This window comes from Rhinatrema bivittatum, chromosome 11 (genome assembly GCF_901001135.1).
Source record: "Rhinatrema bivittatum chromosome 11, aRhiBiv1.1, whole genome shotgun sequence".
In the NCBI taxonomy this organism is placed as follows: Eukaryota; Metazoa; Chordata; class Amphibia; order Gymnophiona; family Rhinatrematidae; genus Rhinatrema; species Rhinatrema bivittatum.
The window spans coordinates 49,401,694-49,523,589 of record NC_042625.1 but is presented as its reverse complement, the minus strand read 5'-3'; the positions used below and the strand labels follow the sequence as shown (position 1 = coordinate 49,523,589).

The 121,896-nt window shown below is 46.2% G+C and overlaps 5 protein-coding genes across 5 annotated transcripts; 4 read left to right on the top strand and 1 right to left on the bottom strand.

The window, feature by feature from the left end:
- Positions 1 to 5,025: 5,025 nt before the first annotated feature.
- Positions 5,026 to 43,621, top strand: UBE2L3 (ubiquitin conjugating enzyme E2 L3). The gene is made up of 4 exons (XM_029619779.1): positions 5,026 to 5,176; positions 22,322 to 22,417; positions 32,700 to 32,886; positions 42,827 to 43,621. Exons 1-4 carry the CDS (start codon positions 5,150 to 5,152, stop codon positions 42,979 to 42,981), a joined length of 465 nt encoding a protein of 154 aa, XP_029475639.1. The 5' UTR covers positions 5,026 to 5,149; the 3' UTR covers positions 42,982 to 43,621.
- Positions 43,622 to 47,288: 3,667 nt separating this feature from the next.
- On the bottom strand, positions 47,289 to 63,811 carry YDJC (YdjC chitooligosaccharide deacetylase homolog). Its single transcript, XM_029571646.1, has 6 exons — positions 63,383 to 63,811; positions 58,786 to 58,954; positions 57,491 to 57,647; positions 56,883 to 56,982; positions 55,648 to 55,825; positions 47,289 to 48,430 (listed from the first exon to the last, which is right to left on the bottom strand). The coding sequence occupies exons 2-6, from the start codon at positions 58,947 to 58,949 to the stop codon at positions 48,079 to 48,081; spliced, it is 951 nt and encodes a 316-aa protein (XP_029427506.1). The 5' UTR covers positions 58,950 to 58,954; positions 63,383 to 63,811; the 3' UTR covers positions 47,289 to 48,078.
- Positions 63,812 to 69,560: 5,749 nt separating this feature from the next.
- LOC115073233 lies at positions 69,561 to 79,592 on the top strand. The gene is made up of 4 exons (XM_029571502.1): positions 69,561 to 69,754; positions 69,894 to 70,219; positions 71,125 to 71,546; positions 79,052 to 79,592. The coding sequence occupies exons 2-4, from the start codon at positions 70,087 to 70,089 to the stop codon at positions 79,292 to 79,294; spliced, it is 798 nt and encodes a 265-aa protein (XP_029427362.1). The 5' UTR covers positions 69,561 to 69,754; positions 69,894 to 70,086; the 3' UTR covers positions 79,295 to 79,592.
- Positions 79,593 to 96,511: 16,919 nt separating this feature from the next.
- LOC115073555 (serine-rich adhesin for platelets-like) lies at positions 96,512 to 103,042 on the top strand. The gene is made up of 5 exons (XM_029572095.1): positions 96,512 to 96,739; positions 96,984 to 97,487; positions 98,239 to 98,934; positions 99,976 to 101,097; positions 102,138 to 103,042. The coding sequence occupies exons 2-5, from the start codon at positions 97,056 to 97,058 to the stop codon at positions 102,753 to 102,755; spliced, it is 2,868 nt and encodes a 955-aa protein (XP_029427955.1). The 5' UTR covers positions 96,512 to 96,739; positions 96,984 to 97,055; the 3' UTR covers positions 102,756 to 103,042.
- Positions 103,043 to 104,532: 1,490 nt separating this feature from the next.
- Positions 104,533 to 106,064, top strand: LOC115073229. Its single transcript, XM_029571499.1, has 2 exons — positions 104,533 to 105,143; positions 105,350 to 106,064. Exons 1-2 carry the CDS (start codon positions 104,898 to 104,900, stop codon positions 105,884 to 105,886), a joined length of 783 nt encoding a protein of 260 aa, XP_029427359.1. The 5' UTR covers positions 104,533 to 104,897; the 3' UTR covers positions 105,887 to 106,064.
- The last annotated feature ends 15,832 nt before the right edge of the window (positions 106,065 to 121,896 follow it).

The following is a 121,896-nucleotide window of genomic DNA, read 5'->3' as shown; positions in this document are numbered from 1 at the left end:
ATATCCTTCAAAATATACCCTTATCTCTTAAACGTAAAGATCTGGTGATGTTGGATAAAGCATTGCATGCCTTTTTGTGGAAGGGTGGTAAGCCCTGCATTCCCTTGGCTGGACTTCGAGAGCGATGGGGGGAGGGGTGGTTGGGAGTTCCGGACTTAAGCCTATACAATGTGGCAGGCAACCTGCGTATAATTAGAGACTGGCTTTTAGGCCAATCCACTTATGTCAATGTCGTAGCTGAACAGGTCCTAGTAGCCCCCTTAGATGTGAAATATGTTTTACAGGCTTCCTCTACTACTCTCCTGACCTTTTTTAACCCAATTCCCTTCGATAGCTCCCTTCGGAAAACTTGGGCAGCTGCAACTAAATTGGTGAAGATCTCTCAGACATGCTCCTATTTACTGTCTATCCAGGGAAATTTGGAGTTTCGCCCGGGCTCCCAGACGGCGGGGTTTCATTTATGGAGGGCTAAAAGTATTACACAGCTGGGTCATTTACTTAATGGAGAGGGACAACTGATGTAATTTCCAGAGCTATGGGACTTGTACTAGTTGTGTCCTGATCAGGTATTTTCTTACCTTCAGATTCAACATTATATTAAGTCCTTGCCAGCTGACTCCCTGAATCCTGCGGTCTTCCACTCGTTATTCCTATTTGATAGGTCACAACCTCCTTCCCTTTCCCTGTACTATAAAATGCTTAAAAAACGTGCTCAACAGGAGCAGTATTCCATTCTGGTGGATCGCTGGAACAGTGATGGCGTGTTTGTTATTAATGTTTCTATCCTTCGAGCATGCTTTAAGCGAGTGTCCCACCTTACTGCAAGTATGTACTACAGGAACATACAATACAAGTTTCTTAGGCGGGCCTATGTGTCAGCCCACATAGCGTGTCGCTCCCAAATTTCATCTTCTGCCATATATGAGAAGTGTAAAATGGCCACGGGAACACTGTCTCACTCCTTTTGGGCCTGTCCCCCTATACGACGCTACTGGGGGTGTATTGCAAATTATATTTCACGTTTGATGGGGGTTTCCCCTTCCTATATCCCCCTTACTTCTGCTCTTTGGGTGTTTCCCGCAATTGCCGGTAAGGGGGGCCCTCGCTTATTTATATTGAAAGCATGATAGTGGGGAAAAAAGTGATTTTGTTACATTGGAGAGGTGCCGAGGGCCCGTCATTCTGGGCATGGCGAAACCATCTACATCATATGCTACGTATGGATGATCTGGCTTCACGCTCCTCTCCTCAATTACGAAGGAAGTTCTTGTCGATTTGGGACCCATATATTCAGACGCTTCCACACCGCTCCAGGAGTTTGATCCTAATGATTGACTTCTCGGTTCCTACAGAGATGGGAACTGGCTCTTTGATGATGTCCCCTTACAGTTTCGATACACAGTATGGAATGTCAGGTTGATGTAGTGTTGTGGTTTGTCCTTTGGGAGGGGGGAGGGAAGGGAAGGGGGGTAGGGAAGAGGCTTGGAGTGGTGGGCCATGTATAAAGTAATCTGTTTCTGTGATTGTCCGGGGTGTTCAAGTGTCATAACACCTCCAGTCCGTTGTGTTATTGTATTTAAATAATAAAACATTTAAAATTAAAAGAGCCAATTCAGGAGGAAAGTCCTCTTTACTTTATTTAATCCTATCTATTTTTTTTTATGTTAGTTTATATTTTTTCAAAAATATTTAGAAATTTTATTTTATTTATTTATTTTACAGTTTTTATATACCGTATTAACAAAATTACAAATAACAAGGGTGGGGAGAACAGGAGAAATCAAGGGACACAGAACGCTGTGTCCAAAGAAACACGGAGAAGTAATTTTTTATACAAGGTGATAAAATACTGTACAGGGAAAAGTAACAATATATGCTGTACAAGGAAAAATGACTGAATATACAAGGAGATAAAATGCGGTGTCAGGATAGGACGAGGTCTAATCTGGGTATGCCTGTTTGAAGAGCCATGTCTTAAGTTTCTTTTTTAAATTCTGTGTACATGGCTCTAAGCGAAGGTCGGGAGGCATAGAGTTCCAAAGGGTGGGGCCTGCGATGGTAAAGGCTCGTTGTTTAGTGGAGATGAGGTGAGTGGTCTTGAGGGAGGGAGTGTATAGGCAGCCTATCTATATTTTTTAATGTTATTTTATATTTTTTCAAAAATATTTAGAAATCATCAAAAACAGTCCCACACATTCACAGAACACAATTCCTTTTCAAATGAGCATCAAAGTATTCCCGCATTATCTTGTCATCAAATGTCCGATCCAATCTCAACACGATATCATGTTTCAAACTTCTGTCTGCCTCAGGGGGAAGATATGGAACTGGTCCCGGACGAATCATAAAACAATATAAGAATGTGAGCAAGTGGATTCGGTATTTTCCCCCTGAGGCAGACAGAGGTTCGAAACATGATATCGTGTCGGGGTTGGATCGGACATTTGATGACAAGTGCGGGAATACTTTGATACTCATTTGAAAAGGAATTGTGTTCTGGGAATGTGCGGGACTGTTTTTGGTGATTTGTAAATATTTTTGGTGATTTCTAAATATTTTTGAAAAAATATAAAATAACATTAAAAAATATAGATAGGATTAAATAAAGTAGAGTGGACTTTCCTTCGGGAATTGGCTCTTTTATAAAATTGAAGAGCTTAGGGTTGTTGGTCCCACATAAATGTCTGCATAAAAAGTTTTTTTACATAAAGTATGAGTTTATAGAAGATCAGTTGACCAATTTTGTATTTTGTGAGTCTTGCAGTACTAAAGTCACAATCCGAGAGTTAGTTTATAATTATTACAACCAGTTCAGAATATCGCTGCCTGGATGTTATTTGGGTGCAACCACATCACCCTAATCCACAGGAACCTCAACTGGCTTCCCCTACTGGGCCTAATTCAAAGCCATACGCATTGCCGGCAAACCCCATGAAGGCCGAGTCCCTTTCCCCTACAAACCCACAGGCAGCTTGAGATTTAAATGGGGCTTTTCCTGTCATTCCCTGCACCCAAAGACTTCAGACTGGGTCAAACCTGCAAATGCACCTTCTCTCTCTTCTTCTCCAGGCTTTGGAATTCCCTCTCAATAGACGTTCAAATTGCTTCTCCACCAAGCCTACTCATCTGACTTCCACTGTCGCTACCTATTACCCTAGCATGCAGCACATAAATACTATAGCCAGCTCACCACATAACAGTCAACCCTGACATGTGCAGATCGCACTGTATAATCTTTTTGTGTATAATTTGCACTGCACTACACTATATATCTACATATATATCTTAGATATAATAAATACTGTATACATTTAACAATGTATTATATGTACAGCATTACCTATTACCCATGTTCCCTTGCCCCATCCTTATAAGATTGCACTCCATTATTTGTACATTTCTTCCATTACCCTATATGATACAGTGTATTACCTCTCTTCACCCTACAAGCAAAGCCTTCTCATCCCAGCCCAACTTTAAGACTTTACCTCATTTGAGTATTATGGTAATAAATCCTTGTAAACTGTCAGGCCGATACAGTAAATATCGTGGGAGAGCGGGCGAGTGCCCGCTCTCCGGCGCGCGCACAGGCCACTCTCCTGTGCGTGCGATTCAGTAAATAAAATTATTCAAATTAGGGCCCGCGGTAAAAAGAGGCGCTAGAGACACTAGCGCGTCCCTAGCGCCTCTTTTTGGACAGGAGCGACGGCTGTCAGTGTGTTTGACAGCCGACGCTCAATTTTGCCGGCGTCGGTTCTCAAACCTGCTGACAGCCTGGGTTCGGAAACTGGACGCTGGCAAAATTGAGCGTACGGTTTTCAACCCGCAAGCCGATTTTAATTTTTTTTTTTTGATTATTTTTAACTTTTGGGACCTCCGACTTAATATCGCCATGATATTAAGTACTGCTTTTCTGTACACTTTTCCGGTGCCGAGAGAAATTGACGCCTATCTTTGGGTAGGCACTAATGTCTGAAAGTAAAATGTGCGGCTTGGCTTCACATTTTACTTTCTATATCGCACAGGAATAACTAATAGGGCCATCAACATGCATTTGCATGTTGCGGGCGCTATTAATTTCGGGGGGGGTTGGACGCGCGTTTTCGACGCGCTATTACCCCTTACTGAATAAGGGGTAAAGCTAGCGGTCGAAAACGCGTGTCTAAATGCGGGTTAACAGTGCGCTCCAGCGCGGCCTGTAAGTCTCTCCCCCTCCCCAGCCCTAGGATCTCCCCCAGGCGCAGCATGTCCCCACATATCTCCCCTATCCCCAAGTTCTACACGCTTATACCTTTCCCTATCAACCAGGATCTGACTCCTGAGATTTCCCACAACCTTAAGATCTGTCCCTCTGAGATCTCCCCCCAACCCCAGCGCTAGGATCATTCAAGTCAGGAGATGCGACTTGAAGATCCTTTGATTAGAACAATTTCCAAAGTGAAAACAAGGGAACCGATCATTCTGTGGAGTAGCCTCCACTTCTTATAGTCTGGTATGTAAGTAGTTGAAGATGTTTTTATTCTGTCAATTGAAATTCATAGATGAGTTTATTATAAGGCTGATAGCATAAGATTGAGATATGAATGTCTGCCATGTTAGGATTATGAGTTTTATTATTTTATTGTTGTATTGATGGCTATGCTATGTTTTTAATTATTTTATATTTATGCTATGTAATTTAATTTAGTTGATTGTTTTGATTTTTTTCTGTTGTAATCTGCTTTAGAGTTATCTTGGATAGTGGAAAGCAGATTATTAATGTTAATTAAATTAAACTAAATCTGCCCCTATCTGCTCACCATCCCGGGCTCTGCAAAGCCCTGGGATCTATACCTTGAGATCTCTCCCCTAACCCCAGGATTTACTGCAGAGATATCCCCAAACCTGGGATCTACCTACTTAGATCTCTACTGAAGGGCCCTGGATCAGCTCTGCGATATCTCCTCTAGCCCTGGGATGTACCCCTGAGATCTCTCCCCCAGCCCCAGGATCTGCTCCTGAGATTGCTCCCTGAAACCTTTCCCCAAGCCCCGAGGTCGCCCCCTGCGATTTCTCCCCTGCCCCGCCCTCTCCCTCCCCCTGCAGGAAGTGCGCGCGCTTTAGCCGCCCCGCCAGCCGCGGTGCACTGTGGGTGAGCAGCAGATCCAAGATGGCGGCCAGCAGGAGGCTGATGAAGGTAAATCTCTCTTTCATTCGGCGGCTGCGGGTGTGCGGGGCGGAGACTGGGCTCGGGCCCTGCGGATCCTCGGCTTGTACGGCCTGTGCCCCGCCGCGGCGGCCGGCCGCTCTGGGGGTGATCCGTGGGACCGGGGCTGCAGTGGCCCGTCCCAGCGCCGGTGAGAGGAAGTGAGGGGCTGTCGGGCCCGAGTCGCGGCTCCCGGTCCCACGCGTCCTTCTTCCCCCGTCCCGGGGAGTCCCGGCCTCTGAAGATCTCCCCCTAATCCCAAGTCCCATTCATCAGTCCCAGGCTGGGAGGGAGCGAGGACACTGCCGCTTCCTTTCTCGTCTGTGGCGTCTCTCCCCGAAAAGTCCCTTCTGAGCAACTGTGAGAGAGAGGAAGGAGGAAAGAAAGGCCAGGCCGCTCCCCTCACACTGAGAGCTATATAGCGTTACAGGGAAACGCAGGCGGTGGCGACCGGTAACTCCAAGGCCGTCTGTGGCTTAGCATTTCCTTTTCTTCAGTACAGAAGACTTTCTCCTCCCAAGCTAAAGATCCTCGTGCCTATCCCAGGCTTTACTCCCCACAACCCCCCCCCCACCCCCACCCCCCCCCCCCCCCCCCCCCCCCCCCCCCCCCCCCCCCCACCCCCCCCCCCCCCCCCGCTAAAGATCCACTGTGCTTATCCCAGGCTTTACCCCACACTCCCCCACAGTTAAGGATCTTCTGTGCTCACTTCCCTATAGCTAACAAACTCTGTGCTTATGAACCTAAGATTTGCCATATCTGATCAGACCAAAGATCCATAAAACTCAGTATCCTGTTTCTAACAGTGGACAATCCAGGCCACAAGTACCAGGCAGGGTACCACAAGGTTGCTAAGAGGCCAAGTTGCTTATCCCAGGTATCAGCAGTGAATTTCTCCAAATCCACCTTATAGTTTATGAATTTTTCCTCCAGGAACTTGTCTAAACCCTTTTTTAAAACCCAGCTATACCAACATCTTTCATCATATCCTCCAGCAATGAATTCCAGAGTTTAATGTGTATTGAGTAAAAAAGTATTTTATCCTATGTGTCTTAAATGTATCACCTAGTAACTTCATTGAATGTCCCCTAATCTTTGTACTTTTTGATAGAGAAAAGTGGTTTTGTGTGTTCGTTGCACTTTTATAGACCTGTCCTATCATCCCTCAGCTGTTTTTTTCTTCAAATTAAAGAGCCCTAACTTCTCTAGCGTTTCCTCATAGGGGAATCATTCCATCCCCTTTATCATTTGGTTGCCTTCTTGTACCTTTTCTAATTTGCTATATATTTTTTATGCTATGGTGACCATAACTGCATACATATTTAAGATGAGGACGCACCATGAAGTGATAGAGGCATTATGATATTCTCTGTTTTATTCTCCATTCCTTTCCTAATAATTCCTAGCGTTCTGTTTACTTTCTTGGCTGCTGCCGCACACTGATCAAAGTATTTCAAAATATCCACGGTGACGCCTAGATCCTTTTCCTGGGTGATGACTCCCAATATATGGACTCTTGCATTCAGGCCGATACAGTAAAGTTCGTGGGAGAGCAGGCGCGCGCACAGGCCAGTGTCCTATGCGTGCGATTCAGTAAACTAAAATATTTAAATTAGGGCCGGTGGTAAAAAGAGGCGCTAGGGACACTGGCATGGAGCGTCTCTTTTTGGACAGGAGCGGCGGCTGTCAGCGAGTTTGACAGCCAATGCTCAATTTTTCGGCATCTGTTCTCGAGCCCGCTGACAGCCATGGGTTCAGAAACCGGACGCCCAGCAAAATTGAGCGTCCGATTTTCAAGCCATGGGCCGATTTCAATTTTTTTTTTTTTAACTTTCTTCGGGACCTCCGACTTAATATCGCCATGATATTAAGTCAGAGGGTGCACAGAAAAGCAGTTTTTACTGCTTTTCTGTGCACTTTCCCAGTGCCGGCAGAAATTAGCTCCCACCTTTGGGTAGGTGCTAATTTCTGAAAGTAAAATGTGCGGCTTGGCTGCACATTTTGCTTTCTGAATCGCGCATGTTGCAGGCGCTATTAGGTTCGGGGGGGGGGGTTGGGCGCAAGTTTTCAACGCGCTATTACCCCTTACTGAATAAGGGGTAAAGCTAGCGCGTCGAAAACGTGCGGCCAATTGCGGGTTAACAGTGTGCTCCGCCAGAGTGCACTGTGCTGTATCGGCCTGATTGTGTAGCTATAATTTGGATTGCTCTTCCCTAAGTACATCACTTTGCACTTGTCCCCCATTAAATGTCCTCTGCCAGTTGGATGACCAGTCTCTTAATCCTGCAAGGTCCTCTTGCAATTTCTCATAATGCTCTTTGATTTAACAACTTTGAAAATTTTGTATTATCAGCAAACTTGATTACCTCACTTGTCGTTCCCATATCTAGGTCATTTATGAATGTTAAAAAGTAGCGGTCCTAGTACTGATTCCTGGACACTCCACTATTCATCTTTCTCCACTGAGAAAATTGACTATTTAGCCCTACTCTCTGTTTTTCCCTACTCTGTTTTCTATCTTTTAACCTGTTTGCTGTCCACAGTAGGACACTAACCCCCATCCCATGACATTTTAATTTCCTAAGAATTCTCAAATGCTTTCTGAAAATATACACTATATAAACTGCTCATCTTTATCCACATGTTTATTCATGCCTTCAAAAAAGTGTAGCAAATTGGTAAGGCAAGACTTCTCTCAGCTAAATCCATGTTGATTTTGTTCCATTAACTATGTCTATAGGTTCATTAATTTTGTTCTATAGAATACTCTCAACTATTTTTCCCGGCACTGACGTCAGGCTCACTGGTTTCCAGGATTTACTCTTCACTTCCCCACAGCTAAGAATCCTTTGTGTTTATCCCAGGCTCCCTTCAGTCCCCCCACAGCTGTGGATCCTCTGCTTATTCCAGGCTTTACTCCCCCCCTCCCCCCACAATTAGAATATTTTATACCTATCCCATGCTTTTCCTCACACTTCCCACAGCTAATTATCCTGTGTGCTTATCCCAGACTTTCTTGAGTTTTCTGTTTTTACTTCTACCATCATCCCTGAGAGGTTGTTCCATGCATTCACCACCCTTTGTTTCCTTATGCTGATTCTTCTGTACACCTCCCCTCATGACATCTCATACTATTACCTCATCTAGAAGTTGCTTTCCAATGAAAAAAGCTTCATGCAATTTTCACCTGTTTGAGAGATTTTAATTTCTTATGCAGTTTGTACATATTTAGCTCCTTTAGCCCTTGCTGTGAAGGTTTTGATGCAGCATTTTAGTAGCCATGGTCTATGTCTACACTCGTTTTGGAGGTATTTCCTCCAAAATGTATTTATTGTTATTTTCTCCTTATTTTTCCATTGACTGCTGAAGGTGAGGTACAATCAGTATAACAAATGATGTGAAACAACAAATATACTTTAAAGCACAATAAAATCAGATGACAAAACTGCAAATACAAACAAACGAAAACACACTGATTTCCAAAGCCACAAATTTCTCACCAGAGGGGTTCTACCTTTCTCTGTATACATCTCCCTCCCCTATTCCTCTGATTCTTGTCCTGATGAGATCATTCACACCAGATCTCTCTCCTGTTTGGTGTACATTAAGGGGAAGAAAAGTTTTGGTGATGAGATGTTTTGTTCTACATAGCAATGGTGATTATTTTAATTCAGTGGAGCGGACTTCTGGTGTTCGTAGACTTGTACAGGCTGAGGTCAGTCTTCAAACTGCAAGAAACTATTGCAGTGCAAGAATGTGGCACCTCCTAATGAACAGTGTCGGGGATAATCCTTTGATAAGAACAAATTGAAGACCTCCTTTCACTTTCATGCTGGACCTTTGTTTTCTGCAGTTGTAATAAGTTAGAAACCACACAGATTACCTTCCTACATCAGTTGTCTGGGGCCTTAGTCATAGTTCTCCCCATAGACACTAATGGGCATTTTCAAAGCCATTTAACTGAGTAAATTGGCTTTCTGGAAGCTCTCCTCGCTTTGTCTGGGGTTCCATGGCACTCCTGGCTTTTGGCCAGCTTGAAGGGAAGCATTCCTGAGTTTGGGTCATAAGAACATAAGAAATAGCCATACTGGGTCAGACCAAGAGTGCATCAAGCCCAGCATCCTGTTTCCAACAGTGGCCAATCCAGGCTACAAGTACCTGGCAAGTACCAAGAACCCACGCTACTGATGTCAGTAATAGCAGTGGCTGTTCTTTAAGTTAACTTCATTAATAGCAGGTAATGGACTTCTCCAAGAACTTATCCAAACCTTTTTTAAACCCAGCTACACTAACTGCACTAACCAGATCCCCTGGCAACAAATTCCAGAGCTTAACTGTGCGTTGTTAGTTTTAAATGTGCTACTTGCTAACTTCATGGAGTGCCCCCTAGTCCCTCTATTATCCGAACGTGTAAATAACCGATTCACATTTACCTGTTCCAGACCTCTCATGATTTTAAACACCTCTATCATATCTCCCCTCAGCCGTCTCTCCTCCAAGCCGAATAACTCTAACCTTTATAGCCTTTCCTCATAGGGAAGCTATTCCATCCCCTTTATCATTCTGGTCGCCTTCTCTGTACCTTCTCCTTCGCAATTATATCTTTTTGAGATGCGGCAACCAGAATTGCACACAGTACTCAAGGTGCGGTTTGCTTTTTGTCTGCAGCACACACTGAGCCAATGATTTCAATGTATTATCCCTTATGACACCTAGATCTTTCTCCTGATAGCCCCTAATATGGAACCTAATATCGTGTAACTACAGCATGGATTATTTTTGTCATTTATGCATCACCTTGCACTTGTCCACATTAAATTTCATCTGCCATTTGGATGCCCAATTTTCCAGTCTCACAAGGTCCTCCTGCAATTTATCACAATCTGCTTGTGATTTAACTACTCTGATTAATTTTGTATCATCTGCGGATTTGATTACCTCACTCGTATTTTTTTCCAGATCATTTATAAATATATTGAAAAGCACCGGTCCAAGTACAGATCCTTGAGGCACTCCACTGTTTACCCTTATCCACTGAGAAGATTGTCCATTTAATCTTGCTCTGTTTCCTTTTAACCAGTTTGTAATCCACAAAAGGACACTGCCTCCTATCCCATGACTTTTTAGTTTTCTTCAAAGCCTCTCATGAGGGACTTTGTCAAACGCCTTCTGAAAATCCAAGTACACTACAGAGAATGCTGGTAAGTGGGATTTTCAAACCTACACATGCTGTTCTTCAGCAATAATCTGCCTATAGAAAAAGCAGATGCAAAGTCTGCTGGGCCCTTTGTACTCATGGACAGTTTTGAAGTTGGCAGTATATGTCTGCTTGTCCAAGCCCATTTTTAACTGCCGTTGATCATGTTCTCTGGCACTTTAATTCACAGCTTAATTCTATATTGATTGAAAAAGGGTTTCTTAAATTTGTGTTAAATCTGCTACCAGTTAGTTTCATAATTTGTCCCCTTTTTTAAATATTATTTGAAAGGGTAAATATTCATCTTTTATGTACCTTTTTCACTCCACTCATGATTTAAAAAACTTCTACGATGTCTCCTCTCAGCTGTCTCTTTTTCCAAACTGAAGCACCCTAACCTGCATAGCCTCTCATAGGGGAGATGTTCCATCCTCTCTATCATTTTTGTCACCCTCCTCTGCATTTTTTCTAGTTCTGCTATGTCTGTCTTTGACATGGGGTGACCAGAACTGCACACACTACTCAGGGTGCAGTCACACCATGGCTCAATATAGAGCCAATGTGATATTTTCTGTTCTAGTCTGTATTACTTTTCAGATCTTTCCTAACATTCTATTTGCCTTTTTGACTGCTGCCACCCACTGAGCTGCGAATTTCAGTGTACTATTCACAAGGACTCCAAGATCCTTTTCTTGGACGGTTATTCCTAATACAGATCCAAGCATTGTGTGACTTGTAGTTAAGATTATTTTTTCCTATGTGAATCACTTTCCTCATTTTATCAGTTTCCCTTTTTAAAATTTAGTGTTAGAGCTGCAGATTTACTTATTGTCCCCCTTCCAGTTATTAGTTTAAATTTGATCATGTTATGATCACTGTTGCCAAGTGGCCCCACCACCGTTACTTCTCTCACCAAATCTTGCGTTCCACTAAGAATTAAATCTAAAATTGCTCCCTCTCTTGTTGGTTCTTGAACCAATTGCTCCATGAAGCAATCATTTATTACATCCAGGAACTTTATGTCTCTAGCAAGTCCTGATGTTACATTTACCCAGTCAATATTGGGGTAATTCAAATCTAAAATATATCAAGGAGAGTCAACACAGTAACCCAATAGGAAAACTGTAAACAAAAAAGGGGAACTGAACTTTAATTCAAAATATTGCCTATAGTGACGGTGTCAGCAAGCCAGACATTGTGATTCAATCCCGAATCCAACCGGACCTCTAATCATTCACCAACACTTAAAAAACTCTTTAATTATTTTTGTATGAAAGTATTTTTTATGTGTTTTTCTTTTTCTTTAAAAATTAGTCAAAAAGACTTATATATTTCACTCCATTAATGACGTAAAGGCAAGAAGTAGCTGGCATTCTCTCAATGTGTTGTATACAAAACGCCCAACACGGCCGATGTTTCGCTTATTAAAGCTTCCTCAGGGCATCTAGATAGATATCAACATAGTGTTTGCCTAGAAATTTAAAGAGACAGTCTTAGCAACTTTCAATAGAGTAAAATAAAGAACAGTACTTATCTGACCGCCGTAGGCTACCGATTCAAAATGGACCCGACGTCTCAATCATTCTTCTGCGTCGTAGGGAGGAAACGAGGCTAACGTTTACGTCCTATTAAATATACAACAGGTGTGACGTCATGAAGATGACATATCATGTGTCAAAATTTTTTGATTGGTTAATAATCAAGCACTAAATCCTGGGAAAAATTAAAACAATGTAGATGTAAACGAAAAAATTTTTTTATCCTAAAAAAGGATGTAATTCCAGATCAGCATTTAAACCTGCCGGACTCACTGTCCCCAGTCGATATATCCAGCGTTGTTCTAATTTCAATAGCTCTCTGTTACTGACATAGACATTGGACAGACTGAGCAGGAATTACATGGTTGATGGGAACCCATAACAATATTGTCATTATTCTTAAGAGTGAAATCTGAACGAACCAACATATTTTTCAAATTGGGGTGCTCTTGAAAATGTTATTCGGGGGAGACTGAAAAACGTCATGCAACTGCAACACATGCCAGTTATTGTAAATGGCTCTGCGGATTTTATATGCTTGTGTTGAAAAAGGTAAAACACAAGTAATTTGAGTGGAATTATGTTGCAGTTGCATGACGTTTTTCAGTCTCCCCCTCGAATAACATTTTCAAGAGCACCCAATTTGAAAAATATGTTGGTTCGTTCAGATTTCACTCTTAAGAATAATGACAATATTGTTATGGGTTCCCATCAACCATGTAATTCCTGCTCAGTCTGTCCAATGTCTATGTCAGTAACAGAGAGTGTCATCTCACAATCAGGTTATAAAATTTTCTTGAAATGTGTAACATCTTGTATTTCCACAATGGTAATCTACATGATAGTCTGTCCATGCGGTTTACAATATATAGGTAAAACCAAACGTCTTCTGAAAACGCGAATGATAGAACACAGATCCAACATAAAAAACTCCCGGATTGAAGAGCCACTGGTTGTACATTGTTTAACATACAAACATTCATTTAATGATCTTAAATTCTGTGCTATCGGTCACGTTCCAGTGCATTGGCGCGGCGGTAATCGTGAAGGACAGCTATTGAAATTAGAACAACGCTGGATATATCGACTGGGGACAGTGAGTCCGGCAGGTTTAAATGCTGATCTGGAATTACATCCTTTTTTAGGATAAAGAAAAAAAATTTTTTCGTTTACATCTACATTGTTTTAATTTTTCCCAGGATTTAGTGCTTGATTATTAACCAATCAAAAAATTTTGACACATGATACGTCATCTTCATGACGTCACACCTGTTGTATATTTAATAGGACGTAAACGTTAGCCTCGTTTCCTCCCTACGACGCAGAAGAATGATTGAGACGTCGGGTCCATTTTGAATCGGTAGCCTACGGTGGTCAGATAAGTACTGTTCTTTATTTTACTCTATTGAAAGTTGCTAAGACTGTCTCTTTAAATTTGCTAGGCAAAACACTCCTTTGTTGATATCTATCTAGAGTGCCCCTGAGAAGCTTTAATAAGCGAAACATCGCCGTGTTTGGGCGTTTTTGTATACAACACATTGAGAGAATGCCAGCTACTTCTTGCCTTTACGTCATTAATGGAGTGAAATATATGTCTTTTTGACTAATTTTTAAAGAAAAAGAAAAACATAAAAAATACTTTCATACAAAAATAATTAAAGAGTTTTTTAAGTGATGGTCCGGTTGGATTCGGGATTGAATCACAATGTCTGGCTTGCTGACACCGTCACTATAGGCAATATTTTGAATTAAAGTTCAGTTCCCCTTTTTTGTTTACGGTAATTGAAATCTCCCATTATTATTGCACTGCCAAATTGGTTTTGCTTCCCTGATTTCCTCTTAGCATTTCATCATCTGTCTGACCATTTTTGTCCAGGTGGACGGTAGTATACTCCTATCACTATTCTCTTACCCAACACACATGGGATTTCTACCCATATAGATTCTACTGAGGCATTTACTCTCTTGTATAATTCCCTTTTCCAGATCACTAATGGATATTAGCACTGGTTCCAGTATGGATCCCCTGGGACACTCCACTAGCTCCTCTCTATTGGGAAAACTGACCATTTAGTCCCTCCGCTCTATTTCCTGTCTTTTAACCATCAGTCCACAGAAGGACTGCCTGTTATCCCATGATTTTTTAATTTCCTGCAATGCCACTCATGAAGGAGTTTTATCAGCCTATAAAGAATATGGATCTGACAACTTCTCAAGTCTTGTTTGCTGCAAATTTAAATATCTCAAGATTGACAGAATACTGTTGCTGGATCTGATTTCAGGGAAACACGTCTCATGGTACGACATTGAATTATTCGGAGTTGTTGATGCATGCGCTTTTGGGATTATAATGTTAAATTACATTTCCCTGTACATACCAGGATCAGTCCAGACTGCTGGGTTGTCTCCCTTCCAGCAGAGGGAGTCAGAGAAAAAAAAACTGAAAAGGCACCCCTCTTAACCTGGTGTGCCACTTGCGATCCCTCAGTATTTTCTCTGACTCTCAGCAGAAGGGTTGACCGAACCTGCGGTCCTGATTTTTCAATTTCTTTAAATTTAGTTACATCTTTTTTTTTTGTTTTGTTTACAGAGTTCTAAGGCTCTGGATGATTTAGTTAACACCTTTGGCTACAGCAAGTTGGTTGTATTTAAAAAAAAAAAAAAAAAAAAGCTCAGTGCGGTTTATTTTCCCAGGCTTTTCACTCAGCAAGCGGTAGAGGTAAGGCAGGGGCTGGCAGCTCTAAAAGCCTTGTTCCCGGAGGGGCCGTCTGTCTCTGGAGGGGGATTAACCGGTGGGGGGCCGGTCCCTCCCCTCGGCGCCCCGAGAAGAGTTTCCTCGGGTGCTACAGCGTTCCCAGAGCTCTGGAAGGCCATGAGTCGGCAGGGTATTTTAAGTTCTTCTTTTTTCTTTCCTACCGTGCTGTTTGGAAACACCCCCCCCCCACCCACCCCGGGATGCCACGAGGGCTATCGTGCTCAGCATAGTGGGGAGGCGGGGTTGCGCCTCTCGCAGGACGGAGTTTGCGCCCCGCTGCCCTCCCTGGGGGGGAGGGCTCGTCCAGGGGTGATTTTGGGCCCATTTTGCCTCGAGGGTGCGGAACGGCGATCACGTCCGGGTCCGTTGCTGGCGCGCGCAGGAACGGGCAGCCATTTTGGTCGGTGCCCTGCCTGCCAACTGGGGAGAGGATTCTCCGATTTCTCCTCCCAGTCTGGAGTCCTGTTCGACCGCGCGGTTGGATCCCTTAAGAGGGCCAGTCATTTATTTTTTTTCAAATTATTTTACTTATGCATAGGGATTTTTTGGAGGCGGAAGCTCATCAGCAGGATGAGCAGCCCTCTCCCGCAAAGATTGCATGGCAGGACACGTCCTCTGGATGCTCTTTCGGCCTCTGGGGGGCTCCGTATCCTGCTCCCTTGGGATCTTTTCTGGATCTTCTCCTCCAAAACCTAGCTGGGGGTGTTGATGAGTCCACTCCAGTAGAGGGTTTCTCGACTGTTTCGGCCAGGAGGAGTTGGATCCCTTGATCCCCCTATGTCCTGAAGGAACTGGAAGTGGAGGCACCAGTCCCCAGTTCGGAGCCAGTTAAGGGGAAACCAGTACTCTCGGGGCTGCGTGCCCTGCCCCAAACTTTTCCTTTCCACCCAATGCTTAAACAGTTTGGTCATTCGGGGAGTGGGAAATCTCCGGTCGCGACCCTGCGGGTGGGACGGGAGATGAACAAACTCTACCCTTTACTCGAGGATACCTTGGATATCCTCAGAATTCCCAAGGTGGACACGTCGGTTACTGCGGTCACCAAGCAGGACCACCATTCCTGTTTCGGGAGCGACGGCTCTTAAGGACTTACAGGATAGGCAGCTAGAAATCCTCCTCAAGCGCATTTTTGAGGTGTCAGCGCTCTGTGTTAGAGCGGCGGACTGCAGTATCCTCATGCAGCGAGCGACCCTCGGTTGGGTCCAGCAAATGCTCACATCACAGGTGTTGCCGCCAGAGGAAGCAGATCAGGCAAATAGGATGGAGTCCGCGGTAGCTTACACAGCGGATGCATTATATGATCTGTTGCGGGCATCTTCACGCGGATGTTTCTTTCAAAAACTCAGTTGGGCAATCTTCTTTTTAAGGGAAAATTGTTGTTTGGGGAGGAGCTTGACGCCCTTATTAAGTCTTTTGGGGAGAATAAGCTGTATAAATTGCCAGAAGACAAGCCTAAGTCTTCCAGGCTCTTTGGGGCAGCGCGTTACCGTTTCCGAGAACAGCGCAGATTTTGGCAGTCACGGCTGCCCGTCCGACAGTCAGAGGCCATTTCGGGAGGGAGGCTCTCAAGGGGCCACCGGAGGTAAGCAGTCCCAATGAAGGTGTTCCGACCCTCTCCCCAGTTCCAGTGGTGGGAGGTCGTCTCTCCCTGTTTCTCGAGGAGTGAGTCAGGATCACGTCGGACCAGTGGGTCCTCAATATCATTGCCCACGGTTACGAGTTGGATTTTGCCCGCCCGTTAAGGGATCTTTTTCTGATTTCTCCCGCCGGCTCCTTGGCCAAGCAAGAGGTAGTCGGGCAAACCCTGAGTCGCTTGAAATCATTGGGGGCTATTGTTCCGGTCCCTCCAGCGGAGCGCAGGGCCGGCAGGTACTCCATCTATTTCGTAGTCCCGAAGAAGGAGGGGTCCTTCTGGCCAATATTGGATCTCAAGGCAGTCAACCGAGCACTTCGGGTTCCCCGATTTCGAATGGAGACTCTACGGTCGGTCATTGCGGCTGTCCACTCAGGAGAATATTTGGCCTCTTTGGACCTACCGAGGCGTATCTTCACATCGGGATACACGAGCGCCATCAGCGGTTTCTCTGGTTCATGGTCATGGGGGAGCATTATCAGTTCCAAGCTCTTTCGTTCGGCTTAGCGACAGCGCCTCGGGTCTTCACCAAGGTAATGCTAGTCGTAGCAGCGGCCCTCCGGCGGGAGGGGATCTTGGTTCACCCATACCTGGACGATTGGCTCATCCGGGCCAAATCAGAGAGCCTCTGTCGGGAAGCAGTGAGCAAGGTTCTACTCCAGCTCCAGTCCCTTGGTTGGGTGGTCAACTTTGCCAAGAGCCAGTTGGTACCATCTCAGGTTCTCAACTTCCTGGGAGCATGCTTCGATACCTCGGTAGGCAAGGTCTTCCTCACTCGGGAGAGGAGGCTCAAGTTAGTGGCGCAGATCCATCGGCTCATGTGCTTACCCCTGCCCATAGTATGGGATTATTTGCAGGTACTTGGTTCCATGGCATCTACTCTGGAGGTGGTTCCCTGGGCGTGGGCGCATATGAGACCATTACAACGTGCATTGCTTTCTCGGTGGGATCCGAAATTGGAGGAGTTTCGCCTGCCTTTGCCACTGATGGAACCAGCCAGGTCCAGTCTCGATTGGTGGTTGATTCCAGCCCACTTGTTACAGAGGATGGACCTGGAGGAGCCGCAGTGGTAATAGTCACGACGGATGCCAGCCCCACTGGTTAGGGAGCAGTTTGCCAGTCACAATCCGCTCAGGGTCGTTGGACAAGTTGTCAGTCAATCGATTGGAAACCAGGGCGGTATGCCTGGCGTTATGTGTTTTTCTCCCTCTGGTAGCCCAGTGTGCGGTGCGAGTCTTGTCAGACAACGCGATAACGGTAGCCTACATCAACTGCCAAGGGGGAACCAGGAGCCGGTCGGTGGCCTGGGAGGCCGAAAGGCTCATGAAGTGGGCAGAGCGATATCTAGTCCGGTTGGCGGCCTCGGACATAGCCGGGGTGGACAATGTGCAGGCAGACTTTCTCAGCCGCCAGCATCTAGATCCCGGCAGCTTTCCGGCTGATCACTCGTCATTGGGGGATTCCACACCTCGACCTGATGGCAACTCGGACAAATGCAAAGGCGCCCCGGTTTTTCAGTCGTCGGAGAGACCACGGTCGAAAGGAGTGGATGCTCTTGTTCTTCCGTGGCCTTGCAGCGTACCACTGTAAGTGTTTCCTCCGCCTTGGCCACTAGTGGGCAAGATCATGCGTCAGAGAACCACGTGGGGTCTGTCATTCTGGTAGCCCCAGAGTGGCCCCGAAGGCCCTGGTTTGCGGATCTGATCTCATTGGCAATCGACAGTCTGGTGCGTCTCACCCACCTTCCGAATCATCTTCAACAAGGTCCAGTATTTTTAGATCGAACAGATCGCTTTTGTCTAGCAGCCTGGCTTACGAGAGGAGGCAATTGAGGAAGAGGGGATATTCGGATTTGGTTATTTCTACCCTCTTGCAAGCATGGAAATCGTCCACGTCGTTGGCCTATATTCGTGTTTGGAGAGTTTTCGACTCTTGGTGCCAAGGTTTGAATGTCCCCCCCGCGTCTGCCTTCGGTGGCACACATCCTATCCTTCCTGCAGGAGGGACTGAAGAAAGGTGTAGCTTGCAGTTCTCTCCGGGTGCAGGTCGTGGCACTGGGTTGCCTGCGGAGCAAGATTGATGGCTTTTCGCTGGCAGCTCATCCAGATGTGTCCCGTTTTTTTGAAGGGGGCCAAGCATTTGAGCCCGCCGGTACGACAAATTTGTCCTGCCTGGAGCTTGAATTTAGTTCTTAAGGGCTTATGTGGTCTTCCTTTTAAGCCCCTCCGGCGGGCTACGTTGAAGGGTTTGACACTCAAGACTGGTTTTTTTTTGGTAGCCATTACCTCCGCACGTTGAATTTCAGAGCTTCAAGCTTTGTCGTGTCGGGATCCGTATCTTCGGATTCCGGAGTTTCGCTGTGGACCGTTCCCTCCTTCTTGCCCAAGGTGGTATCTGCTTTTCATGTCAATCAGATGGTAGAGTTACCGGCCTTCCCAAATTTGGATCTGACTTCTGCGACAGATAAGGATCTGCATAAGTTGGATGTGCACCGGGTTCTCCTTCGCTATTTAGAGGTGACCAATGCTTTTCGATTATCGGATCATTTGTTTGTCTTATTGACTGGTCCTAGACAGGGACACAAGGCATCCAAAGCTACGGTTGCAAGGTGGTTGAAGGTGGCCATTTCCTCCACTTCTCTTTGCGCTGGGCGGGCCATACCAGAAGGCTTGAAAGCGCACTCTACCAGGTCTCAAGTGGCCTCTTGGGCGTAGAGCCAGTTGGTCTCGCCCCAAGAGATTTGTAGAGCAGCCACTTGGAAATCCTTGCATACTTTTGCGAAACATTATCGTGTGGACGTCCGGGATCCGGAGGTCGACTGTTTTGGCAGCAGTGTTCTTCGTTCGGGACTCTCCAGATCCCACCCCAATTAGGGCAGCTCTGGTACTTCCCGGCGGTCTGGACTGATCCTGGAACATACAGGGAAAGGAAAATTGGTTCTTACCTGCTAATTTTCGTTCCTGTAGTACCAAGGATCAGTCCAGACGCCCGCCCTTGGGTTTTTTGGAGAGTCCGTTTTTTCTGTATGTTTTCTTCCTCCTTCTTACCTCGGCAGAGTTCTTTACAGGCATGGGAAGGAATCTTCTTGATGGGTATGTTATGCAGCGGTACGGTTTGTTTAGTTTACCACGAGTATTGTTGTAGCCACTGGTTATGTTTGGGGATTTGTTCTCCTTTATTGGTTATTCTGCTTTGATATCGTATATACTGAGGGTTTGCAGGTGGCACACCAGGTTAAGAGGGGTGCCTTTTCAGTTTTTTTTTCTCTTGACTCCCTCTGCTGGAAGGGAGACAAAACCTAGCGGTCTGGACTGATCCTTGGTACTACAGGAACGAAAATTAGCAGGTAAGAACCAATTTTCCTTTCTGCTACTCTCCCGCCTTCTGTCTTTAGTAGTGGCTGGGAGGTCCCAGAAGCCACACGGAAGCTTTAAAGATCCTCTTTGTCGCCCTTTGACGCCATCACATTTTTATAGATACAGGCCCCAAAAATGTGGTGGTTGGGGATTGATTTTCATTAACATTTTCTTTTTATTTTTTTTAATGTTTCAGAAATAGTGCACACTAAAAAGGATAGAAGAAAAACCACAAAATTTTGTATTTTTTTCCCCGTCATTTCATTTTGAAAATGACAAAAAATGACAGAAATTTTTGACATTATGGTTTCAAACAAATGCACGTCCCTGTAAATATGCAATATATTTTGTAGTTAGAAATGGGGTTTTTTCCTGTTTCTCCTTTACCATACTTTTTTTTTTTTTTTTTACATAAATCTATCAGGAGCTGGACATATCAAGAACTCTTGAAGGTTTTAAGCAGCTGATATTGAAGTTCAGTTTTGTCAGCGGGAGAGAACGTGCTACTGGTTCTTGGGACTCAGCTTGTTGCCAGGGGTTACTCTGTGTACTTTCTGCATACGTGCCTTAATCTATTTGCAGTTTTTTTTATTGTAGCACTACAACAGAATAATCCTCTTTGTCATAGCACTTGTCACTACTTACAATAGAGGTTAGAATTTACATTGTGTCCTTCATTGAGGCAAGATTAAGTGCTTCACAGGCCTCTCACTTCCAGTAGTATGGAGTCACCGTAGGGAGGGTCCTTCATGTGACCTGCATGACAGATGCCAAAGGAGAGCAGGAGAGAGACTGATCTGACTGGGGAGGAAATCTTGCGGTACTGGGTACACGTCATACTCTGCTGTTCTCCTGACTGTCCCCCATTCTCATTTGTCCAATGATTATAAGAAAGGAGAAAGCAGCCAAGGTTTGCACAACCCATTTTGGTGGCCGTTACATGCGTCCAGTTTATGTGCACAGACTTGTCTGAGTTCTGTCTACAAACCATAAGTTTAAAGTGCCTGGAAATGGTCCATATCATGGTGCTGTCTGTGTAGTGATTAAACGGCTGCGCGTTTAATCACTAATACAAGACGACATGAACATATAACTCCAGCACTCATGTTCCTACATTGGCTACCAGTATCCTACAGAATTACTTTCAAAGTTCTGTCACTCATCCACAAATCAATTCTCAACCAAGAGATGCAATGGTTTTCTGATCAGTTCATAATTCGCACATCCAACAGACCTATCAGAAGTTTTCACCAAGCGAAATTAGCTGTACATCCTCAAAAACACATCAAACTCATTTCCACCAGAGACCGCGCATTCTCCATTGCTGGTATCAATATCTGGAACAACATGCCGCTAGACCTACGTATAGAATCCTGCCACAAAACCTTCAAACAAAACCTTAAAACGTGGTTGTTTGAACAAGCATTCACACTATGAATCTTCATCATACAGCTAATCTATACCCCCCCCTGTCTTTTAATCCTGTATTTTTACCTTAAGAAGACGTTAGTTTTGATTTTGACAGTTAATTTGTTCCCATGTAATACTTAATTATTAATATTCAATAGTTTCATAGTTAATGAAATCAGCATATTCTGTAAAGTCTTTTCGGTTAATTGTTTTTTTTTTTACTGTGTTAAACTGTTATATGTAAAGCTGGTTGCTAAATTACTGTTTCACTGTAAACCGAGGTGATGTAATCCTTTACGTACCTCGGTATAAAAGAACCTATAAATAAATAAATAAATAGTGAGTGAGTAAATGAATTGTGACATTCAGAAGAATTAGTTAAGTAGCTTTTTTTTTTCTTTTTGTGGTCGTGTTATTCTGCTGAAATGTAAGAGTTCTACTGAGGGCCCCGAGGAGCCACGAGCTCAGTGACACTGTTAGTGGCGATAACTCATTTGCTAACTTCAGCCACTTTTTCCCATTGGGACGTGTTCTTCCGTACGCTTGGTCAGCACTCCTTTTCCATTAAGAGCCTGCCTCATGTATTGCTGTTTGCAGGACCTTGCCCTCCTCCTAGTAGCTATAATCTTGGGTGTAGTCTAAATGATTATCAGTATTTTTGCAGTATTAAACTACTTGTTAATGGTATCATAATTGGTAAATTTAGAATTGGACATAACCTAATCAATGGTATGTAAAAATGAATGCGTAGAAGAGGAGCTGAAATGGGCTAAATGCATTTGTTGGCATTAGCAGATGGATGCATCAGTTTGCGGAAGTGCAGTGAGTTCCAAATGTTTTTACAGCTCTGGTCTTTTGGGGGACATTTATTGAAAATATTGATATCCTGATGGGTCCCTGGGAAGTACTTGGGTAAACTCTTGGAGTGCACAGGCTTACGAATTGTCTTCCTCCATGCTGTGTGGGGTAGTTTTTGTCACTGTCAGTATGGGATTAGTCTGAGGGGAGGCATGGGTGTTACTGTTTCTGGTTGTATTGGTGTGTATATTCTAACCTGCTGTTTTATTGTACTTTCTCTAAAAAGACCTTTATGTTGGCTGTCAACGCCATTCATGCTACAGACCTCACTTCCTGGGACAGTTTGACCATTTTCATATCTCTTCCTGCTCCTTCCATAAATAAGTTGTGGCTTATTAATTGTGGCCAGAAATGACTGATTTTACTCATTTCTGTCATTTGTTTCTCAGGAACTTGAAGAAATCCGCAAATCTGGGATGAGGCACTTCCGGAATATCCAGGTGGATGAAGCGAACTTGCTGACCTGGCAGGGGCTGATTGTTCCTGTGAGTAGGCATCCTTTAATCCTTGCTGGAGGCTGCCATTGGACTTGCTTAGCAGAAACCAATTCCAGGCAGCCTTCTCTAGGACTGAAATTGGGGGCTAGCTGAGGACAGGCAGAGAGAGGTGGAAGTGTCACCTTATGGTGTGCAATTCCACAGGGGACAAACGTTTTTAGGAGTACTCAAGAGAAGAATTGAATTTTCTAAAATGTTGTTTGGAGGTAATGCCTTTAATTCCGCTTTTTAAATGTGGCAAAAATGGTGGAATTCTGCATTTCTTGTCCTGTCTGATCTGCCGGATCAGCCAGACCATGGCTTATATCCCCATTCCCTGTACGTACCAGGATCAGTCCAGACACCTGGGTTGTGACTCCGCACCAGCAGATGGAGACAGAGCAAAACTTGTCGGGCATCCCTACATATAGTAAGGCGCCACCCACAGCTCGTCAGTCTTTCTCTGTCTCCAGCAGATGGGGCAGGTCCACCCACAGTCTCGATTGATCCTGGTTAGTTAGCTAGTCAGGGGATTTGAAAAAAAAAAAAATAAATAAATAAATAAATAAAAATAATAAAAAGAAGAAGTGAAGAAGAAAGAAATCTGCAGTAAGCCGCGGAAGCCCGAGTCCTGGAAGCCTCCCAGGGGGGTTGCAAGGTCCTGAGGGGACCATCCCCCTCTGGTTGAGGCCGCTGCTGGGGTTGAGAACCCGGCCAGGACTGGCAGCAGCGTCGGGGGTGACACCGGGGAGCCCGGTTCACTCACCCCCGCTGGACAGGAGGAATCAGGACCAGGGCCAGCGGCGAGTACAAGAAAAAAAAAAAAAAATAGTTTTTGTTTTTGTTTGTTCGTGCGGCTCGTCCTCTCGCTCCGTTTTCGTCGCGGGGGGGGGGGGGGGAGCGGGGCCGTTCAGGGACCGTCCGGATCGTGCAATTTGTTGTTCTTTCCCTCCTTCCTCCCGCCCGGCCACGGGCCGTAGCCAGTCTGCCGCATGCCGAGGGGCGCGCGCGTCTCTAGGGAGGGGGTCTGCTCGAATTGTGTCTCGGGCGGCGAGGGGCCCGTTCCCGGCAGACGCGATCGCCGCTGCGCGACGAGCCTGTTGCAGGGGGCAGTGCTGAGCCGTTCCCGCTGAGCGCGGGAACGGCGGCCATTTTGGCTTCGGTTAGAGAAGCCACGAGGAAGGCCGTGGGGGGTGCCCCCCCGGGGGAGGATGATTCGCCAGATGACCGGAGTCTGCAGGGGGCCTCCTCGGACTCGGAGGCCTCTTTCTCCTCCGATTTGGCAAGTTTGCTGCACAAACTTGTGAAGTACAAACAATCAAAGAGGAAAAGAAGATCAGCTAAAGGGGGTTCGGACAAATCGGTACCCCGGAAGAAAAAGTCGGGGGAAGCTCCGCGGCGACCCGCGGATCCCCCCAGGGGGCGGCGACCCTTACGGGGGGTCCCTCAAGATTCAGAGTCCGATGCGGATTCCTCTGCGGAGGATGTTGTGGATGCGGAGCCACCAGGTGATGCTGGGGCTCACGCCGAACCGGATGCGGTGCCAGCTGGGAGCGCTAAAGGAGCGCCAGCGGTGGAAGGTGATGACCCTAAGGTCGTACACTTGTTCCGGAAGGAGGAGCTAGCTCCATTAATCCCGGCCATCTTGCAAGAAGTAGGAGTGGATGCCCCACCGGTGGGGTCTCGGACAGATGCCAAGATGGACCCGGTGCTGCTGGGTCTTACAGGACCAGCGGTGGCCTTCCCGTTCCACTTCTCGGCGACTGATATTCTATTCCGAGAATGGGATACTCCGGAATTGGGATTAAAGGTCAGTAAAGCGATGGATAAGCTGTACCCATTACCGGAGGACGCGCTGGAGATGCTGCGTTTTCCCAGGGTAGATGCAGCGGTGTCGGCGGTTACAAAGCGGTTCACCATTCCGGTCACAGGAGCCACGGCCCTTAAGGATATTCAGGACCGGAAGCTTGAAGGTCAGCTGAAGAAGGTGTTAGAGGCGTTGGCCCTGGGAGTCCGCGTGGCCATTTGCAGTAACTTTGCGCTCCGAGCCGGGCTGCGCTGGGCGCAGGTCCTTCAGGCCAATGCGGATCTCTCGGGAGAAGAGGCGGCGCAGGCGGACCAGCTGGAAGCGGTGATAGCGTATAGCGCGGATGCTATGCATGATCTCCTGCGGACGTCCGCCAGGGCCATGGTCTCGGCAGCTTCGGCACGTCGGTTGCTGTGGCTCAGGAATTGGGTGGCGGATGGGTCCTCTAAGGCTCATCTCGGAGCCCTCCCGTTCAAAGGGAAGCTGCTGTTCGGTAAGGAGCTGGACGACCTGATGCAGTCGCTTGGTGAGAACAGGGCTTTCAAGTTGCCTGAGGACAGGCACAGAAGCAGGACGTCTTTCTCCAGTAGGGCCCGGTTTTGGGGACCTCGAAAGTCGCGGCCACAGAGGTCGTCTGGGCCCTCCTACCGGGCTGGCTCTGGAGCCTCGAGAACGTCGTCGTGGTCTCAGTCCTTTCGTGGCAGAAAATTTGGGAGGCGAGACGGTCCCGGGTCAGGGTCGGGGCCGAAAGCCTCACAATGAAGTACGGCTGGTCCGTTCCCTGCCGCCGGCTTCTCTGGCTGTGCCGAATGTAGGAGCCAGGTTGGAGCGCTTCTACGGGGAATGGACCAGTATAACGACGGATCAGTGGGTCCTCAGCGTGATAAGACAAGGCTACGCTTTAGATTTTGCAGCCTCAGAGGTAAGGTGCACGGTAGGTCCTTGGCGCAGCACCCGGATGTGGCGCGTTTTCTTCGGGGAGCCAAACATTTGCGGCCATCTTTACGTCAGCCTTGTCCTTCTTGGAATCTCAATTGTGTTCTTTCCGCTCTGTGTTTGTCCCCTTTTGAGCCTCTTAAGCGGGCGACACTTAAGGATCTTACTCTCAAGACGGTGTTTCTTGTGGCAATCGCGTCGGCTAGACGTGTTTTCCGAATTACAGGCGTTATCTTGCAGGGAGCCTTTCTTACGCTTCTCTGAGGCGGGGGTCTCGTTAAGGACGGTTCCCTCCTTCCTCCCGAAGGTGGTGTCAGCTTTTCATTTGAACCAGACGGTTGAGCTGCCCGCTTTTCCAGAGGGGGAGCGTTCTGATCCTGATGCTAGACTGTTGAAGAAACTTGATGTCCGCAGAGTCCTGCTCCGTTATCTGGAAGTTACGAATTCCTTTCGGGTTTCGGACCATCTCTTTGTTTTGTGCTCGGGGCCCAAACGTGGTGGGGCAGCTTCCCGGACCACGATTGCGCGCTGGCTCAAGGAAGCCATTGCTTCAGCGTACATACTGAAAGGGAAGTCTGTTCCTGCGGGTCTTCGGGCTCACTCGACGCGAGCACAAGCCGCCTCTTGGGCGGAGTCTTCGCACGTGTCACCACAAGAGATTTGCAGAGCAGCGACTTGGAAGTCACTGCATACGTTTGCTAGACACTACAGATTGGATGTTCAGGGCCTGGATTCAGGGGGTTTCGGAGAGAGAGTTCTGCGAGCGGGACTTTCTGGATCCCACCCTCGGTAATTCAGCTCTGGTACATCCCAGGTGTCTGGACTGATCCTGGTACGTACAGGGAAAGGAAAATTAGTTTCTTACCTGATAATTTTCGTTCCTGTAGTACCAAGGATCAGTCCAGGATCCCGCCCGTGTAGTCTGTTTGGAGTTCTGAAGAGGAGAGTCCGCTCGGTGGGCACTCGGTTTGTTTCTTGTATGTTGTTGGGGCCTCTGGTTCTGGAAGTTCTGATCCAGCTGGGGGTTTGTTGAATCGGCCCGGGTTTCGGGCAGTCTAGTTAGTTGGAGTTCAATTTTGTGCTTTGACATTACGTAAGACTGACGAGCTGTGGGTGGCGCCTTACTATATGTAGGGATGCCCGACAAGTTTTGCTCTGTCTCCATCTGCTGGTGCGGAGTCACAACCCAGGTGTCTGGACTGATCCTTGGTACTACAGGAACGAAAATTATCAGGTAAGAAACTAATTTTCCTTTCCAGCAGATGGAGACACAAGAAAAACTTGGGAGGCGCTCGGAATTACCCATGAGCACCCTCTGCATCCCTGCGGTTCCCACTTAAATTTTCAAATCTTTAAGGAAAGTTTGCAGAATAATTTTTATTTCTTTCCTTTCCTCTCACATTGCTTTTTTTCTTTGAATGGATCAAGTTTAAAAAAAAAAAAAAGTCTACGTTTTTTAGTCAGTCAGGAAACTGATAGGAGGCTCTTAAGCTTGCCTGCCTTACAGCTTGCATGTGTTGCTGCCTTGAGAATAACCTTGTATTATTTCTAAGGTAGGTTTTGTTTTTTCTATTAAGGGTTTTTCCTTCATTCCTGGCCCTAGGGGTGTAAGCTGGTGGTCCAGCCGCTCCCCCTACCCTAAGGCTGACTGACCTGAGAGGCGCCATTCCTCGGGGTTCTGGGAGCTGAGGCGCCATTCCTCAGCCCTATTTAAAATAAAAAAATAAAGAAAATGAGCCAGGCTGTTGCGGATGTCCGCAGAGAGGTTTCATTTGGCGGCTGCCAGGAGCGCTTTCGGGAGCAGTTTTTTGTCAGCGCCTCAGCTGTTTCCCTTCCCCCATGCCGCGAGGGACATGATGTGCCGCCTGCGGGGAGCCTGGGACTCTGCTCTCCCGCAAGGGGATTTGTACCAAATGCCTCCCTGGCGGGGAGGGTTCCTCAAGGGCTGACAGCAGACCGAGCAGTCATTTTTTCAGCCCGTCCTCCTTCGGGGGGGTCGGCCCCTTTCCCGTCGAGCGTGGGAATGGTGGCCATTTTGAATGCAGATGCGTCTGTGTCAGCGCATCTACAGGGCAGCCCTGATGCCGATTTTTTTTTTTTTTTGGCCTCTGCCCGTTTTGACTCTGGTGGACCCCCCTGGGGGACCCCTCAACTTCGGGGACAGTTCCAGGACTCAGCTCTTTTGTTCCTTCAGATGGGGCCTGTCCGCCACCCTGCTTTTTCGGCTGATTTTATTTTATTAATGCATAATGCTTACCTGGCCCACATGTTTCAACAGGACAGTGTTCCTTCTGGGCCCTCTCCCCCTAAGTTAAGCAGATTGGAGGGTGCCCGGGACGTTTTGGGGACTCCCTCAGGTTCTACTCTGGCTCGAGTAGTTCCCAATCCCAACTTACCGGACCCGGCTCCTGTCCAGGATGGTGCTGCGAACCTGGATGGAGCTTTGTCCAGCATGCACATGGAGGGGGATGATCCCAGAGTCTTGCGGCTTTTTAAAAGGGATGAGCTTGAACCGCTTATTTCCCATGTCCTTTCTGAGTTAGATATAGATGTGCCTCAGGACCCCTCAGGTTCAAATACAGGGGCGTCAAAAGGTGATCCTGTTTTAGCGGGACTGCGTCCTCCTGCAAAAACTTTTCCTTTTCATCCCATGCTGCTGCAGATGCTCTCCAGGAAATGGGATTCTCCTGACTCGAGTCTCCGAGTAGGCCAAGCTATGGATAAGCTATGTCCTCTCCCGAAGGAATTCTTAGAACTTCTTAAGAGGACCACCATCCCGGTGACAGGGGGGGACAGCTTTGCGTGACCTGCAGGATCGAAAATTGGAAGTATACCTCGAGGATCTTTGAGGTGTCAGCATTGAGTGTCAGAGCAGTGGTCTGTAGCTCTCTAATGCAAAGAGCAGGTCTGAGATGGGTACAGCAGTTGCTCAGTACCCAGGAGTTGCCCCCTGGAGAAGCGCAGCAAGCAGAGCGCCTGGAGGCGGTGATTGCTTATTCGGCGGATGCGCTTTATGATCTCTTGAGGGTCCTGGCCAGGTCGATGGTGTCGGCAGTCTCGGCCAGACGTCTCCTTTGGCTCTGCAACTGGTCAGCAGACTCTTCTTCCAAGGCGCAGCTGGGCTCTCTCCCCTTTAAGGGTAAATTGTTGTTTGGAGAAGATTTGGAGCAGATTATCAAATCTCTTGGGGAGAATAAAGTACACAAGCTTCCAGAAGATCGTCCAAGGAATTTTCAGACATTCAATTCCTCTAGGGCCATTTCAGAGGACAACGGCGTTTCTCGCAGTCAAGACCTGTTTCTCGACATCCTCTGTCTACCAAGTCTCAATCTTGGTCTCATTCCTTTCATGGCCGCAGATCCCCTCGAGGGGGCTTACCACAAGGATCTGCTTCCAAGTCAACCTAATGAAGGGTCGCTGGCCCACTTCTTGCCGCCCAGAATTGGGGGACGACTCTCCCTGTTTTATGAGGAGTGGGTCAAAATCACGTTGGATCAGTGAGTCCTGGATATTCTAAAGCACAGTTACGTTTTAGAGTTTGCTTGACCCTTAAGGGACAGGTTCCTGTTCTCCCCCTGCGGACCATTGCGGAAACAGCTAATAGTGCGTCATACACTCAACAGGCTACTCTACCTCGGAGCCATTCTCCCAATGCCGCCGAAGGAGCAAGGCAAAGGCCACTATTCCATCTACTTCGTGGTTCCCAAAAAGGACAATGCCTTCAAACCCATATTGGATCTCAAGACAGTAAATCAGGCCCTAAAGGTTCCGCATTTTCGGATGGAAACTCTACGTTCAGTGATAGCGGCGGTCCGCAGCGGAGAATTCCTGGCGTCCTTAGACCTCACGGAGGCCTATCTCCATATTCCCATCCACAGGGCTCATCAGAGGTTTCTCCGGTTCAAGATTCTGGGTCAGCTTTACCAGTTTCAGGCCCTGCCCATCGGTCTGGCAACCGCTCCCCACACCTTCACCAAGGTAATGGTAGTGGTGGCAGTGGCTCTACGGAAGGAGGGTGTTCTAGTTCATCCCTACCTGGACGACTGGCTCATTCGGGCGAAGTCCCAGGATCTTTGCAAGCAGTCGGTCGACAAAGTGTTGCATCTCATGAACTCTCTCAGATGGGTGGTCAATTTTGCCAAGAGCAGTCTTATGCCGTTGCAAACACTGAATTTCTTGGGAGCTCTTTTCAACACCAGCTTGGGCAAGGTTTTCTTGCATCAAGACCGGGCGTTCAATCTCATTTCACAGATTCAATGTTTCCAGAGTCTGACACTTCCCACAGCATGGGATTATCTTCAAGTACTGGGTTCCATGGCCTCCACCATAGATTTGGTACCCTGGGCTTTTGCGCATATGCGACCTTTGCAGAGGGCATTGCTCTCTCGCTGGAAGCCGGTGTCTCAGGAGTTCCAAGCTTTCTTATCACTTCCGGATCCGGTCAAGAACAGCCTGGGCTGATGGCTCAGTCTGGATCATTTGCTCAGCAGTGTGGACTTGGAAGTCCCCCAATGGGTGGTTGTCACCACAGATGCCAGTCTTTCCGGCTGGGGGGGCAGTGTGTCAATCAGGCGGCACAGGGCCACTGGTCATCAGTGCAGGCAAAATAGCCAATCAATCGCCTAGAGACCCGAGCAGTCCATGTCGCCCTGAAACGATTTCTCCCTTTGGTGCGCGGCATGTCTGGTGCGGATCCTCTCAGACAATACTACCACAGTGGCATACATAAATCGCCAAGGGAGAATGAAGAGTCGACATGTCTATCGGGAAACGGACAAGCTCATGATATGGGCGGAGCGTCACCTCATGCATCTGGCGGCTTCTCACATAGCAGGAGTAGAATATGTTCAAGCGGATTTCTTAAGCTTGGATCCCAGAAAGTGGGAGCTATCCGAAGAAGCAATGTCACTTCTGATCGGGAGGCGGGGATCCCCCCACCTTGACTTGATGGCCACTCTAAGGAATTCAAAGGCGCCCTGCTTTTTCAGTCGCAGACGGGAACACGGGGCAGAAGGGGTAGATGCTCTGGTACTTCCCTGGCCTCACGACATTCTGCTTTACGTGTTTCCCCCATGGTCTCTGGTGGGGAAGGTTCTACGGAGAATAGAAGTTCACCGTGGAGCAGTGATTCTGGTGGCACCAGAGTGGCCAAGAAAGCCTTGGTTTGCAGATCTGGTGAATCTAGCGGTGGACCGTCCAATTCGTCTGGGACATCTTCCTCGACTCCTTCATCAGGGTCCCGTATTTTTTGACCAGGCAGATCGCTTCTGTCTTGCGGCCTGGCTTTTGAGAGGAGAAGGCTGAGAAAAAGAGGCTATCCAGAGGAAGTCATTTCCACGCTTTTGCAGGCCAGGAAGACTTCCACCTCCATTTCTTATGTACGAATATGGAAGGTTTTTGATTCCTGGTGTGTCTCCGGGGGAATTGCTCCTCGTCGTGCATCTGTGGCTCAAATTCTCTCTTTCCTGCAGAGCGGGCTCGGCAAGGGGTTTGGCTTACAATTCTCTTTGGGTTCAGGTAGCGGCCCTTGGTTCGCTCATTGGGCGTTTGGATGGAACACCTCTAGCATCACATCTGGACATTGTCTGCTTTTTGAAAGGTGTGACCTTCATGGAATTTGAATTTGGTACTACTGGCTCTGGGTGGTCCACCTTTTGAGCTGCTGAAGCATTCTATGCTCAAGTATTTAATTCTGAAGACTGTGTTTCTCGTGTCCATTTCTTCAGCTCGCAGAATATCGGAACTGCAAGTTTTGTCTTGTAGGGAACCCTATCTGCGCTTCACGGATTCGGGTGTCACCCTGACCTCAGTGCCATCTTTCCTCCCGAAGGTGGTATCCTCGTTTCATCTCAATCAGTCAGTGGAGCTTCCAGCCTTTCAAGAGGAGGACTCCAGGGAACTGCAGCTCGATGTTAAGCGAGCGCTTCTTCGTTACCTGGAGGTCACTAACGATTTCCATCTTTCAGGCCATCTGTTTGTTCTCTGGAGTGGCCCCAAGAAAGGTCAACGGGCCTCTGACTACTATATCTCGCTGTTTAAAGGAAGCCATTGTTGCCTCGAATATCGGATCAGGTAAGCCCCTTCCAGATGGTATTAAAGCACATTCTCTCCATTCTCAGGCGACTTCTTGGACGGAAAGTCAGTCGGTATCTCCTCAAGAAATTTGCAGAGCGGCTACATGGAAGTCACTACATACTTTTGCGTGTTATCATCGTCTTAATCGAAGACCTCCGGGGTTGGGTTCGTTTGGCGACCAGGTCATTCGAGCAGGGCTATCGAGGGCCCACCCTGTGTAGGGAAGCTTTGGTACATCCCATGGCCTGGACTGATCCGGGTACGTACAGGGAAAAGAAAATTATTCCCTACCTGCTAATTTTCATTCCTGTAGTTCCATGGATCAGTCCAGACGCCCTTTTTGATAGTACATTTCTGTCCAATATTTTGCTTTTCCTCAGCACGGTTAGCCTGTTCTTTGGCGGTATATTGAGGTTGCAAGATTTTTCTCGAAGGCTTTGAGATTTTGCATTTGCAAGTTTTTGGGCTACAGACACTATATGCCTTAACGGCAACCTGTATATAGTTCCCTATTTGGTTGGGAGTGTTTTGCTTGATCCATTCATCAGTTCTGAATTTTTTGTTCTGCTTTGATATTCTTAATACTGATGGGACACAAAGGGTGCTCATGGGTAATTCCGACCGCCTCACAAGTTTTTCTTCTGTCTCCATCTGCTGGAATGGGGATATAACCCTTGGTCTGGACTGATCCGTGGTACTACAGGAACGAAAATTAGCAGGTAAGGAATAATTTTCTTTTTCTAAAAATGACAGGTATCAAGTGGCACCTTATAGACAAACATTAAGAGTCTATAAGGTGCCACCCGACTCCTGTTGTTTTTGCTCCATCAGACTAATATGGCTATCCTGAAGATTTTGCATATTTCTAAGTGAGCCGTAATTCATGTCTGCTTAGATATAAACCCTGCTGTCTTTCTCACAATGTCTCAAAGCCCTCCCCACCCCATTTCCTCCATTGTGAAGATAACCTTTTATTATCTACTCAGTTTTACAAGTTACTCCCCTTTCACCCACTGAGCAATGACTCTGGCCGTTCAGGACATGGGGAGAACGTTTGTTGCTGCAGATGATGCAGAAATATTTTCATATGCTGTTGGGTGCCTGTCTTGTTCTTGGTTTATGATTTATAATATGGTTAAATAAAAAAAAGATGAAAAAAATCCATAATGTTTGTTCCTTTCTACTTCCTTGGCAAGGCAGAAGAAAGCAAAGTCGGAGAATCTGTTAGCCTTCAAGTTTTCATTTGGTATTACAGGTAGAGTGAATGGGTCCTTAGAGAATCTAGACTTGAGAGCGTGGGGCAAATAGCTAATGCTTCTGCTGTGCAGCAGGTGAGGGGAGTATTGATGCCTGTTTTTACCTGTCTGATGACTTGGTTTACTCTCTCCAAGTGAGTATCTCCAGCAGAGTGAGGAGTGAGAAGCAAATTCTGAGCTCTTGGATAAATGTCTTGCCCTCTTTGTTTTGCTGCAGGACAATCCCCCGTATGACAAAGGAGCCTTCAGGATTGAAATCTGTTTCCCAGCAGAGTACCCATTCAAACCTCCCAAGATCACATTTAAAACCAAAATATATCACCCCAACATCGATGAAAAGGGGCAGGTGTGCCTGCCTGTAATTAGTGCAGAAAACTGGAAGCCAGCAACCAAAACTGACCAAGGTAAGTCTCAGGAATCTGCAGAATTCCTCCTTGGGCTATGGATGGGGGCACTTTATCATTTTGATGAATCTTCTTCATTTTATGGTAAGCTGTGATGCTGGTCTTATTTTGACATTGCTAGTTTATCTAGTTTTAGCTCCATCGTGATTAGTGGGTTTTTTTCCCCTGGTGGTCCTGTGGCTCTAGCCGCTCTTTGGCAGGGTCAGCAAGGCCTGGAAGCAACTTGTTGATGCCTGGTGAGGGAGGGAAGATGCTGGAACGACTGCCATGACCCCTCCTGGTCGAGGAGCAGCCATATCCGAGTTTTGGAGGAAACCTTCCTCCAGCTGTGGGGCTGGCACCGGTGTCTGAGAGTCACCTGAGCATGCTGGTGGGGTATGGGGGTTCACAAATGGGGGGGGGGGGGAGGGTATTTAACCCACCCACCCCAAGAGCCTTCAAATTAACATATGAAAGCAGGCATGCCCGAAAACAGATTTTGACATTTGGAGCCACCAAAATCCGTGAGTTCTGTGAAGCTGGGAGGTTTTGCCAGGGCTTATTTTCACTGTTTGTAGGGGGCAGTTCTGGCGGTTCTACAGTCCTGAAGCTATCTAACTTGTTCTTGCTGGACGCTTCATGTCTGCTCCTTCTAATGTGAGCCGAAGTCTTCATACACCAGACCATTTTCTCTTCCTTAACCCCCACCCCTATAATTCTTTGGTTTAGCAGACATCACAATGCGCAGCCAGTGGTCAGGTGCCAACATGGCACTCCTTAAAGGCAAAGCTTCTAAGCAGGACTAAGATCCCTGTGTCCCTAATTGAATTAAATCCAGCTGGTCTCACGTGGCTTAATTCTGTACTGCAGTAAAGAGTCCTCGATGAAGGTGCATTTATTTTGCAGTAAGCGCTTACTGACCTTTAGTTCTGCACTGGTGTATACAGTAACGATGAAGAGTTATAGAGCTGAACACTTAGCAGCGCGGGATCTCGATGGTCCAGCTCTGCCCTGTCCTCTTGGGCAGTGGCAGGAATTGTGGATTGGCTAAGCCTTGCTAGCCAGTGCTGCAGTAGCAGCAGGAGGCTTTTGAATGATTTAAAACAGAAGAGGAGCTTAGCTGTTGGTTGGATGGGGATCCAAACTGTGCGATTCTTGCTTTCCTCGGCTCTTTTGTTCCTGGGCTGAATTCTAAGTAACAAAAGTGTTAGGACTGACAGTGGACCCAGAGACCCTCTACGAGCAATTTATCAATCAGTTTGTTAATCTATCAGTGGCAGAAACCCCTGTACCATGCAACAAAGTCAGGGCTAAGGGAAGATGCTATCCTAACCTCCCATCCCCGAAACCAGGTGCCAGAATCTGTGCAGTCAGCATTGCACTTCCATGCTTTTTGTTACTTTTGGTCACTGGTTCTAATGGTTCCTCTTACGTTCCATTCTGAAATTCCTGGGTAATGCAGCTGATAAATTCCCTTGTACAAATCTTTACTTTTTTAACTTTATTTCTTTTTCTCAACAATTTCTCCTAATAGTACAGAGTAGGATGTGATTTTATAGATGCTGTACATTTTTCAATCTCACTTATCCTAAGGAATCACATAAGCAAGCTATTTACATTTATTGTTTGTTTTACCAGTAAGTCAGAATCTTATCTTTTACACCTTTCACTTAATTAACATAAGGGACGTCACAGGGGGGGGGGGGCCAATATATAGAGATTCCTTTTATCTCTTTTTATCCTGCTGTGTAGAGGGTTTATGTGCTTACCTTGTGTGTGTGTGTATGTGTGTGTGTGTGTGTGTCCCACTAACATTTTTTCCAGTCTGTGTCCTGTCCACACCAAATTTTCCCAGCATGTCAAGGGGGCAAAGAGTTGAGTGCAGCTATTTTTTCTTTCAGATCCACGACTGCCAGCATGATTTAATGGTGATGTGTGAGAAGCAATTAAAGCCAACAAGGGCATTCATTCAGAAATAAAAAACAGACCTATATAAGGAACATAAGAGAGAGCAGAAGCACTGGCAAGTTAGATGTAAAACAGGCCAAGAAAGAATTGGAGAAGAAATTTGCCATAGCAATAAAAACTAGTAATAAAACCTTTTTCAAATGCACTTGAAGCAAAATGCTTGTGAGGAAGACAGTTGGACCCCTAGTTGACCAAGGAATAAAAGGATTCCAGGATGGACGAGAAGTTAGAAAAACTAAATACATTTTCCTAGCGTGTAGCCAGATGGACTCAGGACTAATGGGTTTATGCTCCCCTGCCAGCAGATGGAGATGGAGTCAGGTTTCAAAGCTGACATCACCCTAGATAAACCCCATCAGTGACCTCAGCCCTTCAGTATTTCTCCGTCTCCAGCAGATAGTGGACATGCCTTCCGTATGGGGATCGCTGTACCTTTTGGAAGAAGAAATTCTACTTTTAAATTGGAGAAAAGATTGAGCCCCGCTTTCCTGCGGTGATAACTAAAGGTCCCTCCCCCAGTTGAGAATTCCTGAGGTGATTTCTGAGATCCCTCAGAGGTTTGCCTTGGTCTGGTAGCCGGTTCCTGGTGTGGACTTTGCTGCTGAAGCAGCTGAAAGGCAGCGGGTGCAGGAAGCCGAGCACAGCCATGATGGCCAAATCCCTCTCCCTGTGCAGCTGGAAACAGTCTCTGTACTCAGCCAGTAAGCTCTGAGCCCAGGTCAGTTTAAAAAAAAAAAGAAAGAAAATGAGAGAGAAAAGGATTTCCTCCCGATTCAGAGATGGAGGGGTTTCGGTAAGACTTCTTCCGGTCTCCTTGCTCGGCTCACCATACTGACATCATGCCCGATCCCATTGGGGTAAGGGGAAGTGGGCTTCTGAGCGGGTTGAGTGGCTCCCACAATGGGCTAGGCCCCATTTTAGGCTTGGTCGGTACACAGTGTGGTATGCCACAGCGGCGTCATCTTGTGCGCTTTTTTGTGCCTGTATTGTCCACCATAGAGTGTCAGTACATGCAGTGCATGTTGGCTCTATGCGTGTGCGCACATGCGCGCACAACTTACTAGGCGCAGATTACAAGTAAAGCCGGGCGCACGGGCTGTGCATGTGCCTCACTGCGGATTGCATAGGTGCCCGAAATCTGTGCGCATAAAATTTTTAGTGTGAGCTGTCCGAACTCGCAGTTACTGTTGCCAATGGCTCCGGCAGCAAAGAAACATAAGCGCCTTTCTTTTTGCACTGTTTGTCATATAAGGGCTGCACAGTCTGATCTAGATTTTATTTATTTATTTATTTTTATTTAAAAACTTTTATATACCGGTATTAGTATGCATACATCATACCGGTTTACAATGTAACTTTAAAGGTAGAAATTACAATGAACAGGGAGGGCGAACAAGGAGGAGTATACAAAGAGCAGGAGGTGGAGGAATTAAAGCAATAAATAAAAACTGCAACGGACTATTTACAGGACTATTTACAGGAATATACAAGGCCTGCAACGGACTATTTACAGGATTCTTGCTTATGTCAGCATTGTGAGGAACCTTAGGGAGAGTTGGCCTCCCTGGATTTTGTAAAGCCCGGCTCTTCCCATTCAGAGGATGGGTCAGCCACAGCCTTAACTGGAAATACCCTGGATCTGATTAACCCTGAGACTGGGTCATCCATGGGAGAGGGAAATTTAGTGGCACCTACCCAAGTACCTCCTGGGCTAGACATGGACCCGGCCACCTTCTCTTGGGTGGAATTCTTTCAAGGCTTTCAAGCCTTCGTACAGGTGCAGTCTGCTACCTCACTTGCCCCTGCCCAATGGAACCTCAATCAGTAAGCCCTCCCTCTCCCAGTTCTATCGGCAGACCTCGAAGCATGCCTCGACTCACCAAGGGTATCCCTGGCAGATTCCTGGATGGCATGGACGAAGAAGAGGATCAAGATTCCTTGGAAGATGGGGAAATTTCCACCCCTGGTTTAGAACCATATCTACCATGTTGCGGTTTTTCCATAGAGACGAATTGCCAGCCCTGGTTTCCCAGACCCTGAAGATGCTGGGAGTTCCTGGGGTGGACTCTGACGTAACCAAAGAAGAATCCCATTCTGATTTCCTTGTGCAAAGCCTCTTGCTACTTCCCAGTACTGGAAGCCATCCAGGAGTTGATTGACCTGGAATGGGATGCCCCCGAAGCAAGTTTTAAAGGGGGCCAGGCATTAGGAGCTCTATAGCTGCTGCATTTCCCCAAAGTGGATGCACTGGTCTGCACTGTCTCTAAGCGAACAACTATCCCAGTGGAGGGAGGAGTGGCCTTTAAGGATGTGCACGATAGACGGTTGGATTGTATCCTTAAACAAGCCTTTGATGCAGTAGCAATGACCTTACAGATTGCTTCTTGTTGTGCCCTGTTAGCACCTACTTCTCTCTCAGGAGGTGGATGACTGAGGCAGTCTCATGGGTGGAAGTTAAACTACTGTCCCCCGTCGATGTTTGCCAAGCGGCGATGTGGGCCTCCTTGTGCACCTTCTCTAAGTTCTATTGCCTGGACAAACAGGCCCGAGAAGATGCAGCCTTTGCAAGGGTGGTGTTAACCAGACCGTGGGCAGCCACCCGCCCCGTTCGGGAGTAGCTTTTGTACATCCCATTGGTCCTTAGTTCATCTGGCTACACACTAGGAAATAGAGAAATTACTTACCTGATCATTTCATTTTCCTTAGTGTAGACACATCCTGCCCCGGGCTGCCCAAGAATAGTGCCAAGGATTTTCCCGTGGATTACGGTTAAGCCATCATCCAGTTCCTAGATCCAGGGCATCTGTAATCTTACTGGGGTTCTGTGTTTGTTTGGTTGAGTACAGTTAACAGTTATCTGTTTTTAATCAAGTTTTTTCAATAGTATGTCCACAGTGGCTTTTGAAGAGAATACTGAAGGGCTGAGGTCACTGCAGGGATGAATCTAGGGTGATGTCAGCTTTGAAACCAGATTCCGTCTCCATCTGCTGGCAGGGGTGCATAAAACCATTGGTCCTGAGTCCATCTGTCTTCACTAAGGAAAACGAAATTATCACGTAAGTAGTTTCTCCATTACTGGTCATATAGACATACATGCTTTAATGGGGAAGCATCAACATGGTTTTAGCAAAGGGAAGTCTTGCCTTATAAATCTAAGATATTTTTGAAAGTGTAAATAAACATGTAGATAAAGGTGAGCTGGTTGATATAGTGTGTTTGTATTTTCAGAAGGCATTTGACAAAGTTCCACATGAGAAACTCTTCAGAAAATTAAAAAAATCATGGGACAGGAGACAGTGTTCTATTGTGGTCACTTTTCCAAAAGGTGAAAAGTCAGTAGTGAAGTGCCCCAGGGATCTGTACTTGTGCTGTTTTGTCATATTCATTAATGATCTGCAAAAGGGAGCAACAGGTTCATAAGCCGCCATTAGCCATGTAGAGTTGGGAAAGCCACTGTTTGTGCCTGGTTATGATTAAGAAGGATTGGATCTGTTCTTTTGCGATCCTGTCAGGTGCATGTGACCTGGATTGGCCAATGTCAGAGACAGAATGCTGGGCTGATCCAGTATTGCATTTATGTTCTAAGTGAGCCAATCAGATTTGCAGGTGACACAAAATTGTGAGGAACTACAGAAGGATCTTGTGAAGCTAGGAGAATGGACGACTGGCTGGCAGATGAAAATTAATGGGGATCAGATACAGGTCAGATGCAAAACAAAAAAAGCTTTCCCGTTGATGATAAGCAGGCTGAATTAGCCATGCTATCTGGGACATCCGGTGGCCCGAGGTGGGAAACTTCTCTCCAGATATATAGAACTTTGCTCTGTGCGCCTGCACAGTGGTTCCCACGCGACTGCCTCCAGCGTCCCCAGTTCTGTTTTTTCCCACGCAGTTACCAGATGCAGATCTCCTCTCCTCACGTTCTATTCTCATTTTTCTTTCCTTATTCTCTCTCCCTTAATTTCGGTGCTACCATGGCTCTGAAGACCTCAGGCTTCAAGTATTGCCAGTATGGCAAGATTATGTCCGTCGCCGGTGGACATAACTACTGCTACTTGTGCCTGTGGCCGGACCATGATCAAACATCCTGCTGCAGTTGTGGTAGGATGACATCAAGGGCTCAGAGACAACAGGCCGAGAAGATCGCCAGACTCCGGGAGCTCGAGGGGGCCTCTTCGGGCTCGTATGCCATAACGCATCGCTCCACTTGCTCCTCACCAGGACGGGAGCCCAAGAAACCAGTGGCCCTGAAGCGAGCATCATTTCTGGTGCCAACCTCCAAGAAGCAGGGCTTGGTGAAGAAGCCCTCCGGAGAGCAGGGAGGTAAGGGCGCGTGTGATAGACCCAATAAAAGCCTAGGTGCGGCGAACAAGATGGTGCCAAAAGCGGAGAAGGGCCAAGCAGAATCATGCGCGTTGATGCAGGACTGGTTGAAGCCGGAGCATAATGCAGATTGATGTAGCACGGCACATGGTCTGGAGCGACCCAGAGGGTCGCATGACCAGGCATCACTTGAGGCATGCAAAGCCACAATACCGATGCAGGCTGCATCAATGCAAGCGTCAAAGGGGAAGTTGCCTTCGGTGCAAAAGGTGAAGGACAAATCACACCACTACGAGTCAATCCACTCGACGTGGAAATAGCAGGGGTCGCAACCGAGCACATGCTGGAGTGAAAGTTCTCGGTCACAGTGCTGTTGCCCTAAGCGAGCTCGGAGATTTCGTCACTTTGGATGTAGATATGTCTCGCAAGGCTCCTCTTCCTCCTCTGCTAGGGGTAGTGTCCATACAGGGCTTTCCGCAGTCTCTGAATGCAAACAGAGGCTGCCTCAGCTCCAAGAACTATTAGTAAAAAGACTGAAGGTGAACTATGAAGACCAGGGCTGATCTCAGAAGGGTAGTGGCCCAGACTAGTCAATTTTACTGGTGGCAATACCTTGCTCCAAGGCTAGGAGGATTGTTTACTCATGGAAAGATGTGGATGCTTCTCTCTGTGGAAGAGGACATTTTCTCCTTCCCACCTTCAGATAGAAGGTGCAGCTTCTCAAGCCATGTCTCAACCAATATCCTTCACTCCCTCTTTGCAGCTCTTCCGGCTAGTCAACGCACTGTGCCACCTTCTAGCTCCTTGGAGGAAGCCTTACCACATTCAGTCCCCTCTTCTCCCCCATGGAAGGTTGAGGCAGATGACAATCTGTGGTGATCTAAGCCTTGCAGCCTCGAAACTTGGACGAGAACCTGTATACTCCTCTCCACCTTCACTGGGTTCGTCCACTGGCATACCCGAAAAACCTGTCTTATTCTAAATTAATTGAAAAGGTGGATGCCTTCTTGAAGGCTAGAGACCAAGAAGTTGCTGTATTCTAGGTCGGAGGTACATGGAATTCTTAAAATCTTTGATGTTCCATTGGAGCTGAATGCTCTCTGCATGCAGTCCTGGATGCCATAATGGGAAACTCCTTTCTCCACTCCATCCACTTCACGGAAGTCAGACCTGAAGTTCAGGCTGCGCAAGTCCTTGCATTATGGACCAGTCCCAGCTGCCTTACGTGTCAGAGGTGGTGGAATCAGCCATGAAAAGAGCTAAAAAGACTAGGTTGTACTCAAACACACTACTGGGTAAGGATAGTAAATACCTGGATCACTTCAGCAAGAAGATATTTCAGAGTGCGATGCTTAACGCCAAAATACAGAAGTATCAGTTCTATATTACACAACACCTCTATGAATGCCTATAAGGTTTGAAGCTGAGGGATAATCAGCCAATGACCAATCACAAGCTCAGGTCATAGTAGATATGGAAGAGGGCTTATGCCACCTGTTTCGCACTAATATATGAAGCATTTGAGACATCAGCTAGGATGTCGGCAGTGTTGATAGCAGCCAGAAGGATTGCCTGGCTGACGGCAATATCATCCATCAGAGTACACCTCAGTGCCAAAGCAGCGTATCATCATTCCATTCAGGAAAATTCAATATCCACGCATCCCTTGGTTTCTCGTTTCATGAGGTGCGTGCTAGAACTCCGTCCTCTGGTTTCAAGGCCGGCGGTTCCTTGGGATATCAACCTAGTGTTGGAAATATTTATGCTTCCATCCTTTGAACCGATGCAAAGCGCTTCCATGAAATTCTTGACATGGAAGGTGGTGTTTCTAGTAGCGTTTAATGTCAGCGAGGCGAGTTGGTGAACTTCAAGCGCTAGTCCACTATCCGCCTTATCTGCAATTTTACCATGAGAAGGTCACCTTGCAGACCCATCCATCTTTCCTTCCAAAGGTGGTCTCATCTTTTCATTTGAATCGGACAATAACTTTACCAACCTTCTTTCCAAAACCACATGCATCCAACAGGGAAATAATTCTTCATACTCTGGATTGTAAGAGAGCCCTGGCATACTACAAACAGAGGACCTATTCGCCTAACTGGCATTCCCAACTCTGTCTTCTTCAACCCTAATGCTCTGGAGCTGCCTGTAGCCAAAAGAACACTGGCCAACTGGTTAACCCAGTGTATTCATTTCTGCTACTCTTCTAAGCCATAACACCTTGTATCAAGAGTGAAGGCGCATCAGATCCAAGCCACAGCAACTTCTATAGCCCATCTTCGCAATGTGCCACTTCAGGACATATATAAAGCAGCGACTTGGTCCTCGCTGCATACCTTCACATCTTATTACTGCCTCCAACAACAAGCAAGATTGGATGCTGCTATGGGGCAGGCGATACTGCATCATGCCACTGGCACATAGAGCTGTCCATCAGTGAGCAGGTTTTTCCGCACACTGAGCATCTGCAGTATGACAACAAGAACTGTCAGTTTCGACATTGGCAATAGTGTGCTTAATCTACCCTTAGCTGGGGACTCCCAGACAGTGTGGCTAATTCAGTCTGCTTATCGACAGCAAAAAGCAAGTTTGCTTACCGTAAATGGTGTTTTTCGAAGATAGCAGGATGAATTAGCCATGCATCCCTGCCCTTCCTCCCTGGACAGTCTCTAATCCTCTATCTGTTCTTACTCATTTTTTCTGTTTGCTGCTTGTCCATGCTTTCTTAACTGGGGATGCTGGAGGTAGTCGCGCAGGAACCACCGCGCAGGCACACAGAGCAAAGCTCTGTATATCTGGAGAGAAGTTTCTCACCTTGGGCCGCCGGCAGGATGTCCCAGACAACATGGCTAATTCATCCTGCTATCTACAGAAAACACTGCTTACGGTAAGCAAACTTGCTTTTACGTTTATAACATTTGATATATCGCAAATTTTCCATAATCTGTGCCCAGTCATTGCAACCAGAGTTTTTGGCTGGGAGCCGTGCACCAGGCTCCTTAGATCTGATCACTTAGGTGTTGCTTGAAGTTCCTGCTCCTGAAGGAGAGGGGAGCTGTGAACACTGCCTCTGTAGCATCCTCAAACTGGCCAGCCTGGAGCTCAGCGTGTTATCTGGGGAATTGGTTCTCTGCATAGTTGTGTGCAGCACTGCCAACAGGCAAGCCCTGAAATATATATTTAGAAGAATGCCTTGCAGTCGTTAATCCACAGCCCTTCTTTCTCCAAGCCTACTCATCAGTAAATGTTCTGATCAGAATAGATTAAATGGCATATCCTTGGAGGTATGTCTTTCCAAATCTGAGCTCAAGGAGAGAGGGCTTGCAATCTAAGGGCCTGATTTACTAAGGCTTTTCTCCCATTCTGTGTTTATTGGAAAAATTGCTTAGTAAATGTACCTGAGCAGTGGTATGTGAACTAAGTTGCCGGTCCTCCAGTGGTATTTAAGGCAACATGCATTTTTATTTTTAAAGTGTTTTTTTGTAGGTCCTCTCTGATCAGGAAATAGTCTGAGGAGGGCATAGATGCGTTGGGTTGCATAGTTTTTAACTATTCTCATGAGTTTGGGTGTCGCAAGTGATGTTTTGTCTCATTGGTTTTTGGGTTGGTTTTTGTTTTGGTTTTTTTTTTTAGCAACTGACCAGCTCTGTGCTTCTCTCTTTCTGAACAGTAATCCAGTCCCTCATAGCAATGGTGAATGACCCCCAGCCCGAGCACCCGCTGAGGGCTGACCTAGCGGAAGAGTACTCTAAGGACCGTAAAAAATTCTTTAAGAACGCTGAAGAGTTTACAAAGAAATATGGTGAAAAGCGACCAGTGGACTAAAGCCTTGACGCAGTGCTGTCAGTTTAAAAAAAAAAACCAACCCACAATCCCCCCTCCAGAAAAGTGTGTGACTGAAGGAAGCGGAAGAGCGCGCTGCAGACACCCCTCACCACGCAGGATTCCACAGAGCATGGACCGCTGCCGTCATTTGCTCTTACTAACTTTCTACACTTTTCTTAATCAAACATGGTCTAGGTAACTTGTAAAGAGAGGATTAAAAATTGAAATGAGATATTCTAGTTCTGCTCTTCTTTTGTTTAAAAGAAATCATTGCTTCGATACACGTTAGACAAATATTGCCTCTTTCATTGTCCAAATTTCCCAAAGCTTCCATTTGAATTCTGCCCTTGTGGCCGAGTCCTGGAGAAGCTTGGGACTCTGACCTTCCACACCACCTTCTGGTCTCCAGGCTACCGCAGTCCAGAAGGTGCCACGGTGCACTGGTTGGCGGTTCTGTCTGTTTTACTTTCTTTTTTTCAGTGTTGCGCTGTGCTTTGTGGGACTTGATTGCAAGTTCTCCTTAACTTCAGTTTGTAACATAATTTAAAAAAAGAGAGAAGGGCAAAAATTTGGAACCAACTCTAGTTCTTCTGTAAATGTAGCTGCTGTTGCCACAGTGTTTATTAAAGGGGAAACCCAAGTTGCTGTCTGCGTGGTTGAATTCAGATATTTGTTGTTGAGGGGAGTGGTCCCCTGGTTAACTCAGCTTTGGGGGTGCAGGGGCAGATTTAGACAGGCTCAGAGAGCTGCTATCAGCCCAGACTGGACTAATGTGTTCTGAAAACGAATAGCAAACGAAATTCTCACCAAAATTATTTATGCTAAAGTGTCAATCCGGAGAGAACCTTTTATATCGTGATATCGAAATGTGACATTTCAGTATAAACTCACTAACAGCAGGTTTTACTTGCCTTTTGCTATAGTGGCTGGCTATGTGGGGTGGAGGGTAATTTTCAAGGCCACTCACTGCAGTAAATTGACCTACTATGGCCCTGGGGGAAGGAGTACACATGACTTCCTTAGCTCCTATATGGCCCTGGAGGGGGAGGAGTATGCAGGGTTTCCATAGCACATATACAACTCGGGGGGGGCAGTATGCAGAGCTTTCATAGCACACACACACACACAACACTGGGGTGGGGTGGGGAGGAGTGTGCCAGGTTTCCATAACAGCTGTATGGCCCCAGCGAAAGGAATACACAAGATTTCCACACCACATGTACAGCCCTGAAGGGAAGGAGTATGCAGAGCTTACATTAGCAGTACAGTTATTACATGTACAGCCCCAGCAGGAGGACTACATAGGACTTCCATAGCACATACATGGCCCCGAGGGCAGGAGTATGCTGGGTTTCTATAGTCCATGTACAGGCCGGGGGAAGGAATATGCAGGGCTTCCACAGCACATGTACAGCTCTGGGGGAAGGAAAAAAACAGTCCATGTGCTTGGAAATTTCAAAAATGTCCAGGCTAATTTATCTACCCATCATCTGCCCCCATAATGAGCAGCTACAAATTATGCTAATTTTAAAAAGAGAAACAAACCAAGTAGTTTCTCTTACATTTAACGTGTGTGCCTTGTAGTAAATTTTATGTTCCTACTTTGCATATGCATGGACTATTGAAAGTTGCCCCGTTATGATTTTAAAGTAGTAGTAGAATGGGTTAAATGTTTCTCTGTCATTAGGCTTCTACTACAGAGCCATGCATCTCATGGGTGATGATGCACTCCATCTTTCCTGGATTGTCTATTAAAATGGTGACTGAAATCAGAAAATGCAAGCATTGTTGTTTTACACTGTTGCCTTTCACTACCCATAGTCATGCTGGATAGACAGCAGCTCTTTAAATCTGTCTTGGAGAAGGCAAAAATAAGGTGGCTGGGGGGGGTGTTGCTGGGCCACTGCTCGAGATGGGAGTAGTTATACTGGGGGTAGGGACCTTTGATTTCAGTTATGGCAGTAGGAAAATGACTGATATAAAACACACACAAATCTGTGGAAAAGTAATTTTACCATAGCATATCTGTTGCGAACAGTAAACTACAGTGATGCCAGCTACTGCCCTCCTTGTATTCCTTTTAAATATATGTGATGCATCTACAGAATGGTTTATTTTAGTGCACTCAAAGGGATGCAAAGACTTCCATTGCTCTCTGGAATGATTTTTTGTGGGATTAACTGCTTAGCACTTTTGCCATTTTACTGTAGTGCATACCCATTCTAAAATGGTTCTTCTGCTGAATACAACTGATTTTGGAAGTGCATTCAATTTGTTTTTCATTGTGATTTAGTGCACACTAAATCAAAATGAAACAAAAAACATGACAAAATGAATTAAAAAGAAAACTAAAAATAAAATGAGTATTTTTTGGCCATACAACCCCCTACTGTGGAGTGATTGATTGGAGACTGGTTAACAGCAAAACTGCTGGGAAGTAAAGAGAGACACAATGAGCAATGGAGGTGAGATTCACAATCTCCCAAGCTCCATAGTCTGTAGAGTGAAAAATATTTTGGTGCATGTAGAATTTAAAATGGCATGAGATTGGGGTGAAGAAATAATGTTCCCTGCTCCAGTCGTATGCTGAAAGTCAGGGAGGTACTTATGTGTACTAGCTGGGAAGTTACCCCTGCCAAGTTAACAGCTAGGTACCCCCAAGCTACATTTCTCTATTCACACCACTGTTTTGGACACTAGAATATTGTTGTGAATAATCTTGTTACAAATTCTTTTTTTTTTTTTTTAATGTGGAGCCAGATTATAATTCTACACTGATCACTAAATTCAGTCGAAGTTGAGAATAAGTATCTATATGCGTGACCTTTAACATCAACTCTGGTCACCTTTTGTTATGGTTAGCAGTTGGGACTGATGATCATTCTAGTTTTCTTTGTACCTTTGCCTAAATGCCATGAGTTAGTCTTTGCAGCGTATCAGAGAAGAGTGTTATTTCAGTGTGCGGGGTGTTATACAGTTGGCTAAGTCTTTCAGCCATGTAGTTCCCACAACCCATCCAGTAATTCTGCTTTATTCCAAGAAATACAACACTCATCTGACATGCTTTGCGTAAACATTTTTCAGGGTGCACCAGTGCGGAAGGGGACGGGAGCTCTCACACAGAAGCCTTCCAGCCGTTGCACAACTCTCAACGGTCCTGGTTTGGTAATTATATTTAAAGAGGAGGCCTCCCCCCAACACAAAAACGATAGCAACAGTCAGTCTCGTCTTACTCTTAAGCATTTTGGGAACATGGGAGAGGACTGATACCAAGAGAATGTGGCCATGGATTTCCTCTGAATAAGTTTTCCATTCTAGGAAACGCAGCTAGGTACTGTGTCAGCGTGGGAGGCAACGGCTCTGCAGAGAAATGAATTTAGAAGGTTTAGCCAGACCAGCCGAACACCCCCTCCTGCTCTAATATTTGTGCCTGATTCGTAAGACATGTTCTGCATTTTGGGGACACCTCTTAAAAGATTTGTAACTTGTTACATGAATATCGGTATATAAAATTGCTAAATAAATAAAAGCTGCCCTGAGTAAAGCAATGGGAAGAATCTGTGGCTCGTGTGCTATTTGCCTCCAGTGCAAAAGCAGTACATTTTAGCCTGTGACAAGCTATTACTTATGTTCTTATCCCTATTTTGGTAGCAACAGGTACATTTTTTTTTTCCTGCCACTTCCTCCTAAGTGGCAGGAATGAGAACAAGCTGCCCGATTCTGCACAAAAAAAAAAAAAAATGCTAAAGTGTCTGATTCATCCTTCCTGTGACTGTTGCGATGTGCAGCTAACATCAGCCCCCAAACCCCACCTCTAGTGGAAAAGGGTGTACAGTTTGTTGCCTCGTGGTGGGACTGGCTAACAGACAACTTAAATTCCCTTGTGAGAGGGGGCTTCCTAGTCTGAACGAGCTGTGAGTTCTAAACAAAGCTGTAGAAAAGAGGTTCACTTTGGCACAGTCCTAATCCCCTCCAAATCCTATGTGCAGGGCGAGTTGTGGCGGTGCCACTCCTAGATCTGCCCTGTCCTATGTAATACATGCCAGTTTCGTCGATCATACTTCCGTAAAACGAGCCTAACCTTCAAGCCCTTCTGTATCTGATGGGACTTGCACCCCAGGGCTGTGTCTGATGGCAAGATCAGCTTGCAAGAATTAGTAGCACGATGGCGGCAAGTGGGGAAAAACGTAGGCGGGGGTGACTGACTTCCTCAGCCTTTTATAAATGCACATTTTATCTGCACGCAAACTTTTTTTTTTAAGGAATTTTGCTTGCTTTAGGGACCAATGATTTAACGAGTCAGTATGGTAGTTAAATACTGATTTTATCACCATTTGTGTTTGCTATACCACAGTTCAGGTTATTGACATTTTAAATAAGCTATCTTTAAACCATTAAATAACTGTCTGAGTACCTGGGCTGGAGCCCCTCAAGTAACCTGACTCCTGCTGCTTCTGTCTTTACCATGGAGAAGCAAGAGGAGGTTTCTGGGAGGGCACTGTCCAAACTCCGGCCCCATACGCCACAGACCCAGCCAGTGCAGGAGCAACACGCATCGCATCAGGAGCCCTGCTCTGGATTCTCTGCAATTGTGCCAGCGTCTTGGACCTGAATATCATACAATATCTTTTAAACATTTATCTAAAAAATGTACAACCCTGTGCAATGTGCTGAAATTAGCACTAATGGGGCAAGAGGAACTAAAGAGACTACAAAAACAAATTGTGAATATATTCCCAGCAAATGCAAGAGCTGAAATACCAGAGATGCCAGTGGAACACAGGTCTTCACTTGTTAAGTTATTAGAATACCAGGTGCTTTATCAGTATCGGTTTTTACTGAATTTGCCCCGGCACCTTCAGCCTGGATCCACAGCACCACGCAGAACACCCCCATACGTACATAGCTAAAGAATCCTTTTCCATTCTGCCACTGGAGTCAGCACCATGACAGAGACAGCCAGGGACAACCTGCGCTATGGTATAAAAGGAAATGCATACAGCAGAATATTGAATATACTCGCAGAGACATTACTGCAAAAAAAAAGCAGCAGATGTTCTTAATCTCTGTGCTCCTGCACTTGCTGGGGTTTCTCTGCTAAAGCTCTTTGAATGCACAGAGCTGAATGTTCCTCGCCTTGTAATACTTCTGCAGTTCTGGATCCATCAACACTTGCAACTCATGGCCACGTTCCCAGGACTGGGAGAAGTCATCAGGGCCCTCGCCACAGCCGCCCTCAGGGGAGATGCTGGGATACCCTGGGTGCACCATGAGCTCAATAGAGATGGTTCTGCCTTGATTGCTGCAGGTGGAGAATGCACTTTGCTGACCACTGGAGAGACCAGCTTTGGTCTCACTGGCTGCAATGCTTCTGTCAATAGCCCGCTGGATGCCCCCGACAGACATGTGTTTTCCCATGGTGGTCAAACCTATGTAAATTCCAGGCCACCTGAGATGAAGGCAAGCAGAGAGTGAAAGCAGTTAGTCACACAACAAATCTACAGCCACCACACAATATATAGTCAGCAATTAAAGGCTAGCGGAAGGAATTTAATGATTTTTTTAAGTGTTTTTATATTTGCTAGTTATCTGCCTTGTTTGAGCTTGCCTGAAATTACAGGGAACATCCATAAAGTGCCAGTCTAGTACCAAGGCTTGTTCCCCATACATACCCAGATCAGTCCAGGCTCCTGGGTTTTGCCTCCCTTCCAGCAGATGGAGACAGAGAAACTGCCACATAACCTGGTGTGCCACCTGCCACCTGTCAGTATTTCTCTGTCTTGAGCAGATGGAAGGTGGTGCGAAACCTGCAGTCTGGGAAAAAAAAGGAAAAAGAGGAGTTTAGGTGACTGGTTACTCTCCCTGAAGTTGGTAGATCCTGGTGGGGCCATCCCTTCAGGTAGAGGAGTGGACAAGCGGAGGGGCTGGAGCCCCCCGAGTCTGTCCAGATTCTAGACCCAGTGAGGGAGGAGATAACTGGTAGGGCCAGTTCGCTATATTCCCTCCTTCAGCCAAACAACCGGAGCCTGGAGCCATCTCAAGGGAAGTTAAGGTTTTATAAAAGTTTTATTTAAAAAAAAAAAGAAGTGTTTAACTTTCCTTAATTTGTGGTTGTGCCGGTTGGGTCTGCGGCCGGGAGTGAGTGCTGTATGGCTTCGGGGAGGTCAGGTGCATTAGGAGCCGGGTTTGGTGGTGTGTTTTTGGTAGGCAGGCTGGTGCGGCAGTGACAGCTAAGCCCCGTGGTGGGAAATGCGTGGTGTGTGGGGGAGACGTGTGCGACTCTCCCTCTCCAGGGGAGAGGGCAGCGGGAAGAGTGCAGATAAGGACTCGGACAGACAGCATGCTTTAGCTGGGAGCAGGGGAAGGGGGAGGTCAAGCAGCCCAATGATGCCTTCCCGATTTCAGTGGGAAAGGCAGACATTTTGTCAACATTTGCTGCAACAACTGAGAAAGCCTGCAGGGGGACTCGGCCCTGCCCCCGCCGCTCTCGCCAGCAGATCAAAGGCCCTCAGAGCACTGGGGGGTCCTGGGAATCTCTGTTTGGGTATGAGGCAGAAGACCTGGAGCAGGTCCCAGAGGAACCAGGGGCTTTTCCCCCAAATTATGTGCTGCTTATGCACAAGGCTTTTTTGGCTAGGAGGGAGAATGTCATCCTCACAAGCCAGTGGACCTGAAGGAGCCGTTTGTGGCTAAGAGGCTTAGAGCAGCGCCATCTGGTGGGGTCACCACAGTTCGGAAAGTGCTGGGCCAGCCATGGCAATTGGGGAATGCAGGCGATCTGTCCAAGGCCTCGGAGGATGGGGATCTCTCAGCCTGTTGATTCGTCAGGGGTGGATTGTCCAGACCCTGATAATGCCCAGGATCAGACACCCTCAGTGGAGAGAGATTATCTGAAAGTGGTCTGTCTTTTCTGCTGAGAAAAATTAGGATCCCCGATTCCATGTGTCCTGAAGGAACTAGGGATTAAGGAACCCCAGGCTGTTTCAGACCATGAAGAAGTGGATCCAGTCATGGAGGGCTTAAGCTTAAGCTAAAGCATTCCCCTTCTATAAGTCCGTGAAGAAACTGGTGCTCTGGGAGTGGGAGACTCCGGACACAGGTTTGAAGTTTGGCAGATCCATGGAAAGGTTGTACCCATTGCTGGAAGAGTCCTTGGATCTGCTGTGAATGCTGAAGCTGGATGCTTCGGTTCAGCAGTCACAAAGAAGATGATTCAGGTAGCGGGATCAGCTGCGCTTAAGGATATGCAGGACAAAGTTGGAGGTACACCTCAAGAGGATTTTTGAGGGGTTGGCGTTGGGTATTTGAGCTGCGGTTTGCAGTAGTTTTATGCTCAGGGCCAGACTGCGCTGGGTACAACAGTTGCAATCAGACAGGATGCTGTCTGCTGCAGACATCCAGCAGGCTGAGTGGCTGGAAGCAGTGTTGGCCTATGGGGCAGATGCCTTATATGATCTTATCCGCATGTCCTCACGATCTCTGATGTCTGCAGTCTCCACTCGATGGCTTCTTTGGTTGAGGAATCAGTCAGTGGATGTTTGGTCTAAGTCTCAGTTGGGTTTGCTACCCTTTAAGGGGAAGCTGCTTTTTGGAGAGGACTTAGACGAGCTTGTGAAGCATCTCTAAGAGACTAAAAGACACAAGCTACCTGAGGACAGGCTGAAGATTGGCAGAGCTTCCTCTTCGGCATGAGCTCGATTTTGCTCAAATCTCCATTTCCAGCAGTCTCGTACTTCAGGAGGAGGTCAGAGACTGAGATCTGGAAGACAATAGTCTTGTAATCAGTCTTTTCGAGGCTGGAGACCGACCAGGAATGGTTCCGGTCAGGTTCCAAGTCTTCTTAATGAAGCAAGGCCGGCCCGCTCCTCAGTTCCACGATAATTAGGTCGGTTAACCCTTTTTTTCGAGGAGTGGGCCAAGGTCATATCGGATCAGTGGGTCCTAAACATGATAAAACACGGTTATGCTTTAGAATTTGCGTGCCCATTAAGGGACTTGTTCATAAGGTCCCCTTGCGTTTATGCACAGAGAAGACAAGGGGTTCGGGAGACCGTCGATCATGTACGGATACTGGGAGCCATAGTTCCCGTGCCGGTCAAGGAACAGGGTGCAGGGAGGTATTCCATTTATTTTGTGGTCCCTAAAGAAAGAGGGCACCTTCCGTCCAATCCTGGATTTAAAAAAGGTGAATGTGGCTCTTAAGGTTCCTTGTTTTTGGATGGAAACACTGAGGTCAGTGTTCGCAGCAGTGCATAAAGGGGAGTTTTGGCGTCTCTGGATTTGACAGAGGTATATCTTCACATTCTGTTACACCCGGAGCATCAAAGGTTTCTAAGGTTCATGATTCTTGAGGATCACTTTCAATTTTGCACCCTGCCTTTTGGATTGGCAATGGCCCCAAGGACCTTCACAAAGGTGATGGTTGTAGTGGCAGCGGCTCTACGCAGGAAGGAGTCTTGGTTCACCCACATTTGGACAACTGGCTGATTAGAGTAAAGTTAGAGGATCTTTGTCGTCAGTTGATGACAGCAGTGCTTCAGCGCTTATGGTTGCTGGGCTAGGTTGTGAATCTTCCTAAGAGTCAACTGATTCCATCTCAGGTTCTGGAATTCCTGGGAGCGCACCAACACCAGACTTGGGAGAGTGTTTCTTACCAAGTAACGGATAGACAAGATCCAGGTGCAGGTTTGCAGCTTGCTGAACAGTGCAGTTCCCAAGGTATGGGATTATCTGCAGGTTCTTGGATCTATGGCCTCCACATTGGAACTGGTCCCTTGGGTGTTTGCTCATATGTGGCCATTTCAGGCAGCCTTGCTGTCCAGGTGGAATCCCTTGTCGGAGCAGTTTAATTTACTGCTGCCACTTACGGAAAGCACAAGGATGAGTCTGGAGTGGTGGCTTTGTCAGGACAGTTTGTGTCGTGCTGTGGCCTTGGAGGTTCCGAATTGGATAGTAGTCACGACCAATGCCAGCCTTACCAGTTAGGGAGCTGTGTATCAGACTCAAGTGGTGCAAGTCCAATGATCTCTGGAGGAGGCGTTGTGGTCCATCAACCGTCTAGAGATGAGAGCGGACCGCCTAGCATTGTTGGTCTTTCTTACTCTTGTACACAGCAGGCCAATGAGAGTGTGTTGTCGGACAATGCGACGGCAGTGGCTTACATCAACCAACAGTGCAGTACGAAGAGTCAAGCAGTGGCGCGAGAGGCCCAGGACTTAGTGCAATGGGTGGAAGAGCATCTGGAGATTCTGGCAGCTTCCCACATAGTTGGGTTGGACAACGTGCAGGCAGATTTTCTAAGTCGCCGGCAGATAGATTCTGGGGAGTGGGAGTTGTTGGAAGAGGCCATACATCTGAATCTTTGCAGGTGGGGAGTCCTTGTATGGATCTGATGGCTACGCAGAAGAATGCCAAGACTCCATGGTTCTTCAGTCAAAGAAGAGAGTACAGAGCAGAGAGAGTAGATGCCTTAGTTCTCCTGTGGCCAAAGAGAATTCTCCCGTATGTGTTCCCACTGTGGCCGCTGGTGGGCAAGGTCCTGCGAAGGATAGAGATCCATCCAGGGCAAGTGATTCTGATAGTGTCAGAATGGCCTTGGTGACCATAGTTCGTGGATTTGATCAGTCTTGCGGTAGACAGGCTGTTGCGTCTTGTGCATATTCACAACCTGCTGCATCAAGGACCTATATTTTTGGACCAGGCAGATCGCTTCTCTCTCGCGGCTTGGCTTTTGAAAGGCAGCATTTGAGGAAGAAAGGTTATCTGGAAGATATTATTTCCACTTTACTGCAAGCAAGAAAGAATTCCACTTCTTTATCTTATGTTCAGGTGTGGAAGGTGTTTGAGGCTTGGTGCCAAGAGCACAGCGTGGATCCGATGCAAGCTTCGGTGGCCCACATTTTTACTTTTTTGCAGCAAGGTTTGGTGAAAGGTTTGGCTTTCAACTCCTCATAGGTCCAGGTGGCGGCCTTGGGATGTCTGAGGGGTAAGATTGCAAGACATGCCTCTGGCGGCGCATCTGGATGTGGTGTGTTTTCTGCGAGGTGTGAAGCATTTGTGTCCCCCGGTGCAGAACATGTGCCCTCCGTGGAGCCTAAACTTGGTTCTTAAGGCGATGTGTAGGGCGCTGTTTGAGCCACTGTGCAGGGCGACTTTGAAGGATCTTACTTTAAAGGTCGTTTTTCTGGTGGCAATTTGTTCAGTTAGAAGGATTTCGGAGCTCTAAGCCCTCTCTTGTAGCGATCCTTTCCTAAAGATTTCGGACTCCGGGATTTGTTGCGGATGGTGCCTTCTTTCCTTCCGAAAGTTGTTTCGTCCTTTCACTTAAATCAGTCAGTGGAGTTACCAGCCTTTACAAATCTGGATCTGATGGTTCCTTTGGATAAGGAGTTGAGGTGTCTTGATGTGAAGTGAGCATCACTAAATGATTTCAGGGTTTCTGATCATCTTTTCATTCTCTTGAGTGGGGTGAAGAAGGGTCATAAGGCCTTCAAAGCTACAATTGTGCGCTGGTTGAAGGAGGCCGTAACTTAGACGTACGTTTGTCAGGGCTGTTCGGTGCCTCAGGGTCTGAGAGCTCACTAGACTCGGTCGCAAGCGGCATCCTGGGCTGAATGTCAGTTCATGTCACCACAAGAGATTTGCAGGGCAGCGACTTGGAAATCATTGCACGCTTTCTCCAGACATTACTGTCTGGACGTCCAGGTGACAAAGTCTAGGAACTTTGGTAAAAGAGAGCTTCAAGCAGGACTCTCGCAGTCCCACCCAGTTTAGGGAAGTTCTGGTACATCCCGGGAGTCTGGACTGATCTGGGTATGTACAGGGAAAGGAAAATTGGTTATCACCTGCTAATTTTTGTTCCTGTAGTACCACAGATCAGTCCAGAGTCCCACCCAGGTTTGCAGAGTTTGCTTCATCTGTGTTTTTTGTATATAAGCTGAAGATGTTTTTTCAAGTGTCCTTGGAAGGCTCAGGTGATGGTTGAGTATTTTCTGGTTTTTATGGTTAAAGGATTGTTCAGATTCAGTGGTTTTTCCATTTCCTCCTGCTCATTCAGTGGGAGGTGGTTTGGTGAGCTTATATTGTGTTATTTGGTACATTTCCATCTTGGATTGGGTACAGATAAATACTGAGGGACTGCAGGTGGCACTTCATGTTAAGTGTCAGTGTAACTTTCTCTGTCTCCATCTGCTGGCAGGGAGGCTAAACCCAGGAGTCTGGACTGATCTGTGGTACTACAGGAACGAAAATTAGCAGGTAAGAACCAATTTTCCTTTACGTGCATTAATACACAAAGAGGTGTTTGCTGACTCTGAATGTAATCTAAAGACAGATACAGAAAGTGTGAAATCTCAGATACTAGTAGCAGCCTTGTTTTACAGGGCAAGGGCACTTCCCTAAAGATCAGGTTTTATTACCTGCTCTGCACAATTTGGAAAGAATTCCAAACATAGATTCTCAGTAAGAAGAGCTTTGCTCCGTTTCCAGAATCACATTTTTATGCTTAAATATTAAGTCCAACAAAATGGATTGCTCCTTGCTTCAGGTCATGCAGGCTCAGCTCGGTCCTCAGGGGCTGGCAGGGATCTGGCAGAAGGGATTGCCACATTCACCAGCTGTGGGGACATAAGACCCCTGAGCAGCGATGACCGGGTTAGAACCGGGACACTTCCAGAACAGGTAAATTGCGCAGTTCTATAGCCTGAGCTGTGCAGGTTCCAGTAAGGACTTTCATCCTTCCAAGAAGAAGGCAATCATTGTTCAATGTGCCCGGAAAGCAGAAGCAGCCTGGACCCTTTACTTAGATGCCCCTTCTGCCAAAGGCCTTCTTGGGAGCAGGGCCTGTTCTTGAGAACTCACCACCAGAAGCACAGAGTATGATTACCTGTGAAACATCTTTTAAATGACAGCTAAAGACAATATTTTCAACAAGCCTTTGAAATCCAGGGCTTGAATATTGTGCTTACCCCACTGGCAGAGTTTCTCTCTCATTTTGTTAATGATCAGGCAAGCTCTGCACATTTTTATCTCAATCGGGCCGATACAGTAAAAATCATGGGAGAGCGGGCGAGTGCCCGCTCTCCCAGCGCGCGCACAGGCCACTCTCCTGTGCGCACGATACAGTAAGTTAATATTTAAATTAGGGCCCGCGGTAAAAAGAGGCGCTAGGGATACTAGCAGGTCCCTAGCGCCTCTTTTTGGACAGGAGCGGCAGCTGTCAGCGAGTTTGACAGCCGATGCTCAATTTTGCCGGTGTCCAGTTTCCAAACCCATGGCTGTCAGCAAAATTGAGCGTCCGGTTTTCAACCCACGAGCCGCGGGCCCATTTTAAATTTTTTTTTTATTTTTAGCTTTTTTTAACTTTTGGGACCTCCGACTTAATATCGCCATGATATTAAGTTGGAGGGTGCACAGAAAAGCAGTTTTTACTGCTTTTCTGTGCACTTCCCCAGCACCGGCAGAAATTAATGCCGACCTTTGGGTAGGCACTAATTTCTTAAAGTAAAATCTGCGGAGCGCACTGTACTGTATCGGCCTGAATGTTGGGTTTTATGGTTTTGTAGATTCTCAATGTAGCGATGTTCCCCGCTCTGAATAGAGCAATAAAAAATCCTTACAAACTAATAAAGTTTCAGGCAGAGGTTCTCGGGGAGCTGCTCACCCTACCTTATCCCATGACTTGTAAAGACATCCACTGAGTTGAGGGAATCCTTTTCCACTCCCAGATAGAACTGCATGAGGTGTTGCTCTATCCAGTCACAGCCGTGTAGTTCTGGCTCGATCGGTAGTCTGCTGTATGGGATGCCATACTCCTCCAGCACCTGGGCAAAAACATGCCGAATCTCTGTGTAAAAAAAACAAATGTCAAGCAGGTAGAAAGAGTTAATGGGGAAGAGGAGACAGAAGCCCGTCACGCATATCCAGCATAGCTCTCTGCGTCAACGGCAGGGGGAATGAAGAAAAGTGGATCTATATACAGACAACAACCAACAAGGACTGAATTACATAGTCTGGGTAAACAAATAAGCATGGGTGTAGCTTGCTTATTGCGGCGGTTACTACCCCTAACTAATTAAGCTAGATATTTCACTTAGATGCAGTTCCAACACTGCTCTCTACATTAATGGCGGGGGTGGAAGGGAAATAGAACCAAAAGGTTACTAAGAGCCAAGAGAAACAGATAAGTATGAGAAAAAAAAAAAGTGCGAAGCTTGCTGGGCAGACTGGATGGGCCGTTTGGTCTTCTTCTGCCGTCATTTCTATGTTTCTATACGTAACAGGAAGACATAAAGGAGCCAGGATTTCCCTTCCAGTGTGCGAAAGCGTGACTGTGGCTAAGAGCTGGGGAGCACTCATCTAGTGAGTGCTGGGGCAGAGGGCATAGGCATGGGTACTTGTGTGTATTATGAGTTTGTGACTGTGTACTTAAAAAATGTGCCACATAGGTGATTGTATGTACTATTAAAAATGTCTATATTGCTAAGAAATATTGACCAGTAGATTGCTTGCCACACATTATTCTTTTGCTGCATCTGAAAGATGTGCCAGGGTGACGCCAAGCACATTATTACTGAGCAAAGAAGAATCAGTGTGATAAGCCACACTAGAGGATTTACAAAAATGATGATAAAACAACAGGCAGCAGCCCACTAGTCGAGATGCAACCTATGAAAATGTGTTGTACTGATACCAATGCTGCACAGCAAATTACCACTGCATGTATCCAGACAAATAATGTGTGCGATTTGAGATGTAAGCACATTTTACCGAGGTGTGCATAGAAAGGAATCCACTGGGTTGATGTTGATCATCTCTACGTTTCTCTACCATGTTTCAGCCCAGTGCTGCATATGTGCTGTCCTCTCCACATCTGCTTGCACAGGCTGCAGGTAACACCTCACCTGGGAGAACGTGAATGTGTTGGTGGCCGTCCATGTGATAGGGAACGTGGCCTATCAACTCAACGAACAAGTCCACTTGGGCTGTGAGTTCCTGCTTCACCTATGGAGAAAGAATGGAAGAAGCCATTGAGTGTCACTGGTGCAAAGGTCACAGGTCATCAGATCACTCATTTTTTCTCTGCAAGCTGCGATACCTTCTATTGAAGCAACACACAATTTAACCAAAGAGAATCAAGCACGTGAGTTTGAGGAGATCCCACAGCTCCCTTTTTCACATGTGACAGCAAAGCCAAAGAAAGAAAGCTTACATACCCTGAGAGGGTGTTAGACAGTGGACTGCCCCAGTGAAAAGGTAGAAATTACAGAGCTGTTTCCTGTCTGTGCAGAGAAGACAGCAAGGAGGGAGACAAACCTGATCTCCAGATTCCATGGTGATGCACAGGGCGTTATAGCACGTAGGATGGGTCCCCAGGACTGTATACCGAGTCTATCTTACCCAATGTGGATGAATGCAAAGGTCTTGCAGACACCATCTGGGCACCTGTCTGCCAACACTCAGCCTGGCAAAAATCCAGGACTTCCTGGGAAGCTTGCGTGTTTCCTCCTACCTCTGACATCTTAAGACATCCCTTAGCCAAGACTTTGCGGATTCCCATTTTTCCATGGAAGAAGCCACCTTTGTTGAGGAGGGAAGAGCCCTGGAGTGCCTTGCACACTGGGGCACCCTCGGACAGGTTGGCGTGAAGCCCCGTGGGAATGCTGTACCTACAATATGACCAGAAGGAGAGAGAGCAGGTGAAAAGATCTGCTGCCGGCCATTGTTCTGATCAGCACATCCATGTTTCCTGGATTCTGCTTATCTTCGGTGCTCGAAGCACTGTGCTAATAACAAACGGCCCAGGCCCAGGCCCATACAAGCATATGCAGTGCCTGCAGTCTCCTAGCAAAGCCCTGCTTCTACCTCTATCCTGCAAATAGGAGAAAAAAGGAGCTAATGTTATGGTGGAAATATAGCAAAGGGGCACCTACTTCTTAGCTAAGTATTTTGAAATGATTTTATTTCTAAATATGCACTGGTTTGCAGATTTTTATGATATGAAAATCTCACTCCTATTTTACATTAGGTACAGTATGCCTAAGCCCTTCATATAATAACAAACAGGCTGATGCTGATGAGCGCGCCTGGGTTTTTGCGCATTTTGGGCATGCAAAACTAGCGCCCGACGCATTAAGATCAGCACATCTAAAACGCGCGCCCTAACAAATGCAAACCCGATAGCGCCCAACGCATGCAAATTCCATGTAGATGAGAGCATCATCCCGATGCCGGAAAGCGCCGGGCGCCCAACGCACACCGTTTAACACAGGGAATTTAATGGCAGCTCCAGAGGTGGAGTAAAGTTAACAGCCCAGGGCTCATGAGAAACATTACACAGTATGGTCCTCTGAGTTGCAATAAATATATCCTCCTTAGTATCATCTCGCTCTTGAATTTACTGTTTGTGGTGGCAAAAACTAAATGTACATTGATTGGCTCAAAAAGAAGTGCACTTATGATTGCACTATTTAGATGCCTGTTGCAATGGGCACCTGATATAATAAACTGCAGCACTGGAATCAGCACCTCAGCAAAATAACCAAAATAAGCGAGATCAAACGGATGCCTTTACTGAGCGCCCGTTGTAATTGTGGGCACGCAATGCAATAACCTCTTTTGAGCGCCAGAGAGACACAATTCTGCCTTAGCGTGCCCTTTTTAACGCTGCCTCTCATTTACATACTGCATCAGGGCGCACAGGGATGGGGCTGCCCTCGCGTTAGGAAAACGGGCGCGCGATACAAGCGTGCAGCTTAGTGCACCGGCCTGTGAGGGTGTGTAGCCAGAGCTGGGCGCGTAGCTCACCTCCTTGCCAGCTGGGCTGCATCTATGGCTGCACTGCCATTCACCAGCAGGGAAGCACTGGAAATCCCGCCTGCCAGGAAACAGTCCACAATGCCTCGGTTCCTTCTGGGACAGTACCCAAAATCATCTCCTGTGATTATTAACTTTACTCTGGACTGTGGCATGCTGACTGCAAAGAGAGGAATGGAGACAATGTACAGGAAGTGAATCCCATTCATGTACTGTGGCTTACAAACCAGAGAAGGAGGGGGACAGTAAGAGAGAGAAAGCAATCTGGAAGCAAGGTCTTAAGGCTCCCCAACCTTGCAAAAAAAAAACCAAAAACCCAAAAAACAAAAAGCCGCCAATAAAATAACATAAGCATGGACTCCTGTACAGATAGAGCAGAAGTTTCCTGAGGTGGAGGATGCCTGCTGGGACAAAGCGGGAGTGAGAGAGAGGAGTGGGGGAAAACAGAGGGATGAGGGTGAGAGAGTTAAAGGCTGAGAAGCGAACAGGGCGCGCAGCTGACCATGTGTTTCACCAGACCGACAGCTCCCGCTCAGCTTTCTGTACCTTGTACGGATTGTAACTTGTCTTTGGCTTATGAATCTGTGAGCGTAACGTGCCTTGAGCTTCCGAGAATGGTAGCCAAGACATCAAGAATGAGCAAGGCATAATAAATACAATGCATTTGTATGTGAGGCAATGTGTAAGTGAACTGGATTACCGTGTCCTGAGAACTGTTGGTGAGCCAAGAGAGAGGGGGTGAGATAAGGCTTGCCAGTGCTCAGCTGGCGGGTGCGTGGGTGTATGATGCTTCTGCTGGGGGGGGTTATACAGAGAGTTTCTTCTCTTCAGCTATAACTGATATAATAGCCCTGGCACAAAAATAGTGTTTTTCAGTCATAACCAATGTACCTTGTTGATGATGTCATTTATAGTGCCGTGTGGCACTTCCTCCAGTGTTTCCCACGCTGTCACGCTTATCTGACAGACTTTTCCCTGCCCCCCCCCCCCCCCCACCTTGTGAGAACAGCACGAGCAGAGAGGAGGTGGGGGGCACTGTGAGCCCTCTCCCTCACCTGCATGGGACCTAGGTCCCCCTCCCCTGAGCAGTCTGTGGTCTTCCAAAGCTGTCGCCTCTAACCGTTAAGTGCTGCATTATATATTTTTTTTCAACTGCTGTTTGCAGCCCTCTAAGGGGACCAGGAGAGAAGCATAGGAAATGAGTGAGCTAAAAGGAGCAGCACATTTTATTGGGTTTTTTATATCTGAAAACCATGATAGGAAGACAGAAATCCAGGACACCATCTTCCCAAATAGATGAAATTGCACCTTTTTTTTTTTTTAGGACTAGAGAAAGCCTTTGTCTGCCATCTCACTGCCCATCCCACCCCCTGCCTCCTTCCTTTGTGGTTTGTTTTTTTTTAGAAACACAATGGCAGAAAAAGACCATACGGGCCTATCTAGTCTGTCCATCCAAAGCTCTGCAATCTGTACAATTCCCTCAGAGCTCCCCTGTGCTGAGAAAGCTCTCTGGCCTTCCTGGGACCACCTTTTAAAAACAGTTAAGAACATAAGAAAATAAGAAATTGCCATGCTGGGTCAGACCAAGGGTCCATCAAGCCCAGCATCCTGTTTCCAACAGAGGCCAAACCAGGCCACAAGAACCTGGCAAGTACCCAAACACTAAGAAGATCCCATGCTACTGATGCAATTAATAGCAGTGGCTATTCCCTAAGTAAACTTGATTAATAACAGTTAATGGACTTCTCCTCCAAGAGCTTATCCAAACCTTTTTTAAACCCAGCTACATTAACTGCACTAACCACATCCTCTGGCAACAAATTCCAGAGCTTTATTGTGCGTTGAGTGAAAAAGAATTTTCTCCGATTAGTCTTAAATGTGCTACTTGCTAACTTCATGGAATGCCCCCTAGTCCTTCTATTATTCGAAAGTGTAAATAACCAAGTCACATCTACTCGTTCAAGACCTCTCATGATCTTAAAGACCTCTATCATACCCCCCCTCAGCCATCTCTTCTCCAAGCTGAACAGCCCTAATCTCTTCTGCCTTTCCTCATAGGGGAGCTGTTCCATCCCCTTTATCATTTTGGTTGCCCTTCTCTGTAAGTTAGGAAGCTTCATTACCCTTTCGCCCCCACCATACACATAGATGGAGAACCCCTCCACCCATCATCACTATACACACAGCGAACCTTTACTAACCCCCTCCCACCACCACCATACATATTAAAGGTTCTCTGTCTTCGTGTATGAGGGTGGTAATAAAGGTTCTCTAAGTGTCTGGTGTATACACATGTTTTCTGTGTGCTGTGCTGGGATAGGTTTTAAAAACTATTATTAACAGATCCTCCCCACGTGTCCCTGCTTGACATAGTAGAATCAATTTAACCCTTCCCCCAGCTTCTTAGGAAAACTATAATGAGGATGCGCTCTCATTCACTCAGCTTCTCACTGCTCATCCCTCTTAATTCTGACTGCAGCTGCCTAACATTCAGGCCGACACAATAAAGTGTGCAAACAAAAAATGCATCTAAACCAGACGCACATTCACCTCTCTTACATAGAAACGATGGCGGAAAAGGACCAAATGGTCCATCCAGTCTGCCCAGCAAGCTCATGGTAGTAACTGTCACGCCATGCAGGTTACTTCATGCTTATCAATTTCCCAACAGTAAAAGTCAGGGCCCTCGTTGGTTACTCTCTGAATCCAGTTCTCTGTTACCCCCTGCCATTGAAACAGAAAGCAATGTTGGAGTTGCATCAAAGTATCAAGGCTTATTGGTTAAGGGTAGCAACTGCCACACCAGCAAGTTACCCCCATGCTTATTAGTTTCCCCAGACCATAAAAGTCAGGGCCTTTGTTGGATGCTCTCTGAATCCCATTCCTCTTTTCCCCTGCCGTTGGAGCAGAGTGCAATGATGGAGTTGCATTAACAGTATATAAGCTTATTGGTTAAGGGTTGTAACCGCCGCAACAGCAAATTACTCCTATGAACTCTTTTCTTCATTTCCATCCTCTAGCCTTTAGGGATCCACAGTGTTTATCCCATGCTCCTTTGAATTCTTTCACTGTTTTCGTCTTCACCACCTCTTCCGGAAAGGTATTCCAGGCATCCACCACCCTCTCCATGAAGAAATATTTCCTGTTGTTGGTTCTGAGTCGTCCTTCCATGAAGTTTCGCTTCGTGACCCCTGGTTCTACTGATTTCTTTCCAATGGAAAAGGTTTGACGATTGTGCATCAGGTATCTGAAGGTATCTGAAGGTCTGTATCATATCTCCCCCGCATCTCCTCTCTTCCAGGGTATACGTATTCAGATCCTTCAGCCTCTCCTCATAAGACCTCACACCATTTTGTTTGATCTTCTCTGGATCGCCTCCATCCTGTCTCTATCCTTTTCCAAATACAGTCTCCAGGCCTCAGCAAGGACCTGCACAAGGGCATTATCACTTCCTTTTTCTTACTGGTTATTCCTCTCTCTATGCAGCCCAGCATTTTTCTGGCTTTAGCTATGGCCTTGTCACATTGCTTCACCACCTTCAGATTTCCAGACACAATTACATCCCCCATTACATACTGTTCTTTTGGATTACAGCACCACAGATGCATAACTCTGCACTTCTTGGCATTGAAGTGCAGACTCATGCATCTAGGCACTTGATGCAATAGGCAAATGAGGTGCCGCACTAAAAAGGACACGCTAGGGATAAATCGTGCATCTCTAGCATGGCCATGGCATTGAGCGCCCAGGAGATGTGGCTGTCTGTGGGTTAGGAAAACGGACACTCTTTCTGTGATTCCTCCGACTTGATATTGCAATGATATTAAGTAGTAGGGACCACAGAATAGTATTTTCTGCAGGTTTTGGGGCCCCTCAAGACTTAATGCCAGCTCCCAGGCTGGAGTTATTTTTTGAGGGTTAAATTTTGTGCATGCCAGGTACACGGTTATTTTTTACATTGGGGTATTAGCAAATAGCCTCATCAACATGGCATTTACATGTGATGAGCTCTATTAGCTACGCGCTGCTTTGGACGCACGTTTTGGACACGCCGATCCCCTTATTGCATCAGGGATTATGGACGCATATCCAAAACGTGCATCCAGCAGCAGGTTAACCTGTGTGCTAGCCTGAGCTCACGATATTGCATTGACCCCAGAGAGTGGAGGAGAAAGGTGTGTGTGTATGGGCAACAGAGGAAGTAGACCGTTCTGGGTATATGATTATGGGATGTGTGGCAACCCTGTATAGTGGGTTTCTGATCAGGAGGAGCTGTGGAAGGGCTTGGGGGATGGTGCAGGATACAGAGCCTGTCACCTGTAGGACAGGATGGCTTAGGGAAGGGGGTCCCAAAACTTCAAAGGAAGGATCACATAGGTCATTTCTAATCAGGGAGATGGCTGGGGTAGGTTTTCTCCCTCCCTCACCTTGCAGTCTACCGATCAGGGTAGGGAGTCTCCCTTTCAGAGTTTGAGGGCTTAGCTCACCCTTTCGATGATTTGAAATGCTAGGAAAAGGGGGAGGCAAGGGGGCAGAAGACAAAGGCAGGGCTCCCGGGGGTAGGTAGTGATGTATATGTCTCACTCACCAGCCTGTCTTTTCGATCTTCAGCTGATGGAGCCTGGCTTCTCTTCAGCAGCTCAATTCAACCATGATTTCCGGGCCGGGTCGCCTCCTCTTCTGTTGGCAGGGCCTGGGAGACACTCCCCATCCTTGTTGATGCCGCCGGTAAAAAAACAAAACAAAACTTTCCTCCGTAGCCCGGATCTCACCTCAGGCAGGCAAAGGATTGCGGGCTGGAAAAACCAGCCCGGTGGGCCCTAGTTTGGGGATCCCTGGTTAAAGGGAGGGTCATAGGACTGGTAACTCCCCGGTTTTGAACCAGACCGTCTGGTTTTCAATTGACCTGTACAGTGTCAAGTCAGAGCTAGTAACCGGATCCTAAAAATCCGGTTGGCCTGCAGGCATGCAGTTTCTTCCCCCAGCACCACTTCCGGCATGCACACAGAGAAGGCAGAACTCGCAACTTGCCAACCGGCGAGCTGAGCTAATCCCCGCCCTCGCCTCTATTCATGCTGTGATTGGTAGTTGTGCAGCATGGGGGTGGGGACTGCCCTGCGGACCCGCCCCCTCCTCCACTCTCCATGCTGTGATTGGTAGTTGGCAAGGCGGGAGGGACCTCTCCATAAGAGCTGCCGTGGGACACGCCTCCATACTGTGATTGGTGGCTGTGAGGCGTGAGGGTGGTACCTCACCGGAATGCACTCTCTGTACTGCTGCTCTGAGGCCCCGCCCACCTGTTCTCCCTGCTGTGATTGGTAGCTGTGGAGTAAGGAATGAGACGGGGCAGCTGCTCAGTCTTTCTCTCCTCCCCGGTAGTAACAATCTGTGCCTCTCACGCCTCAGAGGAGAGAATGAGGCACAGTGGGAAAAAGGAGAGGCGGCGGGCGGGAAGGAGTCCAGGAGATCAGAGGGTCTGGAGGAGGGGCAGAGAGCAGGAGCAAAGAGAATGAATGGTAAAATGGGGGTAAAAGAGGAACTAGATTCAGACCACGGCCAACACTGGGTCCTGACTTTTACGGTTCGTGGTACTGATATACATATATTAGGGGAAAAGCACAGGATTGCTTCTACGGGCAAGCCTTACAGCAAAGCACGTCAAGCAGCTCTGTCTGAATCATCAAGAAGGCTGCTCACCCCATAAAAATGTTAATAGCAGTAGTTTTGTCATAGGTTTGACAGTTGCTTGGTTTTGAATGTTAATATTACTATCCTTAACATAAGGCTTGGAGGTAACTATCATGAAACAGTAGTTACTACTCTTTAACATAACGCTTGGGGATAACTTGCACGAAAGGGCAGTTACTACCCTAAACAGAAACATGGGAGTAACCTGCACGGAGCAGCAATTACTACCCTAAACAGAAACATGGGGGTAACCTGCATGGAGCGGCAGTTACTACCCTAAACAGAAACATGGGGGTAACCTGCACGGAGCGGCAGTTACTACCCTTAACAGAAACATGGGGGTAACCTGCACGGAGCGGCAGTTACTACCCTTAACAGAAACATGGGGGTAACCTGCACGGAGCGGTGGTTACTACCCTTAACAGAAACATGGGGGTAACCTGCACGGAGCGGGAGTTACTACCCTTAACAGAGACATTGGAGTAACCTGCACGGAGCAGCAATTACTACCCTAAACAGAAACATGGGGGTAACCTGCATGGAGCGGCAGTTACTACCCTAAACAGAAACATAGGGGTAACCTGCACGGAGCGGCAGTTACTACCCTTAACAGAAACATGGGGGTAACCTGCACGGAGCGGCAGTTACTACCCTTAACAGAATCATGGGGGTAACCTGCACGGAGCGGCGTTTACTACCCTAAACAGAAACATGAGGGTAACCTGCACGGAGCGGCGGTTACTACCCTAAACAGAAACATGAGGGTAACCGGCGGTTACTGCCAGTTTATGGCCCTAAGGGGGTGAAGGAAGTTGGGGTCATTTCTCAAAAGTGACACCTAATGCTTGGATTCAGATCCCATGATTGCAGGGTTCCAGAAGGAGTCCTCTAATGCATGATCCCTGCCCAACATCATCACTTCCATGACCTGTCTAGGTGTATTTGTGGAGGGAAAAATCCCAGGGTACAAAAAAAAAAAGTTATTTCTCCCAACACTTTAATCTCTTTCCTCTTCAGCAAATAAGCATGAAGAAGGAACAAATGAAAAAGAATAGGAGGTGAGATGAAGCACTCCTAAGAGGAGAGGTGGCATCATGGTGATGACATCTATGCAGGGGACTGAATGCTGGATTTAGTCTCTACCGAAGGACCATAGAGCAACCTGTCCCATGATAGGGGAAAATGCTGCCTCTGGACGACATACCTCATTTATTACACGTTTCCTTTTCACTAACCTTCAGGTTAGTGAGAAGAAAAAGACTCTCTCCAGCCAACTACAGCATTTAGATATGATTTCCCTGTCAGTGAGAGTAGATAGTGCTAGTTAACATCTTCCTTGTGTCTTTTCACTTTCTTCTTGCCACTTCACGGGTAGCCTTGAATGGGTGGCTATTTTGTCTAGGTTCCTTGACGTCCTTTACAGCAGCTTGAGTGACTTTGCTTTGAGTGTTGGCTGGTACCATGCTAGGCTGTTTGAAGCCACAGATAGTCCAGGGGTTAAAAGTGGCAGCTTTGTGGGTGCTATACATAAGAACATAAGAAATTGCCATGCTGGGTCAGACCAAGGGTCCATCAAGCCCAGCATCCTGTTTCCAACAGAGGCCAAAACCAGGCCACAAGAACCTGGCAATTACCCAAACACTAAGAAGAACCCAAGCTACTGATGCAATTAATAGCAGTGGCTATTCCCTAAGTATAATTGATTAATAGCCATTAATGGACTTCTCCTCCAAGAACTTATCCAAACCTTTTTTGAACCCAGCTACACTAACTGCACTAACCACCTCCTCTGGCAACAAATTCCAGAGCTTTATTGTGCGTTGAGAGAAAAATAATTTTCTCCGATTAGTCTTAAATGTGTTACTTGCTAACTTCATGGAATGCCCCCTAGTCCTTCTATTATTTGAAAGTGTAAATAACCGAGTCACATCTACTCGTTCAAGACCTCTCATGATCTTAAAGACCTCTATCATATCCCCCCTCAGCCGTCTCTTCTCCAAGCTGAACAGCCCTAACCTCTTCAGCCTTTCCTCATAGGGGAGCTGTTCCATCCCCTTTATCATTTTGGTTGCCCTTCTCTGTACCTTCTCCATCGCAACTATATCTTTTTTGAGATGCGGCGACCAGAATTGTACACACTTCAAGGTGCGGTCTCACCATGGAGCAAATCAGAGGCATTATGACATTTCCTCTTCTATTAACCATTCCCTTCCTAATAATTCCTAACATTCTGTTTGCTTTTTTGACTGCTGCAGCACACTGAGCCGACGATTTTAAAGTATTATCCACTATGATGCCTAGATCTTTTTCCTGGGTGGTAGCTCCTAATATGGAACCCAACATTGTGTAACTACAGCAAGGGTTATTTTTCCCTATATGCAACACCTTGCACTTGCCCACATTAAATTTCATCTGCCATTTGGATGCCCAATCTTCCAGTCTTGCAAGGTCCTCCTGTAATGTATCACAGTCTGCTTGTGATTTAACTACTCTGAATAATTTTGTATACAGCATCATGGGGGTGACCTTTCTCACCATTCTGACCGCTCAATATCATCGTTGCTTTGCGATGGTCTCTCCTTTCAGATACATGTCCTGCTCTTCTGCTGGCTTTTCCCTTTCCTCATGCTGATGACTTTCGGCATTCTCCAGAGTCATACTGCCCCTATAATCCTGGGCATCAGCTACATTATTACCAACCTGACCATGCTCGGTATCCTGCTAGGCATTAACATTAAGTTATATATGATTGCAAAAATACCAGCGAGAAATCAGAACGTCATCTCTTCGACGGAGCATTGTTGTCTCGGGTAGCTTCCTCTGTTTCTGGTTGTATCTGGCAATGTGTCTGGGCAGTGATCAGTTGCTTTCAGTTTGTTCATGATGCCATCCTGCCCCGGATGGATGCTGCCATGACCCCCATCCTCTAGCTGCGGGGGAGCCTGGCAGTGATGGCAGCAGCCTGGGAGAATCTGAGAACCTGCCCTCGCTACAGAGCCCAGGCGAGGTAAAGAGCAATTCACAAATAAAACTGACCATGGATCAAAGTGTATTAATTCTCAGCAACCTGCATCCTGACCGTCTTATCTCTCTTCCTTTTCCTAATGACTCGTTATGCAAATCTTCCGTGACGCACGTTTAGTTAGAATAATAACCACCTCCGAAGTGGCTGCATGGAGACAGCTCCGTGGCTATGAGAGCACTACGGGCTTTTTGATTCATAGATGCTCATTCTTATTATTATTCGATGGTTCAAGGTTATAATTAGGCTTTTGCAAATGATGTATTATATCATACGGTAGTATATTAATATTTATTGCCATTACAATTATGTGTTTGAAATGGTGCTCCTCTGTTTTCTTTTACAAAGGAAAGTTTGTCCACCAAATAGAAAGCAAAACTGCTTAGTCGTGAAGATTGCTGTAGATAGTAAAGGCCGATTTGAATCATGCACTTCAGCATTTACTAACCCCAGCCGCTTGCACGCGTTTACTTCCGATTGCCTTATCCCCTGGATGCCTGCAGTTCTAGTCCCGGCTTTGTTTTGCCTATGAAGATGATGTCTACGATTTCTATCATTATAAAATATAATAATTCGATTCATAGTGGCCATGAGAATAATACATGGGTCCTTCGATATGGAGTTCAAATTGTTTGTTTGGTTTTTTTTCAGAAGGCTACAGAGGTCTGTTAAAAAGAAAGGTTATAATGGAATTAAGCGTGGAATTAATGGCGATTCTGTTACAATCGTATTACAAAAGGAAATCGGCTCAGAGGCCTGGAACACCTGACTCCTAAAACTTGGACTTATGACTCTTTAAGATGCTAGAAGATCGTCAAAATCCACAATACCCATTCTTCTTTCATGTTGATTTGTATTGGTTAAAAGAAGCACAAAACGAATAATACGAATTTATTATTAGTGTGGAAGATTCGATAAGTTGTTTTTATAGATTTAAGAATGTGCCAAGGGTTCACCCAAACAGAAACTCAACTAGACTTCTTTTATGAACAATGAAATATAGACGCGCTCTTGTTAGGCTTCTTAGAAATGTGAGGGAAACAAAATGGAAAAAAAAAATTTCTTAGAAATGTGAGGGAAACAAAATGGAAAAAAAAAATGGAAAAAAAAAAATGGAAAAAAAAAAATGGAAAAAAAAAAAGGGAAAAAAAATGGAAAAAAAAAAAAAAAACAAAATGGAAAAAAAAAAAAAAAGGGAAAAAACAAGCCCCAAACTGATCTCTGCAAACAGAAAGCTGCAGGCCATACTTAGCTGCACACTGAAGAAGTTCCAGCGAAAAGAATCATTAATCCCGATTTCTCTGTCCTACTTAAATCATTGATCCTTCTGCAAATAAACCTAGGGTTCTTAGCTGTATCTGTAGGAGTCCAGCTCACAGATTATTTTCTCGGTCTACGGCTTAGAAATGGTTTACAGACAGACAGTAAGCACACGGTGAGCTGTCTTTAGCAGCTGCAGTGACACAAGGAGAGAGTCAGTTTAAGAAGGAACTCATCCTTAGTTTTCTAAGCCAGTTTCACCGAACACTAACTCTCGTACTGGAAAGATTCAGGCACAACGCCTGAAAAATGATGGAGACGGTCTCCTTTGGCCTGTGACGTGCTGGGTTTTTCTGCCTTTTCTTGGGACCCAGTAGGTGATCCACAGGCACATTTATTTATTTATTTAGGCACATCCTGGGAAAGGCTGATTCCTGCCTTTTCCATGGCCTGAGGAGAGGACCTCCACTGGCCAGACTAACGCTGAGTAGGTTGATCGCCCTAACAGGACCGCAAAGACCTTTAATTATAAACGGCTTTGTTATTATTTAACTTAACAATAGACATCGCCCTCATTCAGTTCTGCACAGCAGAAGTCGCAGTGCAAGGGCGTCCTTCCTATAAGTATCATGGACAGCAATCCTACCCTGGAATGTTTACCGGGCTTTGAAAGAAACGGAAGCTCCCGGTATTCCCACACCGTGAAAGGAAGCCTGATTCTCTGACGTGTGAGGCAAATAGTGCGATTATGACGTCTCTGATGCGGCCACAGCTACAGACTGAATGTTGTCATCCTAAATCATTCCCAGAAAATCATGAGACTGTTATAATGTAGGAAAGAGGGGGTCTCCGGGTAGTTTTCATTCGTCATCTTTTTATTGCGGCATTGATGGCTTAACTATTCCGCAGAAAAAGCAGAATAGGCTGAAGCCATGGAGTTTGCTCCCCAGAGCTCGGAGCCAAATGTGTGTAGATCACATCCCAATTCTGGTGAGTTTCTCCAGCAGCTTTCTCCAGGAAGGATGTGGGAGTGTGTGTGGGGGGGAGATAAATTTGAAGGCCCAGGCATGAGGAGAGATTCTGCTGCTATTTTATGGTTTATCTCCCATTTTTGTCGATATCATTTCAGAAAGGGTGCAACTCGAGGAGACCGAGGACTAGAACCCGAAGGAAGGAGGCGCTGTCCCTTCAGCACCACATGGGCACCAAAGCGTTGAGCAACAATAAGAACAACAGACAGGGCACAGCCTCTGAAGGCCAGAACAATCCTTGGATCCAGAAGCAAGAAGCGAACAAGCTGAGCCACAAAGTTCCGACAAAAAATGCAACAAAAAGGTGTAAAACAGCAAAGAGAGATTTCGGAACTACACAAACGGGCCCTGGAGCAACACCAGTGGGACGTGGAACATCATCAGTATCAGTGGACACCGGAGGAACTTAACATGGACGACACAGGTACAGCCCATTAGCTCCTCCTCCTCTGCATTTCTCTATGATTAGTGTCGTTTTATTTAACGAAAAATACTTCCTATTTCATGTGGGAAGATTTGGTATTAGCTGATTTTGTTTCTTATATTAACTGTGACATATTATGTGATAAAGAATTTTGGATTGTTAATTATATTTTTTAGAGTGTGTTTAGTTAATTTTTGTTATGTTCTAATGTTGTGTGTTTTTAGAAATTGTGCTTGATTTTTTGTTTGTTTGGTTTTTTTTGTACACCACTTCATGCGTCCCTTTGTTGGGTCTGGGATGTGGTTTATAAGTTATTTTAAATAAATAATCTCTATTTTCCAGTCTTCACTTCATTATTATTCAGGGTTAGAAAAAGTGCTAAGGAAAAATGAACATTTTATGACTGACCACTCACTCTAAGAAATGTCTTGTTTATAATAATGGTATGAATAACTGAAAGGGAGAGTCCAAAACCTATTTTAGAGCTAAACTTGATTTTAAAAAATCCTTCCTAAGTAGTATTTCAAATTGATAATCGTAGATGTTGCACATTTTTAAGTAGAGCTGTTGAATCACAATAGAACAAATTACTGCAGAACATTATTTACCTCACCAAAGCTATTTTCTCCCTGAATTGTTATGGGCCAGCATAAAACAAACAATATTGCATCAGCTACCTGACAGTTTTATCCTATTTTGGCAGCTTGCTGTTGCTGTTTTATTAATATAGTTGAAATTAAAGTATAATCTCAGATGTCTATGAGAATATTTAATCATAAATATCTAGAAAAATAAATCATGATAGTTCTTTAATTGTAAATTCCTTTTTTTTTTTGCCAATGGAATAACCATGGCCTTCACCTTAAGGTTCCATGTGAATGTTCCTTTTTCATTGTGTTTTGCAGAGTTCCCAATCAGCAAGACTGGGAAAGGACTTTCCCCAACTATGGACACTAAGGATTCTGCAAATGTACCAAGATCTTCTCATATTGACAGCACCCAGAGTGCAAGTGACTCATCCAGTTTCTTTGCAGATATATCTGCTATTAACAAATCTAGGGCTAAAAGCAGGACAGAGGAAGAGAAAAAAAAATTCATTTCTGCCATTACCAGTCAGCTACCATCTCTCCTTCAACAACTGGTTTCCGCTGATATGTCCAAAACATCAGCTGATGCTCATCTCTCTAAATTCATGAAGTTCCTAAAAGAAAAAAAGGTATCAGATTCCCTCCAGGATGTGGCAGAGACAGCAATTAGCAAATTATTAGAGTCAGGAGGAAAGGAGAAGATATCGCTGAAAGAAGACTTTGGCCCTCATCTCAGACAGGTATTTTCTACCTTTCTGTCTTAGTTTAGTTTATTTCTTGATTGTCTGCAAAATCCCAAAATGATCAATGCCATTTACATGAAAAATGCAATAAATGTAATTTACAAAAGCAGAGAATACAACATAAAATATCAAAAGCAAAATATAATATCATAAAACACATTTTCAAAATAAAATAATATCCCTATGCAACAATAACATTCTAGTTAAAAGCCTAAAAACAAGAGACAATAAAATCAAGTTCACTTTTTAACTAAGCTGGCAGTCATTTTGCCTTCCTTCCACCTTTCTTAATGTGTGGAATACATCTGGACTGTGCTTCTAAGATGATATTTTTAAACAATGTCCATGCCTGTGTACATTCAACCTTTGTAGCTGCACCTTTCAGTTTTTTCTATCTTCCTCATTTTATCAAAGTCTCCTTTTTGAAAGTTAATGCTAGAGCTATAGATTTACTTATTGTCCCCCTACCAGTCATTAATTCATCTCTGATCATATTTTGATCAATTTTGCCAAGTGGCCCCCACCATCATTACCTCTCTTACCAAATCCTGCATTCCACTAAGAATTAGATCTAGAATAGCTCCCTCACTTGTTGGTTCCTGAACCAATTGTTCCATAAAGCTGTCATTTATTCCATCCAGGAACTTTACCTCTCTATTATGTCCTGAGGTTACATTTACCCAGTCAATATTGGGCTGATTGAAATCTTCCATTATTACTGCACTGTACGTAGCTGGGAGGCAGCTTGGAAAGAAGTGGAGATGGAGCAAGTAATCCAGGTCCTTTCTACAGGGCAGCAGCAACTGCAGAGCGCCCTTTTGAAATGGTGGGCATAGATCTTGTGTGCCCACTAGAGAAATCTGTTGCACCTGAAGTGGACCTTGGGCCAAGGTGGGGTTGATGCTACTCATAGGAGGGATCCTACAGGTCCCCACCATCAGCAGGTGGAGTGGGCTGATGGACGGAGGCCGGCTGGTGCTTCACCAATACCAGCCCTCATTCCCTGCAAGTTGAGCCTTTGGGTACCTGGGCCGGCTGGGCTTATGTGATGTCGTTGATGGCAGAATAAAGAGGTCAGCCCAGAGGCAGCAACAATGGAATAGAGAAGTCTGTACTGGATGAGGCGGAGACCCGGGCACCAATAGAATCAAAGTCAGACAGGGGGCGCCCGAGCAAGAACAGGCCGAAGCCTGAATAGGCCAAGTCCAGGATGTAGACTGAAGAGGTGTTGTAGAGCAAGGTTGAGTCAGGGCCGGTAGCAATCAAGAAGTGGTGGCAAGACAAGGCTGAGGTCTGGACGAAGAGAGAGTTGGTAGCGTAGTCAGGCAATGCAGATGTCCGGGCTTGGAGAGAGTCAATAGCGTAGTCAGGCAATGCAGAGGTCCGGGCTTGGAGAGAGCCAATAGCATAATCAGGCAATGCAGAGGTCTGGGCTTGGAGAGAATCAATAATGTAGTCAGGCAATGCAGAGGTCCAGGCTTGGAGAGAGTCAGTAGCATAGTCAGGCAATGCAAAGGTCCAGGCTTGGAGAGAGTCAATGGCGTAGTCAGGCGATGCAGAGGTCGTGTCCAAGAAAGCAATCTGATGAAAGGTTAGGAATCAGGAATGCAGGAACGAAGAAGAGCAGGAACAGGAACTTGCGAGGATCAGGAAACACGAACGCAGGAGAATCACCAGGAGGCAACGAGTACACAACCAGCTTGGAGACCTGATGCAAAGGCAACTAACGAAGGCTGGGCCCGGCCTTATATACTGGGCCCCATGACATCACTGAGAAAGGGCCAGCAGCCTTAGCGTGCTGCGGGCCCTTTAAATAACTTAGAAAGGCGCATGCGCATGCCTAGGGAGCCAGGCCTGCAGAGGGAGTAGCAGCGGCGTCTCTGCCATGCCGTGAGGCTGCCAGCAGCAGGCAGGGCCACCGCAAGGAGGGCAGCGCTGGAGGTGCTCCCTCCACGTCGTGAAGGGACCGGAGCCTGTCCCTGAGAAGGCGGCGAAGGGTAAGGAAGGCCGGTCACAGGTACCGTGGCTGGCCGACGCAACAAAATGTACTTGAGGAAATAAGTATATCTTAGTCATTCTGGACTATGCCACAAGATATCTGGAGGCAGTACCACTATGGAATATGAAGACCCCCAATAGTGGCAACCATCTTAATGGAGGTTTTTTCATGACTTGGGCTGCCCAAAGAGATCCTGAAGGATCAGAGAACCCCATTCATCTCCAAGGTAATGAAACAACTCTGCACCTTGCTCAAGGTAAAAACTCTGCATACCTTGATGTATCACCCACAGACCAATGAACTGGCCCAGTGCTTCAATCAAATGCTCAAACAAAAGTTGCAGAAATTTGTGGGTGAAGATGGCAAGAACTGAGACACATTGATACCTTACATGCTGTACACGATTCGTGAAGTATCACAAAGCTCAATAGGATTTTTCCCTTTTGAGTTACTGTATGGGAGGAGACCAAGAGGAACCTTGGACATAGCTTGCAAGACTTGGGAACTGTAGGCAGAACCTCATGGACTATATTCTCTGAGTTCAGGATTACCTAAAAATGGATGGGGAGGTGGCCCACCTATGTCTAGGAAAGGCTCAGGGTTCCCAAGCCTGAGCTTACAATCATCTCATGGTTCAAAGAGTATTCCAGGGGGGGAACTGCATCCTTGTCCTCCTCCCATCATTGGAAAGCAAGCTGTTAGCCTGGTGGCAAGGACTCTGTGAAGTTTTGGAGAAAACTGGGCCTGTGGATTACAATATAGCCCAGCCAGATAAACAAAAGAAAACTCAAATCTACCATGTAAACCTCTGAAGAAGCAGGTTGTACAGGAGTGCGGAGTAGTACAAGAAGGAGAGTTTATTCCAGAGGTAGGACCTGAAGTAGACCAAGTCCAGGTTCCTTTCAGAGAGCATCTGTCCACTACACAGACAGCTGACTTAAAGAGGCTGGGACAGCAAAAACCAGGAGATCTTTTCGAACTTGCCTGGGCATATCCACCTGGTGCAGCAAGACATCATTACCCCTCCTAGAGTTGTGGTATGGCAATGACCCCATCAGATTCCTGAGGCCAGATTCCATGTCATTGAGACCAAAGTGAAGGAGATGCTCCAGCTTAGGGTAATAGAGGAGTCTAACAGTAATTGGTCCTCACCCATAGTATTAGTGCTGAAGCCAAATGGGAGCATAAGGTTCTGCATTGACTTTAAAAAGGTCAATGAGTTCTCAAAACTCAATACATGCCCTATGCCATGAATGGATGAACTGGACCTTACAAAAGGCTATGGGCAGGTACCTCTCATGCTAGTTGCAAAGGAGCATCCTTGACACCAGGGGAAACTTTTCCAGTTTACCATCCTCCTGTTTAGAATACATGGTGCCCCCGTAATGTTTCAATGCTTGGTTGACTACCTGCTCCGCCCACATCAAGGCTACACAGCCTACTTGGATGACATTGTGGTGTACAACCCAGTCTGGAACACACATCAAACCCAAGTCCAGGACATGCTAACCAGTCTGAAGTGCTTGCTGGGAGTGCAAGATGTCCAGTATCTTGGCTACACCCCGAGGGAGGGCAAGGTTCATCCACAGACTTGGAAAGGTCCATCCACAGACTTGGAAGTTCGAGGTGATCACACTGGTGCCAGTCCTGCAATCAAAAGCAAAAGAGATAGCGTTCCTAAGCCTTATCGGGTATTACAGAATGTTTATCCCCCAATTACTCAGAGAAGGCAGAGCCTGTCACAAGGCTGTTGTTAAAGAAAGCACCAGAGAAGGTCCAGTGAAAGTCAAGCAAAGCAGAAAATAGCTTTACAGGCTCTGAAAGAGGCGATATGCTCCATATCAGTCCTGTATATTTATACACAGGGTAATCAATATACAACTCTCTATAATCTTGTCATGAATTCACACAGGTTTACATGTGTGATATTTTTGAATAAATTTTGTATGTTTTATATATACAGTTTGGCTCTCTTATATTTGTGTGAATCCATATCAGTCCTGGCCAGATTAGACTTCACTGAACCCTTCACGGTGCAGACTGATGTCTCAGACGTAGGCTTGGGAGTAGTCTTACTTCAGAAGAAGGATGGCCAAGAACATCCTGGGTCTTAAATTAGCCAGAAGCTGATGCGCCATGAAAAGCATTACTCAACAGTTGAGAAGGACATCTTGGCAGTCAAGTGGGCCTTAGAGGCCTTGTGCTATTACATGCTGGGATGGCAGTTCACCCTTGTAATGGACCACCAACCACTCCTATGGATGAATAGAAACAAGGAGTCCATTGTGAGAGTGATGAGATGATTCCTGGCTTTACAGCCTTTCAATTATAAGATCCAACATAGGTCAGGCAGGGAAAACACCAATGCTGAATTCCTGTCTAGAGAGGTATCCCTAGTACAGGCAGGCACTCATCCCAACAAGAATGAGCTGAGGGGGAGGGTAGGTGTGAGAGTATACAGAAAACTCCCTCAGACTACCTTAAAGTAGCAGGCACAACTGGCTTGCCTGGTCCTTCTTAAAATACAAATCCCCTAGGGAATCCTGGGTGAAGGGAGGAGCCCCTCACCAGAGTTTAAGAACTCAGGTCATGGAAGGTTTAGAGAGGACCCAGGGAGCAGGCAAAGACCCACTGATACTAAGATCTGTTATGTTTGAGTAATGCACATCTACCTGAAGTAAGGTGAGCTGTATCTTTTGTTGATTTTGCTTTATTCTTCATTCTCCACTGTAAATATATTGCACAGCCAGAGTCTGCCTCCTTATTCTTTCTGGCTGTTTCCAAGCTACTATCACCAATTTGCCACAGGCGCACACACATTAAAGAATATACCTCACTATTTCACCTCTCCCCCAAACTTTTTAAATCCTAAAATTTCCCAAAGCAATACTCACCGATCCTCTTCAGTCACCAGCAAGATAATCTTCTCCTCTTAATGTACCACAGGAGACACTAGAAAAGAATTTACCTAGCTCCCTGGTCTTTTTTTATGCATACACACACACTAAAATACATTAATTACTTTTTCTGGCTTTTAGTCAAGGCACATATACTTGAAGTTAGTTTAACCCATGATTTCACCTCTCCCAAACTTAAGTCCCAGTAGTACCCAGCTAGCAATTCTTACCAATCCTTTTCAGCCGCTAGCAAAATTTTCCTCTCCTCTCAATACTCCCTTCATTGGACTAACAATACATTTCTTGATTAGCTTTCTGAAATAGACACTCCCTTCCTCAGGTCCAAACTGAATAAGCAGGTCAGAGCAAGAGATGAAATTGCTAGAAAACAATGAATATAATGGTGGTGTGAAGAGAGGGTTGATGTTTTAGAGTGATCAGAAGGCGACAGAGCAGCAGTAGGATTATTTCTGGTAGTGACTTCAAAATAACAAGTCTACGAGTCCTTTTTTTGTCACTTCTGAAGTGTCTGATCATTTTTAACTCCAAACGTTTTATGTTTCTGGAATATTCTGAATTTACTTTTTAGTATCCTGATAATAAGGTCATTAATGCAGTAGCAGGGCTGGCCCTAGAGGGATGTGAGATCCAGGGGGCACACATGCCCATGGACGTCAACCTCTGTGGGTTGTCCATTATCCATTACCCCATTCCCGCCCCTCAAGATTTGAAGAGCAGACTGGGTTGTGGCCATGAAGAACAATCCATCGGGAGAAGGAGAGGGGGCGAGGCAGCAGCGTCGAACATGGTGTACAGGTCCTGCTGCATCAGCTCCATCTCACTGGCTCTCCTGACTCAAAAGTTGCTGCAGGGCGCGCTAAATCCTGGGGTCCAGGGAAATCACTCCAGGGTCTCTTTCTCCCCATCTCCACAAGGATGGTCCTGTGCAGTGCTTTGGGGCAGAAACATTTTCCACAGGGGAGGGGTTGCCTTGCTCCTCTGGCCAGAATAAGCTTACAAAGACACAAAATTACACATTTCAAAGAGCAAGCCAACACCTCTATGGAGGGAACTATTTTCCATACCAAACTTTATAATCAATTTCTGCCCTTCCACTTTCCTCTTTACAATACCATTGTCATGTATTTTATGGTATTTTTTTGGCTCTGACCAAATGTATTAAGTTAGTCTAATAACAAGATATGTCTCTGATATGGTTTGTTAGCCTACTGGTAAGCAATTTAGTACTTGAATATTGTAAACATAATTGTTAATGCACTCATTGTAAAGGCCTGTTTCCTATGCACATTTATCATTTTAATTGTGTCATTCACATAGTGTTTCTTTGTGCATATTTTTATTAAAATTAATATTTTTGGTTGACATGCAGTTCTGTGCCTTCAAGCGAACTAACAGGGCCACCCCGCTACTTTATATACATTAGTCTGTCGCGTGAGCATAGTGAGAAGCACAGGGTCTCACACATATTACATTCACAGTGGCTTACAGCGGATTCCTTTCCCATGTATATCCTGGGATAGGGAAACTGGAAACATTATCCCAGATATAAGTTAAGTGCATGACGCTGACCTCACTGTGGGTAAGTGGGGGCCTGTTCCATTGTCGCTTCCCTCTCCCCCTTTCCTACCTTTATGCTGTGGGGTAGGGGGAGGGGGGAGAGAGAACGTCATCTCCTTCCAGCATGCCAGCGCAGACTCTGAACATTGGGGGTGACATCGTCAACCTGTGATGATCAGAGAAGTAAAAGGGGGTGGGGTGGATTTGCTTGGATGCCAAGCCTGGCAGTCAATGCATCCCCCCCACCTCTGGCGCCCCATGGGATTGAGAAGGGGATTCGTCCTCCCACCATGTTCCTCTTCGAGGTAGGGGGGAGAGGGGGGGCATCACAGCTTACCTGGGGGCACTGGTGGTGGGCAGATATCCTTCCTCCACTCCTCCTCTTACTGCTGGGGCATGTAGTTATTTTGTATTTCTTAGGCTTCAGCCCATGTTTCAAGTTCACATACAGTTTTGTTCTTATAGCATGTAGAATTCTTTTTTTCTTTGCCTTATTTATTGTATATTGAAGGTGGGCGGGGGTACCCAAGCTTATAGTGGGGAGCTTACCAGGAAGAAGCTGGCAGCAAGACTGTTTTTTTTTTTTAAGTGATTCTCCCTGAGGGTAAGGAGAACCAGTTCTGCTGTTAAATAGCAGTTCTGGGTCCTAGCTGGATACAGTAGGTGCCATTATCTTTATTGAGAAGGAGTAATAATCATCCGACCGTGAAAGAAACCAAGCATATAGCAGATAACAGGAAAGAGTTGGTACAGCTGGGGGCACGACAGGGAATAGGTGAGAGCGGGTTGTTTTGCCTTCCACTAGACTCTCCTGCCCCAGGATAGGAAATGCCACCAGGAAGAGGACTGAACTAGATAGCCCAGAGTCTTTTCAGTCACTATTTGCTATGAGTTGGATGCCCAACGAAGGTCGCACTAAGGTGTAAAATTGTTTCTGGAGTGTTCAGCACATTGCAGTATATTCTCGGGAGACGGGGGAGTCTCATCCCTCTGCATTTCTGTATTCATTTGGATCTGTTTTGTTACAGATACTAGCATCGCATCCAGCTGGGCAGCTCACTTCCCCGATAGGCGTCAATGGTAAGCCAAAGACACCAGAAGTATCAGATCTAACGTCTTCTACAGGACAAGAATTATGTGATCAGCGTTTCCGTGAATTCTTGGATTTCCTGGAAGAGAAAAAGATATTTGTGGCCCTTCAGAAAGTGGTGGATGAGGCAGTTCACCGCTTGATTACAGCTATGAAAGAGGTAGAGGAGGCTCCACCCTGACCACATCCAGTGAACCTGACTCTGGGATGGGGCAATGCAGAGAGGCAAGCAGTAACCAAAAGGCAAATGTGATTCAGTTGGGTCCTTTTCTTAGAGAACCTGAAACTACTCCACATCCTATGCTGTACTGCCAGAAATGTAACTCCAAGGTGAGGAAAGCACCTTCTTCATCCAGAATCTAGCATGTGCTGCCAGCAGGAAATAGAGAAAGTCACTACTAGTACCCCTGAAATAGCAACCAGGTCCTCCAACTAATCTGGGGGCCCTCTGAGCCTTTGATCAGTAAAGGGAAACTTGATCAGAATTGCGCTGAGTTCATTTTCTCCCGCACCCATTCCATTTTCTCCAACCTGTTGTATGCCGATGTGTGCTGAGAAGTGGAAGAAGGCTGTGTAGTAGTAGGGCCCTCCCAAATTGGTACCCATTGATTTATCATTGATAAGTGGATTGGAAAGCAATAAACCCTGATCCATGTGGGGTAACATTGTTTACAAACACCATAAAAAAACAAAACACAGATAATACAATATAAACTGATTCAGAAATATTGCTGCTTTAGAAAAACACAGTTTAGTTAACAGAGAGGATGAAGAGGGGAGAAGGTGAAGCTAACTGATGTGGATGAGGAGAAAGTCCTGTAGATGGTCAAGTTTGTATGGCTGACAAATGAGAGTAGTGCAGCTTATCTTCCCTCATCTATTGTGGGGTCGGAAGCAAAGAATGAGGATTTAATTTGGGATTTCTCTTCCACATGTCCTGGCTTGACAGTCACTTCAAAAGAGGATTACACTATAATTAAATCAAGCATATGACATTAAAATAATTACATACATTGCATGTAGGTTTATAGTGTGGTAGGTAGTCAAACTGGTTAGCATAAGTGTGGTTATTATTTTGATCATTATGGTTCACATAATTCATTGTTATTTAGTCTCTGGGTATCACAGAAGTCTTTTCTTATTTATTAGATGTAAGGTTCAGATATTACTTTGATTTGTATAGATTTAGATCTTCAACTCTAGTTGTCAGAAGCTTCAGACTTTACACTAGCTGTCCTGGCTTTCAGCTGTGTAAGTCTGCTGGCTGTAGAGTCATGTTCTTAATTGCCCTCAAAGGTTCATGCAGTCATTAATGGTTTGCAAATAGAAGGGCCAGTGAGTTCAATAGGTCTGGTGCTGCCCTTCTGAATGCTCTAGCTCTTGATTTTTTTCAATCATCATGTCTTAATGGACAGGATGACCAGTTGCTTATTTGGCTTGACTGCAGATTTTTCAGTGTGGCATTCTTATACTTTTTTGCTCAGATATATAGGGCCAATGTTCTTCAGTTCCTTGAATGTGAGGGAGAGGATTTTAAATATGATATGAAGGGAAATTTGTAGCCAGTTTAGGGCAATTAAGATGAGGGATGCTGTTTTCCACTTCCTGTTACCTTTGATTGTTATGGCAGCACTGTTTTGGAGTATTTGTAATTTATGGATTATCTTTTTTTTTAAAGTACACCTATGTAGATGGCATTGCAGTAATCCAGTTTGACTGTTTTTAAGTTAGATGGTTGCTTTATCATTGTTCCACTTATGCATCAAACCACATTTGGAATATAGGATTCAGATTTGGCCACCCAACCTCAACAAGGATCTCCAGATGTTAAAAAAAATATGCCAAAAAAGAGTATTTACATTAATAAAGGGGATACAGATAATTTATTTTACCAAAGGAGCAAGAAACAAAATAAGGGTGCATCCTCTTTGATTAAGAAGTAATATATTTCACCACTTTCAAAGGAAAGGATTTGTAATTGAAAGAATGGGGAACTTATGGAACATTTTTGCAGTTGGTGTGGTTATCACTAAATACAATCACTTTCTTTAGGTTTAGAAAAGATTTCTTGTTATTGCTGCAGAATAGTCTACAGCTGCAGAATGTACTTTTGCTATCCTCTGGGTCAGGGGTTCTCAGCGCAGTCCTCAGGACCCACCTAGCCAGCCAGATTTTCAGTCTAATTTACTCTATAATTGATTTAGTATTTAGTGATAACCACACCAACTGCAAAAATGCTCCATAAGTTCACCATTCTTTCAATTACAAATCCTTTTCTTTTGAAAGTGGTGAAATATATTACTTCTTAATCAAAGAGGATGCACCCTTATTTTGTTTCTTGCTCCCTTGGTAAAAAAATATCTGTATCCCCTTTATTAATGTAAATACTCTTTTTTTGGCATCACGTGACCCCCTTGCAGTTTATTTTAATGAGCTGCTTGAACGTTGCAAAGCTTTAAACATTCAGCAGAAAACCTCAAGTCACAAAGAAGAGCTGCTGCTGGTTTATTCTTTGCATGGAAATCTCTATGAATATATCCTCCTTCCCACCTCCCGTATTCTGATTTGTGACTGCCATAGGAGTGTCACTAACATCCCTGGAGATAGGTATGCAACTAGGAGCCCAAATTTATATTCCTACTAATTGTTCCAGGTTAGGGATTTAACAGAATTATATATACTTAACACTTAGTAGTGTTGCCAAAAGGACTTGATTTCTGTGTATGGGAGAAAGACTGAATACGATAGATTTGCAAACAATGAAGAACCACTGCTCTGGATTACCTGCAGAGGGAGCTGTTGGACTTCATGGACTGCTGGGCTTCTTTCAGCTCTCTTGCTATAGAAGCATATAATGATGTCATGTGTTGTTGTGAATGGACGCCAGTTCTTCCTCTGCTTAAGAACATGAGACCTTGAAGTTTGCAGGAACTGCGTTCTGTTCATTTCCTCCATTCCCCTCTTCTTATTAAGACTTCTCGTATTCACTCTTTCTCCCATACACAGAAATCAAGTCCTTTTGGCAACACTGCTAAGTGTTAAATATATATAATTCTGTTAAATCCCTAAACTGGAACAATTAGTAGGAATATAAATTTGGGCTCCTAGTTGCACACCTATCTCCGGGGATGTTAGTGACACTCCTATGGCAGTCACAAATCAGAATAAGGGAGGTGGGAAGGAGGACATATTCATAGAGATTTCCATGCAAAGAATAAACCAGCAGCAGCTCTTCTTTGTGACTTGAGGTTTTCTGCTGAATGTTCAAAGCTTTGCAACGTTCAAGCAGCTCATTAAAATAAACTGCAAGGGGGTCACGTGATGCTGTGAGCTGGGCAGGGGGTAGTTTGCTTTGCTTCCAATCTGGCCTTGTTAAACTCGGGAATTGCCCCCACAATGTATGGATAGCTGGAAGACCATGTTGGCTTTGCATCAACTGCAGTCTGGAGCAGATATGAGCACCAGTGCATCCAGAAAAGAAAAAGAAAGGGAAGAAATTCTTCTTCCCGATTCTATGACGGCACCTGAGGCCACAAATTCTGACATGCATGCAGTGAGCACTTCCTGTATGACTGAAATAACAACAACAGTCGTACAGGCTCTTGAGCCTCGCTTTGTTAAATTAGATAAAATCTATGATAAACTGGAAGAAGGAAACCCCTCTATCGGAGACCACAGTAAAAGAATCTCCAAGGTGGAACAAAGGGTTTCCCATGTGAAGAATGAGCCGCGGGAGCAGTTGGGAGAGACCTGGTATCGATAAAGGCAGCACTGCAAGTAGATGACCTAGGACAGAGGTCCTGCCAAAACAAGCTCCGGTTCGTTAGGCTACCGGAAAGCAGAGTTGATGGTGAATTGCGGGGCCTCCTTGAGAGATGGCTGCCGCTGAACTAGGCTTGGATGATACATACGGCGCCATAGTGGTGGGCGGGTACGAAGCGAGTCTCAGATGCTAAGCCGCAAGTGGTCACTGGCTGTTTCTTGATCATTGTTCCGCAAGCAGTTCGCTCTGTTACACGTCTAACTTTTGCCACTCAAAAAGTGCTGGTCTTTCAAGACAACTCCACTAAACTGTTTGGCCAATGTCAGTGTATCCCCGTGTGCTCTGTACTGTGTCAGCTGCAAAGTCACTGCTCCGCTGTGCTGGAGGCCTCGGTCCCGCCCCCGGACTGATGCCCTGCCCCCTTCCCGCCCCTTTTTCAAAACCCCAGGACATACGCACACATCCCGGGGCTTGCGCGCATCACCGAGCCTATGCAAAATAGGCTCGGTGCGCGCAGGAGCAGGTTTTCGGAGTTACGCGCGTAACCCTTTGAAAATCTACCCCTATGGGAACAAATCAGATAAAATGATGGCTTCCTTGATTAAGCAGCGGGAGGGACAAACATTTTTAGGGCTGTTAAGGATCACTCTGGAACACTGGTTCACACAAGAAGCAAATACACGAGTCTTTTTTTTTTTTAATGTTTTACAGTTCTTTATACTGAGGAACGTGGGAATCAAAAACTCATCCAGCAATACCTAAATGGCATAAATCTACCTCATTTATCAAATAGATAACCTTAATGCTCCTATCACGGGCGAAGTAATTCAGTTACGAATCCAGCAGACCAAACTTTATAAGGCCCCCTTGGCCCAGATGGCCTTGGAGGCGAGTTTTATAAGTTATTAAGGAGCAAGTGGCCACCCCTTTGTCCGCTATATATAAACAATCGATAGAAACAGGAATATTCACATATGGTGAAAATAAAGCTTTGATAACTTTAATTAGAAAAAATAATCATTCCTTCTGAAACCTGGTAAAGATTTGTTAGCCCAAGTCATATATGCCTATCTCCTTACTTAACTTCAGTTTGAAACTACTTGCCAAGATACTGGCAGAGAGTGAGTGCTGTGCCTCCTGACTTAATAATAAATAGGTTGGGTTTGTGAGATATAGATTCTCAGTGACTGATATAAGAAAAATAGTAGCCTCTCTGACTAGTGGAATTGTTACTAGTACTCTTTGACACAGAGAAGGCATTTGACCGTGTGGATTGGAGATATTTATTTGTGGTCTTACAAAGTGGGTATACAAGGTGTATTTCTGAAGGCAATACAGCTATTGTATACAGACCCTCGAGATGCTCTTTCAATAAATGGTGGGTGGACAGAAGGTTTTGGATTACAAAGAGGAACAGGTCAGGGCTATCTCCCCTTTTATTTGTTCTCCCTCTTGATCCTTCATTGAGGCAGATTCAAACTTCAGAAGGAACTGAGGGAGTTGCTTTGGGGAGAATGGTATTTAAAGTTGCTGCAGATGACATATTGGTTCATCTTACTAATCCTGTTCATTCCTTAACTGAATTATTGAGGGAGTTCTCTTTGTTTGGTGGGGTATCTGGCTTTAAATTGAATTTAGAAAAATCTGAGGCTCTTGAAACCCTTCTCTCTGTAAAAAAATGTTTGAAACTGGGACTTTACTTTAATGTGGCTGTCGGATCTTTTCAGTATCTTGGGATACTTCTTAAGAGGTTTTATACAATAAATTTCACATCTCTACTTTCACAGACAAAAACTTAATTACTACATTGGAAATCACTTCCTTTATCATTGATTGGTAGAATAAATCTACACAAGGTGGTCCTTTTTCCAAAATGGCAGTATGTGATCACGTTACTCTTGATATATCTTCTTTAAAAAGATCTCAAAGTACTGTGTGCAGGGCTCATTCACAATTTCTCTGACTAGGTAAGAATCCTAGGATGTCCCACACCTTTTGTGATAAATTGGACGAGCTCGTTAGAGCTGAGGAGTTTGAGAGGGTAACAGTTTCCAGATTGTACAAATCTCTCTCATGACTTCATGCAATGCATGATTTTAATTTTTTACCTGGGAAGTGGAGGAGAGCTCTAACCCTTACTCTCACAGACCTACAATTAAACTCTAGCTACAAGAGAATTCAAACCTTAGTTTCTAATTCCAGTTTACAGGAGACGCAACATAAATTTTTAACATGGGCATATACTGTATTTCTCCAGCCTGTGCTTATCTCTCTGGACATAGGGACACAACTATGTGTCTCCATTGTATGATCTCACAGGGTCCATTGGGACATAGTTTTTGGACTCGCGCGGGCATAGAGAAATTCTGGGATGGTATTCATGCCTTTCTTGAATCAATCACGAGACAAATTATTACTTTTTCCCCTGAGGGGGGTCTTATGTGATGAGATTTCATCCTTTCAAGTGAGAACCAAAAGGAATCAGTTGTTAATACAAAAAGCTTGTCTCTTGGGGAAGAATATTCTCACCATGTGGAAATCTAAAGATGCTCCATCTTTTTGGATGTGGAGAAATGCCTTTTGAAAGCTGATGTTTGAGAAAGTAAGATAACAGAGAGAGCATTCTCCATAGCCGGTCCTGCCCTATGGAATGCTCTGCCAGAGCAGCTTAGAATGCAGCGTAATTCAAAAGCATTCAAAAAAGGTGTAAAAACCTGGTTATACAGCGAAGAATTTACAGTTGAAAACATAGCTTCCCTAGGATGAATGATAGATGAATTGCCCCCAGCAGATGATATTCTATGGCTGATTATGTTTTTTTCTTGAGTTGTATGGTGAGTGGTATATAGTATATATTTATATATTTTAATTACATATGGTAAATTCTGTAAACCGTTGTGATGTTATGAGTTCCAGTATAAAAAAAACCCCCCTTTTAAATAAATAAATAAATAAGTAGCAGTGGGATGATCATTTTAACATAAATGTTCCTTTTTAGAGGTTTGGAATGATTATCTTCAAATACTTCCTGTTAAAATTCATAGTACTGTGGTGAATATTTATGAAACTTATGTACTCTTCAAGCCAACATGGATGTGTGATACCAACCCCTTCTTGGATAGAATACTGGACTGGGGGAGGGGAGATAGGGGCAGGGGCTGGATGGTACTTCATTGATGTTCTTTTATAAGTATCTATCTTTACATTGGAGTGAAAATGATAAAAATTGTATTCAATGCATTTGCATGTAGCATGTGTCAGAAACCACTGCACAATTATTTTAATTATTTTTCAATAAAAAGATTAAACATTAAAATAAACTGCAAAATGTGTGATGGAAATGCATCTTGACATCAAACAGCTGACACAGGTCAATGGCATATTAATTAACATTGCTGGGTATTATTTATATCTTCATTACTTTCTGTGTTAATAAGTAAGCATATAACTAGTAACATGCCATCAATAAGTAATGAGCTTTGAATATATTCTTGTCGTGACCATGGAAAATTAGTCTTTGGGATCCTTATTATTAGAATGCTGACTTTGCTGTAAAGAGGTAATATATACAAAGTATATTATTCAAAAATAATATGAGTGCCATATTTCAAGAAGTTGAAGAACAATATTAAGTGGTTTAGATGGCTTAGTGAACTGGCACCAGGATATAGAATCTGTCACCTCTAGGACTGGAGGACTCAGGGATACAGAGCCGTCACCTCTAGGACTGGAGGACTCAGGGATTCAGAGTCTGTCACCTCTAGGACTGGAGGACTCAGGGATACAGAGTCTGTCACCTCTAGGGCTGGAGGACTCAGGAATACAGAGCCATCACCTCTAGGACTGGAGGACTCAGGGATACAGAGTCTGTCACCTCTAGGACTGGAGGACTCAGGGATACAGAGCCGTCACCTCTAGGACTGGATGACTCAGGGATTCAGAGTCTGTCACCTCTAGGACTGGAGGACTCAGAGATACAGAGCCATCACCTCTAGGACTGGAGGACTCAGGGATACAGAGCTGGTCACCTCTAGGACTGGAGGACTCAGGGATACAGAGCTGTCACCTCTAGGACTGGAGGACTCAGGGATACAGAGCCGGTCACCTCTAGGACTGGAGGACTCAGGGATACAGAGTCTGTCACCTCTAGGACTGGAGGACTCAGGGATACAGAGCCGATCACCTCTAGGACTGGAGGACTCAGGGATACAGAGCTGGTCACCTCTAGGATTCAGGGGGTTGGCAGAAAGCTGCAGAATCTTTCATCTCTAGGCCTGGCTGGTCAGAAGATTGGGACATGGAGACACATACCCTTTCACTTGTTTTGTACTACTTCACAGTTGTTCAGCAACACATGATTCAGTCTCCAGTAGACAACTTTCCACAGCCCTTCAAAATCACCATCACAGTTAAGACTAGTTGATCTCTACCTGCCTGAATCAGCAGAGTGACAACAATTGCAAATAACTTGTATTGCTGCTACCTGGAAGAAACAAGCCACCCCATCCTCTATCCACTCCAGCACTGATGTATAATATTTCTGTCTCTTTTCTTAGGCATTCTTTATAGAAAGCAGTGGAGCTTCCATATGTTGCCATCAGTTTCTCTCCATGTCTTTTTGCAACGTTTATGTGTAACTTTCAAAATAACACATGTAAGCTCCACATATTTGGTAAAATAGGTGAAAATGTCAACTAGATTGGATGAAGTAAGACAGGCACGTGGTATTCCTAGTTGCAGGCATTAGGCATTATGATTACATCACCCCAGTATTGATTGACCTGCACTGGCTACACTATAGGATTCAATATAAGATATATTCTATGGTGCATAAACTGATCTATACAGACATGCTATCCTGTGCCAATGTTCTTCTAAGAATGTCCCAACCTATACACATTTTGAGATCATCCCAAATACAGCTTCTGGAGGTTCTATCTGTCCAGCAAGCTCGTTTAGCAACTACCAGAGACTGTGCTTTCTCCATAGTAGCCCCACTGCTTTAGAATTTGCTACCTGAACCTTTGCGTCACACAGAGTGTGTAAAAAATTTCAAAGTACAACTTAAAATGGTATTAAGTTAGCATTTAAGTTGTAAAGTATTTGATTTGTTATATTGCTGTTATGCTGATTTGTTTGTCTTGCATGCTCAGATTTGTACATTGTTTAGTGCTACAGCATAGGCAATTAATACATTTTTAATAAAGAAAGATAAAGCTATAAAAGCTATTTTTCTGATGCTGTAAACCTTACACATATAGCTTGATCAGCACAAGAATGTTATATGTATAAGAGGACAAAAGACATGAATGGAAATCAGTAAGGATCCACAAGCCATTTCTCAAATACACACTGCCTTCTTGTCTCATGCATTCTCATAAACACACTTCCTTTCTGATATACAAAAGAACATACACATAGACATTCTCTATTTCACACACACAAATGGCAATCTCATTCCCCAACAGATTCACACACACACACTTCCTACCTGACACACGTCAGCATACACACACGCAGATGTTGCGTCCATCGGTCTCAGATGGCTTCGACCTCTGTGCCTCACCTTTCTTCCTTCTCTCTCCTCAAGCCTTGGGAAAATGGCTGCTGCCGCGTCTTCATGCCACTCTCTCCGGTGTCCCTGGATCGTCAACGGTGACGGTGTTCGCCATGATTTTCCTGAGGGCCACCTAAGGTGCGTGTGCGCACAAGCCACCCATGTCTATATCCACGTCATGGTGGGAACTTTGGGGGCGTCCCCTCCGAGTGATGTCATCACATCCTGGTATTTAGCCTGCTCTTTATTTGCTAACAGACAGGTCGATACAGTAAAGTGTGCTCCGTCGGAGCGCACTGTCACCCTGCTCTGGACGCGTGTTTTCCCTTACCCCTTATTCAGTAAGGGGAGGAAAACACGCGGCCCACCCGCGGCACCTAATAGCGCCCTCAACATGCAAATGCATGTTGATGGCCCTATTAGGTATGCCCGAGCGATCCAGTAAGTAAAATGTGCAGCCAAGCCGCACATTTTACTCTAAGAAATTAGCGCCGCCCAAAGGTCGGCGCTAATTTCTTCCGGCGCCAGGGAAGTGCACAGAAAAGCAGTAAAAACTGCTTTTCTGTGCACCCTCCGACTTAATATCATAGCGATATTAAGTCGGAGGTCCCCAAAAGTAAAAAAAAGTAAAAAAAAAAAAAAAAAAAATTTTGAATTCGGCCCGCGGCTGTCGGGCCGAAAACTGGACGCTCAATTTTGCCGGCGTCCGGTTTCCGAGCCCATGGCTGTCAGCGGGCTCGAGAACCGACGCCGGCAAAATTGAGCGTCGGCTGTCAAACCCGCTGACAGCCGCCGCTCCAGGCCAAAAGGAGGCGCTAGGGACGCGCTAGTGTCCCTAGCGCCTCCTTTCCCTCGTTTGCACCGCGTCAGCTCATTTGAATACTGAATCGCTCGCACCGGCCAAGGGCCGGTGCGTGCGCCGGGAGAGCGGGCGTTCGTCCGCTCTCCCACGGACTTTACTGTATCGGGCTGAGAGTTAGCAAGAATTGGATTGCCTCTGGTCTAAGCTGCTCTGCCGCTTCCCAGCTGCCAGAGGAAGCTCTCTCTGCCCTTCGGGGTATTTCTTCACTAACCTGTGTACCCGCTCCTCGGGGGCCCTTCTGCTCTATTTCAGGTACCTATCTTGGGATACCGGGTACTCGCTCCTCGAGGGCCTGCTCTCCCTAATCTGGTGCCTGCCACTGAACAACTTCTGCCTGCCAGGATCTTCAACAATACAGATTTCTGCTTCAGTGAGTACTAACCCTTTCAGTCTGTCTCATCTTCAGCTTCAGCGCTCTGTGTCTACATCCGAGACCTGTCCCTGCTATGCCACACTGCCTATCACCTACTCGAGTGTGAGACTGGTCTCCTCTGCTGAGGACCCCTGGACTACTTCTGCTGGGTTATCTTCACTGCTGCCCGCTCCTCAGGCAGTACCATCAAGCTGTACAATAAATACAACTTCTCTGTGTCTGCATGTATAGAGTCTAGCCTAGTACTGCGCTTCCTCACGGGGCTCCTCCCCGTGGAAGTAGCCATCACCGCAGTACCCAAGAATCCACTCCAACACCTCATAACCATAACAGCAGACACTAATTCATGCACAGATAGTAACTTACTAAATGACAGCAGAAAAAAAGCATTCGGCTCGTCCAGTCTGCCTTTTTATTCTGTCCCCCAAGCCAAGGCCACCTACAAGATGTATCCTTATCAGAATAGTCATTTTGTCTTCCTCCTTTGCATTCCAACATCTTAGACAGAAGAGTATGCAAGATCCCCACTTAGCTTCATGCACCACTCATCTTTCTCATGCCTAACCACAACATTCTGTAATAATCTCAATAGCCAGCCACATTGGACCTCCTTTTGTCCCCTGTGTAGCCTACCAAACAGACCCAGCTATGTGAATGCCCGGATATCTGTGAGGACTTCTAGGTAAATACGGAACTTTTATCACCACAGAGTGATCTAAATAGCTACCATACTAAATTATCTTCTTAAGACCCTTGCATAGCCTGCCAGACCTGGTTAAATGAGTGCCTGCATTTTCATTAGGACTTACAGTTATTCCTGAACTTGCAGCCTGCCAGACAGACCCAGCTGCTTGTTGATTCTGTCATTACAGCCTGACAAACAAACCAACCCACGTGGATGCCTATGTTAGTTAGGACTTCTAACATTTCATATTTACTTCTTTACCTTATATTCTGGCAGCCTCAGCAGCTTTTCTTGAATCAGGTGAGTGTGGCACCATATATGTCACTATGTGCTCTCTCCATTTATAGCAATGAATGTCTCTCTGCTTATCTCATTGTCCTCTTAAACTGTTACTGTTTTAGCCATTATCACCCAACTCAGGAGGACACTCTATGCTTCCACAACCTTTTCCCTGAAAAAATTATTTCCTGATATTTCTCCTCAGTCTACCCCCTTGGAGCCTTGTATCATGACCCCCTTGTTCTAGAACATCCTTTTTCCTTGATTTCCTCTTGTACATTATTAATACCTTTTAACAAGTTGATTATTTCTATCATATCACACACTAATCATTACACTATCTCTGTCGCAACTGTTCTGGGTCCAGACCAATCACTCACTTTTGCATCAATATCTGACAAGGCTTTCCTTAATAATACTAAAACACATCAGTACCAGGTGAAAGTAATAATGGATTTATTATTAGCTTATAGGAATAGTTTACGAATAATACTAATTGGTACAAATAACACTAAATGGTTGAGTGCAGACAATAACAACTTCATAGAGGACACCCAAATATACATAGATATATATAGTACATGTAAAGATACAGAGCTTACATTACTAGCCACAGGGCATCAAGAGATCTGTCCTTGCTGCCATTTCTATGGTCTGTGTTGATGTTGATTCCATTACAGCTTTGTTCATTTTTATATAATTTGTGAGAAATCTAACGTTGCCTGAGGCAGGAGGGTGTCCCTCGCCTTCTCTGGGTTCTTATCGGTTCTTGTGCCACAGTTAAGCACATCAGAACTCTGTACTTGGGCACTGTAATTGGGACAGTCTTAATCAACAGCATCTGCATATGTGAGAGACACCTCCCTTCTGCGTAGCCATTAGCAAACAGGCCTGTTAAACTTTAAAGCGATTGTTTGGGGGATGTGCAAACAGTAAGTGATTATGCAAGCAGTGGGATATATGCAAGCTGTAATTATGTGGGGGGGGGGGGGGGGGGGGGGGAAATTAGATTTCAGAGGCAGTTCTGTGTGCTTGCACATGTGTAAATTAAGTTAACCGGTTCTGAGTTGCCAGGCCCAAAAATCATTGTTCCATATTCTTATGTACATTCTGGCTGTGTGGCTCTGAGTTAATCAATAATAAGATTCAAGTAAAATAATCTCATAACAGCAAGACACACACTTTGGAAATTTGCACTCATTGTAAAGAACGCTTTTGAAAATTTTGTGTATTTCATGGAGTCCACCTTTCCAAGCTCGTTAAAACTGGTTTTACAAAATATGTATGTAGAAACAGTAAATCATCAATAGCTATGCAACAGTCCTTAAATTATCAATGACTTTGGCTCTTCAAGAAATTCCAACATTCATCAGGAAGTGCTGAGCAGAGAAAGAGAGAAAAGATGGGAGAGGTAAGAAACAATCAAACTGAATCAAAACCAGGATAAAGAGGAGGCTTTAATTGCCCTGCCTTGATTATGAGTAGTCAATAAATAGCATTCAGATATTTTAATAACTGTTAAATATTCTGAACCACAAACTGATCATTGTTTGCATAACCATGATGTCTCATATTTTACCAAGCAATTTAAGAACATAAGAACATGCCATGCTGGGTCAGACCAAGGGTCCATCAAGCCCAGCATCCTGTTTAAAACACTGGCCAATCCAGGCCATAAGAACCTGGCAAATACCCAAAAACTAAGTCTATTCCATGTTACCGATGCTGGTAGGGATGTGAATCGGGCTTCAGACGATTGAAAATATCGTACGATATTTTCAAAATCGTCAGAAATCAGGGGCTCCCCAAAAAGATAGGAAAACCCCACGATATTGTTCGTGGGGGTTCTCTTATCGTTTTGGGGGAGGGTGGGAAAAACGGCACACAAAAATAACCCCTAAACCCACCCCAACCCTTTAAAACTAATCCCTTAGCTTCCCCCACCCTCCCGACCCCCCAAAAAACTTTTTACAGGTACCTGGTGGTCCAGTGGGGGTCCCGGGAGCAACTCCTGCTCCTGGGCCGTCGGCTGCCACTAATCAAAATGGCGCCGTTGGTCCTTTGCCCTTACCATGTGACAGGGTATCCGTGCCATTTTTAAAGATGGCGCCGGCCATCCAGTGCTCCCTCCATGTGACAGGGGCCGGCCAATGGCATGGATACCCTGTCACATAGTAAGGGCAAAGGCCATCGGCGCCATTTTTATTAGTGGCAGCCGACGGCCCGAGAGCGGGAGATCGCTCCTGGGACCCCCCCCCCTGGACCACCAGGTACATGTAAAATGTTTTTTGGGGGGTCGGGAGGGTGGGGGAAGCTAAGGGATTAGTTTTAAAGGGTTTACCTTCTGGTTCCCTGTTGTGTCGTGCCCCGGAGTGAGCTGTCTTGATACTCATTCCATTCCTGCTTACCTGCTACAGTACCTGCTTGGTTCCTGCTTGTCTGCTACAGTTCCTGCCTGGTTCCAGTACCCGAGTCTTGCTACAGTTCCTGCCTGTCTGGTTCCAGTACCTGAGCCCTGTTACAGTTCCTGTCTACTGTTCTAGTCTGGTTCCAGTTCTCAGTCCTGATCAACAACCTGCCTAAGTCCCAGCAGCTGGGCCCCTACGGGCTCCTCCTGGGGGGGCTTCGGCTTCCAAGGGTGAAGCCGCCTAAGTCCCAGTGGTTGGGCTCCTACAGGCTCCTCCCGGGGGAGTACCAGCTTCCAGGGTGAAGAGTACCTCTACGTCCTGCCTGAACATCTGCCTCCCGGCCTGCCACATACTAGAGACATTGACCACCTTTCCCAGTCTCCTGCAGGTCGGCCCAAGGGTTCACTAAATTGAGACTTGGTCTGATCCAGTACAGCAGATCTTATGTTCTTATGACTCCAACAGGAGGGTTTTTTTTTCCAGATCCATGCACCATAGACCACACACAGATGCATGATTGCATCCTGACTCCTTTAGTTCTGGGTTTCTAGATTTTCTAGAGAAAGATATTATTAGAAATATATTGATTCTTGAACCAAGTGATTTTATTTGTGCCAGACTATTGCTTAAACCTTCCATTTTCCCCTGCAGTTAGCTCAAAATCAGAGTTGTCATGGATCTATCAGCAAGAGAGGGCAAATTATAAAACTAAGGCAGAGATGTTTCACACATTGGAGTTTAGTCAATAAAGATTTTCCGCATAGGCATAGAGTGGAAACAAAATCCATTTTGAATAAGGTTCACTGAATCTGAATTACAAGTCAATGAGATATACAGTGTTTTCCCTTAACGATTCCCATGACAGACAGAAATCCAGTGAAAATTAACGAATCCAGGTGGCAGCTCTTCCTGATCCATTGTAATCCAGCCTCTCTGAGTTGGTATCTCCTTATAATAAAGTATTGCTGTCAATTGGGCAGCCAAGCAGTCAGTATAAAAGCTAGACAGAGATACCTCTTCCCCTACAATCTGTGTAGTAGAGCCATCCAAATCATAATAGTGCTTTATCTAATTCTTTGATCTCTTCTCATTACACCTGTAAGGGAAGTTGCACCTCCATCTTGAAATAGGTTTAGTAGATGACTCTCTCATAACTAAATCCCTTTGGGCTGTATATAGAATTGCTACATCATTCCCAGCCAGTGGTAAATTTCCTTAAAAAAAAGAAAAAGAGGTACCAGTTTAGTGTCAGTGGCAACCTCCATCTCCCACTCTTTCCATAATGGAGAAAAGGAAGCAAATGCCAAAGGTGCATTGTCTGGCAGAAAACCAGCACTGTGTCTAGCACATGTTTTCTCAAGTCTTCTTTGCTTTCAGTCTCTGCAGACAAAATGAGGATCTCAGGATTTACTCTTTGTTAAATTGGTTTCATCAGGCAATAGGATAGTTACTCCCTAATGCTGTTCAGTTACTTGTTTGATTGCCATCTGTTCAGCACAGAACACATGAACTTTGTATCTTGTTTTACTGTGCAGTAATCATGTGCACACAAAACTGATGTTAAGAAAGGAACAGAACAAATAATGTGACAACACTTCTGAGACTGGGAGACTGGGCTTCTAATCGGCAGATGAAATTTAATGTGGATAAGTGCAAAATAATACGCACAGAGAAAAATAATCCTTATGGGTACAAGATGCTGGGTTCCATTTTAGGAGTAATCATCCAGGAAATATTCTTGGAGTCCTTGTAGACAATACCTTGAAATCTTCACCTCAGTGTGCAGCAATGGTCAAAAAGGCAAAGAGAATGTTAGGAATTATTTGGAAAGGAACAGAGAACAAGACTGAAAATATCATTATGCCTTTGTATAGATCCATGATGTATCTGCACTTTAAGTATTGTGTACAGTTCTCATAACCCCATCTCATAAAAGCAGATACAGAATAAGTACAGAGAAGGGCAGCAAGAATATTAATGGGGATGGAAAAGCTCCCTTAGGGAGAAAGGGTAAATAGATTAGGGCTCTTTAGTGTGGAAAAGCGATGACTGAGAGGAAATATGACTGAGATTTATAAAATCATGAGTCAGGTGCAATGGGTAAATAGGGAATGGTTATGTATCCTTTCAAACAACACTAGGACTAGGGAACACTTCATGAAACTAGAAACTGACAGATTTAAAACAAATCATAGGAGGTATTTTTTTTCACTCATCACATAATACAGTTATGAAATCTGTTGTCAGAGCACACAGTCAAGGCAACCAATATAGAAGATTGGACAAGTTCTTGGCTACCTGGATCCAATACATATATAGCATATTGGATCTAGGCTTTAAATTAAAAAAATAGTATGTGGGTACCTAAAATAGTATATATGACAGAGAACTCTAAAATAGGGTAAGTAACACCACTAATGTTTTAAATGATTTGAAAGATGAGTCTACAGAAACATCATTGGAACAACAGTTCTGTGAAACAATTACAAAGTATCCTTTCTAGTGGACTGAGATTCACTGTATTCCCTTTTTAATGAAGGTATCTTCCATGTGACTCATTTGCAATTCACAAAGTATCTTTCTTGAAGTCCAGCTCTATTGCAAATGTGTCATTGTTTCATTACAAGCACTTTGTATATATTTTGACAATATTTTATGTTGATATCTATATATGTTATAAATGCATAACAATACAGAGAGTTTAGAAGTGGTGTGAATGAGGAATGATTGATAGGGCAATTGATAAATATATGTGTTATTGTGCCAATTTTATTTTTTGAAATATTTTTGAATAGTTTTGATATTCTTGGCCATCGTGTAATAAAGCTTGCAACATTAATCATTTTTCAAATCATTTAAAACATTAGTGGTGTTACTTACCCTGTTTTAATGTTCTCTGAGGGGTATTATATACAGATAGATAGATATAGATAGATAGTTTATAAATAATATCGTTGATATTGTTATGCTATTGAAACTGATGACCCAATAAAACTGATGACCCAATAAAACTGATGACCCAATAAAAACAAAAAAGAAAAAGAAAAATCATAGCGTCACTTCCCCAGAAAATATATTTCATCCTTATTGCTGTTATAATCCTCCGGTGTTCTAGATAGCCAGTGCAGTGTAAATTCCCGCATCTCATGTCTAACCTTAGTACAGATTTTAACCGAAAAAGAAAGCAATTTTTAAACACTTTCCTCACTTAGTTCTTCCCAGCAGAAGTTGCAATGGATGGAGTGTCCTCAGAGGCATCATGAGCATTAATCCTACCCTGCACGGCTTATTTAAAATTAATCGCTGTTGATTGCGATAAACCGCAAGGGTTTATACAGGGCTCTTTAATGAGATCTGGGTGGGCATTAGCGCTGAAAGGAAGTTTTATTCTCTGACGCCGCAGTGTGATTATGACGTCACGGACGCAGCCATAGTTACTTAATGTTGTCATCCTAAACAATTCTCAGAAAGTCAAGTCGCATTCATTATTCGGGAAAGGGGTGGCAGGGTGGCCTCCAGGGCATCTCTTTTGTTTTATAGCCTTCAGGCAATTCGGCTATTGATGACTGAGTATTCTAAAAACAGGCAGAAAAGATTGAAGCCCTGGACTGTGTCCCTTATCACTCGGAGGAAAATGTATGTCGGTCACATGTCGATCAATAAGGACATACCACCCCCGTCTAGGAAATAACATCTCCGGTAAGACGTGTATCTATTCTGCCCAACTCAAAATGGAATGTTTACCACTTGGTAACAATCTAGCAGCTTTCCCTGGCATCTGCACCACACGCAGAGTTTCCCCCAGATCTATTAGAAAAGAAGTTTGTGTGTGTCACAGAAGAGTGTAGGACAAGGTATGAGGGGAAGGGGCTATGGGGGCGGAATCGTGGGGTCGTCTCGTACTGATATGTTTCAAGCCCTATTTTGCTACATATCGTTTCAGAGACGGTGCAAGCCAGTCGGGGAGGGCTGAAAGGAGGAGGCGCTGTCCCTTCAGCACCACGTGCGCGCGGCCATGGAGGAGGAGCAGGAGCAACTATGGGACATAGAGCAACACCAAAAGCACCCCGCGCAAGAACAGCAAGAACAATCCATGGACCCAAAGCATCTCATAGTACAGTACCAGCAGCACAAGAGGGCCCTGCAACAACATCGGGGCAACAGACAACAGCCAGGCAAAGAACTACATCAGCAGGCATCAGAACTATACCACCAGCGAGACCCCAAACGTTTGCAATACGAATGGATAATGGAGGGATTTCATGACGTCAATCAGCATAATAACAAACAGCAACAGCCAAGGGAAAAGGAGCAACATTCCTGGAACGAGAGCCAGAATTCTTGGACCACGGACCAGCACTACGCCGGCAAGGAAGAACTGATGCAAGGGACCCGGGAACTGCAGATCGACTACTATGCGGATGACGAAGGTTCTCCTGAAATCTTTGTAAGACGAACACACAAGACCAATAGTTTCTCTTTCTCTATCTCTTTCTCTCCTCTGCCCTTTTTCTAGGATTAGTATCATTTAATTATAAAAGAGGTCCCGAAGATTCAGTATTAGTAAAATTATATGACGTTAATAATTTTGTTGAAACGAGTGCATAATTGCAGCTGGAAAGTAACTCCCAATAGCCTTTTTTTTTTTTCATATCACAAGCCAAACAGCATAAAACTGGTTTTCTCATCCTTGAATGTGACAATCCCAAGCATGAAGAAAGATCAGGAGTCATTCCACTGCTACTGTCTCTACTCCAGAGTAAAAGGAACGTCCAGTTCTTGATCCAAAAATGTCTATCCCTCTGATTTTAAAATATCCCTATTAAGTGGCATTTAAAAGGGATAATCGTAAATATAGCATGCTTTTAAACGGAGCGACTATAGAGTAACAGGTAAATTACAGTAAGACTCATTGCACCAAAGCTGGTTTCTGGATTGTTTAAATGGACACTTAAACCAAAAATTATATCGTCTGCTATTGGGTAGTTTGGTCCTTTTCCGGGAGCTTTCCGATGCAATTTTATTAATAATTTCCACAATAAATGATGATCTTAAATCTTTGGGAGGGAAGTGTTAGGTAGTCACAGATTTCCAGAGCCTTACAATTGTAAATTCCTCCTCTCAACCAATGGCATCACTGTGGCCTTCACCTTACAGGCTGGTTGTGACTCTTCTTTTTTTCTTTGTGCCTTTTGCAGAGTTCCCAATCGACTCCGAGTAGGCAAGGACTTTCCCCAGATATGAGCAGCACGGATTCGGCACGTGAATCGAGATATTCCCAGCCTAGCAGGAGCGAGAATCTAAGTGGCTCGTCCAGTTTCTTTTCAGATGTGCCAGCTAGTAACAGAAGTAGGGCTAAGAGCAGGACACCGAGAGATAAAAGCAGCTTCATTTCTGCCATTACCAGTCAGCTGCCATCTCTCCTTCATCAGCTGGTTTCTCCTGATGTGTCCAAAATGTCAACCGATGAGCATTTCACCGAACTGATCAAGTTCCTAGAAGAAAAGGTACCTGATTCCCTGCAGGATCCAGCAAGCACAGCGGACAACAGATTGTTAGCAAGGAAGGGGGAAATGTCTGACGAGACTACAGGGAACAAATCTCCATCACTGGGGCACTCCCACACTGACAGTGAGATTATAAATACAACCAGTTTTTTTGCAGATTTATTTCCTTCATCACTATCTGACTATGAAAGCCATGGTGGGTCACATCTGTACTCCACCAAATCCACTATAGGTCGGAAAATGACCAGGTCCAACATCAGTGAGTCTGAATATCTGTCTTCCAGGATGTCCAATGAACATGTAACCAGGCTGGTAAAATCGTCACCTCTATCTCCCACAAAAAGCCGGGATAAGAAACTGAGAGATTTCAATTCTCACTTTATAAAGGTATGTTTTGTTTTTACTCTCCAAACCAGTGGTATCCAGTCAATAGCGTAAAGAGCATAATACACATATTAAAAAAAACCAATAATACCACAATAATACATAATACAGATATAAAAAACAGAGACATGTCTCTGTTAAGAGTAGTAACTGCCGCTCTGTGCAGGTTACCTCCAAGTTCCTGTTAGGGGTAGAAACTGCCGCTCTGTGCAAGTTCCTGTCCTTATCAGAAACATGAGGTAACAACCCCAGACCTTGGAATTTGCAACTGCAAACATTCAAAATATGGATAGTCCGTCTGTATTTGCAGTTAATTGTCTGTTAGATTAATAACAGTTATTTATTTGGGGAGTTATGCTAGATATCTGTTTTGCTAGGTAGTTGAATTGGTCAAAAAGTAATAATGATTTTAAAGGAAACCCATGAAACAGAACAAAAAGAGGAAATCTTGCTTTGAACAAGCAGCCTAAAACATTGTCACCTTTGACCATATTCGTGTTTTGGGTTTGTTTTTATATTTCAGTTTATTAAATAAAAACATCCTTGTGACTGTTGCTACTGGAGCAGCTATAGGAAATACTATGTTGGATTCGGGACAGCTTTAGCTATTGCTCCCTGAGGGTAAGGAGAACCAGTTCTGCTGTTAAATAGCAGTTCTGGGTGCTAGCTGGATACAGTAGGTGCTGTTGTCTTTATTGAGAAGGAGTAATAATCACCCGACCGTGGAAGAAACCAAGCATATAGCAGATAACAGGAAAGAGTTGGTACAGCTGGGGGCACGACAGGGAACAGGTGAGAGCGGGTTGTTTTGCCTTCCACTAGACTCTCCTGCCCCAGGATAGGAAATGCCACCAGGAAGAGGACTGAACTAGATAGCCCAGAGTCTTTTCAGTCACTATTTGCTATGAGTTGGATGCCCAACGAAGGTGGCACATTGCAGTATATTCTCGGGAGACGGGGGAATCTCTGAGTTGGGTTGAGGGTTGTTTGTTTGTTTTTTTTTGCACCACTTTATTCATTGTTATTTATGTATTTATTTTACAGACACTTGTCTCACGAGCAGCAAGACAAGCCTGTTCCCCGAGAGAAGCTACTGGTGACTCAAACGTGCTTCTTGGGGAGTCTTCCGAAAAATCGAATCCAGTATCCTCCACAGATCAAGAGCTGCTAAGTATCAGCAGTGCCTCGAGATTATCTGATTTCCAGCCAGAAGCAACCACCCAGTCCTCGGGGGACTCGGACTTTATCCTTTCAAGTCAGAAAACATCCTTAGACATTCTGCTGTCTTCTTCTGAGGAACACTACAGCGCATTCTTGGACTTCTTGGAACAAATGAAGGTATTTGTGGCCCTGCAGGATGTTGTGGATGAGGCAGTCCATAAGTTAATTAAACCTGTAAAGGAGGAGGAAAGTTCTTCTCTGAACACATCCACTGAATCTGGTTCTTTCGAAGGCGATGAGGCAGAGTATCCGGCTTTAAATGAAGCCAATATAAACGAAAAGCAATGTGATTCCTGTGGGAGGTCTGATTTTTCTGGACTCTTCCCTTCGGAAAACTGCAGCTCCTCCTCCTCGTTCATTCTAAAGCCAGAACCGAAAAGTGATTCTGAACATAACGTGCTTTCTTCATCTCAAGGCAGCTCTACAGAGACGCATCTGGAGTGCCTGTCGCCGGTCCGAATGGAAGGCTTCCTGTCACCATCCCTGTTCGGGCAGCCCCAGGAAAGCTCTGACCCACAGGTTCCAGTTACGGGTATTCAATTTAAGGAGAGCCTTGCCTATGAGACATCCGTATTAAGTGAGTCCCAGTCATTTAAAAGCTCACGTAGCTCCTTGCAATCCAAGGAGGATTCATTACCATTGACCAAAACAAGCTCTGGATCTGATTCATCATCGCCAAGAGCAAAGTTCAGTTTATCGAGGTCTGAGCACCTGGCCGTGCCGAAAACCAAGTCCAAGACACCTAGTAGTCTTAGCCGTGTGGCACAACCCAAAGCCAAGCAAAGGACACCAAGCCTTACTAATGTGACACCAGCGAAACCCAAGTCAACGCCGCCACGTACGACATCAAAATCAGTTGAAAAGGTACAAAAACCTAAACATGTTTCGCCAAGAGTTACTAAGAGTAGCTCAGAGAGGAAAGAATCAAGCCAGACATCCAAAGAGGTATTTTTTTCCTTTTCTTTCAAAAGTAAAACTCGATTTTGTGTGTTGTTCTGTCTTTGAGAGTTTGCACTCCGCGATATTTTCTGATCAGTGATCAAATCAGAATCCGTATTCTAAGCAGTAGTGACTTTCTCGGTACTCAATCTAATAGCAAACCATTCCTTATAGACAATTAAACTTCACTGAAATGCATGAGTCCTTCCACCCAAGCTGGACCTTGAGGTGAGAAGATTACAAAACTGAACAATGACCGTACACTGCCCTTTAGAAAAACCCTCATTTATCTCACAGTCTACCTAACAGTAAACATTTTTTTGTAACTCAACATGAATTTTATTTCTAAATATTAATTTTACTTTTAATTTCATGTTAATATTATACAATTCCATTTCATTCGGGAAGTTAGACGGACTGTTGCTGCTGACCCAGTCACTTCATCACATTGTTCTGAGGTCTGCAGGATTCAAGAATATAACAACTCAAAAGGGATGCACTCACTTCCTGGAGCTGCGAGAGCGGGGGGGGCAGCTTGATTTATAGCTACTCCCAGCTCTACTTTTGTAACCAACCACCAGATACCAGCACAAAAGCTGGGAGTGCTGCTTCAGGAGCGAGAGGAAAGAGCAGCGTCTGAGCTGACAATGGAATCCACTGCTCAGCACAGATCCTAATTCAATTCACTAGGGCGCTAGGCTTTCCCATGAATGTCACGATAACCAGTTTGCCTAAGAGACCCGTGGAGTACATTTTGCAATACATCAACCTCTATGGTTTGAATCCCCGAGATATGCACCACCAAATTATAGCTTGATCCATAGAAGCCATTTTGCAATGATGTAATACTGTTGTGGCTGCCAAAGCAAAGTAGATTACCGAAGGTATACGTGAAACTAAGAAGGATATCTTCGAAATGTCATTGAATGAAGAGAGCTGATTGACTGCTAGTCCTGCCGTAGCATATACTGACCCTTTAGGGGTGGTTGTTTTTTCTTGCTAACCTTACTTTATTTTCTCTTTCCTTATTTGCTTATGAACTCCAGCTCACCTCTGAGGAACTTGACTACCTCAGTAGTTGGTTGTCATCTTCCAGAAAGCTTGACTCTGCGATGACCGGCTTCCCAAGCAGCACTTCGTCTGGATTCTCGGCCCTTCAGTACTTCTCAGCAGAGGAGGTCTTGGACTGTATCCTCGAGCACATTGTCCAACTTATGGTTTATAAGTACAAAACAGAAAAAAGCCTTGAAGGTAAAATCGGGGTCATGGCCAAGCCTTTCACGGACCCCTACCTTGAAAGAATATTCCACATTAGAAACTCACGGGGTAAGGGTCAGTCCCGTTCGTTAATGCAACCCCTCTCCTTACACGAAGAAAACTGTTTGGCATCTCATCCACTGTGGGCCTCCTCAAAGACCAACAGGCGCTACCACTTGCCTTGGAAATCCTCCTCCATGAACTACTTAAAACAGTCAGAATTGTATTCTACCAGTGTCATCTCTTCCCAGCAGGATTCCTCTCCCTCCGCACTGCCAGAGATAAAGAGCTTCTCCGTCAGCTCAGCGCACACTGCGCGACCTCTACATGCCAGCAAGTCCGAGCAGGTTTTGGAATTGAGACCCATCAGCAGAAATAATCCGAAAACTGTTCTACCCAAAATTTAAAGTCAGCCAGGCTTTAAAGCACAGCTTGCTGGGTTGTTTTACTTTACTGCGGGGCTGCTTTTGTTTCTTTCTTCAGGAGCTGCAAGCTTGAAGGACTCTCCTTTCGATGGGATGTGCAAACACTGCCAGTTCCTTGCTGTGTACTGAGGGCTGGAGGCGTCATCGGTGCTCACCTTTTCCCGTTGCCAAATGTACTTTCCTGAGTGTTGTCAGTAAATACAAATGATCATAGAAATGGAAAGTGGGTTATGCACTCCAACAGCTGAGAGTGAAAACGAAAGGAAAACAAAAAAAAAATAAATAAAATTGCAATCTTAAATGATGCTGAACTTCCGTTTCGCAAACTCATTTTTTGTCCTCTTTCCTCATTAATTGGTGCATCCTATTAAAATTCTTCAACTATCCTGCAGTTGTGCTCGTCTTCCTTAGACCATCAGCAGGGTAGTTAATACCCATATATACACTGGGTCAGGTTCCGGGCCTGTTGTACTGTAAGGTTTTTGCCCCCATTCTGGGTCTATGGGAAAATCAGGACAACTACAGCTAAAAATTGCAAAAGGCTTCTAAACCAGTTTGCGTGCACAATTTTAAAATCATGCATCTTTTATTTCCAGGCTTTAATCGCCTATAACTTCTGCATAGGAAAAATTCACAGAGTAAAAGAAACACAAGTCTGCAAGTAGAAACTGGGAAGACTTTCTCCAGTCCTTAAATATAACTTCAGCTTGGCAGAAGGTCTACATGGTGTTTGGCATAAGGAACTGGTGTCACAATAAGTAAAGTAATGTCGGCAGAACTAAACTGAAAGACCATTTTTTTGCCATTGAGGATTCTGCTTATTTTGCTTCTGTGTGCAAGATCTGATAGACGGTACTTGGACTAATCAGGATATTTTGTAGGTAGACAACCAGAACCGGGGTTAGACACACTGGGACCCAGGGCAAAAACTAAGGAGCGGGCCAAACTAGTGCCAAGCACCGTGAAGCTCGGTCTCACTAATATCACGCAGCTTCACCAAGCCCCTGCCCCCCCCCCCCCCCCAAAAAAAAATATTAAAACTACCTGCCCTAGTTAGAAGAATGGAAGCGCTCAGGGGCAGTCCAGCGGCCGGGGATTCTGCTGAAAAGCTGATTGTGGTGAGGAGTAGGACACAACCGCTGGCCTCTCATATGCTGGGACTGCAAGGTACTTCTCACTCAGCAAGGCACACGCAGAGGCTGAAAATGGAAAACGTCTGCAGACCCCCGCGAACCGGTGCCTGCTCCGGTGACAGTGGTACGGCAGAAATAGGTCGTGGGCCTCGCTTCCCCCACCATGCTCCATGGCCCCATCTTCTTTCCTTTTTCTGAGTCTAGGAAGCACACAAACCCCCCCCCCCTCCCCCTCCCCTCAGAATAGCCCCAGTTCAATAAGGGGCACGGCTGACAGTCCTGCGCTGGATTGCCCTCTCAGGCTGCGATTGACAGGGAGCCTGCGCCAGGGGGTTCGAGTTTCTGGCTTTTTGACAGCCCATCCTGGCAGGCGAAGTGCAGAACTGAAATGGAAGAAGCAGGAGAGGGGTAGGGGGTGAGGTAAGCTCGAGAGCCCCACAGAAGCTGCTTTGCCAGTCGCCGGCTCTTGGGGGCTCCTGCCCGCTCCCTGCGATCTGCGGCACAGTGACCCCTGCCTGCTCCCTAAGTGAAATGACTTAACGTCCTCACAATGTCACCACGTCAAGCGGCCCAGCCCTGGGGAGAGGGGAGGGGGGGGGGGGGAAGAGGGGAGGGGGGCGAGGGAAGAGAGGGCAGGGAAGAGACTTCCAATGAGCGCTGCAGTGCACTGAGACTGCCCGGAGGAAGGAAGGGGGTGTGGGGCCCTTCCAGGATGAAGGAAGAAGGCTCAGCCCTGAACAACCCTAAGAGGGGGGAAAGGCCCATTCTTCTGGAGGACTAACACTTAAGCCCACTTCATGCACAGCAGGACCGGAACCGACAGCGGATTCCGAAGAGAGAACCTAAGACTGAGAGCAGCTCACACTAGCGAGACAGCCAGGCTCCCTGACCCGCAGTAACCCTGGACCAGCTGCGGGACCCCAACTTCGTCTTTCCAGTCCTGGGTAAAAAACGGGCGAGGAACCTCGATTTTAACAACCCCGGTCCCGTAATGCCCCCGCCGACTTACTCCACCGAGTCTCCACCGGGCTCCGAATCGCCTGGGGTCTCCTCCCACCGCGAAACGCAGGATGGAGAGAGCTCCCTCCTGAAATCGAGTCCGACCTCGACGGAGTTAGCCGAAGCCTCCAGGACGCCTGCAAGTTTCCGGTCCCCCAAGACGGACTCTCCCCGGGGAGCTCCGAGTCCTTACCAGGCCAGGTCCCAGAGGCCCCGTTCGGGACGAAGACGCCGAAAGGTGGGTGTGGGTGGGTGGGGGGGGGGGCGCTCGGTCCTAGCCGATCGCCCCCAGCCTACGGCGGAGGCGGGGAGGTTCTCTGCTGGGATCCGTCAGGCGCGGCCCCCGCTGGTTAGAGGCCGCGGAGGCAGCCACGGAAAGGTCCGGGTTTCGGGTTAAGCGTGGCCAGGGAACTGATGCTTTCTTTTCCTCCCTTTCATCTCCAGCTTACCACGAAGGAGTTTCAGGCGGTCAGCAACTGGTTATCGGCCCCCAAAAGGTCCGAGCTAGCCCCCCGGATCGTGCGGCCCAGCTACCGGAACGAGGACGTGCTGGACTGCCTGCTGGAGCACGTCGTCTCCCTGATGGTCTACAAGTACACGTTCCAGAGGAGCCTGGAGAGCAAGCTCGGGCTGCTCGCCCGGCCCTCCGCCGACCTCTACCTCAAGGGCATCTACAGCGTCCGGAGCAGCCTGGGCAGGGTGGTGTACCCGGTGCTGGACCCGCCGCTCACCCTGCACGAGCAGAACTGCTTAGCCTCGCACCCTCTCTGGGCCTCCAACCACCAGAACAAGCGCTTCCACATCCCCTGGAAGCCGTCCCAAGAGAACATGTTGACCGACAGCGATTTCTACCCGACTCCCTCCAGGTCCTCTCCTCCCGACCTGTCGGAAGCCCAGAGCCCGCCCTCCTCGGCTGCCAGCGCTAGGAGGCGATCGTCTGCCAACCCTGCGGGGCAGAGCCAGTCCCGAAGGGCCCTGTAGCCAGGCTCCAGAGCCGAGCTAGCCAACTAGGGTTTCTTCCCGAGCAGCGAGCACGAAGGTGTTCCGTGTCCCCAGGAGATAGAAACCGGAGGGATCCATTTCAAAGATGTACAAGGTAAACTGCTATCAGCAAAATAAGAAAGGCAAATAAAAACCGCAATCCGAGGAAGCTGAATGTGATGGTCAGGGCAGGCTTTTCTGCTGTCTCCTCTTTAATCGGTTCATTGTTCTGGTCTGTGAAAGATCCCTCCCCTCATGCAGTCAGTGGTCTGGGTGGTTTGACCGACTCGGTCTAGAGTGGGAGTCCCTCTCTCTACCAGTCTAGCAACTGCTCCCAGAAGGATGAGAGGACCCGGAGGAACCTGGAAGTAGCCAGGCCACACTTTAAATAACGAGCTGAGTTGAAGGTTTGTGAGGTTTAGATTCAGCAGCAGACTGTTATTTGCAGCCAGCAGTTCAAGGTAGTTAATTTACCACTGCCTTGGAAGTTTTCTTCCAAATCTACGGAATCAAAAAACACCCACGCAACATGATTTATTGTCAGTACAGCTCTGCTACCCCTTGCTACCAGGCTTGTAGTCACATAATTCTTACAGCAGAGCAAGAATTATTCTTTTTGCTTCTGTTGAATTAATACTGAAAACAAAATATAGTGAAAGGAAAGAAATACAATGTCAAACTTTAACAATCTTAACTATTTGGTTCTGTGTTGCAAGATCCGCTACTGACGCCAGCAGCGTGCAGGGTACAGGCAATAAAGCTGGGAAATGCTGGAGCCTGGCAGGGGCAGAACATGTCAAAGTCTCCAGATAAAATGTAGAGGGCATATGCAGGAAATGCCAGGGTCCTGCAGGATATTCAGGATGTCATGGGGGTATCGCTGCAGTACTACTTTTACAGACAGGAGCAGATAACCTATGGGAGCCGGTCTCTGCTTTTTTTTTTTTTTTTAGAGGGATATAGGCCAATCTTGGTACTCTGAGTGTTTTACCACTTATTTCATATCATTGGCCCCCCCCAGAAGGGACAGATTTGTATTTCATAAAATAATGTAACTATAAGCTGCCAAGGGACCCCAGGAATCCCTCCCAGCGCTTCTCTATCTTTGACACCACACTTGATGTATTTTAGTTAGTATCTGAAGCTCAGCTTTCAAATGCAAGAGGAGGACCATAAGTACTGGAACAGAGTGGAATGTGAGTTCATAATCTAACAATGGCCAAAGGTTTCACAAAAGAATGAGGTGTTCAGCAATGCTTGGCAGTGCCAGCGCAGTGGCAATGTGAATGGCTTTAACAGTGCCAATGGCTGCCATAGGGGTGAGTAATGAGGTAGTAATAGCAGTGAGGGTGGCATTGGATGCTCTCGGTACTGGTGCAAAGATATTAGGTACCCTAGACAAATCTTCAGTCTTGTGCCCTTCTTCATGGTGGCAGCTTTAGCCAGGACAGTGCTTCTGATAGGCAAACTAGATGGTTGCCTACAGTGCCTAAATTTTGGGGGTGGCAAAATCCTGCCAGGATGAGGCATAGAGGAGTGCTGTGATAGATCTAATACCCTAAGGAAGGGAGCATTGTGCTGGAGGCACTGCCACCGGTAGGAGGGAGAGCTTTGATGGAGCCGCCACCAATAGGTAAGTTGGATAGAGGATGTAAGACTGAAGGCTCACCTAGGATGCCAAGTACTCTTGCGCTGGCCCCTGGCTTTAGCACAGCATCCCCCTCTCTCCCCCTGCTCAGCACCTACCTCTCACTCTCCAATCGCCTTTTGCCTCATTCTGCATCCCCTCCCCTTGCCACCCTGTGCCCGGTGCCTAAGCATTGCTTCTCCCTATCCAGCATTTGTCCTCTCTTCTATTTGCCTACTTTATTGAAACACAGGATTTGGTGCAAGAGGTAACAGTGTTGGGGCCTCTTGGCAATAGTGATCACAACATGATCAAATTTTACTTAACTGGAAGGAGAACACTAAAGAAATCACAGCATTTAACTTTCAAAAACATAACCATGATAAAATGAGGAAAATGGTTAGGGAAAATTGAAAGGAGCAGCTGTATGGAAATTGTGTTACATTTTTTTGAGAGCATAAACAAACATGTGGATAAAGGTGAGCCAGTTGATGCAGTGTAATTGGATTTCCAGAAAGCATGTGACAAAGTCCCTCCCAAGACACTTCTTAGGAAATTAAAAATGTCATGGGATAGGGGGCAGTGTCCTATTGTGGATTGGGAACTGGTTAAAAGATAGAAAACAGAGAATAGGGCTAAACGGTAAATTTTCCCAATGGAGAAAGGTGAATAGTGGAGTGCCCCAGGGATCTATTCTGGGACCGCTGCTTTTTAATATATTTATAAATGACCCGGTAATGGGAAAAACGAGTGAGGTGATCAAATTTGCTGATGATAACACCAAGTTATTCAAAGTTTTTAAATCACATGAGGATTGTGAGAGATTGAAAGAGGACCTTGTGTTGCGATGGAGACAATCCGGTTGTGGATCATTAGGCCGACCGACCCGAAGGAACAGTCGGTAGGCAGAACTCCCACTGGGCAATTGGAGCTTCACCTGGAAACCCGTGACTCCTCCAGAGGAGCTGTGGGAGCCCGGGTTGCTAGGACTTAGGAGTCTTCGCCCTGGAAGCCCGAGGTCCCCCCAGGAGGAGCCCGTAGGGACCCGGACCGCTGGGACTTAGGCGAGAACGAAGAAACCCAGGAGTGGATCCCGGACAGGAGTCTGGGCGGGCGGCGAGCGAGCAGACGTTGGGTCACGGACCGGGTCAAGGCAGGCTGAAGACAACAGGAGTCGAAGTCACGGACCGGAGTCGAGGCAGGCTGAAGACAACAGGAGTCGAAGTCACGGACCGGAGTCGAGGCAGGCTGAAGACAACAGGAGTCGAAGTCACGGACCGGAGTCAAGGCAGGCTGAAGACAACAGGAGTCGAAGTCACGGACCGGAGTCAAGGCAGGCTGAAGACAAGCGTGGTCAAGCTATCCGAGGTCAAGGCAGAAGACAGGCAAGCGGAGTCAGGCAAAGCGGAGTCAGGCAGGAAACAGGCAATCCAGGAACGCAACTCAGAGCTACCAGAAGTAGGGAACCTCGTTGCAAGGCAAGGAAGGCTAGGAACTGCAGAGCTTAAATAGCCCTGCAGCGTCTGACGTCAGGAAAGGAAGGAGCCGTGCTTTCCCGCGCTGGGCCCTTTAAAAACAGGGCAGAACCGCGCGCGCGTGCCTAGGGGCGGGGCTAGCCGCGGGAGGATGCCGGCGGCGAAGAGGGAGCCGGTGCATGGCGCCTGAAGGCCCTGCAGGCCGTGCAGGGTCAGAGCAGAGAGCGGGAGCTGTTGTGCAGGGTCGGAGCGGCAGACGGGAGCTGCAGTCAGGGTCCCAAGTCCGCGGAACGCGGCAAGACTCCGGGACCGGAAGAGAAGGTAAGGCCTCGGACGCCACCGTGGCGACCGAGACCGCAACAGTACCCCCCCTCTTACGCCCCCTCCGTCGGGGACCGGGTTTTCCGGGATTGTCCAGATGGAATTGAGTTAGCAATGATTTGTCCAAAATGTTCCGAGCTGGTTCCCATGAGTCTTCCTCGGAGCCGCACCCCTCCCATGCCAGCAGGTATTCCCAGCGACGAGCATGGAAGCGAACGTCCAACACCTCTCGTACCTGATACGTATTCTCTGTAGAAGAAGATGATGATAGTGGGTCGGTGGAGGGACGGTGGAACCGGGAAAGTATCACTGGTTTCAACAAGGAGACGTGGAACACGTTGTGAACGCGAAGTGAAGACGGAAGGCGAAGTCTGTAGGATAGCGTTCCTATACGCTCCGCAACTAGAAAAGGCCCGCAGTACTTGGGGGCCAACTTACGCGAACGGTTAGGAAAGTGGAGGTTCTGGGTGCTTAACCACACCTTGGTACCTGGCAGGAAAACTGGCGCTGGACGTCGATGACGGTTAGTAAACTGCTGGGCCTTTTTTGCTGCAGTGGACAGTTTGCGTTGAATCCCCTTCCAGAGGTGATGTACTTGACGTGCTGTGGTTAAAGCCGCTGGTGATGGAATGGAAATAGGAAGCGGTATTGGAGGCCTTGGGTGACGTCCAAAGACGACCTGAAACGGAGTTTGTCCCGTGGCAGCATGGGTATGATTGTTGTATGCGAACTCAGCCCAAGGCAGAAGAGAAACCCAGTTAGTTCCTCTTTCGGAGATGAAACTACGAAGAAAGGTTTTCAGAGTGCGGTTCATGCGCTCTGTCTGGCCATTAGACTGGGGGTGAAACGCCGTGGACAAATTTAATTGGACCCCAAATTTTTTACAAAGGGCACGCCAGAAACGGGCTGTAAACTGTGGCCCTCTGTCCGATACGATACTCTGAGGTAGTCCATGAGCCCGGAAGATGTGTAGGGTAAACAAGAGCGCGAGTTCAGGCGCAGAGGGTAGCTTAGGCAAAGGTACCAGATGAATCATTTTAGAAAAACGGTCTACGGTTACCCAAATCACCGTATTACCGTCCGACGGTGGCAGATCCACGACAAAGTCCGTGGCTATGTGGGACCATGGTTCCGCGGGAATAGGCAGTGGCTGCAAGAGCCCCCAGGGCCGACCACTAGGCGGTTTTTGCCGGGCACATACTGGACATGAATCTACATATACTCGCACATCCTGGCGAATTCGAGGCCACCAGTAATAGCGGTTAAGCAGATCGAGCGTCCTCTCCCTGCCGGCGTGACCTCCTGAAAGGGAGTCATGGGCCCATGCCAACACCCTCCTACGGTCTTTGCGGGAAACCACCACTCGTCCTAGGGTGGAAACTGTGGTACTGGCTACCTGGATTTTAGCGGGATCAATGATGTGTTGTGGGAGGTCCTCCTCCCCCTCCTGAATCTCGAAACGGGAGAGCGCATCTGCCCGTACATTCTTCGAAGCGGGCCGATACTTCAAAATGAAATCAAAACGGTTAAAGAAAAGGGACCAGCGTGCTTGTCAGGGGTTAAGTCTTTGAGCTTGGTTGAGGAACTCCAGGTTCTTGTGATCTGTATAAATCGTGACCGGATGAAGGGAGCCCTCCAACCACTGTCTCCATTCCTCCAGCGCAAGTTTGACAGCCAACAACTCCTTATCCCCAATGCCGTAATTGCACTCGGCTGACGAGAATTTCTTGGAAAAATAGGAGCAGGGTAGGAGATGTCCGGAGGTAGAGGCTTGCGAGAGGAGCGCCCCTACAGCAATGTTAGAGGCATCGACCTCAACGAAGAATGGCCGTGTGGGATCCGGGTGGCGTAAACAAGTATCCCGGAGAAACGCCTCCTTTAATTGTTCGAAAGCCTCACAAGCCTCCTTAGGCCAAAGGCGGGTGTTAGCCCCTTTCCGAGTCAACGCGGTTAAAGGTGCCACCAAGCGAGAGTATTGGGGAATAAAGTGTCTATAGAAATTAGCAAACCCCAAAAAACGTTGCAACGCTTTTAGCCCCTCAGGACGGGGCCATCTCCTGATGGCGGAGACCTTACAGGGGTCCATCCGGAAACCAGTGGATGAGACAATATACCCGAGGAAGGGTAGCGACTCTTGCTCAAAGAGACACTTTTCGAACTTTGCGTACAAATGATGGTCTCGTAAGACCTGAAGTACTTGTCTCACATGTTGCCGATGAGAGGTAAGATCCGGGGAATGTATAAGAACATCGTCCAAGTAGACGATCACGCAGGAGTGCAATAATTCTCGCAAGATCTCGTTCATCAAGTGCTGAAAAACGGCGGGCGCATTGCACAGTCCAAACGGCATGACCAGGTATTCATAATGGCCGTCCCGGGTATTGAACGCCATCTTCCATTCATCCCTGGGACGGATACGGACCAGATTGTATGCGCCGCGGAGGTCCAGCTTCGTGAAAACTCGGGCTCCTTGAAGTCTATCCAACAATTCTGGAATGAGAGGAAGCGGGTACCGGTTCTTCTTGGTGATAGCATTGAGCTCCCGGTAATCAATGCAAGGCCGCAAGGCTCCGTCCTTTTTAGCAACAAAAAAGAAACCCGCTCCGGCGGGAGACTTTGAAGGGCGGATGAAGCCCTTAGCCAGATTCTCGGTGATGTATTCCGACATAGCCCGAGTCTCCGGCTGAGACAATGGGTATACCCGACCCCGCGGGGGAGTAGTACCTGGGAGCAACTCTATCGCACAGTCAAAAGGTCGGTGTTGTGGCAACAATTCTGCTCTTTCCTTGGAGAAGACGTCCAGAAAGTCAGCATACGGAGCCGGTAATACCGGAGAAGTGAGAGCCAGCGGAATCCGTTGTAATCCTTTCGCTTGGAGGCAGGATTGGAAACACTGGGTAATCTGAAAGTCCTTCCACCGAATCACAGGAGAGTGTTTCTGGAGCCAGGGCAAACCAAGGACCACCGGGTGTACGGCTTTCTCCAACACTAGCAGCGAAATCTCCTCTGTGTGCAATAAACCTGTTTGCAAAATCAACGGCAAGGTTTCAGTGGAAATGCACCCCGACAAAGGAGTACCCTGAATAGAAGTTACCCGTAAGGCCGGGGTCCTGGATCGTGTAGGCAGATTCAGCTGTTGCACCAGATCCTTAGTAATGAAGTTGCCTCCTGCCCCGGAGTCGACTAGAGCTTGCGTGAGGAAGGAACCACCAGGATACTCCAAGGTTACCGGTATGGTACATTGAGGAGCAGGACTAAGGCAGCCTAGGGGACACTCCTCCCTTACACCTAGGCGCGGGAGTTTTCCGCTCGTTCCTTACACTGTGCTAGGTAGTGGCCCTTACCGCCACAGTACAGGCACAGCCTCAAGTCGCGACGTCGCTGCCTTTCTTCGGGTGATAATGACGAGCGGCCCAGTTGCATGGGCTCGTCAGGGGAAGTTGTTGGTGCAGGTGCAGTTCCCCGTGACCCCGAATTTGAGATCCTGGGAGTCACGGACGTCAAGCGTCGGAAAGGGCGCCCCTCCTTCGCCCTCTGCTGCAAACGCCGATCAATTCGGCCTGCTAAATCAATAAGGGAACTCAGAGTCTCTGGCAGATCCCGAGCCGCTAGCTCGTCCTTAATACGACCGGCTAATCCCTCCAGGTACACGCCCCGGAGAGCCTCATCCTGCCAGCCTACCTCGTGGGCGAGCGTGCGGAATTCCAGGGCGTAGTCCGCCAGAGTCCGCGTTCCTTGCCGGAGCTGGAGTAACTCTGAGGTAGCGGATGCCTGTCGTGCTGGTTCATCAAAAGCCGCTTTGAACTCCTCCACAAAACGATTCAGATTCCCCAGCGCTGGATCATTGTTCTCCCACATGGGAGAAGCCCAGTTCAGGGCCCTTCCGTCCAAAAGGGAAAAAATGTACGCCACCTTGGTGCCATCTGTAGGAAACTGGTTAGGCAGAAGGGCAAAGCGCACATAGCATTGGTTTAAGAACCCTCGACACGCCTTGACATCCCCGGCGTAGCGAGAGGGTGCTGGAAGCTGTGTAGTGGACTGGAGGGTTACCAGTGGTGCTGGAGCAGGTGCTGGTACCGGAACAGGTGCGGGTGGCTCAGCGTCCATGCGAGCGGCCAGCCGCTCTACCGTTGCAGCCAGGGAATCCAGGACCTGCTGTTGCTGTACTAGGCGCTGGGCCAAACCCGGAATGGCCTGTAGCCCGGCGAGGTCTGCCGGATCCATGGCCTTGCAAACTGTTGCGATGGAGACAATCCGGTTGTGGATCCTTAGGCCGACCGACCCGAAGGAACAGTCGGTAGGCAGAACTCCCACTGGGCAATTGGAGCTTCACCTGGAAACCCGTGACTCCTCCAGAGGAGCTGTGGGAGCCCGGGTTGCTAGGACTTAGGAGTCTTCGCCCTGGAAGCCCGAGGTCCCCCCAGGAGGAGCCCGTAGGGACCCGGACCGCTGGGACTTAGGCGAGAACGAAGAAACCCAGGAGTGGATCCCGGACAGGAGTCTGGGCGGGCGGCGAGCGAGCAGACGTTGGGTCACGGACCGGGGTCAAGGCAGGCTGAAGACAACAGGAGTCGAAGTCACGGACCGGAGTCGAGGCAGGCTGAAGACAACAGGAGTCGAAGTCACGGACCGGAGTCGAGGCAGGCTGAAGACAACAGGAGTCGAAGTCACGGACCGGAGTCGAGGCAGGCTAAAGACAACAGGAGTCGAAGTCACGGACCGGAGTCAAGGCAGGCCGAAGACAAGCGTGGTCAAGCTATCCGAGGTCAAGGCAGAAGACAGGCAAGCGGAGTCAGGCAAAGCGGAGTCAGGCAGGAAACAGGCAATCCAGGAACGCAACTCAGAGCTACCAGAAGTAGGGAACCTCGTTGCAAGGCAAGGAAGGCTAGGAACTGCAGAGCTTAAATAGCCCTGCAGCGTCTGACGTCAGGAAAGGGAGGAGCCGTGCTTTCCCGCGCTGGGCCCTTTAAAAACAGGGCAGAACCGCGCGCGCGTGCCTAGGGGCGGGGCTAGCCGCGGGAGGACGCCGGCGGCGAAGAGGGAGCCGGTGCATGGCGCCTGAAGGCCCTGCAGGCCGTGCAGGGTCAGAGCAGAGAGCGGGAGCTGTGGTGCAGGGTCGGAGCGGCAGACGGGAGCTGCAGTCAGGGTCCCGAGTCCGCGGAACGCGGCGAGACTCCGGGACCGGAAGAGAAGGTAAGGCCTCGGACGCCACCGTGGCGACCGAGACCGCAACACCTTGCAAAACTAGAAAACTGGGCATGCAAATGGCAAATGAAATTTAATGTGGACAAGTGCAAAATGATGCACTTAGGGAAGAGTAATGTGAATTATAGCAATGGAATGCAAGGTTCCACATTAGGAGTCACCATTCAGGGAAAGGATCTAGGTGTCATCATTTATAATAGGTTGAAATCTTTCTGCTCAATGTGCAGCAGCAGCCAAGAAACAAATAGAATGCTAGGGATTATTAGGAAAGGAATGGAGAATAAAACAGAATGTCATAATGTCTCTGTATTACTACATGGTGTGACCTCACCTGTGTGCAGTTCTGGTCACATCCCAAAAAAAGATATAGCATAATTAGAAAAAGTACAGAGAAGGGTGACCAAGATGATAAAGGGGATGAAACAATTCCCCTGTGAAGAAAGGCTAAAGAGGTTAGGACTTTTCAGCTTGAAGAAGAGACAGCTGAGGGGCAATATGATAGAGGTCTATAAAATAATGAGTGGAATGGAATGAGTAAACATTAATCAGTTGTTAAATATTTCAAAGAGTACAAGGACAGGGGACACAGGATGTGGTGAAAGCTGTAAATGTAGCTGCATTTTAAAAAGGTTTGGACAAATTCTTGGAAGAAAAGTCCATAAACAATTATTAAGGTGGACTTGGGGAAATCCACTTCTTATCCCTGGGATAAGCAACTTGTGACTTGGATTGGCTACTATTGGAAATAACATACTGGGCTAGATGGACCTTTGGTCTGACCTAGTATGGCAAGTCTTATGTTCTTCTCCCCCAGCATCCTTCACTTTCTCCCCTTCACTCCCTGCTCAGCACACCAGCATCATCCCAGTTTTGTAGTGCCCTCCATCCTCTCTCTCCATCCCACTCTTCTGCCCAACACCTTCCTGTTATGGGTAAGACTGCGGAGTTAGAAATGTGTTGTGGGTTAGACTGCAGAGTTAGCAATCTGTTCTGGATTTGCTAGGTAGTTAGCAATCTGTTGGAAATCTGATGCTTGATGAGAGGAGCAGTCAGATAGGAGGAGCAATCTGTAAAGAAAGCTCTGTGTAGCGGGCTCCTGGAGAGGGAGGAGTCAGCAATCTTGTAGTGTCTCAGATGTCATCTTGCTAAAGAGTAGCAATCTGTAATGAATCTGATATAGTTGTGGATGGATCCCTGGGCCGATGGCAGATGACTACGCCCCCGGGAGGATACCCCGAGAGGGACCACCGGCTAGGCTAGAGTATGGAGACAGACACACATTAGTTCTTTTATTAAACAGGTTATTAGAAACCACCAGAGGTGGCAGTAGTGAGCTGATATGCTCAACAGGGCTGTAGTCCCTCAGGTACTGGAACAACGATCCCAGGATGGCTAAGCTGTTGAGAAACTGTAGAAAATGAGTAGGCAGAGTTCATGAACAGAACTAGATGACAAAACTTATGTAAGGTCTCAAGTAAGCTCAGGAGCTGGAAAGGATTAGGCCCTTGAGGAGCGAGTACCTGGTTCCAGGGAAAGCTCTGAGAGAGCGATGGTAACTCACAATTGTTTGTAGCAGTGATAGCTTCCAAGCAGTAGAGAATCTTCAGAGTGTCCAGGAACATGGGCCCTCGAGGAGCGAGTACCGGTTCCTATCTGTAATCGTAAAGAAAAGAGCGAGATCCCCGAGGAGCGGGTACCTCTGGTAAGTCCGAGGAGGCAGAGTAGCTTGGGAGTAAAGCCGAAGCAATCCCCTTGCCAACTCAGTTTGTTAGCGTTTTCAAAGACCTTTAAATATTGGAAGCAGTTGACGTCATCTCAGGGGGACACCCCTGAGGTTCGCGCCCTTGCTGGTACAAGAGTCGGAACGCGCGCGCATGCCCTAGGCATCAGGACAAGATGGCGGAGTTGCAGCGTTGAGCCAGTCCGGGGACGCCGGAGGGAGGCGGCATGGAGATGCCGTGACGGCCAGCCATCCATCAGACCTGGAAGGAGTAGCGACAGAGGTAAAGAGGGCGGAGTGAGGGCGTCGAGCAGCGATGGACGCAACACTTCCCTCCATAACTCCTCCACTCACCCAGTTTTCTGTCTCCACCCCCTACATCTCCCCTGCATCTATTACCTTCTCTGTTGTGGTGCAGTGCCTTAAAAGTGAGTAGGTGACACCTAGAGATTTCTAAGGTTTTTGCTCCCCACCTAAAAAATAAAATACTGCTCAGTTTGCCTAATCAAAGTACTAGCTGTGGTTGTTGTGACAATGACTGTAACAGAGATGACAGCAGTGAATTCTGTGGCAGTCATGCTAGCAATGGTTATTTTGTCAGAAACTTTTAAAACTGATCATGGCATTGGTTGCTGTGGTAATAATGGTAACAGTTACTTTGCCAATGACTGTAGCAATGATAGTGGCAGTAGTTGCTGTGTCATTGGCCTCTTGGATGCCTCCAGATCAGTCTCCTTCTTGCTTGATCATCCAGTTTGGAGAAATGGCCTGATGTAAGCAGGATCTTGGTGGTGCATTCCACTTCTTAATCATTGTCTTGACTATGCTCCCAGGGATATTCAAGAACTGCTATTCTTTTATACACATCCCCAGATCTGTGCCTTTCTTATGACTACAAGTGTTACTCTCCTTTTCAGGATAGCCAAAATGGCACTTGACAAGCTGTTGTAACAGTGTGCAGAGGGAAATCCCCAGGTTAAGACCCCATCCCCCACTTCCAGATATTTGTAGTCGCGAGAGGCAAAGCATGCATATTTCACCCAACAGTTTCTGCTTCAGTCTTCATTCAATCCATGTATATATATATATATATATATACACACCAACATTCATTCCCATTCATACCCCAGTCTCCAAACACACACAAACATAAATACACTCACACACAAAAAAACATTTCTGACCCACTCCTTATCCCCATATGACATTCCAAAGCCTTCATTACTGTATTGACCACGCCGCACCACCACACAAGCAACGAGGTGTTTTCTTTCCCTGCTGCTTGGCAGCACCACGTCCTCAAACCACAGGCCTCCCGGAATCAGTGCCGATCCCAACAATATGTAGCTCAGAAATTGTGAGGGTATCATTTTTTTTTAATTTTTTTTTTACAATTTATTCTTTATTAGATTTTCAAAAAAGCTTAACAACAATTCTTGCATTATACATGCATAAATCAAGAAAATTGAATATAACAGCAATAATTCACAAAAAAAATTTTCCATACATAAAAAAAGACTGCTATATTCAAGCCTTATAACATGGGGGCCTATTAAAGATACATCTTACATTCCAAATAATAATTTATCAAGGAAGCAGGAGCACTAACTATTATTTTTTCGTTTGGCTCAACATTGGTGATACTTCGTTCTCTAACTTTGCTTGAGTTTTGTCAGTCAAAAAATTCTCCAAATGTGAAGGTTGTGAAAAAATAATTTTTTTTCCCTGATAATTAATGCAGCATTTGCTGGGGTACTTTAAAAAGTGAGGGTATCATTTTCCATTAAAAAGCTCAGAGAAGAGATGTTTCTGCGCCTCTTGCTCCCAGAGTCGCTCACCTTCCAGCAAACTTGATATTTGTAATAACTTGAACAAGTCATAACCATCAACTACTATCTAGGCTTCTTGATAGACAAAACATCACAGATCTGAAGCTTCATCAGACCCCATCTTGAAAACAGCAAAGAGGAGTACATGAAAGCAGGTAAACTTGAGAAGGAATATCTCCTCCCGCCTCCTTCCCGCCAAGAGGTACTGAGGTATTAATGTAATAATTCAGTCTGTACAAAAGGAAATAATTAAACAGAATAATTTTCTTATTCCTCCAATTCAACTGCAATTGACAGTATCTGGGAGTTTTTCCACAAAGCCTTTTGTCTCACTGCTGGTGCCAAACAGTTTTGCCTTCCCAAGGTAAAACACTTTTAGGGGCCGATTTTAAATTTTGCGTGCGCGGGGTACATTTGTGCGCGCTACCCGGCACACACAAATGTACACCCGATTTTATAACATGCGTGCGCTGAGCCCTAGGGGAGGCCCAATGGCTTTCCCTGTTCCCTCCAAGGTTGCTCCGAAATCGGAGCAACCTTGGAGGCCTTGGTTCCACCCCCCAGCCCTACCTAAATCCCCCCCTACCTTGTTTCGTAGAAAACTTGCGCTCACCAACTTGCTGCCAGCGCGCCATGCTCTGACACAGGCCGCTGTGTTGGGGCACTCGGCCATGCCCCCAGACCACCCTCACGCCCCGGACCGCGGCCCCGCCCACAGCCCCACCCCTGGACTGCCCATTTTTCGAAGCCCCGGGACAAACGGGCATCCCGGGGCTTGTGCGCGCCACCGAGCCTATGCAAAAGAGGCTCGGCGCGCGCAGGGGTAGGTTTTAGGAGGTTATGTGCGTATCTTACGTGCGTAACCCTTTGAAAATCTACCCCTTAGTCTGGCAGGAAATTGCAGCATGAACCTCACTCTCTTACAGAACAGTTGCATGCAATATGGAGTAATCTCCTTCCTTGCTGCATGTACTTTTGCCGAGAAATCAGAAATGTAGCTACGTAGTGGCCGCCGACTATGTGCCTACATTCGGAGGCCGCCACTTTTAATATAAGAACATAAGACATGCATACTATGTCAGACCAAAGATCCATCAAGCCCAGCATCCTGTTTCTAACAGTGGCCAATCCAAGTCACAAATACTTGGCAAGTACCCAAACATTAAATAGATCCCATTATATAGATTCCTTATCGATTAACAGCAGTTTATGGACTTCTCCTGTAGGAACTTATCCAAACTTTTTTTAAACCCACTTACACTAACTGTTGTTACCACATCCTCTGGCAATGAATTCCAGAGCTTAGTTATGCGTTAAATGAAAAATAATTTTCTCCAATTTGTTTTAAATGAGATACTTGCTAACTTCATGGAATGCCCCCTAGTCCTTTTATTGTCTGAGAGAGTAAATAACCGATTTACATTTACCTGTTCAAGTCCTTTCATGATTTTGTAGACCTCTATGATATCCCCCCTCAGCCGTCTCTTCTCCAAACTGAACATCCCTAACCTCGTTAGCCTTTCCTCATAGGGAAGCCATTCCATCCCCTTTCATTTTGATCACCCTTCTTTGTACTTTCTCCAGTGCAACTATATCTTTTTTGATAATGCAGCGACCAGAATTGCACACAGTATTCAAGGTGCAGTCTCACCATGGAGCGATACAGAGACATGACATCCACCGTTTTATTCACCATTCCCTTCCTAATAATTCCTAACATGCTGTTTGCTATTTTGACCACCACAGCACACTAAGCCATTGATTTCAATGTATTATCTACTATGACACCTAGATCTCTTTCCTGGGTGGTAACTCCTAATATGGAACTTATAGCATGGGTTATTTTTCCCTATATGCATCACCTTGCACTTGTCCACATTAAATTTCATCTGCCATTTGAATGCCCAATCTTCCAGCCTCACAAGGTCCTTCTGCAGTTTATCACAATCCACTTGAGATTTAACTACTCTGCATAATTTTGTGCCATCCACAGATTTGATCACCTCACTCATCATACCCTTTTCCAGATCATTTATAAATATATTAGAAAGCACCAGTCCAAGTAGAAAACCCTGAGGCACTCCACTATTTACCTTTTTCCATTGTGAAAACAGACCATTTAATCCTACTCTCTGTTTCCTGTCTTTTAACCAGTTTGCAATCCACAAAAGGATATCACCTCCTATCTCATGATTCTTTTAGTTTTCTTAGAAGCCTCTCATGAGGGACTTTGTCAAACGCCTTCTGAAAATCCAAATTCACCACATCTACCGGCTCACCTTTGTCCATATGTTTATTCACCCCTTCAAAAAAAGTAGGAGATTTGTGAGGCAAGACTTCCCTTGGGTAAATCCATGCTGGCTGTGTGCCATTAAACCATGTCTATCTAAATATAAGGGCTAGCGTACATAAACGCGCCCGCCCTTAACAGCGCGCCGCCGGGACAGCAAACTCACCGTCCTCCAGCGCGAAGCTGGACTTCCTGGGCACGTTGGGGGCGGGCCTCTGGTGAGAGTGCGGCCCCCCCCCCCCATGTGCCCATGACGTCATCAGGCTGCGATGCGCTCCGAAGGCGCGTTGCAGCACCAATATAAGCCTGCCTTGCCGCTGCAATTGCCCCTTTTTCCTGCAGCGGCGAAGGCAGGTGAAACTGGCAAGCTAATCGGCCCTGACCACATGCTCCGCAGGACTGCAAGTATTTACGGCACAGGGGGGGTACTCGGAACGCCTACAAAACAAAGGCACCAAGTTAAAAAGGGCAAAGCCCTATCTATAAAAAAGAAAATGGGGGAGAAAAATGCCAGCAGTCTGCCCTTGGCAGACAAAACTGGGCCAGCTGCCCAGCGGCAGCCAGAACACATGGCATGCATGTGATTCTTCCCCCTCCCCCCAGCGTTAATATCAATGTGGAACGGTGATGTCGGCACAGGGCGACTGCAAGTTCCTAGCGAAATGGGCCCGGGAGATGGTGCAGGAGGGCAAAGCCCCGCTCATCACTGCCCGCAGCCTCTACCCGGCCGACTTCAACATCCAGGTCATCAGGGTGAGAGTTGCCGAGCCTACTGCCCATGTCCGTGCGAGGTTGGAGAGGTTTGGAGCCCATGCGCCTTTTTGCTCACTGAGTCAAATCAAGGCTTTAGCTCAGCGGTTCCATCGTTATCAAATGAGATACTTTAACCTATGGCTGCCCCACTGGGTGGTAATTAATTGGGGGGACTCAGAAAGCCTCTAAAACATGGCGATCATAGATAGAAGGGCAAGGACCTTACAGCAAGCCCAAAATTTAAAAAAAAGGGAGAAACGCCGGCAGCCTGCCCTTTGTAGGCAAACCGGCTCAGCTGCCCAACGGCATACAAAACCCGTGGCACACACGTGGACCCCCACCCCCATCCCAACATCTTTAATATCTATTATTGTAAAGCATTTCTTCTAATGATATCCCTCCCTGGCTTGAGAGGCCACATCTGAGATGTAGATAGATAAAAAAAGAAATAATAAGAAGAGGAAGAGATGCAGTCCTCTGTGACTGGGGTGACAAGAGCTCTGTCCTCTGAGTCTCAGGGGCCGCGAGTCCATTCGGCTGCACATATGCCTGAGCAGCTCAGTCGGTAGAGCATCAGACTTTTAATCTGAGGGTCTAGGGTTCACATCACGGTCCAGGCGGGATGCTCTTTCTACGGTGGACCCAAGTACGCTCGGCCGTGCATATGGCAGAAGACCTCAGTATTGCATCTGTGTGCTGGTGGCCCAGGCAGTAAGAGATTGATCTGCCGTGAGTTCCACAAGACAGAGAAATTCAAAAGAAGAGACGCGAAAGCTTCGCTGGCCCAAGG

Coding starts and splice junctions, on each gene's coding strand:
- UBE2L3 (XM_029619779.1), top strand. CDS start 5,150: ATGGCGGCCAGCAGGAGGCTGATGAAG. Junction 5,177..22,321: donor CCAGCAGGAGGCTGATGAAG/GTAAATCTCTCT, acceptor TTTGTTTCTCAG/GAACTTGAAGAAATCCGCAA. Junction 32,887..42,826: donor AGCAACCAAAACTGACCAAG/GTAAGTCTCAGG, acceptor CTTTCTGAACAG/TAATCCAGTCCCTCATAGCA.
- YDJC (XM_029571646.1), bottom strand. CDS start 58,949: ATGCCACAGTCCAGAGTAAAGTTAATAATCACAGGAGATGATTTTGGG. Junction 57,648..58,785: donor GCAGCCCAGCTGGCAAGGAG/GTGAGCTACGCG, acceptor GTCATATTGTAG/GTACAGCATTCCCACGGGGC. Junction 48,431..55,647: donor TTTACAAGTCATGGGATAAG/GTAGGGTGAGCA, acceptor CCTTCATCTCAG/GTGGCCTGGAATTTACATAG.
- LOC115073233 (XM_029571502.1), top strand. CDS start 70,087: ATGCAACAAAAAGGTGTAAAACAGCAAAGAGAGATTTCGGAACTACAC. Junction 70,220..71,124: donor ACTTAACATGGACGACACAG/GTACAGCCCATT, acceptor TGTGTTTTGCAG/AGTTCCCAATCAGCAAGACT. Junction 71,547..79,051: donor TTGGCCCTCATCTCAGACAG/GTATTTTCTACC, acceptor GTTTTGTTACAG/ATACTAGCATCGCATCCAGC.
- LOC115073555 (XM_029572095.1), top strand. CDS start 97,056: ATGGAGGAGGAGCAGGAGCAACTATGGGACATAGAGCAACACCAAAAG. Junction 97,488..98,238: donor AAGGTTCTCCTGAAATCTTT/GTAAGACGAACA, acceptor TGCCTTTTGCAG/AGTTCCCAATCGACTCCGAG. Junction 98,935..99,975: donor TCAATTCTCACTTTATAAAG/GTATGTTTTGTT, acceptor TTTATTTTACAG/ACACTTGTCTCACGAGCAGC.
- LOC115073229 (XM_029571499.1), top strand. CDS start 104,898: ATGCCCCCGCCGACTTACTCCACCGAGTCTCCACCGGGCTCCGAATCG. Junction 105,144..105,349: donor CGGGACGAAGACGCCGAAAG/GTGGGTGTGGGT, acceptor TTTCATCTCCAG/CTTACCACGAAGGAGTTTCA.